Genomic DNA, 119,061 nt, shown 5'->3' with positions numbered 1-119,061 from the left:
ATGGCTGCCTGGAACAGCTGCCAGCTCTCCAAGCTGGTTCTCACCATCACCCCACAACCAGGACACAAATGGGAAAACATTTAGGTGCACAGATCAATTATGGTCAAAGTACGGGAAAATTCAAGCCAGGAATGAAGCTGCTGAAACCTAAAAGTGTGTGCAACAGACCCAAGCAACCCGCACTAGCAGAGAAGCAGCTCATCAGAAAGCTTTCCGTAAGGCCGTTTGACCTCAGTGGACCACTAACAGCAACGTCAGTGTTTTCTGAAATTTCATGGTATATTTTAATAGGTTCTTAACCAAGTTAAGACCAAAAAACAATTTTTTTAATCCCACAATAATGAAACAATGTAACTAACACCAGCAGCACTCACGCCTACAGCAAGGTCAAGTCCCTAGTAGCTAGCCCAATTGTGGGAGTAAAATAACTAAAGGAAGCCCTGCTCAAAGTTCATCGAAAATATAACCCTCAAAAATTAAATACTGCTCTTCAGCTTCACAAGTAGAATACGTTCAGTGAAGCAAGGATGACTAGCTATCTTCATGAGAGACATACAAGGCATACTCAATAGTAGGGTCACAAATGACTATCCCTTCCACAAAAGTAAATTATTTATGTCTTAATTAGGAAGATAGACTGTTTGTTATTGGGTTTCTTTTTTAAAAACCTACCTTATAATATAAATTACTAAAAAATTATACCACAGAAAATATACTAACACAAAACTTATTTCAGCAAACAGTTTTGAGTTTGTCTTTATTCCCTTTTATTGCTTCCTGTGTAGCAATATTCAGAGTCTTCCAGCTGAAACCAAAGTACTTTCTTAGAATCCTTTATAGAATTGTATCTATGGGGAAAACACTCTTTCCAACAAGAAATACTAAGAAATCCAATAGTTTAGATTTCACAGCACTTTTGCTTAAAAATAAATAACCAACCTGTCTTTAATTTCAGAAGAATTGCTATTATACAACAAACTTTTTATTTTTTCCATTCATAAAAACAGTCTACGGCATTCATAAAACAGGGTGGTAAAAGAAATAAAAAGAGACACATTTCAGGTGGATTCTGTTCAAGAACAGATGAGTTGGTAGCAGTTTAATACAGATGGAAACAAATACAATCCATATAAAAACAGGATCTGAAGCAGGAGGCGGATATATCAACCAAAGTAAATTTAGAGCTTTCGGCCATGCAACTCAACATCTGAGTTCTCTTCACTTAAAAACCAAACTAGACGCTTTAATAGGTGTTCATAAAGAAGGCTACAAAAGTATTACAGAATGTTAGCCTTACGTACACCACAAAAAAGAGAGAAACAAAATTAATAAATCCCCTAGGCTAATCACAACAAGTTTTCCCTAACAGAGACAGACACAGAAAAATAGCTTTTCACAAGCTTAGATTCGAGGTATGAGGTACGATACCTTTTACCGCTCTCACTTGGGTGTTTCCCACTCATGCTCTTTTCAGTATAAACAAATAGGTTTATGTAATGGAATACATATTTGAAGAATTCCTTAAAAAAAAAATCACAAGTTCCATTTTATATATACAAATTTTTAATTATGTACTGAAAATAAATTACAGGAAGGAACTTTAAAATGCAACAGAGGACAAAGTCACGATAAACATTCCCATTGAATTCCCCTGCGGGGAGGGGGTGGGGGGAGGGTGGTGAGACTGCAGTGCTCAAGAAGATAAATATCACAAATATATCAAAAACTTCAAATTGTCTATGCATTCACACACTGACATGAGCCACAAACATTCCTTCACAGGGACTGTACTCATTAGCCTACCACAGAACCAGATTTTGTCATAAACTACAAAACTTTTAATACAAAATCGTATTTATATATTTATAATTCATATACATGCCCTACCTGTGATTTTAGAAAATAAAAGCTACACACTGTATAGACACTCTTAACTCATAGCTGTAGGCAACATTTTTGGATGGAATTTCTCCCCCAATAAATTAACGGCATATTTTATGTACATGAAGGCTAAACTGCATAAAGACAGTTCAGTTTCCCAGATATGCATCTCCTTTTAGGGCAGGTTTATAAATTTAAAAAGGCAAGACAAATGTACACCTCAGAATCACTTTCTTAGCTACAAGAGTTGTCATGTAATTTCTGTGACGTTTCTGATACATGCATTTATGTAATACTGGTATTGAAGGCAGTAAAGCAATATATACTTTTAATGTCGTGGCTCAATAAAGGCTTCATTGTCATTCCAATCTGATTCTTGATACAGTGATTCATAACTTCTCTAAAAATTAAAATTTCAATGGGACACTGTGTTAAAGAGACTCTAAATAGATTTCTTAAAATATTTCCCTGAAATATCCTTTACATAAGACAAATTTCACTAACATTAGATTAAGTAAAAAGGGGAAAAAAAGAATTAAACATGGTACAAGTGTGCATGAAAACTAATGCTCCTCAGCCAGTCTTCATGCCTTAGGAGCCATGAACAGAATGCTTAAAACCAACAAACAATTTCACACTCTGTGGCAGCCATCTGTGAAGCCAGTTATCTAAACTACTTCTACAGTTGATTGTAAACTTTGGTTTATTTTTATTTGAGTTCTCATTGTACAGCAAGCATGAAAAAAAGAAAGAGTGGAGTCCATGAGGAGATGAACTGTCAGTCTGTCTTTAATCTGGCATGATGAGACACCTGGTCAGTCAGGCCTGCTTTGATAGAGTTTGTTACAGACTGCCTTATGTTTTCCTCCATCAAATTATCACCCAGGGGCTTCAATACCTGTGGTATGAGAAATGTGCAAAACAAATAAAAACATGAGGTAAAAAAAGAGTTACATATAAAAATATATAAAAATTCAATTCAAAGCAATGAAGAAAATAACCAGGAATGTGGGAAATAAAAAGGTGCTTCTCCCAAAAAAAGTTATGATGCTACAAATAATGCAGTTAGACATTTTATAATGCAACAAAAATTACTTTCCTCCTATTCAAACCATTTACAATTCCTATGAGATGGATGTGCAATTCCATACCCTATATGCAGCATCAAATCTGGTATGTATACAGCATTTATGCAGACCGGCCCAGACGGTCCTGCTTATTGTCCTACATGTGTAAGTGTGAACACTTCGGATAGAGAAAAAAGTTAAAAATACTGTCTAATTTTTCTTCTTGTTATTGTTGGATGACAGTCTCTGTCGCTGTGCTGATGAAAGAGCACGATGAACCATTCGACGTCTAGTAACTTCAAACAGTTTGGAAAACACCTAAAACATGGAGTGATTCGTTAGGAGAATGACTCAGAGTGCCTTGAAGTTAAAGAACTTAAGACTACAAGAATTTGAGACTTTGTAGGTTTCTCACCTTCCTGGGACTCCTCTGAAGCAAAAGAAAAGAGAAATGCAAAAAAATTTAGACAAGTGTTGACACAGCACAGATCTTCTGACTAGTGATCATCTTACCTCAACTATACTGAAAATAATTTTACACACTTTAGATTCTTCCATTCACTTGTTTTGTAATAATGGCACTTCTAAACTCCTACAATCAATGCTGCATGGGAGATGAGTGGTTTTCAAAAGAAGACAATGTACAACTATCGAAATTCATGTTGCACAAAATTAGTAATGGTCCAACATTTTTAAAGTAGGTAATATTTTAAGTGACATTGTGATAGCTTTTTTTTTTTTGAGGTTGTGATAGCTTTTAATCCATCTTCGGTCAGAAGATATCAAAGGAATATAAAGAATGAGATTATTTTTGATATAAAAATTTAAATTTTACAAATATCCAGACACAAGCTTCCAAATCAGATCTGAATAAATAGAGCATTTCTATAAAGAAGAAATATAAAATCCAAATTAATATAGTGGGTCACTGTATAAAATAATAATGACATTATTAATAGAAAAGTCAACATCCAATCAACTTCAGTCTTTGAATTTAAAGCCAAACCAACATGGACCTGCATATCTTAGATCTTCAAATAAGCCCAATACTTCATCAGCCCAGAAATGGTATCTGAAAACACCTTTTATAACTGTCCATCGGTAATAACTGTAGTTTTCATTCTGGTCCTTGACATGATGCTCAAGTATTTCACGATGATCATTTTAATGACAACATCCTTAAATGAAATTTTCTGAACACAGGCAATTCCAGACAACAGTTGGCTGATATACAACAAGGCTTTCCTTAGTAGATACTTGTCAGGCCCAACTTTGAATTCTGGTTTGAGGTAAAAAATCATGATTTGAATTCTGGTTGAGATAACGGATTATGATTAAGAAAAGCTGGTTCTCTGTTTGTGGTGCTTTGCTTTGTTCATTAGTATTTCCACAGTATAGAGGTCAAACAAAGTTTCTTTGATGTAAAGAATTCCCTATAAGATTGTTCCTTGTAGTACATCAGTAAATCACTACTAACTTCATGGAAGGCAATGAAGACACAATATTTTTCCTGGAATATAAGCATGCCTTGGTTCTTGCCAATATTAGTAAGAAACTTCTTTTGCTTTCCTAAAGCAAAAGAATTACACTTCCAAACTTCTTTCCTTACCTTCATAACTCTTGCACTAATTATATTTTCTTTTCTTAAAAAAAAAATCCTTAAAGACTCTGGCCCTGCCCACTTGTCTAGTATAATCAGGCCTATGACTAAGAATCTATCCAAAGGATATTACAGATGTAAGCCAACCAAAGCACACTATAATTACAACTTTAAAGGGGAAAAAAAACCAGTTCATACTTTATATTCAAATTATGCATCTAAACAAAAAGGAAACTATCCTTTTACCATTCTCCAGATAAAGGAAAAGTAGGTGTGCAAATACTGGGGGTGGGGAATGGGGGACTGGAAGGAGGGGTGGGGAGTCACAGGGATAAGATTAGTCACTGAAAAACCAAAAGACAGATACCAACCTGTTCCCATAGTGTTTCAGCAATCTGATCAATCATTGTTCCAATTTCTCTGAACTCCCCAGAGTATTTAACATATGCCCAAGTACAAAGAGACGTCAGTGCTAACCCCATGACAAGGTTACACAAGACGGCTATAGAGTTTAGGCCAACGAAGCCAGTCAGTCCTGAGATTATATACATAGCAAACATGACTGCAAATAGTGTGGCAGGGGTACGAGCAGCATAGAAGATATTTTTGCCATCATTGTGCTTTATAAAATTTGCATAGGTTTCTTCTATTTCAGCCTCAAGCTGGTCCTGATAACGACGGCAGAATTCATCTCCACCCATTTTTTTTACTGAACAGAACTGTTTAATCGCCACTTCCTTGAGATTCAGGTGTCTTCGCTCCAGATCTGAAGGTGCAATGTAAGGCTTGTCCCCACCACATACCTGTAAAGGCAGGGTTACATTAGGACAGATTACATGCTGGAAATAATTCACACTTGAAAGAAATTCCCTGATCATAATTTTTAATCTCAAAAAGTCAAACCACCTACATGGTTTAGTTTTACATCTGTTCATAATACTTCACACATTATCCTAACCTACTTATTTCTTATATGTTTAACTGACTCAAGCAAAATAAACTTTCCAAAATTAATTATATTGGTATTAATTATATACCAATAAAGACAAAAAGAATTACACTGCAATCTGTACCTGACTTCACCTGACCCAGCAATACACCAAAAGAGTACAAAAGACTGCTGGCAAGAAAGTGGGTAAAAGATAACATAAAAAAGGTACTTTAATGTTTGAGTTAGCAAGCTTAGCAAAGAAGCTGCTATTGCCCTTAAGCTGATGTTGCTTGCGTCAGAAGCTACTAATAACAGCACTCTGAATCATGTGTCAGAAAATATTTCAGTGTGGTCTATGTAATAACTTACTACCCATATCCTGCACTCTAACCATGGGAATTATATTCTTAGTTTATTTCCAGCAGAGATGATAAAGGGAAATTTGGGAATGATGTAACATGACAATGTAAAAGGAGCACAAATTGGTTCAATTATTTTAAATATAAAAATCTTCTATCTTACTCTAGTGTCAAATTTAGATTTTAGTTACAAACCTGCTCCATACTTTTGCAATAGATCTCTCTTGCTCCTGCTACTGCAGCAAGATTATTAGCTTCAGCTGTTGCCTAAGAAATAAAATAAAATGTGCCAATTTTATGTGAAATACCTGATAACTATAAATTCTGATTAAGACAATAAATTATGTACAATGACCAAGTCTGAAAATGAATCAGAGAAAATATTATCAACTTCCAGTTTCCCTTTCTAATTGAAGGAAACACCAGTATAAAGGACATAATAATTGCTTCTAATAGGACTACCTGCTTAATCTTGTTTTGCTTAGGTTTGTTAAAGTGGGTTTGTAGAAAATACCACATATGCCCAGGAAATTATAGAAAATTAAACATATACAACCCTAAAATGTGTCAAGTCCCCAGGTGCAAAGAATCAAGAATTACTCATATGGTCCTCTCTCTCATAATCAGTATCACACACAAGATACATTTTTAAATCCACAAAACTGCTTATTGGATGGGTTTTATGAAAAAACAGTTTAATCCACTATAAAACTGAGAAACTGCCCAAAGTAGCAAATTTTTTAAAAAATGAATTAGGTTGGGCTTCCCTGGTGGCGCAGTGGTTGAGAGTCCGCCTGCCAATGCAGGGGACACGGGTTCGAGCCTTGGTCTGGGAAGATCCCACATGCCACAGACCAACTAGGCCCGTGAGCCACAACTACTTAGCCTGCGCGTCTGGAGCCTGTGCTCCACAAGAGAGGCCACGATAGTGAGAGGCCCGTGCACCGCGATGAAGAGTGGCCTTCGCTTGCCACAACTAGAGAAAGCCCTCGCACAGAAACGAAGACCCAACACAGCCAAAAATAAATAAATTAATTAATTTAAAAAAAATGAATTAGGTTAAAATAACATTGTCCCTAAAGAACACCTTTTTTAAAAAAATAAAAACAAAATCTATATTCACTAGAACCAGACGTGAATCATTAACATCAAGAGAAAATAAGCCTTATTTCAAACAACATTCATTGTCGAAGACTCAGAAAGCAGAAGCAAGGCTCTTGGTTTGGCAAGGCCCATATGAAGCTATCTTCTGAAGCAGAAATTCTCCTACACTTTTTGAGCAACTGAAGAGAAGGCACCGAGGACCCTCACTTCTGGTGTGCAAGGTGTGCAACCTGTAGTTACAAAAACCCATTAAAACTTCAGGACCCATGCCTTAAGTATCTAAAATGTATTCGCATGGAAAGAAACACTACCCCATTTCCAGCATTTATCTCTAAAGCAAAGATGTTTTTTTCTCCTTCGTAAATAAATGTACGTACAACACACACACTACCTGAAGCATGGACTTTGGATGTGGAAGTTCCTCTCCTTGATAAATTTTAATGTAAGCCTAAAAATACAGAAGACTCATTATATTCATAGGTTATGCAAGTTGGCTCCACATCCCCAAAGAAAGAAAAATCATTAAATAGAAAAATGATTCACACTATTATAAGAAAAGTCTAGGCTTTAAAAATCATATACTCTCATTCCAAAAGAGTTAACCCTATTCTCAACATTATTAAGTGTGTATGTTGCTAAATAATATCCTAGAGAAATGTCTCTAAATATAACTCCAACTTGGCATAAAAATTATGTCTCATATTTAAAAGTTATATATAAAATGCCATCTACTTTATGAAAAGAAATCCATAATTCTCCCCTAATGCCAACATTTCAAATAAATATGTAAGAAAATATTTTAACTCAGTATTTTACTTTGACCAGCTTAAAATATACTTCAGTTCAAGGGAAAAAAAATTACTGAATTTGTGGTTTAAGAGTAAGAAAGAAAGATGAACGTTTTTAAGTAAGTTCTATATAGGAATCTTTCACCTCAACTTTCTACTGACTCTAAATTAATTCATAACTGAACAAAGATAGTATGAAAGTGATCAAGTGTCCATTAAATAATACAAAAATACACTCTTAGTTAACTGTATTTCCCTTCTGTCTATTTACAACTACAATGAATAAATACAAATCTCTACAATAGTCTTGCTCTGGCAAGCAAGCTATAAAGACTAGAGAACAGGGCTTCCCTGGTGGCGCAGTGGTTGAGAGTCCGCCTGCCGATGCAGGGGACACGGGTTTGTGCCCCAGTCCGGGAAGATCCCACATGCCATGGAGCAGCTGGGCCCGTGAGCCACGGTCACTGAGCCTGCGCAACCGGAGACTGTGCCCCGCAGCGGGAGAGGCCACAACGGTGAGAGGCCCGCGTACCGCAAAAAAAAAAAAAAGACTAGAGAACAGCAGAGGGGGAAAAAAATCTATGCATAATTTACTTGAGCTCAAACCCAGTCTGGATACTTTCAGCTGCTCTTATCAAGGCCCAGACTCTGAGAGAAGGCTTTTGTGAGAACTCAGGGTACAGAATTATGCTCCCAATACCTATTATCATTCTCAAATGATAGAGTGGTATTGTAATATTATGGTGAATGGTTCTTCTTTCCATATCAGAGCTGGAGAAAAAGTAGGATAACTCTACAAAGAATAAAATCACTGTCTAGAAGATACATGTTGTCTGCTACAATCTTAAATATTCTTAAATACTGATACATCCAATTCAAGGCAAAAAAATATAAATTTTACTTTTTTGCTTTAAAATAAAGGTAAGAAATTTCTTGTACATACAAATGAGTTTTAAGTCAGCTATATTTCTAACTTAGACAAAGCCATTTAATGTAAGAATTTCCTACCTTAAAGTATTCTACAAGATCTCTACAAGTGACTTTAGATCCACTTATCTCTTTTTCTACCAAATTTTCTGGGGCAAGCAGCAATGGAACCAGATTTCGAAGCTCTCGTTTAAACTCTTCATCAATATCTAGTGGACATGAAATTAGTCAATGTGTTAGTAAAAAAAAAAAAAAAAAAGTAAAGTCCCCATTGGTAAGAGTTAATAAAATTCTATTTCATAAATTAAAAATATGCTACTTAAGTGTAGATTCATTTCAAAAAACTCATCCAAACACATCACACTGTCACATCTCCTAGGAAAAAATATAACCACCCCTCCACTCTACTACCCCACTTCCCTCATCTCCCAATAATTCTTTCAGCCCAAATAACAAATAAAACTGTGGCCTACCAGAACAAATTCCACATCAAGTATTTTAACTAAACTATCCTTTCCAAATGGCAAGCAATTCATGAAATTGTATTAAATTTTAATACTAAATTTTGTTTCTCCAGCCATACTGTTAAAAGTTTTGTCAATCCTCAAGCCTTTTGCCATCATGCTCAAAATAATCCTAAAACATACACAAAAAATTACACCATCACCCCCGAACAGACTTAAATCTAATTACATCAATATAATATATTGGTGATGCTTTTTAGCAGAGTGCAATCAGATGAAATACTGAAATGTTCTTAGCCTTCAGTATTTTTAGGACATCAGTGCTGAGCAACAGACCACCTTATAAAATGTTAATCAATATGCCAGGTGTTTGCAAGAAACCAATACATTACAATCACACCATTAATAATGCATTAAAACGTCCTCCAGTATAAAAGAAAAAATTTAAGGAACCATGTATTTTTTTTAACTTTCAGCCTCTAAAACTTAAGTTCTGATTTTAGCAAGAATGGGAATTCCCACCTTTCAATCTCCCATCAAAACTAGGATTAGTTGCAACTTTAAGACCAGGATGTGGCAAAAGGAAGCAACCAAGATTTGAGAAACAATTGTGAATGTGCTTCCTTACATTCTGTAGCTCTTCATGTTGATTTTGTTTTACCTGGGGACAGAAGGAGACAAGGTGAAGGTGCAAACAAGAGAAAAACACATTTTTTTAAGAAAACACACATACGTACTCACATGCACGCACATTAACTCAGATGCTAGTCTAGGTGTGTGTTTCTTGACAATAAAATTTTACTAAAGACCCATTTCTAACCATTTGATAAGACCCCACTCTGTCTTAAACCAAAAAAGACTTTTTTCCCCCATGTTAGCTGCCAAGGATATGAATAAATACAAATAATAATTAATCATAATATCTAACACCAGAACAACAGGTGTGGTTGTGATTTATAAACCAGTAAATAAATTAAGTACCTATAATGGCAAAGGTACTAATGGACTAAATGGTCTTTGCCTTTAAAGTACTTATAATGGCAAAGAGAAAAACAAAGTACTAATTTGCCTACGAATAAAAAGGTCAGCCCCTGAGCAAAACAACAGATAAGGCAAAAAGCTCCAATGCAGTCCAAAGAGTCTTAAAAATTTATTAGGATTTCGGCACTTACTCCAAATGATTATTTACGATTTATGCTAGTTTACCAGTGTTTTGCAGAAGAGAGACTGCTATGTATTTTCTGGAAGGAAATCCTAATGTTAGATTTTTAATAACTACTTATCCCAATATAACTCACATATTCTCCCAAACTCTTCTCAAAAACCATTCTAAAAAACATGCACCATTCGTAATCAACAAAATCTGGAAACTACCTAAATCTCCATCAAAAGTAGAATGGAAAACCTGTTGCCTGTTCATACAATGGAAGACTGCATAGCAATGAGAATAAGTGAACTAAACTACATGCAACAATGTGGATTAATCTCAGAAATGTAATACTGGGCAAAAGAAGCTGGACGCAAAAGAATACATACTGTATATGATTCCTTTCATAAAAAGTCCAAAAACCAGCCTGTTGGAGGTCAAAAGAGTAATGAAGGGTTTGGCGGGGGGGGGGGGGGGGGTGGGGGGGGGGCGGGAGTTAGTGGATACAGGCAGTTGCTTCTGGGTGGTTACATGGCTATGTTCAATTTGTACAAACTCCTCAAGCTGCACACTTATGATCTGAGTACTTTTCTGTATGGCTTCAATAATATATTTAAAAACCTCCTTATCTTTGAAGTACATAATTCTGAATTTAGTTAATATGCCTGATGTGCTGTGGGTTAATTTCTTCTGAACAAACCAGAGAAAACGCTGATGAATGAAATTATCTCTGACAAGTCTAGAAATGCCTTTCAAATAATCCAAGAAATGAGGAGTTGGTTTTGATCTTATTTTAGGATTAAGAAAAATTACATTATACCCTAAGTCTTTGAATGTGGCTGCGAAATTAAATGCATTTTTTCATAGGAAACAAACAAAATTTTATTACCCCAAAGAGCTAAACCTCCTACTTATGAATAAAGGTATTTTTATGTATCTTTTGTGGATGTCAGTAGGTAGGTAGTATCTGACCTGAGGGTTTCCCAAAGTACTTCCATGTTATTTTCCAGGAATGACTTGGTGTGGCATTTGCACAGGCCAGGCCAGGAGCTTGGACTTTTGGGTCCTACTCCCAGTTATCAATAATTAGTTAAGTGACCAAAGGCAAGTCACTTTTCTGGGTCCCAGTTTTGTGTGTGTGTGTGTGTGTGTGTGTGTGTGTGTGTAAAGGCTATACTAGATAATGTTTAAGATCCCTTTTTTCTCTATATGCTGCCACTCTACGAGATAGTATCCTTGGAAAGAGAGTCTCACATCATCTGTGTTCAATGCATCCACACTAGATTATCCAGCCTGTCCCAAATGCTCAGAAGCTCAGCTGGGCCAGAAAGAGAAATGCATGCAACCTGAGCAGATCAAAAAGTTAGTCTACTTCAAACTTTTATCCTTTGAATATTGATTTATTGAAGGGGCAGTTGGCTCTGGAGAGAAATATCCATTCCTTAACTTCTACTTGAGGGCATTTCTATTGTCCTCTTTCACAGGAGTGCTACCAATTTACTTCTCATCAATTATGTATGCAGGTATCTGGGTTAACTTGGGATACTCAATTTGTTCCAATGACACTCAGAGGTTGGTAGTCTAAGCAGCAGTCCAGACAGTCCACACCTTCACCTGGGGCTTGGTGCTTATGCTCTCTTCTCTAAGAAATGGGGGCTTACCTGCAATCTCTTTTCAAGGAATTGTTTTCCACCTTCCAAACCATATGAATGTTCATAAGGATAACTCCAGTCTCGAATCAAAAACATTAGTGTCTACAGAAAGAAGGGGAAAAAATTGAAATCATTTCTTATAAAACTTTACCAAAAATTACTACTTTAATAACTGAAGCACCCCTTACTCCCCAAAAACAATCCTTATCAAAAGTTATAGTAACCAAATGGCTTAATACTACTCATAGTTATAACAAGAGCCTACATAAGCCAACAATACTCCCAGCTCCTATACCAAGAAACTACCTCCATCTGAGAACCTCACTGTGTATAAGAGTCACCACAAGCAATAATACAGGATATTTTAAAAAGAAACAAAAAACATATCAGGGTATACAGATCATAATTTTAAGTCAAGATTGTGTAACTAGAAGACCAACTAACCTAATTCTAGACCAATTAGTTCTTTTCATAGAATTTTTAATTCCTATATGCTTAAGTTCCTCAACTCAGCACTACTGACACTTCGGGTCAGATAATTCTTAGCTGTGCATGGCTGTCCTACATTTTGTAGGATGTTGAACAGCATGTCTGGCCTCTATAAACTAGATGCCAATGGCATGAACTTCCTCCCCAAAACTGTGACAACCAAAAATGTCTCCAGACACTGGTAAATGCCCTCTGGGTGGCAAAATTACCCCAGTTCAGAAAAACTGATAGAGGCCAAATAGAGTATATTTCATCATATACACAAAATAACACCATAACCTGCCCAAATATTTCATAAAAGTGATCACCTGAGCCAGACAAGACTGAGGCAGAATCAATGTAACCCACTAAGAGAATCACCAGTGATGCTATCACACAGGAAGGACTTCACACACTGATGAGCAAACAGGGTGGAGTCATTCTCACCTACTATAACACAACTAACCAAATAGTACAATGTCCACTTACAAATTACACTTGTTTCAAAAAAGAATCTATCTGAAATTAGCTCTGCTTTTTTAAAAATCTCTAATGATAAGACTCCACAGAAGCAAGCAGAGCATATGCTTCTCAAATCAAGGTTAATTTCTGACTTAATATTCTGTACCTAGCATTTAAAAGTAATGAAAAAACACATGGGGGAGAGATATAATAAATTCTGAAACTCTTCTATTTGAAACAAAAATAAAGAATAATAGGTCTAACCTCAACTTGTAATATACCACACACACACACACACACACACACACATGTACAACCAATAACATTTTCTAGTAGTTTATCACATATAAAAGAAATTTACATGACTATCTCAAGTTTTGGAAGTAATATCCAGTTAAAAGAAATGTTATTAACCTTTTAAGTAAAAGTATTAAGAACCAGTCTATATTCATTTGTTCTATTTCCTATCCTGTAAGCTGCTACTGATAAGATGGTGATGACATTACCATAAATTAGTTTCAATTCCACTAGATCTGTTGCTAAAAATGAGTTTCGCATAATGTCCTCATATCTCCAGAGATACAAGATGATAGCTTTTCATAGATAAAATTTTTTTTAATGATAAAATATTTATTTACCTGAAATGGCTTCTGGTAGATTTCTTCCATTGCAAGTCTGCCGTATTCTGTAAATAACTATTAAATCAAATTATTTAAAATAATGCCCCCGAAAAGGTTGAAAGAAGACCTCTGTAAAGCTATTCTATATCAGACGACTAGATGTCAGAGCCTTTAAAATCATTTGAAAGCCAAGCATTTAATTTTTTAAGACTGCATATACTTTAAAATTTCTTCTAGTTAAGAAGTCGTACATCTGTGTAAAACCATATAATAGTCAATCTTCTTACAATATTACAGGTTCTTGGTGTAAAGTCACAACAAAGTGGGAATTAAACTTTCAACACTTTGGCATACATTCTTTGAGACATACATACTTGCAAGTGTTGAAGATCATCTTCTTGAATATTTTGAGACAAATTATACACCTGTTAAAACAAATTTTTGTTTTTATTAGTGTTTTACTTTGAATACCCAGCTGTGTATAAATTTACTTGTGGAAACGAAGGCTATTTTACACCTGAGCACAAATGAATGACTCAGTCACTATCTTAACCAGTGGTCCGTGAAAAGAAATTTCTTTTTTCCTAACAGTTAGGATAAAACATTAAGGGGGAAGCAGCGGTGGTAAACTGTGTAAAAATCATGAATATACACATATGGGGCCAAGAAGGCAGCAGACATTAAAAAAAAAAAAAAAAAGTATATTACATAGTAAGTTTCTTTAATGTTATGACATGATTTTTTTTTTAAGTGAAGAGTTCCCCCAACTACCCAACTGTTTTTCTAAGTCAATGAACGTGAAGGGCATAGTTCTATTGGTTTGGCCAAAAAGTTCGTTCGGGTTTTTCTCTGTAAGATGTTACAGAAAACCCAAACGAACTTTTTGGCCAACCCAATACAAAGATAAATTCCTCCCTGGAGCATTCATAGTATATAGTTTATGGTTTATTCAGTGGGTGCCTCAACTAACTTGACTGTAATATTATGGTTATCGTTTTACTTAAGCAAAGTCAGTCTAAATAACTTAACATGAACATTTTACCCCCGCCCCCCCCCCACACACACACAGTAGGTAACACTCTTCCACTTTCCAAGGCCCACAGACCAGAGCTGGTAACGCAAACTTCACTACTCTCAAGAAACAGTAATTGGAGAAAAGATTCGCTAGGTCCAATCCTTCTGAGTCAGGTCTTTAAAAGATGACCTGGACCACCAAAGGACAAAAGTGGATGTCCATAGTTGTCACCTCTGCTAGGAAATAACTTATATCTAAGAAAATAGGGTTACTCCAAATATAGAACAATTTGTTCTAACAGCAAATAAGTGATAATCTAACTTAATCACTTGGAGGTCAAGAATATAAACAGCCAATATAGCCTGGCAAACCTAAAATGATATTCTCAGTTGACTAATTCCAAACAGGTTCTTAAAAAGTAATTAATGATGAGGTGATTAAACTCTAGATTTAAACTTAAAAACTGAAAGAATAACCAACCTATTCTCACTCATATGGGCCTTAGCTTTTAGAAAATAGGACCAGATCCCTACATTGTCAGGGCCAGGTTGTAAATAGCAAACAGAAAAGATTTGTTTATTGTAGATCATTAGTACTTAGCATATTGTGTTGTACTTAATAGATGCTCAGTAATTATTTTTTGAAAGAATAAATGACAAAGGGATCAATTTGTTATTGATCCATCAGCCAGATAACTTATGTAAGGAAGGAGAGAAATCTAGCCTCAAGAATCAGGAAAGAAGCAATAATAAAAACTAATTTTAGGGACTTCCCTGGTGGTCCCTGTGGTTAAGACTCTGCATTCCTGGGACTTCCCTGGTGGCGCAGTTGTTAAGAATCCGCCTGCCAACGCAGGAGACACAGGTTTGAGCCCTGGTCCGGGAAGATCCCACATGCCACGGAGCAACTAAGCCCGTGTGCCACAACTACTGAGCCTGCGCTCTAGAGCCCGTGCTCTGCAACGAGAAGCCAGAGAAAGAGAAGCCCGCGCACCACAACGAAGAATAGCCCCCACTCGCTGCAACTAGAGAAAAGCCCACGCACAGCAACACAGCCATAAATAAATAAATTTTAAAAAAGACTCCACACTTCCAATGCATGCAGGCATGGGTTCAATCCCTGGTTGGGAAACTAAGATCCCATATGCCGCACGGTTCGGCCTTAAAAAAGAAAAAAAAAATTAATCTTCTTGATTATTTAGTTTACAAACCGCTTTCTTATGCATTATCTCATTTGTATCTCATTTCTGACTGCACACAAAACCACATGTGAGATAGGCAAGATGGGCAAAATCTTTGTTTTACGATAAGAAAGTGGCTGAATGGCTTTACGTGGTTGTCCAAAACCAGTTCTCTTGCTATCATAAAGTTGAATAAACAAGAGAACACCATGGTATAAGTTTTAGGACAGAGAACTTATAATTTAATGCAAGCCACAGAGCCAGCTAATCTGAAGGGCTATAATGCGATAATATAAATACAAAGATGTGGCTTCTGCTCGCCTCAAGAAAATGGCAGTTGTGCTGCCCTGCAAGATCAGAGAAAAAGAGGTGGGACAAACTGAAAAAAAGAGACTCTGAGAGTCCCCAATAACATCACTTAGTTTGTAGTGACAGATATTCCCATCCCTATAATAAAAAGAAGCCACTTCTCTTTTATCTCATAATAATTCCAAAACTTGTTTCCACTCTGACAGCTAAATACTTCAAATTGAGGAAGAAAGGAAATGGGAACTTTAATAGAAACTGGTCACACATTCCAGATATTAATGGAAAGCACAAAAATTCCAAGACACTGTGACGGTATCACCTATAATCTACCATCCATAAGAAATATTTATCTCAGGAGAAGCACATACTTTTTAAAATATTTGCAAATATACATCTTGATACATCACCAGCTGGATCTAACCACCATACTTCAATAATTCATTTTTCAGCCAGAGAAGTATCAACCACAGATGAGCTCAGGAAACAGAAAGTAAAGAAATAAAAAATGACCTGTGGTGGTTTAATTCAGTGCAATTAGTCTAAATTATACAGAAAAGAGATGGCCTAGCTTGAAGAGACTAGAACTTGATAGAACACCAAACATAACTCTAGGGTACAGCATAAGTGAAAAAACAGAAAGGATTTCACCCCTTTCTAAATGAAACAGATGCTTTAAGTCCTTAGTTTATTATATAAACATCATTAAGGTTTCCTAAATAAGAATTATTATGCCTCTACCTCCATTAGTTCAAATAATCATGTACTAGTTGTCATACATATTGAGTAGAAAACTAAATTTAATTACTTGGTTTTGTTGTTTGTTTGGTTGGTTCAGCCAAAAAATAAAGAAACACCCTATACTTTACTGTATATGACTGAATTCAATTGAATTCAATATCAACTGAATATCCTTGAATTCAATTAAGGATATCATGCAATAATATATATTCCTTTAAAAAGAAAAAAGCATAGATGCTATGATGAAATACCAAAGGGATTGGCTATTGGTTCACTGTTTCCCTGGTAAGCACTAAAAGTATGAAATTTCACATTGTAAGCCAGAACAGCAAGCATAGAAATGTAAGTGACCAATACTAAATGTAAATAGTTTCTCTGATTTTAATCCTTTTTTTCCCTTCAATCAAAAGGCATTTTGAGGAAGAGCAAAGGTATTAGGATTGTCTGACCTGATCATACCGCGTCATCTCTGTATCTCACCTGGACAGAGCTAGTCATAGTGCTCAGAGCAAACACTGTTGCACAATCTTTGATAGTTGACTGGCTATCAAAGGCACCCTGGGTATCCATTAGCAGCACAGCCACCTAGGAATTTAAAAGTTTAAAATACTAAGTAAAAAATTCACCAATAGTGACTATAAAAGTCAAATATAAAATGGTTAATATCAAAATCAGTAATTAAGTCAAGAAAAGTCCTCTAACTTAAGTATCTCACACATTTTGACATAATAATCCACATACGTTAAAGTTATCAGATATTAATAGTTCTGTGTTGTTTTGATCAAGAAAGAATATGGAAGAAAAAAACCTAGTTTTTTTAGTAAAAAACTATATATATATATATATTTTTTTACTATATATAGTAAAAAACTATAAAGAGAATCTCACTTTTGTTCCATTAGGTCTGTCGATCACAAACACTTCATTCCAGACTTGTATGCCTGTAGTTTCTCTTTCGCAACCACCTCTCCATGTAAAGCCAGTCAATGGTTCATTGCTTCCACCAATCCAACTTTGAGAATCCTGTTAAAGTTAAGAATAAATAGAAAATAAAACACACAAAAATAAGAACTCAAAAGGAATATAAGAAATCACCCACTCTTCACAACACTGTAAATCAACTACACGTCAATAAAAATTAAAAAAAAAATCAGCCACTCATTTTATAGATGAGGAAGGTACATCCAGGGAGATAAAATATACTGTAACATTACACAAGTAGTTACAAAAACAGTCCCAAATCCCATCTAGGGTGTTTTGACTAAGAGAGATGTGGTCTTCCCCCAAACCTGAACCTTCTTGAATAGCTCACATTTTCATACTCTAGGCTTCTAGATAAGTGGGGTCACACCCACTTCCCCATTTTGGAAAGATTTCCTATGTTTAAAAATCATAAAAAATAGATACTAGCTATTTCGATACCTCCTTGTACAAAACTAAGTTCCAGACAGAATGGCTGTCAAAACAGCATTGCTCTCTTAGAATAGCTTATACTAAAATGTTTTCACACTGCCTTAATTTTCTCTTTAAAAAATATCAACTTTAAAAATAACCACAAGACTTGTTTGAAACCTGATTCAAACAATCCAGCTACATAACTCTTTTTCGAAACCAAAAGGGAAATCTGAATCCAGACTGGGTATTATATTAGATGGTGTTAAGTTGGGGTAAAGATGATTGCTTGGTGTGATAATGGTTTTGCGGTTGTATTAATAATAATAATAAAGTCCTTAACTGTTAAATATTCGAGTATTTATGGTGAAAGAATATGCTTAGCATTTGCTTTAAAATATTTCAGAAAAAAAAAAAAAAGAGTAAAAGGGCAGAGAGAAAAACAGATGAAACAAGACCAGCAAAATGTTGATAGGTATACTGGGGTTCATTATACTCTAGTATTTTGGGATATATTTAAATTTTTCCATAATCAAATGTTTTAACGTACCTCACAGGGCTAGACTGTTATAATTAAATATCATAAAATTATATTAAAGTTACTATACCATAAGGTAATTTATCTAGAAAATTAAATCTGGAATATAATAAATGAGTTAACTTTGACATATATTAAGAGCCCTAGGGACTTCCCTGGTGGCACAGTGGTTAAGGTGCAGAGCAACTAAGCCCATGTGCCACAACTACTGAGCCTGTGCTCTAGACCAGTGAGCCGCAACTTCTGAAGGCTGCATGCCTAGAGCCCGTGCTCCACAAGAGAAGCCACCGCAACGAGAAGCCCGCGCACCACAGCGAAGAGTAGCCCCCGCTCGCCGCAACTAGAGAAAGCCCGCACGCAGCAACCAAGACCCAACACAGCCAAAAATAAATAAATAAATAAATAATTTTTTTTAAAAGAGCCCTATACTTTAAGTATACTTAAAGCCCACATACCCTTTTCTCAAAGTACCTCCCCCCACAGGAAAAATTCCTTTGTTTCAGAAATACTTCTAATAAGCTTTACTATATAGTCCAAAACAGATATCAAAGCTCAAATTAGGGGTGGAAAAAAGATGGGTATGGTAGGCTCAGTGAGGGATGAACCAATTTATGAAAACGAGATACAAGGTGGGGGAAAAAAGTGTTGTCCAGACCATCACTACCTAATGTGAAGATCCGTCTTAAACTTCAAACCATCTATAATTATTATTATCCCACAAAACTCCCATCCCCAGTAGGTTACCAATCCTATTAACCACAAAATTCTCTTGGATTCTCTTCTTCACTTTCAGTATCTTCAGCTTTTGACCCTCATCCCTCTGTTGGTCACAAGGCTGCCTGCCACATGGCACAATTCTATTCACATTATATACTATGGACTTGTGCTTCAGGAGGCACCCTTACAGGGATTATGGTCTTGCCCCTGGGCTATACTTTAGATGCCCCAAGTAGCCTGGAACCTCCCTGTCGTACTCTCCAACCCATCCTTCCCATAGTCACTTAATTTTCTCAACAAGAAATGTAATCTTGCCACTGTCCAACTAAAAAGTCACCTGTGGCTCCCCATTATTTATAGGACCATCTAGAGACCTGCTGCATACAATCCACCTTTAATTTACTTTTTCTATCTCTGCTCCTGATACTACTCATAAGTTCCCCCAACACACACACACACACACACACACACACACACACACACACACACACACACACACACACACCTCTTCCAGTTTCTACCACTCCAAAAAGGTCACTATTCCCAAATACGTATGTTGTTTAGCATCTCTATACTTTTGTTCCACCCACTGTCTGCCTAGACTGAGCCAGCTGTCAAGAAACTCCGACTTTTGTGGACTCTGAAAGCATATTACCGACACTGCAGGTGGTTATCTTTAAATAGCTTTGCACTGCAGTTCTTGTGTGAATACTGAGAGCACGGGCTGTAAACTCCATTTTTGTTTACAAAACTGTTCCTACCAAAGTGCCTTGCCCTATTCTAGGCTCTCACATGTGGCATCTCATTCCCCAACAATGTCAAAGTGGTATTTAATGAACTGATTATTTTTAAAAGGTCCAACCTACAAAAGTAACTTAAAAGAATCTACCCTATTAGAGAAATCTGTTTTTATTCTACATCTTGTTTCCCTATCTCTCCTATGAGAATGTAAGTTCCATGAAGAAAGAAAGTTTTGTCTTTTTTTTCTCTCAAAACATAGAATAGTACTCCCAGAAGAGAGAATGGTGCCTGGCTTGCAGTAGGCACTCAAAATATTTGCTCAATAAATAAATACATTAAAAATTTTAATTATTAAGCTTCAGTGTGTTCCCTTTTGAGCATGTGTAAGAGATACCTAAGAAATATGATCCTTTTAGGGACTTCCCTGGTGGTGCAGTGGTTGGGAGTCTGCCTGCCAATGCAGGGGACACAGGTTCAAGCCCTGGTCCGGGAAGACCCCACATGCCTCAGAGCAACTAAGCCCGTGCACCACAACTAGCCCGTGTGCAGCAACAAAGACCCAATTCAGCCATACATACATACATAAATACGTTTACTAAAAAAAAAAAAAAAATATGATCCTTTTAATTAGTCCTAGAAACAATTACATGAACAAGAGAGTAAAAATAAATTTTAAAAAGTATAGATGACTGATATCATAGGCTAAGATGTTTGTTAACCTTACCCTCTCCAAAGAAACTTTAAAAAGAACTGGTGTCTCATTTAAAAAATCTATTGACTATATATCATCTCTTCTTAGTTTACCCTGTAATGGAAATGTTTACTAAACTGATTAGTCAATAAAAGGACGAAAGAAAAAGTAAGTCAGAGAACCTAGCTAATTAAAACCACTAAGTTTTGATATTTCAAAACATGAAATTAAGAAGTCTTACTATTTCTCTAACATATTGAATACTGATAAATTTAATATATTCATATACTCATTCAACAAATATTTATTGAACCCCTACCATGTGCCAGCCACTGTTTTAGGTTCTAGGGATACAGCAGTGAAAAAGAACAAACATTCCTGCCCTCAAGGAGCATTCAAATGAATTCTAGAAGCAGCCTTGCTGATAACAGATACTATTTGCTGTCATAAGTTAGTAAAAGCAAACTTAAGAACTTGAAAAACAGTAATCTGATACCATTTACTACTGTAGGGACAAAACAGGCCTTAAAACTCGAAATTTCTAAAATGATTTTAATCCTCCAGTAAAATAAAAAAATCTTATTGAATAAATCTCAGTTGCAAAAGGCAATATGAAAACACCTGAACTTTAAATGTAGTCAAATATTATAGTGAATAAACATAAACTCTTGCCAAGAAGACTTACCAGTGTAATATAATTGTCAACAATAAAGAACCCGGGCTTCCCTGGTAGCACAGCGGTCAAGAAACCACCTGCCAATGCAGGGGACACAGGTTCGAGCCCTGGTCCAGGAAGATCCCACATGCCGCAGAGCAACTAAGCCCGTGAGCCACAACTACTGAACCCGCATGCTGCAACTACTGAAGACTGCGCGCCTAGAGCCCGTGCTCTGCAACAAGGGAAGCCACCGCAATGAGAAGCCTGCACACTGCAACGAATAGTCCCCCTCACTGCAACTAGAGAAAGCCCACATGCATCAACGAAGACAACGAAGACCCAACACAGCCAAAAATAAAATAAACAAATAAATTTTTAAAAAATTAAAAAAAAACAATAAAGAACCCCTACCTACTCTAAATAATAAGAAACAAATTCTTATTTCACCATAGGAAAGATAACATTCTCTAGCAACAAAGTGAAACAACAGCTGGTAAACTTGAAACACAGACTTGGTGGTCCAACCAGGTCTACATGTATCAGACCATACACCCTGTTCCCAGTCTTACTGACTCCAACAATGGGCAGGCCAGAAGAATAAAGGCCCATTCAAAAGCCATAGTAACTCATCACAGCGAGGAGGAAAAGGGACAAAAAGGATGAAATTAAAGACCCAAGTAACTGTACAATGAAAGAGCAGATCCTTCCTAGTTATGAAACATTCCCCATAAAAACGTAACAGATGGGACTTCCCTGGTGGTGCAATGCTTAAGGATCCGCCTGCCAATGCAGGGGACACAGGTTCGAGTCCTGGTCTGGGAAGATCCCACATGCCGCGGAGCAACTAAGCCCGTGTGCCACAACTACTGAGCCTGCGCTCTAGAGCCCATGAGCCACAACTATGGAAGGCTGTGTGCCTAGAGCCCGTGCTCCGCAACAAGGGAAGCCACCGCAATGAGAAGTCCGCGCACCGCAACGAAGAGTAGCCCCCACTCAACGCAACTAGAGAAAGCCTGCACGCAGCAACAAAGACCCAACACAGCCAAAAATAAAATAAATTAAAAAAACATAACAGGGCTTCCCTGGTGGCGCAGTGGTTGAGAGTCCGCCTGCCGATGCAGGGGACACGGGTTCATGCCCCAGTCCGGGAGGATCCCACATGCCGCGGAGTGGCTGGGCCCGTGAGCCATGGCTGCTGGGCCTGCGTGTCCGGAGCCTGTGCTCCGCAACGGGAGAGGCCACAACAGTGAGAGGCCCGCGTACCGCAAAAAAATAAAATAAAATAAAATAACAGATGAAAATCTTAATCTGTATAAAACTAGTACCTAATTCTGGAGATAGGTTATTAACATTAAACACACAAATCAGTGGACAGAATGAGTTAATATAAACATTCTGACCACCAAACATAATTTACAGTTTTCATTTGAATATGTAAGAATACTCTACAGGTCCTGGAACAAATTAAGCAACATTAGACTCTTAAAACAGTTTTAAAACTGTCTAACATCTTAACCACCCCCATGTCCAACTCCTCCCTTTTGGGGCTGGACAAACTGATAACATTATGACTGACCCAAAGCACTAGCTCAAACAAGGACAATTATATCAACTTAGGTACACATCAAAGAAGTGTAAATAACCTTTTTTTTAAGGCTCTGGTTAAAAGGTGACCTTGACCTGGAAGACATTATGCTAAGTAAAATAAGCCAGATATAAAATAACAAAATTGTATGATTCTACTTATATGAGGTACCTACAGTAGTCAAACTCATACAGAAAGTAGAAAAGTGGTTATCAGGGGCTGGAGGAAGGGGAGGAATGAGGAATTTAATGTGTACAGAGTTTCAGTTTGGGAAGGAAAAAGTTCTGGAGATGCACTGGTGATGATGATTGTACAATAATATGAATATACTTAATGCCACTAAACTGTACACTTAAAAATGATTAAAATGGTAAACTTTGTTATGCATTTTTTAACCACAGTTTTTTTTAAGTGTACTTGAGTGCTACTAGAACAGAAAGGCGAAACACCTCTAGTTATTAAATTAAGGTTTGGCATGGAGATTTGACTTCACAGTCTTCCACTGGACTTCCAGCCTCAGTGCTCCCATATATAAAGCTAATGTAAAAAGCACAGTGGCCTCACAACAAGAAAAAAGTTCAATACGAAAATCAACAAACTTTCTTTCTTAGATCAGAGAATTGAGGTCACAGGGCAAATTGCACACCAAAATCTGAGAGACAGGCAAATACAAAGAACCACAAGCTGAGGTCAGTTACCAAGGAGCAGAAGCTGCTGGAGCAACTGGAAGAAACACTTAAATGGTAATTTGGACAAACTGCTGGAAGCTAAGAGTAGACTAGCTTGAGACCTAAGACCTCTCATGGAGGTTCAGGCTTCATAGGCCCCCACTTTCTTGGGTTTTACCTCAAGGAGCTCCCTGAGGTTTTCTTTTTTTTTTTTGTCCATGGCACACAGCTTGCAGGATCTTAGTTCCCTGAGCAGGGACTGAACTTGGGCCACAGCAGTGATAGCACTGAGTCCTAACCACTGGACTGCCAGGGAATTCCCTGCAACCATTTTCAAATACACTCAGGAAAGTAAGCACTGATAGCAGTCCTCATTAACAAAGGCCTGCCCCCCATGACAAACTACCTTATCAGAGCTTTATCTAAGCCTGGAAAGGGCAATTCATCAACTCCAGCCCCCTCTATCCTTCCTGTCTCAAGTAAGGGGAGAAAAAAAATTGTTAAGGCTAAGAAACACTTCTGAAGGTCACAGCCCAGGGACTCAGGCCCACTTACAAAACTGAGATTTAATCATAAAATGATATAGCTTTCCTCTCCCACACCTTACCACCACATCAACCAGGCTCCACTACGATGACAGTGGATTACAAATGAGAGAGCTGCAAGATACATTCTATTTAAGGAGTTCTTAGAGAAACCCAAGGATAATGGAGGAGGGGGAGAAAACTGAAGTCTCTGGGACCTAAAGCAGCAGAAAACATTAAACACATCTCTGAGCGAAAGCTAGATTAACATAACACCTCACTAAAAACTTAACTGTCAGTTCCTATTTTCTGATATTTCATGCCTAACTTTCAACAAAAAAATTACAAGCCATGCCAAAAGGTAAGGAAAAACAGACTGACGAGACAAAGCAACCATCAGAACCAAACTCAGATATGATGCAGATTTTGAAATATGAGGTAGTAAATTTAAAATAACTAGGATTAATATCTTATGGGCTCTAATGAGAAAAGTAGAAAATGTGCAAAAACAAGTAATGTAAGCAGAGAGATGGAAACTCAAAGAATTAAAAGAAAATGGTACATATAAAAAACACTGTAGTAGAAGTAAAGAATGCCTTTAATATACTTATCCACAGACTGGACACAGCCAAGGAAAGAATCAGTGAACATGAATATATATCAATAGAAACTTCCCAAATTGAAATGCATAGACAAAAAAGGATAAGAATAACAGAACAGACCACTCAAGGACTGTGGGACAACTGCAAAAGGTGTAATATAGGTGTAATGGAAATACCAGAAGGAGAAGGGAGAAAAGCGTAAAAGAAACATCAGAAGTAATAATGGCTGAGAATTTTCTAAAATTAATGACAGATACTAAAAAACAGATCCAATAAAGTCAGAGAACACCAAATAGGATAAATACCAAAAGATCTATACCAGGCATATCACAGTCTAACTGCAAAATAACAAAGACAAAAAGGAAATCCTGAAAGAAAACAGAGACAAAAAACACTTTACCTGTAGAACAAGGAAGGATAAGAATCACTTTGGACTTCTCACACACAAACAGGAAGAGAATAGAGTGAAATATTTCAAGTGCTGAAAGAAAAAAGCCACCAACCTAGAATTCTGTATCCAGCAAAGTTATCCTACAAAAGTGAAGGAGAAATAGTCTTCCTTAGACAAAAACTGAGGGAGATTGTCACCAGTACACCTGCCTTGAAAGAAGTGTTCAAAGTTCTTCCAAGGGAAAGAAAATAATATAGGTCAGAAACTCAGACATATATATAAAAGAATGTCAAAGAAAGACAAGAAAGTAAATCTTTTATTCTTCTTTCTCTTAATTCATCTAATAGACAACTATGTGTATGAAGTGCTAATAGCAACAATGTATTGGGTGATTATGGTACATAACACAGAGGAAATTAACAACATCATAAGGCACAGGAGGGAGGAATTGGGAATACTCTGTCATAATGTACCTGCTCTACCCATGAAGCAGTATAGTAATACTCTAAAGCAGACTTAGACTAGTTGTAAATGTATATTGCAAACTCCAGGCAACCAGTTTTTTTTTTTTAATGTTTAGAGAAGTATAATAGATATACTAAGGAAGAACAGAATGTAGAATCATATAAAATAGTCAATTAAAGCTAGAGAAGGCAGAAAAAAATAAAAAAGAACAAACAAGTACAACAAATAGAAAATTACAAACATAAGAAATAACAATCCAATCCTATCAAAAATCACTTTAGATGTGCATGATTGAAATAAACCAATTAAATGACAGAAACTGTCGCTGTGGATTAAAAAAAAGACCCAAATATTTGTTGTCCACAAAAAACCCAGTTTAAACATAAAGAAAAGGAATGGAGGAAGATATACCATACTGACACTAATCAAACAAAAGCTAGAGTAGCTATACTAATTTCCGACCAAGCTGACTTAAGGACAAGGAAATTATCAGGATAAAGAGTGGTATTACATAATAATAAAGGGGTCAATTCTCCAGAAAAACTTAACAGTTATCTTTAATGTGTATGCACTTAACAACAAAGCATCAAAATACATGAGGCAAGAACTGAACTGCAAGAAGAAACAAGACAAGTCCACTATTACACTTGGAGACTTCAACACCCCTCCATCAGTAATTGACAGACCCAGAAGACAGAATATCAGTAAGGATATAGCTGAACTGAACAGCACCAACAATCAGGTGGATCTAATTGACATTATATTGGGTTGGCCAAAAGGTTCATTTGGTTTTTTCCATAAGATGGCTCTAGTAGTGCTTAGTTGTCTTTAACTTCATTCGAAACAATTTTGTTAGATTGTATTGTGACAGCTGTCATACCAGCATGCCTTTAAAAAAAAATTTATCAAAGTTGGTGAATTTTTGTGTAGCCATTTTAATACGGAAGATGGAAGAAAAAAGCCACATTTTTGGCATGTTATGCTTTATTATTTCAAGAAACGTAAGAATGCAACTGAAATGCAAAAAAAGATTTGTGCAGTGTATGGAGAAGGTGCTGTGACTGATCCGACGTGTCAAAAGTGGTTTGCGAAGTTTCATGCTGGAGATTTCTCTCTGGATGCTCCACGTTCGGGTAGACCAGCTGAAGTTGATAGTGGTCGAATTGAGACATTAATTGAGAACCATCAACGTTATACCACGCGGGAGATAGCCGACATACTCAAAATATCCAAATCAAGCAATGAAAATCATTGGCACCACCCTAGTTATGTTCATCTCTTTGATGTTTACGTTCCACATAAGAAGCAAAAAAAACCTTCTTGACCATATTTCTGACGTGATTCTCTACTTAAACATAAGGAAAATGTTCCATTTTTAAAACAAATTGTGACAGGTGATGAAAAGTGGATACTGTACAATAATGTGGAACAGAAGACATTGTGGGGCAAGCGAAATGAACCACCAACAACCACACCAAACACCATTCTTCATCCAAAGAAGGTGATGTTGTGTATATGGTGGGATTGGAAGAGAGTCCTCTATTATGAGCTCCTTCCGGAAAACCAAACGAAAATTCCAAAAAGTACTGCTCCCAATTAGACCAAATGAAAGCAGCACTTGACAAAAAGCATCCGGAATTAGTCAACAGAAAATGCATACTTTTCCATCAGGATAACCAAGACCGCGTGTTTCTTTGACGACCAGGGAAAAACTGTTACAGCTTGGCTGGGAGGTTCTGATTCATCCGCCATATTCACCAGACATTGCACCTTCGGATTTCCATTTATTTTGGTCTTTACAAAATTCTCTTAATGGAAAAAATTTCAATTCCCTGGAAGACTGTAAAAGGCACCTGGAACAGTTCTTCTTTGCTCAAAAAGATAAAACGTTTTGGGTGGATGGAATTATGAAGTTGCCTGAAAAATGGCAGAAGGTAGTGGAACAAAACGGGGAATACGCTGTTCAATAAAGTTCCTGGTGAAAATGAAAAATGTGTCTTTTATTTTTACTTAAAAACCGAAGGGACTTTTTGGCCAACCCAATAGAATCCTTCACCAACAACAGAATACACATTCCTCTCAAACTCATACAGAACATTCCCCAAAATAGGACATATACTGGGCCTTAAAACACACCTTAAAATAAATTTTAAAGAACAGATCACACAAAGTATGCTCTCAGACCACAACTGAATTAAACTAGAAACCAGTAATAGAAACATAGCTGGAAAACCCCATAATACTTGGAGTTTACACAACACACTTCTAAATAACACACGGGTCAAAAAAGTCTCAACAGAAATTTTAAACTATTTTGAACTAAATGAAAATGAAAATACAACCCATGAAAATATGTAAAATGCAGTGAAAGCAACAGTTACAAGGAGAATTTATAGCATTGGGTGCATATATTAGGAAAAAAGATCTAAAATCAATCATCTAAACTTCTACCTTAGGAAACTAGATATAACCTAAAGAAGCAAAATAAAAATACAGCAGACACCAATAAAGCTGAACACAAGAAAACAGGATAACAACACAACAGGGAAAAAAAATTAATGGAACCAAAGCTGGTCCTTTGAAAAGATCAATAAAATTGATTTGACAGAGAAAAGACAAATAATAATATCAGAAATCAAAGAGGAGTCAAAACTACTAATTTCATGGACATTAGAAAGATAGTAAAAGAATATTAAGAACAATTCTATGCCCACAATTTTGATAACTTAGTTGAAACGGACCAATTATTTGAAAGACACAACCTACCAAACCCACACGAGAAAAAAATGGATCATCTGAATAGACCTGTATCTACTAAAGAAATTTAATCAATAATTAATAACCTTCAAAAGAGAATGAACCAAATTCAGACAGTTTCACTGGTAAGTTCTACCAAACATTTAAGAAAGAAATGATGCCAGTTCTCTCTAAGCTCTTCCAGGAAATAGAAGCAGAGGGAACACTTCCTAACTCATTCTATGAGGCCAGTGTTATCTTAATACCAAAACCAAATAGAGACATAACAAGAAAGGAAAACTAAAGATCAATATATCTCATGAACATAGATATAAAAACACTCAACAAAATATTAGCAAATTAAATCCAACATTGTATAAAAAGAATTATACACCACAACTAACTATTCCAGGGACACAAGGCTAACTCAACATTCAAAAAATTAATAATGTGATCCATCACATCAACAGGCTAAAGAAAAATCATATGATCACATCAACAGATGCAGAAAAAGCATCTGAAAAAATCCAACATCCACTCATGATTAAGAAAACAAAAACCCTCTCAGCATGCTAGAAACAGAGAACTTCCTGAACTTGATTGAAAAACATATACAGAACTATTCTACAGCTAACAACATACGTAGTGTGAAAACCTAGATGCTTCTCCCTAAAGATTAGGAAAGAGATAAGGATATTTGCTCTTATCACTTTGTACTCAACACTGTACTGCAGACTCTAGCCAGGAAAATTAGCTAAGAAAGAGAGAGATAAGAGGTACTCAGATTGGAAAGGAAAAAGGAAAACTGTATTTACAGGTGACATGATCTTATATATAGAAAACATTAAAAAGTCCACTAAAAAACTATTGGAACGGGGACTTCCTTGGGGTGCAGTGGTTAAGAATCCACCTGCCAATGCAGGGACACAGGTTTGAGCCCTGGTCGAGGACGACCCCACATGCTGCGGAGCAACTAAGCCCGCGCGCCTAGAGCCCGTGCTCCGCAACAAGAGAAGCCACCGCAATGAGAAACCTGCGCACCGCAACAAAGAGTAGCCCCTGCTCGAGGCAACTAGAGAAAGCCCGTACACAGCAACGAAGACAAAACGCAGCCAAAAATAAATAAATTTAAATAAATAAATAAATAAAAATTGTTCACTTAAAATGATTTAAAAAAAACTATTGGAATGAATAAATGAGTTGAACAAGGTTGCAGGATACAAGACCAATATAAAACAATTGTATTTCTGTAAACTTGCAACAAACAATCTGAAAATGAAATTAAGAAAACAATTCTGGGGGGCTTCCCTGGTGGCACAGTGGTTGAGAGTCCGCCTGCCGATGCAGGGGACGCAGGTTCGTGCCCCGGTCCAGGAAGATCCCACATGCTGCGGAGCGGCTGGGCCCGTGAGCGATGGCCGCTGGGCCTGCGCGTCCGGAGCCTGTGCTCCGCAACGGGAGAGGCCACAACAGTGAGAGGCCCACGTACCGCAAAAATAAAAAAGGAAAATTAAAAAAAAAAAGAAAACAATTCTGGGGCTTCCCTGGTGGCACAGTGGTTGAGAGTCCGCCTGCCAATGCAGGGGACACAGGTTCGTGCCCCGATCCGGGAGGATCCCACATGCCGCGGAGTGGCTGGGTCCGTGAGCCATGGCCGCTGAGCCTGCGCGTCTGGAGCCTGTGCTCCGCAATGGGAGAGGCCAAAACAGTGAGAGGCCCGCGTATCGCAAAAAAAAAAGAAAGAAAGAAAGAAAACAATTCTGTTTATAACATCAACAAAAAATGAATAAATTTAACAAAAGAAGTGTAAAACATACTCTGCAAACTACAAAACATTTCTGGAAGAAATTAAAGAAGATCCACATAAATGGAAAAACATCCCATGTTCAAAGATTGAAATGCTTAATATTAAGATGGCAACACTACCCAAACTGACCTTTTAGATTCAATCCAATCACCAACAGAATCCCAGCTAACCTCCCATAGAAACTGATAGGCTAAGTCCAAAAATCATACGGAATTGCAAGAGACCTAGAACAGACAATCTTGAAAAAAGAACAAAATAAGAGAACTCACTTCCTGTTTTGAAAACTTACTACAAAGCAAAGGTAATCAAGACAGTCTAGTACTGGCATGAGAACAGACATACAGACCAATGCAACAGAACTGAGGGTTCAGAAATAAAGCCACATGTCTATGGCCAACTAGCTGTCAACAAGGGTGCCAAGATCATTCAATGGGGAAATAATAGCCTTTCTAACAAACGGTGCTGGGACAACTGGATAGGCATATACAAAAAAAATGAAGCTGAACCCTTACCTCATACCATTATCATTCATTATTATATATTAATGTATTATATATAATTAGTGAATATATGTTATATTAACATAGTCAAAGAATTATAGCATTATTCATAAGCCAAAAGATGGAAAGAACCCAAATGCCCACTAACGATGAGGGGATAAATAAAATGTGATATATGTATACAATAGAATATTATTCAGTCTTGGGCTTCCTGGTGGCACAGTGGTTAAGAATCCGCCTGCCAATGCAGAGGACACGGGTTCGAGCCCTGGTCCGGGAAGATCCCACATGCCAGAGCAACTAAGCCCGTGCACCACAACTACTGAGCCCATGTGCCACAACTACTGAAGCCCACACGCCTAGAGCCCGTGCTCCACAACAAGAGGAGCCACTGCAATGAGAAGCCCACGCACCACAACAAAGAGTAGTCCCCACTTGCCACAACTAGAGAAAGCCCACACACAGCAATGAAGAGCCAACGCTGCCAAAAATAAATAAATAAAATAAATTTATCTTAAAAATAAATAACCGATTAATTCGAACATGACATGAAGGAATTTGATTCTAGAAAAACTTTTAATTCACTTCTCAAGTTTACAAAAGACTGATTTCTTTCCTTCTATATTTCAAGCAAAACCAACCTATTTTCATAATACAAGTAGCAGCTTAAGGAAAAAAAAACCTGTGTAGGAAGCTATTTACTTTGCAAGAAAATGAGACCTAAAAATCAGAATTTCCCCTGTAATTTGGAAATGTTTGGTAACAATCTCAGAATATTCTTGGTTTTAAGAACTTAGCTACTGAAGTTTTTGTTTTTATCCAACAGAAAAGAGCTCACATTCAGCTTTGTTATGATTCCTTTACTAACTAATCAAAATTAAAACACATATCTATTTCTAAATCATGAAGTAAAATATTTACATTTGGCTCCTTTAGTGAACTGCTTTACATAAATTGACTCAAGTCAATACCGGAGACATACGAAATCAGTACAGTAGGTCCTCCCGATGTGAAACCCACAGATACAGTGGGCTGACTGTACTACGCCATTTTATATAAGGAACCTGGACATCCAGGGATTTTGGCATCCACTGGAGGTCTTGGAATCAATAGCCCCCCCAATCCCGCCCCCACTCTGGGATACCTAGGGACGACTGTATAAAGCCACTGTTATTTCCCACCTTCTTCAACTACCATCCCATCTTTGCAGGCATATAGGTTAATGAAATATTCCAAAACTATCCCACTGTTTTTTCTCCTTTACTTTCATCTCCTAGGAAAAGCATGACCCACCACTAAGTCAGTATAAGTAGAAGCCTGTTATTCCTCCAAATCAAACACTGTTTAATGTGATTTTCAATTGACAGAATAAGATTATTTATATCAGGAATCCTATATGGAAACTTTATGAATGAAAATTAATAAAGACATTTAGATTAGAAACCACTAACTAGGTGTGTAGCCTGAGGTCCTCCTTACCATTCTGTGGCTTCAGTATCTTACCCACAAAGGAGGAAATTCTATTAGTTCAGAGATTACAAATATACAACACATGTGGGCTGCTACTCGCCCTCTGAACAGCCACTACTAATTGATAAGAGATCAAATAAGAAATGGCACCTAAGGTGAAACTTGCTAGACAAGTGATCTAAGCTTCCTTCCCCTTCTAACATTCTGTCTGTGACCTACTTGGAATCAAATACATTTGCAGTGAACAGCTCAGACACAGATAGAAACAATATACACAAGCTAACTTAAGGAGTCAGAGCCTCAAAATACAGAAATTCTTTATCATCTTTAAATGTACAGACTTTCTTTTTTTAAAGAATAAGTCACAAAAAAAAAAGAATAAGTCACTATTTATACATTTCTCTATTTCAGATGTAAATTGCTGGAAAATAATCAAGTCTAAGTGGAAAAACCTTAAAATACTATATCTTTCTCAATTTCCAACTTGTGTCAAATAGTGTTCTTTATCATGAACTACATTCTTGATACTCAGGCATGCTTGAACATGCCTGAAGAAATCCCTATGGAAAGAATATTGAAAAGCTTCCTGAAAATCAACTAGGAATGTTTGTTTGCCTTATTACTTATCTCAAGTAGGATGCATATCCAGTTACAGATTTACACAGAACACATAAAGGTGAACACCTTGACAGATGTTTAGACAATTACATAATTCTGTCAAAGTGTTATTTCTAGCACCTTCATGTGGCCTTCTGAATGTCTAAAGCCTACTCCTATAAAGCCCTTCCCCTTAAGTGCTCCACTACAAATTTCCAATTCCTCCTTCTTGGTTCCTATCAAACTCTCATTCCCTCAGCCCAACTTTCAACTGTTAGAAAACTACTCTGACTCAAGAGGGGAAAAAAAAATTTTTTTTCTTGCTTTTGTTCAGGGGAGAAAGTCAAAGTCAGGGAGGGGAGGGAAATAATTGTCTGGTACCATCAAAAAGTGAAAATGTGTAGAGAAAGGGTGATTCATCAGTCAAAATAGAAAATAAGTTCTTACTATGGGCCAATTATCGTGCCAGGCATGGGAGACATGGTAACCAAGATAAAGCCCACTCCTGACAGTAAACTAGCCAGGAAAAATAAGTAACTAAAGTAGTATCAATGAAACATAGGACCTGTGCCATATGGTCATAACACAGCCTTAGAAACCAAGGAAGGCTTCCTATGAAAAAAGATTAGCCAACAGTACAGCAACATTTGAGAGATAACACGACATACTCGAGGAACTGCAAAAACTATAGTATACCTGACATACAGAGACAAGGGATGAGGCTCAGAGATCATGGAAGACCATGGAAGTCACTTTAAGGAACTGAACCTTATCTCAAAAAGTAAGTCTCTGAAGGAGACTTATTTGAGGAGCATTAAGTATGCCTTTACAGAAGTCTCTATCAGCCTACTTCACCCACTGTTGTAAAGGCGACTGAGAAGGGGAAGGAAATAACAAAAAGCGAGAGACTGAACAGTGCTTCAGAGACTTTAGAGTATACTCAGACATCTTAGGTTAGAGCTACAATGCTTGGAACACAGGTGCTCAATCATATGCCTCAATATGTACTACATGCAAAAAGGAATTACGGAGATGAAGAAGAATCAAGAGCTCAAACAAACTTACATTACTGTCTTAACTGAGAAGCCGTATCAAGAACTGTATTTTCGTAAAATTAAAGATACAGCTCTTACTGTTTTTTGTCTATTATATTTAAACAATATTGGTTGGTAATTTTTGTTTTTAACTCAGTTCAATTTAAAAGACACTATTCACCTTGTTATACATATATCTAAGCATGAAGTCCAGTAGAAATGATTTCCCTTTACGAAAAGCTCCTGCCACGGATACCACTACTATGTTAAGATCTCGTATGTGCTCCTGTAGCAATATCTGCTCCAAAGCTTCTTCATCAAGCTCAAAGTTATGGTCATCTTCATGTGCAAGAACAATCTGTACTGGACATGGTTTCTTCATAACCTCATCAGAGTTTACTAGGTCATCATCTTCATAATTCTCACCTAGAGTTAAAAAAGAGAGAAACAGGTTACCTTAATTCCTGCATTCTAAACTTTTCCTAAAGGATCACAATGAAAGCAAAATTTCAAATAACTTCTCCTCCATTATAGGTCATTTGGAAATAGTTACAAAAAGTGATGCTCAAACACACACTGGATTTCTCACTCCCTCTATAATAGGACCAAGAATACCAGTCAGTTTCTTACTATATAGAGAGATAAGCAGGAATACTAAGTAAGGCCTCTATCTCAATCAGGTCTTAACAGCTACACGTGCGCAACAGCTGTTCTGAACACTGTGTGATTCTATAAACAACTTTTGCTACTGTATGCACATGCAAACCAGATGTAGTGAGTGGAAAATCAATTTCACCTAATAATTCAGATTCCAATTTCCCTATAGGCATCACCTGGAAATTACTCCAAGTTACAAAGATTAAAATATACATATAAATTGTAAACATTATTTTTCATTCTGAAACTTCAAGGGTTAAGGTCCTAAGAAATTTCCAAAAATGACACATGATAAAGCTAATGGTTCCCTAATTTAATAAGAGTTACCTAAAATAGCATTCCTTATTAAAACAAAGCACAGGATTAATGTTTTAGTGGAAGACATAAGAAGAACAGTCAACGAGGTGCAGAGATTCATCTGTCTCTAGGGCCCTTTTTCACCAAACACCACAGACACCCCTTCAAAATTATATAGCTCCTAAAAAACAGCTATACAAACTCGTTTGTTCACCCAGCACACCAAAAGAAGTTAACCTTTGCAAAAGAACTTTACTGAATAGTGATGAAGAAATAACTATAGAATATGTAACAGGTGAGAGAGTTTTTTAAAGTTTAGGTTTGTGTTTTGTTTTCTGGTTTTTGTTTGCTTGTTTGTGGTACACGGGCCTCTCACTGTTGTGGCCTCTCCTGTTGCGGAGCACAGGCTCCGGACGCGCAGGCTCAGCGGCCATGGCTCACGGGGCCAGCCACTCCGCGGCATGTGGGATCCTCCCGGACCGGGGCACGAACCCGTGTCCCCTGCATCGGCAGGCGGACTCTCAACCACTGCGCCACCAGGGAAGCCCTGTTTGTTTGTTTTTAAACCCACTTAATAGCTAGTTTCAGAGACTATGTACCTTGTCTGCCTTTCTTCCCTATCAATTGCTTGATCCCACTAGCAACACTCCTGGGGATCTTATCCTCTACCACATCAACATTTTTAAGACTCTCCCCTTGAGATTGTCTACTAAGTGCCAGTTTCCAATCTAAGGAGACATACGGTATCTACCGTGTTCAATGCAATGACAGCCCCTCCTCACCGAGGAGACAGCCAGTCCACTGAGGAGTGGCACATTATTAGTGCACCAATACCTTATCCACACAAACACTATTCTCAGCACGAAGATTATATACTTACATTAATGAATTTTTAATTTCTTTACAGAAAGAAACATCTAGCTTATTTGATTTGCAAAGACTATTAGAGTCTTTACCTTCACATCACAAGGCACATTTAACTGTACAAAGCAAAATCAACACTATTTCAAAAGCTGTTGCAAACAGTAACAATATAATGTAATATAAAGAGCAGTCAGTTTCAAAGGAGAATTTTTTAAAGTAAAAGCAAACAGTATTTAATTAAAAAGGATATTATCACTGCTTGTTTCAATGCTATACAGATATAGCCAGGTATGCTATTTGAATGCACAAAAAGTAAACCTTCCAGGAAAAGTACAACATAGTTAAATTCCAATTTAATATATTACCAAACAGTATGCAAATTGTGTGATTAAAACCTTCCAAACCTATTAGTGGTTAAGAATGAACCAGGAGGGGCTTCCCTGGTGGTGCAGTGGTTGAGAATCCGCCTGCCAGTGCAGGGGACATGGGTTCGATTCCCAGTCCGCGAAGATCCTGCATGCCGCAGAGCAGCTAAGCCTGTGTGCCACAACTACTAAGCCTGTGCTCTAGAGCCCACAAGCCACAACTACTGAGCCCACGTGCCACAACTACTGAAGCCCGCGGGCCTAGAGCCCGTGCTCCGCAACAAGAGAAGCCACCGCAATGAGAAGCCCGCGCGCTGCAACGAAGAGTAGCCCTCGCTCGCCGCAACCAGAGAAAAGCCCGCATGTAGCAATGAAGACCCAACGCTGCCAGAAGCAATAAATAAATAAAATAATAAAATAAATAAATTTTTTAAAAAAAGAATGAACCAAGAAGCAAAACAGCCTAGATGCGTGTCATTTAACTTCTCTATGCCTGCTTCCTCATCTGTAACATGGGGATAATAATAGCACCTACCACATTAAGTTGTCATCAGGATTAAATGATTTGAAATATGCTTGATACATCGTAAGCATTACAGGTGCTTGTCATTAAGGTGACAGTAATTCTAAAATAATCAATCCTACAGAAAAGCTTTTATTTACACCTTAAAATGCTAAAACTCTACAGTGACCTTCAATTGACCTGTGTAGCTGTGTAACAACATCACCATCTACCCATTTGCAGGCACAAACCTGAGGGCTGTCCATGATACATCCCTCCTTTTCCTTACCCCTAAATCTAACCAATAACGAAGGTCTTAAATTTGTCTTCATTCAAAATCTTCTGATACCATCCCTATTCTCATCATCACCACCATCTTATCTCACTTAAGGTGGTATCGAACTGGTCTCCCTTCTTGCCCCCTCCTCCAAACCAATCCTCACAGAGTAGAAACTGAATAATATGGTTAAATGTAAATGTGATTAAGTTACTCTCCTTAAAAATCACTGCTACAGAGCATTAACAACTAAAATCCTACATGTGCCTCATAAAATCCTGTACTCACTGCCAAATCTCTCCTGCCCCATTTGGTGCTATTTTCCCCTGTGTAAACTACCAATAGACAAGCTAACCTTTTTTCAGATCCTTATGCTATTAAGCTCTTTCTAGACCCTTATTTCACCCATGATATTTCTCTGCCTGGAATACTCTTTCCCATGTTGTTCCCCTAATTAATTCCTTAAATCTCAGTTTAAACATCATGTTCTCAGGAATATCTTCCCCCAAGGTTCCTAACCAAATTCAGTCCTCCTACACTCCCCCCAATTTTAATCCACCCATCATTTGAATATTTATGTAAGTACTTATTTATTACATGTCTCCCCTCCTAGACTGCCAATCCTCTGCTTAAAACCCTCAATTAGTTCCCCACCATAACCAGAAAATAGAGGGAAAAAAAAAAAAATCTTCTACATCCCTTACCATAGTCTCCCCAGTTCTGTGTGATCTGGCCCCTGCAATCTGCCCTTCTTGCTGTTCCTTGAACAGGCCAAACCTGTTTCCCACCCCAGAATCTTTGTCCTGTGTTCTCCCCTGTCTGGAACGCTCTGTCCCTAGAAATTTACGTGGCTTGCTTCTCCATCATCTAGGTCTCAGTGCGAATGTTAATCTCCTCCATGTGGCTTTCCTCAACCACTCAGTCTAAATTACAGACCCCTCTCCATCACTTTAACAAAACAGGGTTTTTTCCCACAGCCCTTTCCAGTATTTAAAATAACTTTTTTCATTTGTTTACATGTGTGCCTTATATCTCCCCCTCCATAGAAAATATGTGCCACAAAAATAAGGATCCCAGTCACCCTACTGACCACTCTCTTAGTACTTAGAACACGCTTGGCACCTAGCAGGTGCTTAATAAATATTTCTTGAATGAATGAAATTTACATATTTTACTCAGGAGTTTTACACATGTCCCTACCTGTTTTATAAGCAAATTTGACATTCACATAATTAGTTTGGGGAAATACTTCTAGCAACTCAAGAGTAGTATATTTATCACAAAATTACAATTAAAAGTATGAAGTTCTACCAAGTAACACATTTTAATTAAAAAGAACTCAAAATTAATAAGTGCTAAAGTATCATAATGACCAAATTTGGAGATTGCTGATTTTGTTAAAACCAACAAGTAGTCTTATTCTTAATGTAAAGAAAGCATTAGTTGGTTTCTTAAAAATAAAAATAAACCATTTGGCAGGAAATCTTTGCTACCTTAAAATTTCACCTAAATTAATTGACTACAGTGGCCAGTTTTCTTTTATTAGCACGAATAAAGATAGATACTGCAGATATACAGGCAGCATATTTGTCACTATTTCTAGTCAACAGACCTCTAAAGGGAAGTGTAGCGAATATGTTTCACAGGTATCATGGAGTACAATGACATGATTCAGCTAAATTTACTCCCCCATCATAATTTCCCTACTAAATTTGGACGAACTACAGATAAAGTACTTCATTCATCAAACACTGATATAGGCCACCATATAAAAGAGAATTATATGCAAATTTCTTTAGAATACCTATAAATATTAATACTCTGTGATCACCTACAATTGGAAGTCTTTTTAAATTTATCGCTAAGATCTTAAACTGAAGTTAAATTCTATGTAGAGAATAGTGATTTTATTTCCACTCTTTAATGCCAAGAGATTGCTGGAAAAAGAGATTTCAGCCCTCCAATAGATTTTCCTAATTCACTGTTCCAAGTCAGTTCTCCCCGACGTGGATCTTTCAGGGTCAAAGCTGAAAGACACATACAGACAATCAACTCAAATATTTCTCCATACCTTAACACTAAGTATACTTAACCTATTTACCACAAGGCCTACAAAAAGACACCGTCTTGGTAAAAAAGTGGGGAAAGAGAGATGACTAGGTGGAACACAAGAGGATTTTTAGGGCCATGAAACTATTCTCTATGATGCTAATGGTAGAGCTGTATCATCATACATTTGTCAAAACCCATAGAATATACAACCCCCAAAGTGAACCCTAATGTAAACTACAGACTTTGGGTGATAATCAGGTGTCAATGAAAGTTCACTGATTGTGACAAGTGTACCACTCTGGTGTGGGATGCTGACAGGGTGAGAGGCTGCAGGTGTGTGAGGACCGGGGGTGGGGGGGGTCAGGGGTTGGGGGGTGCGCATGTGTGCGGCCAGACTCTACTTTGTGCTCAATTTTGCTGTGAACTTAAAACGGCTCTAAAAAATAAGTCTATTAAAAAAAAGAAAAAGACACCTGTCTTTTTTTATTGCTATTTAATCATACTTTATCTTAATTCATACATTCAGCACACATTCCAACAGGAAAATTTACACTTCAGGACCAACCTAGGTATATTTGCAAACTTCAATCTTAATCATAAACTATGACAATAAAAAGGTGCTACAAATCTGCATTACAATGTTACTAACATTAGATTATATCAACCCAAAACTAAACTTGTAGAAAGAGAAACAAAAGTATTTCACTTTTATTATTCACATTCCAAATAAAAACTTGTAACAAATTTTTATGGATAGTAGCCTGGACTCAGTGCACTCAGTCTATCTATAAAAATTAGCTATTCAGTGCTTCCCTGGTGGCGCAGTGGTTGAGAGTCCGCCTGCTGATGCAGGGGACACGGGTTCGTGCCCCGGTCCGGGAAGATCCCACATGCCGCGGAGCGGCTGGGCCCATGGGCCGTGGCCGCTGAGCTTGCGTGTCCGGAGCCTGTGCTCTGCAATGGGAGAGGCCACGGCAGTGAGAGGCCTGCGTACCGCACACCAAAAAAAAAAAAAAAAAAAAAATTAGCTATTCAACAAAAGCAAAGTGATATTTTGATGTCTCGTACTTGGACCTCAACATTTATACTCCATAACAAAATGAAAATAGTATCTAAGTATTCAAAAGTTTAATCTAGCACATATTTTAAAAAGCCTTAAAAAGGTTATACCATGGTAAACCTATTTGTAGATATTTATTATAAGAAACAAAGATGCTAACACAGATATATAAGTTGGTTTATCAGTGTTATTTATGGTAGTAAAAATTAATGCTAAATGTCTTTTTTAATATTTATTTATTTATTTATTTGGCTGTGCCGGGTCTCAGTTGTGGCATGTGGGATCTTCACTGCAGCACACGGGATCTTTTTTTTTTTTTTTTAGTTGTAGCATGTGGGATCTAGTTCCCTGACCAGGGATAGAACCCAGGGCCCCAGCATTGGGAGTGCGGAGTCTTAACCACTGGACCACCAGGGAAGTCCCTAATGTTAAACTTCTTAAAACTGGAAATTGGCCTAATATATTTTTTTTAAATAAATTTATTTATTTTTGGCTGCATTGGGTCTTCACTGATGAGCGCGCGCTTTCTCTAGTTGCAGTGAGCAGGGGCTACTCTTCATTGCGGTGTGTGGGCTTCTCATTGCGTTAGCTTCTCTTGTTGCAGAGCATGGGCTCTAGGTGTGCGGGATTCAGTAGCTGTGGCCCACGGGCTCAGTAGTTGTGGCCCACAGGCTCTAGAGTGCAGGCTCAGTAGTTGTGGCGCACAGGCTTAGTTGCTCCACGGCATGAGGGATCTTGCCAGAGCACGGCTCAAACCCATGTCCCCTGCATTGGCAGGCGGATTCTTAACCACTGCACCACCAGGGAAGTCCCGGCCTAATATCTTAACTACATATTGACATATTATGCAGCTTTAAACCACATGCACACATTTAAAAAATCAAAGATAGTCTTCAACTCAGGGGAAAAGGCAAATCACAAAGTAATACAAATCTTCCCCAATTCTGTTTTGCCTTGTTTTTAAAAACACAGGTACACTTGGGAGTTGGGGGGGAGAGAGAAACAACATTTGAGGCTTGTTCTTCCAGTCATTAGAGTAACTGCTACCAGACTGGTTGTCTGCCACAAACTATAAATCTAAACAAAATATACGAGGCACCTTTTTTCAAGCACTGGACAACAGGCAGAAGAAGAGTAATCCTTGAGAAAAGGTCACACACACACACGCCTCCCATCCACTGCCACACTCTGCTAAGAACAATTTCCTAAACAGCGTGGGGAACCAAAGCACAAGCAAAGATCTGAGTTCAGGACTACTAAAAGCAGTTGGAAGCTGTGCAGCAGGACAGAGAAAAAGGAACTATGCAGAGGTAGAGCCCAGAAGTCCTTGGTCAAGGGCGATAAGCTTCACAGGTGCAGAGGAACACACTATGCAAGGCTTACCAAAAAGCAGCAACTACAGGGTTGTAAGAGGAACAGAGATACCAGAAGTCAAACAGTACTGGGACACTGTGGCATTTTGGCCCAGCCATGATGAATAGATGAACACTTCAGGCATCAAGCTGAAACACCAGAAAGGCCACATCTACAAATCAAAGACGATGTTCTAGAGTAAGGCCTACTGAAGATCCACCCAAACAAAGCCTAATACTAAGACTTGAAAAGAGGGGAGACAGTTTGGAGATTTAGTGCCCCCCAAGTTAGGAGGATTGCCTCTAAGCTTCCCACAGATCCACACTAAAAAGTATAACGCCAAGCCTCCAAAAGCTCAAGAGCAATTAGTAACTGAACTGCAAGTAACAACAAAAACTAGCTAGATAACAGAAACCAGAATCTCCACACTGTGTAACATAAAGTATATGAACAGAAATTATTAGAAATGCAAAGAAAGAAGAAAATGTGGCCCACAGTAAAGAAAAAAAAGCAGTTGATAGGGCTTCCCTGGTGGCACAGTGGTTGAGAGTCTGCCTGCCGATGCAGGGGACACGGGTTCATGCCCAGGTCCGGGAAGATCCCACATGCTGCGGAGCAGCTGGGCCCGTGAGCCATGGCTGCTGAGCCTGCGCATCCGGAGCCTGTGCTCCGCAACGGGAGAGGCCACAACAGTGAGAGGCCCACATACCACACACACACAAAAAAAGCAGTTGATAGAAAGCAATCCTGGGACTTCCCTGGTGGTGCGTCGTTAAGAATCCGCCTGCCAACGCAGGGTACAAGGGTTCAATCCCTGATCTGGGAAGATCCCACATTCTGCGGAGCAAGTAAGCCCATGCACCACAACTACTGAGCCTGAGTTCTAGAGCCCGCAAGCCACAACTACTGAGCCTGCGTGCCACAACTACTGAAGCCCGCGTGCCTAGAGCTTGTGTTCCACAACAAGAGAAGCCACTGCAATGAGAAGCTCGCGCACCAAAGAGTTGCCCCCACTCACCACAACTACAGAAAGCCTGCGCACAGCAACGAATACACACACAGCCATAAATAAATATATAGATAGATAGATAAATAAATAAATGCAATCCTGCAATGGCCCAGATGTTCAACTTAGCAGATAAAAGCTTTTAAGAAGACATTATAAATATGTTCAAGGATTTAAAGGAAAATAAGTTCTTAATAAGTGAATACTTAGGAAGCCTCAGCCAATAAACGGACTACTAAAAAACAAATGAATATTCTAGAACTGAAAAGTACAATAATTAAAATGAAATATTCACTGGATAGACTTAACAGCAGATTGTAAACAGCAGAACAAAGGGTCAGTGAACTTGAAATCAGACCAAAGTTCTCTAATTCAAAGAAGAAAAAGAAAAAAGAATGAAGAAAAACTAACAGAGTCTCAGGGACCTGTAGAGCTACATCCAATATGCAGTTAGAGTCCCAGAAGGAGAACAAAGAGAAAAAAATACTGAAAAAATATTTGAAGATATAATAGTCAAAATGTTACTAAATTTGATGACAGAGACTTACAGATCCAAGAAGCTCAGCAAACCTCAAGTAGGGTAAACACAAAGAAAACCACATCAGTCAGACTGCTAAAAACCAAAGGTAAAGGGAAAATTTTTAAAGAAGTGGTGTGGTGGGGACTTCCCTGGTGGCGCAGTGGTTAAGAATCCACCTGCCAATGCAGGAGACATGGGTTCGAGCCCTGCTCTGGGAAGATCCCACATGCCGCGAAGCAACTAAGTCCATGCACCACAAGTACTGAGGCTGCGCTCTAGAGCCTGCGAGCCACAACTACTGAGCCCGCATGCTGCAACTACTGAAGCCCGCGCACCTAGAGCCCGTGCTCCGCAACAAGAGAAGCCACCGCAATGAGAAGCCCGTGCACCACAGCAAAGAGTAGCCCCCACTCGCTGCAACTAGAGAAAGCTCAGGCACAGCAACGAAGACCCAATGCAGCCAAAAATAAATAAATAAATTTATATTTTTTAAAAAAAGTGGTGTGGTGGAGGGAATAATTCAAATGACTGCTTCTCATCAGAAGCAATGGAAGCCAGAAGACAATAAAATGATATCCTTAGAGTGCTTAAAGAAAAAAAAGAATGTCAACTCAGACTTGTATATTCAGTGAAAGTATTATTGAAAAATGAAAGCAAAATAAAGACAATGAGCAAAAGAGCTAAGCAAATTTGTCACCAGCAGATGTGTACTACATGAGATGCTAAATGATGTTCTTCATTCTTCAGGCTGAAAAGAAATGATACCAAATGGAAAGTCTCTTCATTCCCTCCTATAGTATGCAAAGTAGTAAATAAATGGGTACAAAAATAAAAGACTGGTTGTTTCCCCCAAGTAATTTCCTTAAAAGATAACTGATCATTTAGAAGAAAAATAATAGATTGTAAGGTGGGGTTTTTAAAAATTAAGACAAATGTTGTGGGACAAGTAATTAAATTCATTCTAAGGTTATTATGATTTTGAAGTGGAAAGTGGTAAAAACACTGATTCTAAATGGACTTTGATACATTAAAGATACATACTGTTAGCTCTAGAGCAATAACTAAAAAAATAAAGAGGTATAGCTAAATAAGCCAATGAGGAACCAAAATGAAATATTAAAAAATATCCAATTAACCCAAAGAAAAAACAAGACAAAAGGAACAAATGGAAAAAAAATAGGAAGATGGCAAACTTAAACCCAACTAAATCAATGATTACATTAAATGTAAATACACTAAACATTCAAAAAAGACAGAGATTGTCAGACTGGATAACAGAAGCAAAACTATATATTGGGGCTTCCCTGGTGGCGCAGTGGTTGAGAGTCCACCTGCCGATGCAGGGGACGTGGGTTCGTGCCCCGGTTCGGGAGGATCCCACATGCCGCGGAGTGGCTGGGCCCGTGAGCCGTGGCCGCTGGGCCTGCGCTTCGCTGCGGGAGAGGCCACAGCGGTGAGAGGCCCGCATACCGCAAAAAAAAAAAAAACAAAAAAACAAAAACAAAAAAAACCCTACATACTGTGTATAGTAGGGGCACTTTTTTTTTTTTTTTTTTTTTTTTGCGGTACGTGGGCCTCGCACCGTTGTGGCCTCTCCCGTTGTGGAGCACAGGCTCCGGACGCGCAGGCTCAGCGGCCACGGCTCACGGGCCCAGCCACTCCGCGGCATGTGGGGTCCTCCCGGACCAGGGCACGAACCCGCGTCCCCAGCATCGGCAGGCGGACTCTCAACCACTGCACCACCAGGGAAGTCTGAGCAGGGGCACTTTTAATATAAAGACAGAGATAGGTTGAAAGTAAAAGGTAGGAAAAAAGATACATATGCAAATAACCATAGGAAAAATGGTGCTGCTATATGAATGTCAAAGTAGACTTCAAGAGTAAAAGTACTTCTAGATATAAAATGGGTCAACATCAGAAAAACATAATAACCCTAAATAAGAGATTTAAAATACATGAAGCAAAAATTTAGACAATTAAAGAGAAAAATAGACAAATGCATAATCATACTTGGAGATATTAACAACCCTCTCTCAGTAACTGCTATAAGGAGACAAAAAATTACCACTAAGACTATAGAACAGATAGCCCTGTCCACATGATAGATGAGCCACATGTAACTTAGTTTTCCTTAGTCACTAAAAAGTAAAAAGAAGAAAACAATTTTAATATTAGTTTATTTATTAACCCAATATATCCAACATACTCTCATTTGGACTCAAAATCAATATTTTAAAATTAAGATATTTACATTCTTCTTTCATACTGTCTTTGAAATCTACTGTGTATTTACACTTACAGCACCTTTCAATTCAGACACTAAATGCTTATCAAAAACACATGATCACTTAGATTTCATAAAATTTACAACTGAAGAGGTAGATTCACATACACAAGTTGTTCCAAACATACTTAAGTTTTCCAATAATTGAATCAAACACCTAAAAATCATTTTCCATTGATATGTGCATCCATACTGACAAAATTACTTCTGTTTTTTAAATATAAACTAAAAATAAATTTAAAATTCATTTAATTAATTTATTTTTGGCTGCATCGGGTCCTTGTTGCTGCGCACAGGCTTGTTGTGGCGAGCGGGGGCTACTCTTCATTGCGGTGCGCGGGCTTCTCATTGCGGTGGCTTCTCTTGCTGCAGAGCGCAGGCTCTAGGCACGCCGACTTCAGTAGTTGTGGTGCATGGGCTTAGCTGCTCCGCGGCATGTGGGATCTTCCTGGACCAGGGATCGAACCTGTGTCCCCTGCATTGGCAGATGGATTCTCAACCACTGCGCCACCAGGGAAGGCCCCATTTTGCTTTAACATGCATATAACTGACCGAGGCTGACCATTTTTCCATGTATAATGTTTGTTTCCTCTTGTATGAACTGTCTATTCATAATCTAGGCAGCTTTAAGAAAACAAAGAGTGTAGTCCCTTTAGTCCCAGAAGTCCCTTTAATTCTATAGTAGCAAATTATTAAATGCTTAAACAGTGAATTTTGCAGATAGTTTTCAAAAAAAAATGATGTGCTGCTTGCAAATTTTAGAGTACAGTGGGATACCTTGTATACAATACATAATTTAATGCTGGAAACTAATCAAAAAGGTTTATAGTTCCTATATATTTGCTTACATAATATATCTATGATATACTTCTTAGAGAATGCTCAGTCAGGAACGTTTTGTTTAAGTTTAACATTATAAAGCAAATTGTGTTTTTCCTATAGGAATAACGTGGTTCTCTCAACCGAATGGGGGTAAAAAAGCTGGAACTGCCTATAAACACACAACAGATAGCAAAACTGGTTAAAGCCCCATTGCTGCCTCTCTTATAAGCACAAACAGGCAAAGCCTCAAATTGAAATGGCTTTACTTTCAATAACCCTACCCTGCTTTCATGACCTTTATTACAATTAAGATTCCCACAATAAAGGTCAAAATTCAAATTTATAACTATAAACACTATGACCAACTCGAAATTAAGGATCATTGGCTAATAAGCTGACATTAATAATCGAGCAAAAAAATCTGGAGTCAGTGCTTAGCACAAAAAAATGTATTCTGCTCTCTACTTTTTTTATATTTTCTTCAAATTTTGGAATTTTCCTTTAACTATGATCTCAAAAAAAAAGTATATCATCAAAAGTCAAAAAAAATTTTAAGTAAAAAAATTATCACTCTAGAAATAAAGCATGGCATTTTAAATCTAGAGAAGTGAGGAATAAAAGAGTACGGGATATATTCCAGGTTGAATCTATCATGTTCAACGAAGTACAGTTGTGAAAGACAAGAAAATATAACTGAAAGAAGCACAGATCTCTAGGTCAATACAATTATCAGTCATTTTTGTTAAAAGGGACAGATTGATTAACAATGTGGGAAAACTCTGATAGAATGTATGTATCAGCAAATCCATAAAACTCTGAACCAAAGAGAACATTTTCTCAAAGGCACTATGTACAGTCTTCAAAATGCTTAAAAACTGGGTAAGTTAGCTATCAAAGGAATAGGTTTTTAGCTTCAAAGATGATTTGAGAGGTTTAGAAAGAAAATTGATCAGCACTGAAAATTCAGTGGGAACTGTTAAATGCCATTACAGATGGACTGAAAAATTTTCCAGTAATGTTACCTGGAAGTTAAGAAGGAATTCACTATTTGAAATCACTATCAACAAAACAAAGTTTTTCAGGAAGTGAATGTATAAGTAAAGCCAAGAGACAGCAATGCATAGTTTCAAGGCAAACTTGACCTAATTGTTAGAACCTCACTCAAAATAGTTCAGCAACAAGGCACTTTCAAAGTGGAAAAAGCAAGGAATCATTGAAGACAGCATTTGCTATTCAAAGTTTTAAAGTATCACCAAGCAAAATATGAATCAGATGATAATAACTTTGGATATAAGGTCTTTGGAATATTGTAGACCTCTTAAACTTGCTAAAGCAAATTCTACCAGGGAAAGAGGGTCTCCTGACTTGCATTTTTATCTTGCTCTTAAGAAGAGGCTCTAGGGAATTCCCTGGTGGTTCAGTGGTTAGGACTCCGAGCTTCCACTGCAGGGGGCACAGGTTCAACCTGGTCAGGGAACCAAGATCCCACAAGCCCTGTGGCATGGCCCAAAAAAAAAAAAAAAAAAAAAAGAAAAAGTCAATCAATTAATTCAGCCAATCTAGTTCAAGAAAAAAAAAAGTCCTTAAAAGGTTGTATTAGTATTAAGTATATAATCATTACTAAGTAATAATATATTTATATTTATGCTAGATATCTAATTTATGCTCAATAAATGCCTGAAATTATCTTGTCCAATTTTGTCTTCATTTATTTTCAAGATCAAGCATGATATAGAATGAAATAGATCCCCTAAAACAAAACTCAATTAGAAACAATGCAAACTTACAGGAACTAATGATCTGACTTAACACTGTTTACCCAGGAACCAATTAAGTAGTAAGGTCTAAGGTCATGCATAAAGAGAACCCAGGTGGTCTTCACTCCCTAGAAATGGGGACTTCAAAAAGGCAGCAATGCACAATGGCTACGAAGACTACTGAGCGAAAAGCTGATGGGATAGATTATAATGGCTAGATTAACGCCTAACCTCCTCAATCAGTCTTAACATTACAAAGAGACAACCAAAAGTTTTGTGGCTCCTGATGTGATGCATCAGGAAGCACAAGACACCATCAAAGATGTATGTCTGAGGAAAAATTTTTCAAAACATTAAACTGATCAAGCCTCTAGATCTAACTATGGGAAAGGAAAGATAAGAGACACGTCCACCACCACCACAGAGATGGAGTCAGAAAACTCTAGAACATAGGAAATTCCACTGGACAAACAAACCTGGACAAATAAATTGCAAGAGCAAAGGGGGGAAAGCAGGTAAAAAAGGGGAGAAAGAGACTCAAGAGCCTTATCAACCAAATGCAGTGTGTGGGCCTTGTTCAAGAAAATCAACTATTAACAAATTTGAAACAATCAGGGAAATATGAAGTCTGGATATTTGGTATTAAGGAATTATTTTTCTAGCATGATAATAGTACCACGGCTATGTTTTTTAAAAATCTTTAATCTTTTAAAGACACAAAACATTCATACAATCTGTTGTTTGCTTCAAAATAGTCTGGTAGGGAGGCTGGCTATGGAAAATAGATAAAACAAAGTGGCCATTATATTGATAATTGTTTAATTTGGGAGTTGTATATACACAGGTTCTTTATGTTGTTCTCTTTACTTCTGTACATATTTGAAAATTCCATAAGAGTAAGTGTGTGTTTTTTTTTTAAAGTGGTGAAGCTAACAAAGGCTTTATTAGGAAATGTAGATCTAAGTTCGAAAGATAGAGATACAGGTTACAGCTATTAGAAGCGAGAAAAAGTCTCTCAAATATTCTAGAACACTGCTTCTCAATCTTCCTTCTGCTTCCACAGCATTTTAGTGATTGGGAGGGGCAGGAGGGTGCTGTGAAGGAGCAAAACAAAATGTTTTCAAAATATACAAGGTCAAGTGACTACAAAATTCTGAACCCACCCCATCACTCCCCTCACCCCACTTCTCCAGAAATACAGTTCTAAACACATATCAATTCTTGCCTCCTAAAAGCTGGAAGAAAAAACCCTATTCTAAGAAATGTATTACTAGCTGGCTAACTAAAAGAATATACTCAGTCTTTAGAAAGGAGAACTGAAAAGAATCAGGTTTAAAATCAAATGCATTAAACCCCTAAAAAGAAAACTTTAGGCCCAGATGGCTTCACTGGAAATTTGGTGAACTACCAACCATTTAAGAATGAAATTATACAAATTCTACACAGACTTTTACAGAAAAAAAAGGAAAGGAACATTTTCCAACTCATTTTATGAAGCCAATATAATTATCCCAATATCAAAACCAGACAAAGACATTACAAGAAAACAAAACTACCGACCAACATCCCTCATGAATAGACATAAAAACCCTTAATCAAAATCCAGTATTCAGAATACATAAAGAACGCTTACAACTCAATAAGAACAATTTTTAAATGGGCAAGAGATGCTTCAAAGAAGATACGTGAATGATCAATAAGCACACGAAAATATACTCACACCATTAGATGCTAAGGAAATACAAATTAATACCACAATGATATACCACTACATACTCACTGAAATAGCTAAAATTTACAAGACTGACAAAAATAGAATTGGTGGGAAACAACTAGCACTCACATATATTTCTGGTGAGAGTATAAAACGATACAATCAGTTGAAAAAAACTTTCTGGCAATACATTATATAAAGTTAAACACATACCATACAACCAGCAATCACGCTCCTAGGTACTTAAAAGAGAAATTAAACATATGACAACAAATAACTCAAACACATATGTCTGTATATTGGAGAAGGGGACATTTTTTAACTCCTACAAGAGTTTTAAGTTTTAAGCATCAAGAGACTATGCATACACTCCTTAGAATGTCAAGAAATTTTAGAACATTCAAGTTCTAGTACAGATGCTTGAAAATTAGCCTCAATAGAGCTGGAAGAACTGAGGCCCGGATATTGCCCCACACCACCAAGGTGACCCAGCAGATCTGTGACAATGTGCGTGCTGTGAGCCACAATAGTGCTTGAGTCTCAGCCAGTCTTCCCAGCGTAAACATGGCTGCTGCTTCCCTTTCCACCTTCTAAATCTCGAATACCTTTCTCTTTCAGCCAATTCCAACTCAAATCATTCAAGGAAACATGTTTCTGCCTCAGCTGATCTCACACAACCCCAAGTCACCATAGTAAGTAGCAGACGTTACAAAATCCTATAATCCATACAGTCATAAATGTATATTTATTTGAAGCTCATTGATTCCAGATAAACCTGGGTACTAATTTAGACTTTACCTCCAACCAGCATGTCAACTTTAGGAAGTCACTTAAACACCTTGACTTTAAGATATTGCACTGGCTAATTAAGGACATTTCAATGATATCTCTAAATTGCTTTCCAACTCCATTATGTCCTGACTCTAAGATCTACCTTCTTATTTTTTAATTTAAAAGAACTGAGTAAAAAAAATTCAACCAATAAACATGATCTTTGATCGTTGTGCATACCTCTATGTTAGTTCTAAATGTATGAAGTTTTACAATACTTATTTTTTAGAGATACATACTGAACTCTTTGTGGAGGAAGACATGATGTGTGGGATTTGCTTCAAAATAATAAGGGAAAGAAGGAAGTGCCAGGGAAGAAAGGGAGTAAACATGAAACACAATAGGCCATAGGGACTTCCCTGGTGGTCCAGTGGTTAAGACTCCACACTTGCACTGCACGGGGAGCAGGTTTGATCCCTGATCGGGAACTAAGATCCTACATGCCACACGGTGCGATCAAAATAAACAACAACCAAAAAGAGGCAAAACAATATAAAAGGTGAATTCTAAAGGGCTTCCCTGGTGGTGCAGTGGTTAAGAATCCGCCTGCCAATGCAGGGGACGTGGGTTTGAGCCCTGATCCGGGAAGTTCCCACATGCCATGGAGCAACTAAGCCCATGCACCACAACTATTGAGCCTGCACTCTAGAGCCTGTGAGCCACAACTACTGAGCACACATGCCACAACTACTGAAGCCCGCGAGCCTAGAGCCCGTGCTCCGCAAGAAGAGAAGCCACCGCAGTGAGAAGCCATGCACCACAACAAAGAGTAGCCCCTGCTCACCACAACTAGAGAATGCCTGCGCACAGCAACAAAGACCCAACACAGCCAAAAATAAATTTTAAAAAAATCAATAGGCCATAAATTAATAATTGCTGAAGTTCATAATTGTTGAATGTGGGTAATGGGTTCATTACACTATTCTCTCTACTTCTGTGTTTGAAATTCTCCATAGTAAAGTGTTTATTAAAAAAAATTAGCCTCAATACTTAAAATTAAATCTAATATATCACTCACAGGGGCTTCAGGGATTATGCAGCCAAATTCACTCTTTTTAAAGATAAGGAAAACACAAGACTAGACCACTGTTTGGAGGGAGAACTGGGCGTGGTCTTATTAATTTAATGTTATTTCCTCTACATTAGTGCTTCTCAAACTTTTAAAATGCATATGAATCACCTGGGGATCTTGTTAAAATGAATATTCTGAGTCAGGAAATGTGGGATGGAGCCTGAAACTGCATTTCTAAATAACTTCATGGTGATGCCAATGTCCTCTGTCCTCTGAACAGAGTACCAAGGATCATGATATTTTACAGGTATTTAGTACATAAAGATCGTTCAGTTTATTTTACTTCATGTAGTTTCTAGTGATGCTACTGTTTTCACTGAAGGAAAAAAAAGTTTTCAAGCTAAACTACAATCCTCCATTTTTCCTAGGAGACTGCTAATACTCTGACAAAACTAACCACTCCAGTCGAAGTACTGTGGATTCTATATAAAGTGAAAAGAGACATCCCTACTTTAAGAATATAAATGTACAAATTTGGTCTGGAGTCATCATCGGTCACCTGGGTGAGCTTTTAATAGCAGGCTTCCCTCTCCCTGCCCAAAAAGATGCCACCTGGAATAAGAATACTGACAAAGACACAAACTTGGACTTCAAAAAAATTTAAGGAGAGAAGCAGCTACTACAAGAAAGGGTTTAACTATTTGCTCCTATAAAATAATGTTACTAATAACTTATAAAGTTAAATTTCTCTCATATAAAACTGGAACTATGATGTAAACTGCAAAAATAAAAACTATAAAGACTCCAGAAGACCTACTAATAATGTCAGATATCAGATACTTTCCCCCATCAGCTTTGCCCACTTGACCAACAAGACCATCCTGAATAACCAAGCTTTAAAAATACGTTTAAAGAGCATATAATGTAGTTCATATTTCCTTCCTCCATTACTATCAAATCAGGAGATAAACAAAAAGTTGTTTTCCTATAAGATTCAAACATTTTTCACTTGAAATCTACTCTGTTTCCACAGTAACCAGCACCGATGTCACAGAATCTTTGCTGTTCCCATTTAAAAATGACTGAAGAAAAAAATGCTTTTATGCATTTATCTAAATAGATGAAGAAAATTGTAAAATAGATTACAAAATATTTTTCCCAAAGTTTATCATCAAGTATCAACCAGCTCTTAAAGCATACATTTAAATAAGAAGTAAGTATACTCCATAGAATAAATAATGGCTCAGGAGACTCTAAGCAACAAGACAGAAATTCAGAAAAATTATATTTAGGTTCTGCAACTTAGAGTCCCCTCAGTAAGGTTCTTCTCTATTTTCTTCTAAAGGAAAGTCTTGCAGAAAATCTCACCCAAGTCACCCAAAGGGTCTGACATCTTTTGTACCTTTTTTCAAAGGGTGGGGAGACACACTCTTGTTCTGTGGTCCAGATTTTTAAAGAATTAGAGTACACAATACTGAAACTTTTTAAATTTAATTTTTAGACAAGTTATTTATATGCTACAGGAATTCCTACACAAATGCACAGAAGAGACAAGGTTCCTTGTTCACTGAAGTATTGTTTGTAACTGCAAAAAAAAAAAAAAAAATTGGAACCTAAATATCCACAGATAAATAAACCATGAAATAGAGAATTAAAATTAATGAATACGATTAAATGTGTACACATAGATAAAACTCAAAACCAATGTTGAATGAAAAAACAAATCAAGCCACAAATACATAGTTTGAGCCACTTTCTAAAAATTTTTAAATATAGCACTATACCATATATTGTTTATGGAAAAATATATATATATTATAGGACTATTAAAAAATCAGGAAACATACATACTAATTTCAAGATAGGTGTATATCTAAGGAGGGAGGGAAGAGGAAAAAAGAAAGATGTCAGGAGAACACTAACTGTACAGTAACATTTTATTTCTTTTAAAAAAAAGGATTCAAAACAAATATGGCAAATATTATGTATTAGATCTATGCAATGGGCACTTGGGCATCTATTCTATTTTCCTCTGTCATTTTTGTAAGTTTGAAATACATTACAATTGTTTCTAATGAAGTATTTTAAGTTGCTTAAGAATTTACTTCCATAGGAAAGGAACTTATTTATTGAATGACTATAACTTTATGCTGGGCACTGTGAAAGGAATCCTCTCAAAAACACTGTGACTTAGCAATTATCCCCATTTCAGAGAAGAAATTCAAAGAAGTTTAAAAAAAAAAATTCTTCCAAGATTCTACAGCTAAAAAGTAGTAAAGGAATCAAGATTTCTGTTTAAGTCTTTTTATTAAGCCCATGCTGTTTCCTCTATACCAAACTGCCTTTCAACGTTACAGGATAATTCTTATAAAGATCAATCTTTGTTCCCCAGTGGTATAGCCATAGAAAGAAGATGCAAATCAGTCCATATTTTTAAATGATGCTTATCACTTAAAGTAAATCCCTGATATTAGCTCATCTATTCTTATGAGTAAAAAATAACAAGTACAGATTATGTATGGGTTTAAAGGGTTTGGTTTTGTTTGGGAAAGGTGGACTGATAAGCATCCTGTATTTGAGATTTTAAGGTCTGGATTAAACTGGATTTCTGGACAAAAACTAGAGTAACCAAAATAATCAAAACTACAAAAATACATAACTATTCCTTGACATAGCAACAGGAAAAAAAAATGTTTGCTACAGAATAGTCGATTCATCTGAAATTTAATTATACATGGGTCTGAAACCAAGTTATACTGTCAATATTTAATAAGCTCCAGCCACACCATAAAACAGTTAGTCCCATGCACTAAAGCTTAAAAGAACCACCTGGGTGGCTTGTTTGGAATACAGACTCTTGATTCTCATCTCCAAAGTTGATTCAGCTCAGATATGGGGTCCAGGAATCTACATCTGTAACAAGCACCCCACTAACAACCACCAAGGCAATTCTGATGCAGGGGTGAAAGGACTAGAGGTGGGGATGCATAAGCCTTTATTCCTTCAATATTCACTGAACACCTATAACATGGTTCTAAGAACTGCAGATTCGGTATCAAACAAAATAAACAACAAAGAAAATCCTTCCCTTAGGAATTTATTACATCCAAAAGGTGAGGAGATAGAAAACAAATATATGACATCAGCTGGTGTTAAGTGCTACAGAGAAAAATAAAACAGGTTAAGGGAAATGAAAGCCGGGGTTGCCATTTTACAAAAGAACATTCAGGCAAGCCTTCTCTAATAAGGAAACATTTGAACAGAGAACTGAAAGAAGTGGCTATCTGGGAGAAGAGGTGAAAACATTATTAGGAACTTTCTCATTCCTTGAAATAATTTATTGTATGAAATAATTTTAGGTGTTGTTCCTTTTACTATAGAAGAGAGAAAAACACTTAGAGTGCTTACTCTATACTAATGACTATATAATCCTCAAAATCACTTTGTGGGATTAGCTAAGAGTTTCCTTATTTGTATAAAGGAGGACACTGAGGTTTAGATTAAGCAGTTTGCTTAAACAAAATTTAACATTTTGTAAGTAATCGGATCACGACGTACACCCAGGTCTTTGTAATTGTCAGATCCATCATTTTCCAACTATGCACGTTGGAAGTGAATTCTTATGTGCTCAAGATTTTTAGAGAGCTTAAAAAAGTTAACAAAAATACAGTTTGTTTAAAAGCAGAGAAGTTTATTTCACATCTTTATAACAAACCTTGGCAACAGCTATTTTTCTCTTTATTTTTTCCAAAAATCTCCTTGTCAAAACTTAATGATTTATAGTCAGCAAATCATTTATACAGTCCCCCAACATTTGGGAAACAATTTTTTCTTCATAAGCTATGTAGAAGGGCAGGTTTTAAAATTGCAGACTTTTAAAACATAAGATGCAATAAAATTATACTTTCCCATATTTAGTAAGATATGCATATATATGTAAATAAATGTGCAACTCGTTTCATATTCACTGATTCCAGCAAGGCTCAGTACACCTATACAATGTGTCATGAATTGAGGAAGGTTCCCCACCGTACCTACTTCAAACTAGTAATCAGAGAGCAAGGCACTATGCTAGATACTAAAGTAGTACAATTTGCTAATAGTCCTTACTCTCAAAGTTCTGACACAAACAAGTATAAAAGGACAGTACAAAGAAAAAGAGCTATATTGGATTATTTAAACTAGGGTTATCAGTGAAGACACCCTGGAGAAGGCTGTATCCATGAGACTCAGATTAAGCTAACCTTAAAAGTTTAGGCTAAGAATGCTAGGCATTATCCTGAGGAGAGCCATGGAAAATTCTGAAGCAGAGTGATAGGATCAAAGCTGTGCTGCAGAGATAAACTGAAAGTGATGAGTGAGTAAGAAGTATAATGAGAGTCTAAAAACAGGGAAATCAGATATAAGGCAAATGGAAGAGCCTGAATGTAAGGTGAAAAGCCCAAAGTCAAGATGTGACAGTAAAAATAGAAAGCGATGCATGCAAGAGCTAGCTAGTTCTTCAACATCCTTCTTTGGAGTAGGCAACTGATAACACTAAATTATTCCGTATACATTCTATTTTCTATAGGCCTTTATAAAGCAACAATGTACTAAATTTCCACTTCCAAAAGTATTGTTGGTATTGACTCCAAGGTTTTGTAACACAGCAATCGGGAATCCAACAAAACCAGAGTACATACGTTGCCTCGATTTAGGCAAATAGTTTAACCATTCTCTTTGTGGCCCCCAAATTAACTCTGTAGTAAGTTAAAAGATATTAAACTCATAGAAGAGCTATTGAAATTTGGGATAACCAGTTAACAAAGGAGTTATTTTTTAAAAAAATACATACAAGTTTAAATTTAGAATAGCGTTTTCATGACAAATCTCAAATAGGTATCTGCCAAGACTCTGGAAATAAGACACTAAGTTCCACTTTGCTCCAGCTCTCAACCTCAAATGACTTGTTACAGCTGCAGTTTAAAGAAAAAGGAAAGAAAAGTAGAGCATATACTCAAATCCCAACCTTGGCTCAATACAGGCAAAATTCCTACTAAGAGAGCAGTTGTAAAAAAGAAATAGTGCCAAAAAGAGACAAATAAACATCCTTCCAGCTAGATAAAATGTAACTAATTTGAAAAAAACAAATGGGATAAGAGAGTCAGAGGTTCTCACTATACTCTGCTTTTGTCCTTTCCTAAGTTTGGCAATTTTAGAGTACGTGTCAGGATTCCTTGTGGCGGAGAAATACACATGCTCAAAAATAGGGGCAGGGAACACACATCTTTACAGTTTTTAGTCACATTTGGGGGACTATTCAGTTTTTCTAGGAATTATTCAGTTATTTAAATCAATTCTTTGCTCTACTTGGCTACAGGAAAACTCATATTCCTTTTTTTAGTAAACATGCTCTAACACATTTGATTTTTCAATTGTTTCATCTAATTGCTTTCAAATACTTTTTAAGCATCCCTTTTAGAAATATTCTTAGAAAGCAGGAACAAGGGCTTTAACTAAAGCTTCCCAACATACTGCCTATCTTTCTATCTTCAAACAAGTGGTATATGCTACAAACTCTGCTAAGACCCACCCATTCTTCAAGGATTGATAAGCCCAACCTCCCCCATGAAGTCTTGCTCAACAATATTAACACACATTACTTTCTACTTCTGAAATTATAAACTTAATGATAAACTTTACTCACAAATATGCATAAGGTCTATCTGATCTCCCATCTACATAAAAGCTTAGAAACAGGGATCTGTTCTACACTTTTCTACGTAGGTATTAATTACAAGCAACAGAGAAGAAGCCCTTTTACAAGGTAGGTGCTCAATACAGCAACATAACATCAAGGGGACAAAAAAGGTAGTTCTTTGTCCAAGTATGGTCCTCCATCTGCCTGTCCTACTCCATCTCTTTACTCCCAAAAGAAAACTAATCTCAGCCCCTTCATGTTCTCCTTTACCCTTGAGAAGGAATAACTTCCTTTGTACGCTCAATACACGTCAGGTGTTTTAAGACATTATCTTTTAACCTTAAATTTCTAAAGTAGATTTTTTTGTTAAGGAAGCCAAAGCTTGGTGGTGGTGGTGATTTGAACCCAGCTCCTCAGCTTGGAAACTTCTACCACACTACTGGGCACTGAAGCAGATGCCCATACTCTGGCATTATAAAGAGACAGTAATAAATATTCAACATCTCACAAAGAATTTAAAACAATAAAAACAGAAAAAGAGAAAAGAAACTCCCAACAGCATACCTAAATACTCAAAAGAGACTAGCACTAAGTTAATAAGTTGAGAGTTGCCAATTTATTTAAGAAAAACACCCATATGGAACCATTTTAAATATTTTTTAAAACAAACTATTCTATTTTTTATATACTAGTATACTATTTTTAAAATAATAAATATAATAATAAATATACCATTTTTAAAACATACTATTCATATGTTTGTTAAAAAACAGACATAAAAAAGAATTTCTTGTATACAAAAGAGTTTTCACAAAGATAAGAGAAACACTGAGAGCTGGTCAAAGAATACAAAAATGCAATTTAAAAAAGAATTCACGTTCAATTACCATATTAAAATTTCAACATCAACTGTAATTGAAGAAATGCAAATGAAACAAACAGTGAGATCCCCATTTTTCCTATGTGTTGGCATTTATTTTTAATTAACACCCACTTGTGAACAAGCACAAATCTAACCTTAATGGAGACAGAATAAATGGATACAACCTTTTTGAATGGATTTGCTGATGCGTGTCTTCAATTTTGAAAATGTACAGGCCATCTGACCCAGAAATCTACTTTTAAGACCTTACCCTATAGGTCAAGGTTTATGTATAAAGATGCTTAGCTAGCATTATTCACGAGAAACAATTCCATAACCAAAAGGAAGATTAGTTAAGTAGTAGAATAATGCCATTTAAAAAATCATGTTGTAGAGATTTAATCATACAGAGAAATACAATATGAAATGAAAAAGTAAATTACAAAATTACAGTAAGATCCTAATCTAGGAAAAATTAAACTATGCATTTTAAAAAGGATGTATACTAAAATGTTAGCAGTGGTTACCACTAGTTGGTATGATTTCTACTCTCTTCTTTTTTCCTTTATTTGTATTTTCCAAAGTGTCTACAAAGATTTACTGCTTTTGGAATTAAATTTTAAACTTTTATAACAAAGCATAAATTACCATATTACTCAATTAGGTTAAGAGCTGTGATCACAAGTCCTGTTAAATCACAAGTTTAGCTGTAACTTAAAAGGCAGCAAATTTCTGTCTTAATATCCAGTTGTAAGACATTTGTTATCTGGTACATTGCTCAACCTTCACAAGGACTTTTAGCCTACTTCAGAATTTTTTGAGAAACAATATCCAAGTGTATGCAATAAAAAGCTTCTTGACTCTAAACAAAAACTCCACATAGCCTGCTCACATTGTCAAATCTATCTTAAAATTAAAGGGCTATAAAACAGCATTTTCTGATGATTAATAACTGTTTTTGTCAAAAAAACTAAGAAGAGGGGTGATTTTCGTGTCAAAATTTCTCTCCAACTTATCATTCAAAATTCAACTTCCCCCCACCATTTCAATAAAAGTGAACTTAATCCAGCTTTTAATATCTCATAAACCCATTCATTCAAATACAAAAAGAGCAGCTCGCTGAATGTGCCAATTTCACCCCCTTTACAGAGTTTCTTTGTAGAAGGCTTTAAAGTTTCTAAAGTGCCTTCATAGATTATTATCTATTTAATAACCCAAAAAAGACCTACAAGCTTGCTAGGGTAGATATTAACCATCAGGAAGGAAAAAATGTTATTCCATTCTGAAGGCCATAGGAAGTTTACAGTACTCAAAATTAAGTCTTTAGTTAAAATAAGTATGTTCTTATCACTACCCATGACTCTTCTATAAATGACTATTACATGAAGGGGAAAAAAAGCTTTTTATGGGATTCACGATTAGTGTGGTTTCAAGTCAATCACTTTTTTAGGCATTCTTGTGCATAAGAGACGTAAATTAGATTTTGTACCTTTACTGTTTGAAAACCCAATGTGCTCTACTGGAAAACTGCCATGACCTTAACTAAGAAATTAATTCACATTGAATCCTGTAACTGAAAGACTATTTTGCCACATGATTAAATGATTCTCTAAAATGAAAGTTTATTAAAATAAAGATAGCTGAGAAGCATGAATGCTTGTTTTTATCTTATAAAAACTGAACAAAACGGGCTTCCCTGGTGGCGCAGTGGTTGAGAATCTGCCTGCTAATGCAGGGGACACGGGTTCGAGCCCTTGTCTGGGAGGATCCCACATGCCGCGGAGCAGCTAGGCCTGTGAGCCACAACTACTGAGCCTGCACGTCTGGAGCCTGTGCTCCGCAACAAGAGAGGCCACGATAGTGAGAGACCCCCGCACCGCGATGAAGAGTGGCCCCCACTTGCCACAACTAGAGAAAGCCCTCACACAGAAACTAAGACCCAACACAGCAAAAAATAATTAATTAATTAATAAACTCCTACCCCCAACATCTTCTTTAGAAAAAAAAAAAATAGAACAGAGACCTTTTAAATCACTTATCTTAAAAAGTAAATGTTTAGTTCAAAATCTCTTAAATAACCACATATTATAGTAATAAGTACCATCAAATAGAATGTTTGCCATTGGGTTAAGCATTTTAATCACATTTAATACAATAACTCTAATCGTGAACACGTTATCAGCATTTTACAGATAAAGTTAAAAATTTACCCACCATCCTCACCCACATTAAACCTTTATCCATATTATAGGGGAAAAAAATTAGAAGAGACTTTCTGATTGCAAATATATATATATATATATAATAGAACAAGTAGTCAAACTGGCACATTCTTACATATATATTACTGTGTCTTACACACAGCTCTACAATTTACAGAACACTTGTACCCTATCACCTCATTTGTTCCCCCTACAGCCCTTATGGGATTATCATCACTACTGTATGTGAGGGGTTTCAAGCTCAAAGAGTTTAAACCAAGTCACTCAGCTTTTGATTCCTCATTCTTTTTCCACTACACGATCTTGATTCCCTGTGATTAAAGAAACACTACCCCCACAATCAGAGTATTACACAATAAACAGGTAAAATGTGCTACAGAGCCTAGATAAATAACGTCACTTACACATTTCCCCAAGTTATTAGTTACTGCTTATTTTGATGCCAATCACAGAAATACAAGTTATACAAATAATTTTATTAAACTGGTACCTTAGCAAGGGAATCCCCTAGATTCTACTTGTATTGCCCAGATTAACCCCAAAGCCTACTTTATTAATTCTTCTACTTCCTTCTACAGTATCCGTCTTTTGCCTTCCTACTTTAAAATTTCCCACTCCACTTAGTGACCCGCCCTATCTTTATTTTTTAACTGTCCCATCTTCTCATTAGTATGATTTCAGACTTCATTCAACAAAGTTTTACCCAGTCATCTCTAATGATATGTAATAATTTGCAATGAAGAAAGGCCCTACCCTCCTCCAAGTCTGGTGAGGAGCAGTAAGAGTACCTCTGAGTAGTTTCTGTGACTGTAGACCAGTCACAATCACTCCCTTCAATGGGAATAACTTAATTCCCTCACAGGAAGGTTTTAAGAATAAAATCAAAGCAAGGTGTTTAAAGTGCTTTATAAAGTATCAAGTATTATTCTACTGACATATTTTCAGGTTGGTCTTTTTTTCTGGATATCCACTTTTAAAGCTATGAAGAAAACCCTCAATAGTTCTTCTGTATTATGGGTGGTGAAAAAGAGTAAAGGATAGGAAGAAACTTACATGAGTAATGAATTAATTGGGGGATCAAGTTTAGTTATTCTATATTCACATCTCTCTTCCTTAAGTTAAATAATACCCAAGAGAGTAAACAATACAACCCTAAAATGGCTAGACAATCAGAATATGTTTACACTTAAAAAAAAAAAAGAAAAACTGTTTCCCTGCACCCACTCTGGAAAAAACTCCTTCTGTAAAGCTATAAATCACTATTACAAGAAAGTTTAACTTCTATTCCCATCCCTTACATTTCTGGCTCTTTGACAGCCTGCCAAACAGTTTTGCTTACAATCCTGTGTGTCAAAAAGCTCTTCCAATTGAGCATAAACAACTTTTTAAAATGTATCTTACTACTAGGTCTCACAATTTTAAATATGTCTTGAACTCCAGCATCAAACTACATGACAGTCCTCCAGGTATACTCTTAGCAGCTGCTTAATAGCAGATGAATGGAAAAGACACAATTTTGGAAACAGTCTAACAATTTCAAGAAAGTTACTTTCACTTGTGAATACTCAAAAACTTTATCCTAAAGTTAAAACACAGAGGTAAACTAAAAATGAATCCGAAAATAGGTGCCTTGGACTTAAGGCCAGAATCTCATTTTAACTCATGGTTTATTTGCCCTATAATAAGTACCTCTTTACTGTAAGGAAGCTCTTTCTTCCCCAAATAAAGAATTTCAAAGGATTTCAAAACACTTTACTAAATACTTAATCACATCCACAGATTCTTAGCATCCGACAAAGTCATTAGAATAGAAGAGTTCATAAGTGCTTTATAAAGGTCTTACAATATAACCCTAGAAAGCGTAAGCACTTCTCTTTGAGAGACACAAAGCATCTTCCTAAGACTAAACTACTAGAGTGGCACCTGACTCACCCCAACTCAACTCTTATGACTTTATCCAGAAAGCAGAGGGAGACAAAGAGTTTCTACAGCCAAAATCAGATGAGTCCCTACTCATTCACAGCCTGTTTGCTCTTACTTTAAACACAAATCTCAAAAAGTTCACTTGGTTTTTAATGTATTAATGGGTGACTCAGAGCAAATGAGCAGGGAGAGGGACTATTTTAGGCAGTCGTTTGATAGGAATGGCTATCAAGTGAAGGACTAACTCCACACACACACACAAAGACAAAAACCCGTGAGTAGCAGACGGAGCATTTAATAAATGATGACCCCTATTTATCAAGTCTTAAGAATAGCATCTCGGGGGCTTCCCCGGTGGCGCAGTAGTTAAGAATCTGCTTGCCAATGCAGGGGACATGGGTTTGAGTCCTGGTCCAGGACGATCCCACATGCCGCAGAGCAACTAAGCCTGTGCGCCACAACTACTGAGGCTGCGCCCTAGAGCCCGTGCTCCACAACGAGAGAAGCCACCGCAATGAGAAGCCCACCACCACAATGAAGAGTAGCCCCCCTCGCCGCAACTAGAGAAAGCCCACACTCAGCAACAAAGACCCAACTCGGCCAATAAATTAATTAATTAATTTAAAAAAAAAAAGAATAGCATCTCTTCTCACTGTGTCACAGCCTAAAAACGATATTCATAACCCTGAGTCATAAAGCAATGCTTTTCCTAATAAGGCAAACACGTAAAACGCTTTGAAACTACATCTAAAACGGCATAAGTAGATAAGTAAATAAATATGCACAACCCTCCCTCTCCAGGGTCCAAAAGAGCTAAATTAACCAATCCATCAGCATTCCAGAACAACTTATTACTTGAGAATTCCAACCAGAATAGGTCTACGGCAAACCTCTCTCCTCTGGCAGCATTTTCTTCTGTGTAAACAGTTCTGTCAAGTGCTTTGGTTGGCAAGCAATAATAAAATCAGCTTTATTTCCTGTTCTTTTTCCCTTAGCAAAACTTACAGTTTGTCATCACCTCTGACATACGTTCCACACGTCCAAGGTCTACCATGAATGACGAAGTACATTTCACATAAACTTTTCTTTTAAAGTGAGTCTTTTATCAAAATGTTTTACATTTTACCTCACAAAACCTTTATCAGACTGTGGAGAGAAATTTGAAAAACACAGTTCATACTTAGTATAGTTAATAAACTCTTATCTATGCCATGGCCATACTTACCTAACCGTAGGCTTTTACTATTTATAAGCCTTGGAAAAACTTTATGTCTTTAAGTAACATCAAAATTCTCAATCAGGATTTCAGGCGTTCAATTCACACCACAGTGAAGGATCAAATGCTAAACTCCTAAAAATAGGGCGTTGTGAGTGAGAGGGACACACAACACTCCGCCGCCAAGGCAAATGCGTCTTCCAGGGGGCAGGGGCGCTCCTTGTACACGTACAGTAGGAGCTCACATTCAGCAAAACCGGGGAGCGAAGGATCAGGTGACTTCACACCACCGACACTTTCAGTCCGATCGGGCCTTACTGTGATCTCAATATTAGTAAACAGCTCATAACCCCAGTTTTGACAATTAAATCTGAACTTGCATCCTAAACACGCGCTATCCGCATGAATGGGCTCGGCAACCGAGGGTCCCCGGAATCCGAGCCCCCAGACACAACCCTGGCCTGCGGACCGCGGTTCCCTCCTGGAAGGGTGTCTGGAGAACCTTCCAACCTGGCAGCGAGGTGTCTCCTCCCCCCGCGAGCTGCGCGTCCTCCTCCTCTGCTGGGCCCATCACGACCTGGTTAACCCTTCCTCCCTTTCCGCGCGAAGGACAGAGAACAGCGAGTGCCGGCCGGGTGACAGGTCGCCCGGAGCTCCCTAGGACCTCCCCGCGCCGCCGCCAACCTCCCCGCGCCCCGGGTCTGCGACCCCTGCTCCAGGCCGCCCCCTCTGGGGGGAAGGACGCCGCTACAGCCACGCGGCGGGCGGGAAGGCAGGGGGCCGGGCCGGGCCGGGCGCAGACGTGCGCGCCGCCCGTGCACCCGACAGCTGCGGGAGCCGCGGCCGGAGGACCGCCCTTTCAGGCCGCGCGCCGCGGGAGCTCGGGGGCGCGGCGGGGGCGCGGCGGGGGCTAGGCGCGGCGGCCAGACGCGGCGGCTGGAGGAGAGCCGAGCCAGCGGCGGACGACGACCCCACAGCCTGCGGCCGGTGCCAGCGAGCCCGAGCGGCCCGCGCCCTCTCCCCACCCGGGCCCTGCAGCCTACACCTCGCCGGCCCGTACCTAGGAGGGTTGTGGACGAGACGTGGTTAACCCCGGTGTTTGGGTCGCTGGTTCGCCTCCGGCGCCGCAGCCCCTCGTGCGACTGCTGCCTCCGCGCTGCCTCGTCCCCCTCCGCCATCTTGTACCGATTTAAAATTAACTCCCCACTGACGTCAAACGCCGCCGCCGCTTTATCAACCTCCCGGGAGCCGGCGGGGCGCCGGCGGGTCCTAGTGCCGCCCTCACCAAGGCCTCCTTTTCCTCCCCACGCCCTCCCTCGTCCCGCCCCTCGGCGCCCTCGCTCCGCCTCCGCCCTGCTTGCCTTGCAGCCTGCCGCTCGGTTTTCCCAGGCTTCCACCTTGGGGAGAAATTGGGCGGCGCCCCCACCGCAATCGTCTCACACTCCTACCGCCGTAAGCCCAGGACCACACCCCCTTAGCGCTGAGCGGGTCTGTGTAAAAACCGAAGGGCTCTCCAGAGAACCAAGTCCCTCCTTCCCAATCGAGTAACCCAATTCTCTTTGCAGCTCTTCTCCATAATCGTTGACTCGTGCACTGCACGTGAGGTTGCTTTCATGCTCCTTTCCTTCTCTCCTTTTTACCTCCTCCTCTGCTATTCTCCCCCCTCCCTCCTTCGCTCCCCCCCGCCCCGCACTCCCAAGCTATTGCTGGTGCCCTGCTTTTCCTTTTGATCTTTCTCTGCACAGGTCTCTAATATTGTTTCCCATCTAGAGACCATCCTATGCTTTGTTTGGCATAGCTTCCTTCTACTTATGAGGCCCTCCTCCTGTCTTCTTACTGTGCATACCCTTCCCCTGCTGCTCCTAGCCCCTTACAGGTTCAAACCAGAAAGCACTCTAATCAGAAAATGAATTGTAGCTGGTCCTTTCCTAACTGTGATGAACCTTCTTGTGGGGATCCAGTGACATCCTATAGAAAGTTCAGGTCACTTTTAAAAATAACTATCTGCCTGTGGAAGCTTCTGTGAAACATGGCCCCTATTCTTTTGGATTTTTTCCATTATCACCAGCTGCACTAGAAATTCCTTCTCTCTGGTAAAGGCATGTGTCCAGGTGTCCAAATCGCTGCCTTGTGCAGGTCTTCTCACAGACTTTCATCCAGCATGACCTCTAGAAAAGCACTGTGTGTCACCAAAGCTTGCAAGGTGCCATTCTAGAGGGGTTTTGGGGGCTGTTTATTCATCTGTTTTCTGTATTAATGGAAAGGGATTTGGAGCTCCTCCCGGACTTCCTAAGTCCCTGCATCCTGGTTTGATGCCCCGGGACAACCTAAGCCCCAAGCCATAAGCCCTGCTTGATGATGGATTTCCTTTCATAATCTCCCTATGAGGCATCTATTTAATATTGCCACAGTCTGCTTTATGCAGGGTATCATCTAAGGTGTGAGACAAGATGCAAAGATGAGTATTTTTGCCATCAAAGAATAAACTTCCAGTTACAAGTTAGCAGTTAACTTAGCCCTGAGCACACCCCATTAGGGACCCCCAGAGGGTTAAGGCTGCACTACTAGTCAAGTGACCTCCTAACCAGTGTCCGTTCCACTATCAGACAGTTTATCCCATATGCTACTACAGCGCCCTGACAGGTCCAAATCTCCTGACTCCAAGGAGTGTAAAGAAGCCAAAGGCAAATACAGTCAAGAGATTGAGCGTTGTCCCATGGTCACCTCAAATCCCTATGTTTAAAAGGACTTCCTCCATTTTCCCCCGTCAGCCATCCCTCTTCAATTTCTTATCACAGTGAAACCTCAGTGTTACTGCAGACTTCTCCCTCCCTCTACACCCATCAAGTCCCAGTGAAGTCAATTCTGACTTCTAAATTTCCCTCCAGCTCATCTCCTCTCCATCCCCTCAGCTTCCCTCTTGATTCAGACCCCATTATCTCCCACTGGACTTATTACATCAACCTCCCTGCTGTTCCCCCTTCTCCTGTGGGTCCTCCACACAGACTGGCTTGAGTTTTCTTAGATGCAAATCTATTCATGTGATTTCTCTGCTCAGGATAAAGTCCAAGCTCTTCAAAATAGTTGACAAGACCTTTCATGATTTGGGCCCTACCTATGCATCAAGCCTCGTTTTTCACTACTCTGTCATTTATTCCTTTATTCTTTCATTTAACAAATGAATTTTGACACTGTTGTGTGTGCTGAACAGACAAGGACAAACAAGACAGACAAAATTGGTTTCCTTGGTTTTTGTTTCTTTCCACACCCACACAGGCCGCCCCAGCACAAAAAAGTGAGCATCCAAGAGTTCAAATATCTGTCTTGTTCAGGCTATATCTCCAGCTCCTAAGCCAGTGCCTAGTACATAACAGGGTCTCAAAAAATAGTTGTGGAATAAATGAATGAATAAACGAATGAATGAATGGGTTACAACCTGATTCTACCACTGATTCACCTAATGTTTCTAAACTTCCAGGTCCTCATTTTTATAACTAACTATATAACAGGATTCTTATGGGATCAAATCAACATATTGAGAGCATTTTCTTGGCTCTAAAATAGCCAACATTTATGGAATGTTTACTGCTCAAAGTACTTTACATATGGTAAGTCATTTAATCCTAACAGTAATCCTAAGCGGTCAATGCTAATGCTATTCTCATCTTACAGATAGAGAAACTGAGGCACCAAGTGGTGAAAAACTTGCCTAAGTGGCAGGACTGGCATTTGAAGGCAGGCAATCTGGGTCCAGAGATTATGCTCATATCCACCCAAATAGTGTTCAGCTTATAGACTGTGGCTTTTTGTCTTTGTTCATTTTTTTCGGTACGCGGGTCTCTCACTGTTGTGGCCTCTCCCGTTGCAGAGCACAGGCTCCGGACGTGCAGGCTCAGCGGCCATGGCTCACGGGCCTAGCCGCTCCGCGGCATGTGGGATCTTCCCAGACCGGGACACGAACCCACGTCCCCTGCATCAGCAGGCGGACTCTCAACCACTGCCCCACCAGGGAAGCCCAGCTTATAGACTGTGAATTCCTGGAGGGCAGAATCCATAGCTTATCCACAGCCAGGTCTTTGGGATTCTGCTTTCAGTTAATGTAAATTGTATTAAAAGCTATTTCTACCAAATAAACAACTTAAAAAATTTTTAAATCCTATTAATAATTGGGCAAAGACATCCACAGGCAATTCACCAGAAAGAATTATCAAAGTGGACCTTAAACATATGAAAAAAGGTTCAGTTTTACTCATAATAAGAGAAATGCAAATTAAAACAACACTGAGACACCATTTCTCACCCGTCAGGTTGGCAAAAATTCAAAAGCTTACGATTACACTCTGTTGGCAAGGATATGGGGGAATGCAGGCACTCTCCTACATTGCATTCTCGCTGGGAATGCAAAATGGTATAACCCCTATGGAGAAGAACTTGGCAACATCCTACAAATTTCATTCCCATTTACACTTCGACATGCCAATCTCACTTCTGGGCATTAACCCTGAAGATACAACTCCAATAATCAAAAAAAATTTTTTTCTGCAGAAGGTTATTCACTGCAGCATTATTTGCAGTTGCAAAATATTGGAAACTATCTAAATATCCAAGTGTAGGTGATTGGTTAAGTAAACTATGATAATTACTCATGATGAGCACTTTTTAACTGTAAAGAAAGAAGAGGAAGATCTGTATGAACTGATATACAGTGATTTCCAAGAGACATTCTTAAGTGAAAAAGCCAAACTGCAAAAGAGCCTATGTACAGCCTACCTTTTGTGTGAGAGGAATAAGAAAACATACAATATCTACTTGCCTATCCAAAAAGAAACTTGGCGAGGTTAAATAATAAAGTTAGTGGCCTCCAAGGAGTTGGGAGTGGGGGGAATAAGACAGAAGTAACACAGAACACAGTACACCTTTTTATCTCGTGTTGACTTTTGGAAACATGTTCTACATGATAAAAAAATAAAATTAAATCAACAAGAAAGGGAAGGGGGTACTAAAACTGAAAGCAAACCAAATAAATGTTAACAGTATTTAAATGAATAACAGAACCAAACTGAAGAGGGAAGAAAAGAAAGCCAACTAATCCAAGTAACCTACAAACATAGTATTGAACTACAAATATTTCTTGGTCCTGGTCAGGGTGGAGGGAGAACAGCAAACAAGTCCTGAACTCTTTTTAGTAGGCTTGTTTTTGTAGAGGTATGGGCAAAGCAATTCTGAACCTATTTTCAACGTTTTATAGAAGTAAACAAATGAGTAAGTGTGTTTTATTGTCGAGAGCCAGTGTTCTTGATGGGAAAGAAGGGACATACAAATAACAAAAGGGGGAGGTAAGATAAACTATATGGGATGGATTAAATTGGAGGTATTGATACTGACCAAAGGTTTCTAAAATATGTATGAATATGTGTGTGTATGCAAGTGTAAACATTCATGTATATGTGTTGCATATGTACAGATGTGTGTATACATGCATATATTTCCTAGCTCTGTCCACAGAAAAGGCCTAAGCAAAGACACCCGGGTAGTAATGATCATACCTAGTGCCCACTCTTGATCTCTAATACTATTCCCTTCTAAAATGAAGTGGAGTCATTGGAGAAACGGCTAGTTCCAGAGCTGGGGTAGGGTGGGTACAAGGCAAACCATGAGCATCATCTTTGTGGCAGAAATTAAGGAGGTAGTCCAAAATATGATGGAGCCTATCTTTCTTTCTGAGTCTTCTAGGGAAGGAAAGCACAGGGTACTGGGGATATGAGATGTGACTGGAACCAACCCTAGGATCTTTTTCACCTTCATGGAAATGGTGTAAGATAGAAGGAATCTTCTCCCCTGTAAGAGCTAGAGATTTGGGTGTCTATTAATGGAAACCATTACCTTGATTTAGGGGCATCAGATGGATAGGGCAGGGTTAGAGTAGGGGAACAGGTAAACAAATATAAAACAGTGACCACCATAGAAAAGACGTTGAATATTGCTGTGGCTAAAAGATAAAATGCTCTCTGAGGATGAAAAAGGTTGTGTTAGGGGCAAACTGCATCTTTGTAGACCTTATCCTTTCAGTGATGTGTTTACTGGAAGTATAATTTAAGGTAACCACCATGTTTGCATACCATTGCTCCTTTGTGTGAAGAGATGTGCTTTTTTGTCCAAGAATGGTTGACAGAAGATGAATGAGCCATTTCCAGGAGGCTATCTGAGACCAGATCTGGGCACAGGCAGGACTGCTTCAGGGGCCAGTAGACAAAAAGAAGAACAAAGCTGGGAAATTCCCTGGCAGCGTTGGGAGCACTAGTAGCTTAATCCAATCATAGGCATCTCTTGGTGGACTTTGCAGGCTCCTCTCATTGACCTCGGGGGCAGTGGCCACTGATTGATCCCAGAAGTTGTACAGTGACTGTGGCTAACAAACCGATTTGCCACATTGGCTTCGGCTTTCTTTGGGGTTACCATTTTGAGGGAGGGGCCAAAGAGGAAATTTTTTTGCAAGGAAGGACGGAAATCAAGGTTCTTGCTGGAGTAGCTGTGAACAAGAAGAGGGACTCTGGGGCTTCCCTGGTGGCGCAGTGGTTGAGAGTCCGCCTGCCGATGCAGGGGACACGGGTTCGTGCCCCGGTCCGGGAAGATCCCGCATGCCGCGGAGCGCCTGGGCCCGTGAGCCATGGCAGCTGAGCCTGCGCGTCCGGAGCCTGTGCTCCGCAACGGGGGAGGCCATGACGGTGAGAGGCCCGCGTACCGCCAAAAAAAAAAAAAAAAAAAGAAGAGGGACTCTGAATTATTGATTGGCAGGGAAATTTTACTTATATACAAAGCTGATATGCCAGGGTCATTGAATTACATCTTATAAAGGAGATCAAATCATGAACATCAAGGGTTCCTTGAGGTTAATACTAGTAGCACCCCGGACGTGGGTGCACGCCTCTCTGACACAGCCGTGCTGAACTCATGTTGAGAATTGTGGACATCTTGAAAGGCACTTGCTCCATATGGAACACTGTGGCCAGATGGGTTTCCATCCAGCTTGCTGCTTAATATTAGGTGTCCATTGTTCTCTGAAGCAAGGGACAGCTGTCCCTCATGAATGTGAGAGGGAAATAATGACCCTTCCAATCCATATTCATCCTCAGATGTAATTATCTGAACTGGGTACATGAGCATCAGTGTCACTTAGTGAAAAGAACACCAACTCTGGAGTTCAAACCCCAGCTATGCCACTTGGTTTTATGACCTTGAGAAAGTTAAGTAACCTCTTCGATCCTCAGTTTCCTCTGCTGTAAAGGTCTCTTCCTAGCATTTTTTCATGATGATTACAGATAATATAAAGTATTTAGCCCAGTGGCTGGCACATGGCAATAAATGATAACCATCATGATTATTACTCCAATCAAGTCTAAGAAGAAACTGAAGAATGGGAGCATAATTAAAAATGATAATACCTGTTCATAATTTCATTTAATCTATAAAATACCTCTATGAGGCAAGCATTATTGGTACCATCAGCCTTTTACAGGACAAGAAACTGGGGCTTTAAAAGGTGGCATAATTTGTTCAAGCCCACATGATTAGTAAATTGAGGAGTTGAGATCTAAATGCAGCTCTGTCTGCCTCCAGAGTCTATTTTCTTAACTGTCTAGCTCCGGATAACACATGGTCTAGGGGCTAGATGCTGGAAACGTTATAATCATAAGAACCATTTATGCTGACCACTAAGTAGCTAGAAACAGCTTCTGGATATCCAGGAAGCTGTTTCAGGTAGCTGGAGTGGCGGTAAACATCACTCAAAGTCCAACCCAAGAGACTTCCCTGGTGGTGCAGTGGTTAAGAATCCGCCTGCCAATGCAGGGGACACGGGTTCAAGCCCTGGTCCGGGAAGATCCCACATGCCACGGAGCAACTAAGCCCGTGCACCACAACTACTGAGCCTGCGCTCTAGAGCCCACGAGCCACAACTACTGAAGCCCATACGCCTAGAGCCCGTGCTCCGCAACAAGAGAAGCCACCGCAATGAGAAGCCCGTGCACCACAACGAAGAGTAGCCCCCACTCACCGCAACTAGAGAAAGCCCACACGCAGCAACGAAGACCCAACACAGCCAAAAATATACATAAATACGTAAATAAATAAATTTATTTTAAGAAAAGTCCTGCACAAGTGTACCCATGAGCACCATGACAAGCACTCTCCTTGATGCAATGGAAACATTACTTGCTGATCGACTTCTATGGAATTCAAGGGTGTCTTGTGGTCACTAAATTAGTCTAGTAGTGGGAGTAACAAAAATCCCAATTCGTGAACTGAACTTGCTTGAGAACATTTTGAGAAGTAGTTAGTGATTGGTTTTTAAATTAAGATCAGCATACAAAAGAACACTGGCGAGGGCTTCCCTGGTGGCGCAGTGGTTGAGAGTCCGCCTGCCAATGCAGGGGACACGGGTTCGTGCCCCGGTCCGGGAAGATCCCACACGCCGCGGAGCGGCTGGGCCGTGAGCCATGGCCGCTGAGCCTGCGCGTCCAGAGCCTGTGCTCTGCAACGGGAGAGGCCACAGCAGTGAGAGGCCTGCGTACTGCAAAGAACACTGGCGAGAACTCTTTAGGAACTATACTGTATTCAATAACACCTTTTCAAAAATAATGATGAGGGAGTGAATGTAGCCACTAGGATACCGAAAATGTGCTAGAAGCTTGAAGCAAACACTGCCATGTGCTTTCAACTCCTCTGAGAACAGGGCAGTGAATGATATCCACCCCAGACAGCCCATCCAGACACACCTAACAGCCCCCCGCATTACAGCCCCCCGCATTACTCCCGCCCTCAGGAATGCCTTTGAAGTCAGTGGGAAAACCATGTTTCACAGAAGGAACTACACATCTTAGCCTCTTTTAAGATTAAGACAATATCCACTTTGGCCTTGTTAAAATCAACATAGTGTATTTGTAACTGGAGAGCAGCGAAATCTTTCTTTCCATCTCACACCCAAGCTTAATTCCAAACTCCTCAAAACTGGCTGGCTAGTTGGCAGGCAAAACACTCCACCTTGACGATACCCTTAGAATTAATTGTCCCTGTTGTAACCTACTTAATCCTTGGGTTCACTGCCACCAGTGTAGTTTCATCGTCATATTTTGACTGTTAAAGCTGCACCTCACCTCAAACACTTCCCCCCAGCCCAGTGCCATTTCTCCACACCCCCAATCTTCTTGAGGTCTGTCTTCAGGTATAAACACTCAGAAAGTGAGTTCCTTCTTTCTTTTCCCATGACAGTTCCTTGCTCAAGCTGATATATCTGCAGGTGATACCACTGCCACCTGGTCTGACTGGCGAATATTTATCTTTCAAGCTTGTCCTGATCACCCTCTAAGAAGGTGAGCTATTATACGCCATAATGAAATGATTGTTATTTTAACATTCAGTTTTGGGGTAATTTGTTATAAAGCAATAGATAACCAGACCACATGCACAGAGTGTACTACCGATGTGTGAACATGAACATATATACATAGAAAAGTATAAACTAATATAATACATAACAATAATAAACATTGAATTCAGGACAGTGGTTATCACTCTGGTATAGTTACTTGTTTGCTTTTGCTGTCTAGAGCAGTGGGTTTGTTTTTTTTAATAGATCTTTATTGGAGTATAATTGCTTCACAATACTGTGTTAGTTTCTGTTGTACAACAAAGTGAATCAGCCATATGCATACATATATCCCCATATCCCCTCCCTCTTGAGCCTCCCTCCCACCCTCCCTATCCCACCCCTCTAGGTCTTAGCAAAGCACTGAGCTGATCTCCCTGTGCTATGCGGCTGCTTCCCACTAGGTAACTGTTTTACATTAGGTAGTGTATATATGTCGATGCTACTCTCACTTCGCCCCAGCTTCCTCCCCCTCCACGGTGTCCTCAAGTCCATTGTCTATGTCTGCGTCTTTATTCCTGTCTTGCCACTAAGTTCATCAGTACCATTTTTTTTTTTTAGATTCCATATATACGTGTTAGCATACGGTATTTGTTTTTCTCTTTCTGACTTACTTTACTCAGCATGACAGACTCTAAGTCCATCCACCTCACTACAAATAACTCAATTTCATTTCTTTTTATGGCTGAGTAATATTCCATTGTATATATGTGCCACACCTTCTTTATCCATTCATCCGTCGATGGACATTTAAGTTAGAGCAGTGGTTCTTAATTTGTTGTTGTTTTGTTTTATTTGACAGTGATACAGATAACAAGTGGCATTCATTTACAGGTCGTGTTCCCGTAGGCATGCACAAATATCCCCTGTTGGCCACTGTCAGTTAGACTACTGGCTGTGCAACTCCCAACGGGAGCAGATCCAGGATCTGTGGGGTCTAAAGCATCTACAAATTTGGGGAACTTCTTTAAGAAAACAGATTATGAATCAAAAGTAGATTTGAAAGTAAATATTTAGAATAAGAAAAGAAATCCCAAGAAATCCCAAATTTTATAAAGTTAACATTCCACAAATGTACAGAAAATTTATATTTTTATTGATTAAGCTCATGGCATACATCTCATACTTTTTTTCTGACTTTTTTGGCTGCATGGTCTTTGATTGGCTTTTCATATTATGTGAATTGGGATATTTTCTGAAGAGAAAATAAAGACAATTTAGTTTTTCCTCCAACATAGTTAATAAAATTTTCATTTACTGATAGCTTAGAAAAGTCTCTTTTAGCTTCATAACATTTTATTATTGATATGTAAATTTTTAGGATTATTGTCAAATTTGGGAAAATCTCTATCAGGTCTCTTTCAAGTAGGAGCTTCAGATTTCAGGGCATATCAAGTTTTCTTTTCAGTGACTAATCTCACATACTCTTTGAATTGAAAATGCATGGGGCGTTTATAATTGTATGTGCTGCATTTCGCAGTAGAGGCTTAACAGGAGAGAAATTCCATTTTTCATCATCACTGATGAGTACAAAATCCTCTTTTTACATTTTTACCCATCTAGTGGTTGGAAGAATCTTCCAGAGGCTAGTTTCTGGCTACATACTTTTCAAACATTATTTTCCCTCCACTCCCCACATATACACTGTCGACACTTTTACTCCTGACCTTGCACATGTTCCTAACTCCTCTGAGTCTGAGAGCAGGAAGAGAGACAAAGGGGACATGTGATCTGGTCTGCCCCGCTAGGGCTTATATCAGGAAGTCGATGTTAAACAGAAAGCAGAGAGAGTTTGTGCCCTCTCCCCCATTTAGTACTCAGGGAGCAAACTGCTCCACTAAGTGTCCTTGCTCCTTCAAGAAATGGTCATAGCAGATTAAAAACGATGGTGCGGGACTTCCCTGGGGGTCCAGTGGTTAAGACTCCACGCTTCCATTGCAGGGGGCTCAGGTTTGATCCCTGGTCAGAGAAGATCCTGCAGGCCGAGTGGTACAGCCAAAAAAATAAAAAATAAAAACGATGGTGCACGGAGGTTAAGTGGAAACAGGCCTTATTTATCCCTTCTGAGCTCCCCTTGGCTGGGGCCTAGAGGCCACCACATACACCATGGAGGACTAGGAAGGTAGCTGATTTGGGAACCAGAGGTCATCGTTGTGAGTACAGAGTGTTCACCCTAAGCCAGGAGTCAGATGGAGGTTGTAGGCGAGATTCATACAGGTATGCCTCTCCAAGGTGCCCTGAACCAGCAAAAAAGAGCACTGGGTCCTGGACACACCAAAGAACAAAGCACAGGCAGGTCAGCTCCAGCTCCGCAGATGAGTGCAAGGTGCCTAGGGACCAGACTAGACAAGCCACCTCACAGCAGAGTCCAGCGAGGCCCCGAACAAGACCACTGGGATCCAGATGTGTATCTGGGACCCTCCCCTTGCCAAGTGGTCAACCGAATAAGCTCTCCACTCTGTCTGCAACCCTCTGTGTTCCTTTAGCTAGTGCTTTAGGAGCAAGTAGAAACAATGGAACCTAACATACTAGAATTGGATTTTCAAGTCACAGGGGAAGATCCCTGGAATCCTCTACTAAGACTTATAAGAGCACAAGGAAAAAAATTTTTTTCTATTTCTTTAATTTTGTATCTATATGAGATGATAGATGTTCACTAAACTTATTGTGACAATCATTTCATGATGTCTGTAAGTCAAATCATTATGCTGTACATCTTAAACTTATACAGTGATGTATGTCAATTATACCTCAATAAAATTGGAAGAAAAAAATAAAGTGCATTTCTTGTACACAGCACAAAAAAAAGTAACATTTATCAGGTACTTGTATGTGTCTGGTAATTCATGTTACCATAATAAATATATTTATATTATATTACTTTTTATTTTTAGTTAAGTTTCACAATAACTCCAAAGCAGAGGTACTATTACTATTTCCATTTTATACCAAGAAGCCTGAAGCCAAGAGAAATTAAATAATTTGCCCAAGGTTACCCAGCTTATAAAATAGTGGAGCTAGGCTTTGAACCCACTGGTAGAACTCAGGAGTTCACACTTGGAACTACTAAATTCTGTTCTCCTGTAGCAACTTGAGGAATTCCAGGTGTATGATACCACCAGCTCCTTGGGGTTGGCCTGACTATCCCCCACTACATGTCACCACGTGACATCAGTGGCAGATCTCAGAATATAAGATTGCTGCTCCAATGTATCAGGTGTAGTCTGCTTCTCAAATCCAGAGCCCAGACTGCTTTGGAGGAGGGTCCCCTGTTGCTGGAGAAGAACTACACATCAGCTGTCACCACCCTGTGGATACCACACTGGGGCATGCTGACAGTGGCTGACCACGCCTTCCATTCCAGAAGCCTATGGTGCCTTTTAAAGACACGCTCACTTCCAGCACAACCATGTTTTAATCCATGGAAATTCATCCTTAAAAATAACGACACTTGCTAAGGATAACCCAGAAACTGGAGCAGCAAGGGGTCTAGATTGCAATTCTGACTCCGTGATAAGAACCCTTGAAAACATATTTAACCTTTATGGACTTTCATTTCCACCAAACTGAAGGGGGTGCAACATACTACTATCATTTATAGGCTGGTTGATTTGTTTTTTCTTGAGCAAGTATTCATGTTCAGGGTTCTTCTCTGCCCAGCCTTGCCACCTCCTCCAACACTCATCAGCATCTGCTTTCTTCAGAGCTCTTGAGGACAAAGCCATATCCTTGCTGGCAGAGAGAGCTAGGATCTGTGCCAAGCCTGCAGACTACTGATGCTCCTAGAGCCTCTGGTCTACTGGGTACCATGGCTGAAAGATGGCATACAGAGACAGCGAGCTCAGCCTCCAACCAGCCCTGCTATGCTTTGCTCTAAGCAGTTCTGCGTGTGCCTAGATTCCCAAAGTCTTTCCTGAAGGGAGACTTTGCAGTTTTCTCCTCCCACCTCTTGCTGCCTCAAAGTCCCATGAAGCCATTTCCCCAGTTTCTGGTCTCACCCCTCTAACCAAGGTCTCCAGCAGCTTCCACGAAGACAGGCAGGGAGCAGATGCTATGCCTCTCCTCTACCTCCTGCCTCTCAGGCCCTACTTTCAACTAATCCGACCTGTCCTCCCATCAAGGGCACTGGATATTTGACCAACCCAGCACAAAACGATGCACATTAGGGATGACAATGGGTGCAAAGCTGAAAAGGATTTGAAGGAGAAATACTGTCCTCACTAACTGTATTTTGGCCCCAGCTCTGTACGGCAAAATTGTCCTGTAACAGATGTTAAAAATAAACACACTTAGGAATTTCAGCATGGATTAGATACTTTCCTCCTGTTCTTGTTTTACTGATACAGAACCAAAAAAGGGTATGTCCATCTGGGAAACATCATTTAAAAATTTTAGATCATGGACGTATTTAAATCTGGAGGTCATGACCAACAGCACCCTGGATCCCATGCTGGGACTCTCTCCTTGAATACATTCATGTTTTCTTTTATTTCATCCTTCACTGATGATGACTAATAGGATTTATCAAATTCAGGTCAATGGAAAAAACCATGGGAAGCTCACCATGACTGGAGGTAGGGTACTCGTTCTTTACAAGATAAGCAGGTTATTTCCCACAATAAAACTTGTAGTTGTAGAAGAGAACACAAAGCCTCTCAGTGTAATACTTTAACAAGGAAAATGATTACAGAGTGGTTTTAATATCTTTCATGATGCTTACTTGAGGCCTGAGGAGCTGGTAGTCATTCTGGGGGGAGGTTAAGTAGTATGTGCAGAAGACTAATACACGGCTATTTTCCAAATTAAGTCAGGAGAAATTCCACACGCACACACAGATGCTTTGGGGAGAGTGGAAGGAAAATAACGGGCCTCTGGTGAAGAGAAAGGAAAAGGGATATTAGGGGATAAAAGAGCTAGTTGTAAGCAGTCAAGAATGGGAAAGTGAGGCTAAGAGGAAGTTAGACTTATAAAGGTGAGAAAAAGCCCATTGTGGGTCAAGAGCTAAGAAGGAGAAATTAGGCAACAAAAATTCAGGAACCAGAAAAGAAAAGAGAGAGTATAAGTGGGATATACTGGAGTCCCATATGAGTCTGGTCGATCTGCACCTGCTCACTAAATGATGGTGTTCCCAAGCCCCACAAGCAAGGAAATGAAGAACAAGATCTTGGTTTCTAGTCTATCCTCTCCAACATCCACCAAAGTCTCCAACATCCACCAAAGCAATCTGGCCAGCTATTCTCTCTTGGGTGGCAGAGGAAAGGAGAAGGATGCAGACCCCAAAGGTGGGAAGGAAATATAAAGGACAACAGGCAGCAAATATCTTAATAAGAGAGACTTGGGAGGTGCTGCTGGGGAAACACGGAGAGACGAGTGCAGGATCTACAGTGAGCTAGGATCTGGGAGACAGCCTCAGGGCGGCTTGCAAATGGAGATCGCAGCCCAAAGGCAACTTCCTAGGCTCATTGATCCTTTGATCATTTTTAGATCATTTGCAGTTCAATGAGTGAGGGGGATTTAAATCTAGGACAAAAATTTCCCTTAGGCTTTCTCTCAATCTCAATGCTCAGAATTGCTACCCATGCTGATTTCTCAAACTAATCTCTGACAAGGAAAATGGATTTACCATGACTGGTTTGATGTAACTAAGATCCATCCTGCTTTGGGCTGGGAGCAGATTTCTCTGAAGCCCATAAATTGCCGGATACCTGAACAAAGTTGGGATATTGTTAGCAAGGATGAAAGGAGGCGTGGTCAATGGAGAAGCAGCTCTGTCTGTTATAGATCAGAACATGGGGCATGACTTCCAAATACACCCTGACCAGCAGCTCCTCCTCTTCTGCTCCAACAATCCACTTGCCACAAGGAAAATAAACTTAGCCCCACACCCCCCAAATCTGGGCATAACTGAAGTAATGAAGCTAGGAGCAGCCTGGAAGCCCTGAGACTCACTCAAGAAGTCTACAATTACCAGAGAAATTAATGTAGTCATAGGCAGCTTATACTGAAACGTGCCACCAATTGAGAAGCGTAAGTTACACCACTGATGGTGACAAAGAACCATCCAGTTCTCAGTAAGTACCAGTTATGTGCTGTTCCTATTCAGCCCTTGACCTGGCATGTTTATAGAGTTCTTGGCTTTCTACGAGACCCTGCCGTGTGGTTGAAAATCCTGTTTATCTTATTGTCACACGTATCCTTATAATACAGATCTTCTTCCACTCACGATGGAATAAATCCATGATAAACCCATGAACCTATCTTAAGTTGAAAGTATCATTAAATTGTAAAGGCATTTAATACACCTAACCTACAGAACATCATCGCTTAGCCTAGCCTCCCTTAAACGTGCTCAGAATCCTTATATCAGCCTACAGTCGGGCAGAATCATCTAACGCAAAGCCTATTTTATAAGAAAGTGCTGAATATTCATATAATTTATTAAATACTGGAAGTGAAAAATAGAATGGTTGCCTGGGAACAGAACAGTTGTAAGTGTATCGGTTGTTTACCCTCATGATGGTGTGGCGTCTTGGGGGGTGCAGCTCACTGCCACTACCCAGCATCACTGAGAGAGGACGGTACTGCACATCACTAGCCCAGGAAAAGATCAAAATTCAAAGTACGGTTTCTACTGAATGCATACCACTTTCACACCATCATAAAGTCGAAAAAATCATTAAGTCGAAACATCACAAGTCAGGGACCATCTATATAGTCCTCTATAACTTGAAGTGACTTGAATAAGTTGGGTTTTTCCCACCAGAAAATCAGTTTAACCTGGAGGCTGAGGCTTGAGAACTGGATAAGACCTGCAGATTTGTTTTGTTTGTTACACAGTTGGCCTGCAAAATGATTTTTTAAAATTTTGAATTAATTATAAACATTGGAAAAATCAGCAAATTACACACTTTTTTAAAAAAAAATCTGGATTTCAGGCTTTTCTTGAAAAATCAGAAGATCTGGCCCCCTGGGCCAGCCTACCTACATAGTCACCATTGTCTGGTGCTGACTAGTGTATCCCCCCTTTGGAAGAGAAATAGATTCTCCAGCTCGCTACAAACCCCACTTCACATTCATGCTGCCTGCTTGATCTACCCCAAGCATTTGAACTTATGGCACCTGGCTACCTAACAAATATACCCATGGAGTAACCTAATGGACCTGAATTTAATAAACCCAAGAGTCAGAGCCAGTTCAATCTGAGATTAAAAAGCAAATACATACACGAAGGGAGAAACATATATGTATGTGACATGTGATCTCCTATCAGGAGATTTGAGACATGAGGCCCCTCCCCAGAGGAAAAACATTCTGAAACTCATAGCCCCCCTCCCTCTCCCCACAAATCTTGGGAAGCTGCCCAGCCCGGATAAGAGAGAGTCAAACAGCCCATTGTTTTTGAGTCTAGTCTACAACAATCGCTGTGTCGTGGGAGGCCCCAGAGCACTAGATCTGATTACCTGCTGATCATGATTGCAGATTGCAGAACAAGCCTGTTCCCATTAGTGACTGTATACAATTACAATCTGATATGCTTTGGGGATCTTACCACAATATTCTTTTCAGGGATTTCTCATTTCTGCCACCATCCCCCAGACACAAGCACACACACTCTCTACCTTGATATGCCTGACAGCAGGGGGCCCAGATGGAGTCTGGAAAACTGGCTTAGTTTGATCAGCGCGCTATATATGTTTCTCAAGATCCATCTTTTCTTCCTTCTTGCATCCCCCCTTCATGACCACGCCCTTTAAAACCCATCTTCCCAATGAGAGAGTCCAAAACTGAAAGAAAGGGGGTGGAGGGTGGATATTTCCACCAATTGTTTTCAATAAGTGCCTAATCCCAAACTCAATCAGAACAGTTAAAATGTACTAACGTGACATCTCAGGATCTCAGTCAGAAAGAGCCAATATTTGGTATGAACAAAAATGTGCGTAATGTGACACACTGCTGCGTGTTGAAACAGAAAACCGAGTACGGATCCTTCAGCTGATGAGATGACAGAAACAGTTCTTAACAATTAGGACAGATTTTTTTTAAAATCAGCAAAAAAAGGAACTAAGTATCCTAGAGATTACTGTGGCCTTTGGAGAAATTTCTTTCAAACTGGATGCTGCCATAGGGAAATCAGGTTAGTGTAATAAGATCAGACATTTTGAGTCCAAAGCACCCCTTCAAGCATGGAAGGGCACAAACAATGCTCTCTCCTGACAGCCCCGGGTAAGACAGTCTTCTGTCTGTTCCGCTTTCTAGTGGACTTAGGTACATGCCTCCGGAAAATCCTGTTGAAAATAGAGGGGCTCATTCTACCTAAAAAGTTTTAGCGCTTGGAATGCAGGCTCTAGAGGAACATGAAGGAATTGGACATTTTCTAGAATTCCTCTCTCTTGGTCCTTTTATCACCCTAGGAAAGTGGAGTGACTAGGCAGGGAACCATGAACAGAGAGACATTGGTAGGTCTGCCTCCATCACTTAGTTCAGCTCAATTCAATCAGAATTTACTGGGCGCCTACTCTGTACCCAGCACTGTGCTAAGGCTATAACAACTATGAAAGGAGCCTATGACAAAGCCCTTGACCTCCAGAACTTGTCATCTTTTGGGTGGGCTGAACCTATACACATGAAGGAATTAGGGAACAACACAAGAATATAACTGAGCATTAAAATTGATCTAAAGTAGTAAATCAACTATACCCCAATTAAAAAAATTTTTTTTGATCTAATGTCTACCTAATCTCAGGTTCCTTATCTACCATTTCACAAATGTATTTACAAAATTATAACAAATTAAATTAATTTAAATATATTAAAATCCATCATAGGTCACATTCTAGCAGAGCTAAAATTAGAAGATAGATAACGCCAACTGTTAAGAAGAACATGGGGACTTCCCTGGTGGCACAGTGGCTAAGACTCCGTGCCCCCAACACCGGGGGCCCGGGTTCGATCCCTGGCCAGGGAACTAGATCCCATATGCATGCTGCAACTAACAGTTCACATGCCACAATTAAGGAGCCCACGTGCAGCAACTAAGACCCGGCACAGCCAAATAAATAAATAAATATTTTTAAAAAAAAGAAGAACATGGATCATTTGGACATCTCATACTTCAACGATGGGAGAATAAGTTGGTAAAACCACTTCGGAAAACTCTTTGCCTATATCTACGAATATATCTTATGATCCAGCAGTTCTACTTCTGGATTTATGTGCACGTGAAATCCATACATATTTTCACCAAAAGACATGTATAAGAGTGGTCACAGCAGCACTGTTTATAATAGCCCCAAACTGGAAACAACTCAAATGACCATCAGTAGTAGAATATATGTGCAGCACAGTCAGGCAAGCAACTATTATAGAGCAGTGAGAAAAAACAAACTACAACCGTATGCAATAATATGGATGAGTCTTACCAACATGATGTGGAACAAAAGAAGCCAGACAGAAAAAGATGACTACATACTAGATGATTTCATTTGTTTAAAGTTCAAAAGCAAGTAAAACTAATCTATTGTGGTGGAACTCAGGGCAGTGGTTACCCTTATTCCATTCCGGGAGAGTAGTTATTGAGATGAAAGCCAGGAGGAGGATGCTGGGGTACTGGTAATGATCTATATCTTGATCTGGGAGCTGATTACATGAGTGTGTTCACTTTGTACAAATTCATTGCACTCTATATGATTTGCACATTTTTGTATGTAATTTGTCAATTAAAAACTCCATACAAGGGTCTCATCAAGTATCACAAATGCATCAACATTTTCCTAAAGATTTCTATCAGTGGAGAAGTAAAGCCCAAAAGAGTTGTAGAAATTGACTTTCAGTAGTCTCTGACAAGGGCCAGGAATTTCAGGATTCTGAACTCCCTGTTCTGTCACTGATTCTCCAGACAGTTTTAGGAAAACATTACTTCCAATGCCTCTGTTTTAAAAAACAGCAAGGTTGGCTTTCATTCTTCATTCACCATCTAACAGATTTACCTTTATGGGTGAGATATGTGAAATTGCCCAGCAGTCAGTACTTTTGACAATAAATCAAAATGAAAATTCAAGTCCCTCATCATTTTCATGATAGGTAACAAAATTCTACTGCACCTAAGGGATGTATTGTTATTGTCCAAACTTAATCATTATCACTACATAATAATTGTCCTGATTCTCTGCTGAACCCACAGGTGAAGACTGGGCTGTCTGCCATGAACCTTTATGTGGAAGCCAAATCCTTTGCTCCTTCCCTCTCAGAGGAGTGGGGAGAGGTGTTCTCTCATTCCATACATGGATAGATTCTTTGGTTCTAAGGGGCCAGGAGAAGTAACAAGTCTTAGGAATGTAAGCCTAAGAGTTGGTTTTGATGGAAAGAGACCTTGTGCTATCACTTAATAGCTAGAAAATTTTAGACAAGTCGTCTCACCTCTCTAAATTTCAATTTACTCCTCTTTAATTTGGGGCCGTATCAATCCCTCTCCTACTTACCTCCTTGGGTTGTTTTGAGGTGGAAGTGAGATCACGTATTTAAAATTTTTTTGGAAATGAGAAAGTGCTATACAAATACAAAGTATTATAATTATGGGAAAATGCTCGCAGTAAACTCTGTTGGGTTCTTTTTAAAATGAGTGTCTATGTGAACCACTGCAGGATATAGCACAGTGAACAAGACAAACAAGGTCCCCGCTATCAAGCAGCTCATGTGGGGGGAGAGGACAGACAGGAAAACGGCAAACAAAAAGATAAGACGACTTTGATTAGTAAAAAAAAACACAAAATGCTATGAAGAAAATAAAACAAAGCCGTGTAATAGAGAGTGACTAGGAGGTTTCTTATTTGTTGATCAGGGAAGGCTTCTCTGAGATGGTGGCATTTAAGCTGCGTCCTGAATGTGACAATGAAGTTCTGGGGAGTGTTCCAGGCAGAGGGAACAGTAGATGCAAAGGTGCTGAGATGGGAGGGAGCTTGACAGTCTGAGTACCAGAGCGAGAGCCAGTGTGGCTGGAGCTGGAAGAGAGGCTCGAGATGGTCAGAGGGCGGGCAGGGGCTTCACCACAGAAGACGTGGTGAGGGCGCGTCCCCTAGGGAAAGGGTGTAGGTAGAAAAGAGGGCACAGGACCAAGCGCTGTTTATAGCAGAGGAAGAACTGGCAGCAAAAGACTTTCCTCCCAGGGAAATAGCTGTGAAATCATAAAATCAGGCCTTCCTTCTGCCTTGCACAATTTAGGACAAACACCACGCAGGTTCCAGAGGTGGCGTCACTAAGAAGCTGATGAGTATAAGCTTCAGGGCGCCTCACTTGTACCAGGCTCTTCCAAAGCCCTGGGAGGCACCCTGGCGTATTTGCCATCAAATTTTATACTCTTTTTCTTTAAAAGATCTCCCCAAATCTTCCCCTACCACTGAATGCATCCAAATGCCATGGCAAACTTCTAGAATCAGAGCTGCAGCAACAAGTCAGGACCCTGAGGGTTGGAACTCTGTCTCCCTTGATTGCCTCAGGGTCCCCCGTCCAGTCCCGGAAGTCTGAGATGCTATTTCGCCTCTCTTTTCCTTACGAGGCCCTGGAGCCAGCCTTTCCAGAGTCTGGCCTCACTTAGCCTTTCTAGCCCGGTTCCCTGTGGCTTCTCCCAGCCGCCTCCTTCCTCCACCTCCACAGCCTTCCCCGAGCCTGTGCGAAGCTCTACCAACTTATCCCTCTTCCAGTCTCACGCGGGTCCTCTCCTGGCTCCGTCTCTTTGCACGTGCTCTTCCTCGTGCCTTGAAGGCGCTTTCCTCTCTCCTCCTGTCACACTCTTGCTGAACGCTCATGCTCTGTAAAGCATCATGGTTCAGCTTTAAAGCTGTAAAGCACGAGGGTTCAGTCACGTCTTGTCCCCCTCCTCTGACTGCTGCTCCCAGGACACCATGTGTATCACTCGATGAAGGAAGGCGCCGATCTCACATAGTGGGGCTCTCATTTCCACGTCTGTCCTCCCCCGGATGCCCACCCTACACTGCAAGGGTGGATTCCTTGAGAACATATTCTGTTCATCTCCCGCTTTCCCCTGCCCATCCCAGGACCCGGTACAACATCAAGTGGTGAATCAGTGGATGGCAACTTCCCAAATTCTTGGCAGGAGAGAACACGAGGGTTTGAGGAAACTTCTAGTTTTGCCAACAGACCTCTAAGCATGTAACACATTTATTTCATTTCATTTCTTTATAGACGCATGCATCCCAGCAAGCCCAATATCTAGTACCTACTAGGTGCTCAATAAGTGGTTATGGACTGCTTGGTTGTGCACTTACTCTCGCAGGCGAGGCTGTGGGCACTCAGCACCCCTGCTCCTGGGAGGAGCCCACACTCCAGTGCCAGGTGGAGCACGACAATCATTCTAAACAAAAATAAGTAATAAGATCATCTCAGTGGTAAGTGCAATGAAGACCATTTTAAAAGGACTACAGATCGGGAAAGGGAGCTAGCTTGGAGAGGGCGTAAGGGATGACCTCTCTTGAGGTGTAAATGATAAATGAATCTTGTCCTTGGGGAAACTGTCTGCTTCTCTAAGGGGGTCTGGCTTGGTGAGAGCTTGTTCTCCTGGAAGCTTTTCCTGACGTCCTGCAAGAGGAACAAAGCTTTCTTTTCCAGAGCAGTCACTGGCCATTCCTCAGGCCGCTGGATTGCCGAGCTGGCCTCAGTGTTTACTAAACAAACCAATGTGATTATCCTGTCAAGATCTGAAAGAGAAAGACAAAAAAACTTAGCACAAATACAAGGCCACCTATTCAATTAAAGCTGCAAACCAGGGCAGCGAAAAGGCTGAATATAAAACAGTCAGGGAGAGTTTTCATAAGAGTGAGTTACATAACTTGAGACTTGCTTGAGACTCGAACAAAGGCGTTCCTATCTCAAGGTTAGAGAAAGGGATTAAGACTAGGGGCAGCTTCCAAGCACTTTTCCTATATACTTTCTGCCAACAATGAAGCTCAGCGCTGGGAACTAGGGGTGACAGAGGCTACACAGCTAGCCTTTCCCGGGGGTTAATTAGGGCATCTTCTGGGCAAGTCATGGTTCCCCCGTGGTGGTATAAGTATGGGGTTTCAAAATCTTTACCATTCCACAGTTACTACAGGACTGGACCCGCTGACGTCCAGGCTGTGGCCACTTCCCCTCCACCACACTACCTGCACCTTCTGACACCTCCATGGGCCCGCGGTCGGCAATCGATGGCTGAGGTGACAACTGGGTGTGCCCCCTGCCCCCAACAAACGACACTAGCCCCCAACCTGCCCACCTGAAGCCTTCTCCTTCCTCCCTTTCCTTTCTCTTCTCCTTCTCTCTTCTTTCTCCTCCTTCCCTTCCCCTGGCTATGTCCTCAACCCGCTGGTGGCACAGAGGCACCTTAGCCATTGCTTTCTCTTCTTTTTTTTTTTTGCGGTACACGGGCCTCTCACTGTTGTGGCCTCTCCCGTTGCGGAGCACAGGCTCCGGACGCGCAGGCTCAGCGGCCATGGCTCACGGGCCCAGCCGCTCCGCGGCATGTGGGATCTTCCCGGACCGAGGCACGAACCCGTGTCCCCTGCATCGGCAGGCGGACTCTCAACCACTGCACCACCAGGGAAGCCCTGCTTTCTCTTCTTGGTGGTGCTGGAAGGCAGTGTTGTCTGGAAACAAAATGTTTCTTTCTCTTTCAGCCTCCTCTTCTCTCTTCCGGTCCAAGCCTTGCCCCACCTAGTGGCCCTTCCTCTGCCCCCCAGCCTTCCCCCACAACCTCCTCAATTATCAGTACAGTACTAGAAAACCAGTCAGGTTTAAGGCAGAACCCTCCCCAAGATAACTGCATTTCAATAGGGCACTCTTTAACACCCAACAGCTTTCAACAAGAAACAGAGTCGTGACAGTGGACACATTTAACAGATAAATACTCAGAGACTGGGCTGTCCTGACCTCCCTTAGATGATAGCTTAGAGGCAGCCCAGTCTCTGTCCTGCTGCTCGAAGGGCAATCAGAGCTACCCAATGGCCCGCACCACCTCCTTCAGAGACCAGTAATCCCATCCTGGGGTCCATCACCTGCCCTGGCCAGACTCTTCCTTTAGTGGAAGCTATATTTGCCATGCTGTAATCTGAGGTCATGTCTTCCGGTGTTATTCTCCTTGGGGACATACAACACTGGTCAGCTCAGAAATCCTGACTTACACAAAGAGAAAAGGGCTACTTCTGAGCCACCTGTGCCAGTAGGTGGGTGGCTTAGTGCTTTAAATCCAGCAGAATGGTCCAAGCTGGTTCTATGGACAATGAAGTGCTTCTTTGTCTCAGGGACCTGCCGGACCAGGTTACAGTAGGAGGCAGGCTCTGGCAGGACTGGTAGTTTCCCAGGGGTGCTGGGAATTACACAATCTCTTGCTGGATGGACAGGCCGAACTGGCAGGCTCCCTGGAATGGAATGAGGCCTTGGGAAAGAGCTTTTTCCCTGCAACTCTGCCAGCATCCCTAATCATTCTGGCTCTAGATTTGGGGGCTTTAAACGACAAAATGATAGGTCTGAAATTTACTTTGCCACTCCAGAGAAAATTGTAAGACTCCCCGTAGGCTTCAGAATTTTAGAAGAGTTAGTTTTGAATAACGGGCTTTTCCAAAATCCTGCCACACCAGCGAAGCGCACCGGAGAGAATGACAACTTGCATTTCTGAGGGACCAGGTCCCGCGCTGCCCTTTTCCTCTTTACTGAGCAGTGGCCGTCTTAGATTTGCATCAAAACAAAGGATACAAGCCTCAAACTGGGTGGCTGTTGCTGGGTTGTTTTGCATTTTTCCATCATCTGATTTAGAAAGCACTAAGACCTTTCTCGTTCCTTTTGGCTCTCTCCAAGTGGAATGGTCTTTTAGGTCCAGCATATTTTGAAATAAGTAATGGGGTCAGAGAGAGCATGTGTTTAAATTTCTAGTGCTGCTTTTAGAACAATCAGAGGATGAAATCTTCCCAGGGTGCCCAGTGTTCCCAGAGGGCAAACCCATACTGTGAGTCAGCCAGGAAGAAGGGATGGTTAAAACAGGGAGAGGGCTGCTTCTCCAGCAACATCTGAGCGCGGCGCCTGATGGCTTCTGATGGCACTTCTGAAAACTGCCATCCACCTCTACTGAGTGCAGCCACAGGAAAGCGCCACAGAATATCTCCATGGTGTCTCTTGCATGAATGTCATGGAAGACACGGTGTATTCATCGTGCAAGACCCTCTTTTTGAGGATCCTCAGGACAAATTTCATTCTGGTCCTAATACTGAGGATAGATAGAACCATAATGCTACCTTATGGGGTTTCTTGCAAACAGTCTTCAGAACCCAGGTATATATCCTGCATGGATCCTGCATCTGTGGTTTATCAGGCTGCTCTGGGGAGAAACTGCCTGCGACTCTCAAATCGCAGGGGACACCTCCCATGGACAGCCAACCCAGACCCAGGGCTTCAGGAAGCCTGACCTTAGCCCAAACATATCCCTGGATCTGAGTTTTTGTGGATATATCATTCATTAAATAACAAATAGTTACTTGACAAATATCTATAGAGCACCTACTATGTGTCAAAGGATATGGCCATGAACATGACAGGCAAAATTCCTTATTCTCATAGAGTTTGCAATTTGGTCGATTTATCCAGCTGGATCCACTTGAATTTATAGATACACCGATGAAATTAACAGGCAGCTAAGGTGGAAACCTCAGAAAAGGACGAGAGGAGCAAAATAACAACAACAGAAAGCTGATCTGAGCCAGAGTGCATAAGAAAGACACTTAGAGGAAGTGAAAGAATTATATTTCTATTTGCTGTGTGATCTCGAGCAAGTGACTTAAACTTTCCGAGTCTCAGTTTCTGCATCTAAAAAATGATGACGCCGCAAAGGCTTATCATGAGAAATAAGTGAGATAATATTGATTAAGCTCTTAGCACATATGGATAAAGCTCGTGAATGTGCTCCATAAACACTGGCTCCCCCACCTCTAATATTCTCCAAGCAGTGCTGAGAGGAAAGGGGCCCTTTGCATGGTATTTTGGCCACATGGCTGATTTCAGTCCTACCCGTGGTAGACATGGGAAGGTGGGGAGGAGTGAGATGGCCATTGTATAGGGACCACGCCCGTGATGTCACCCAAAGCCCTATTATTTCCAGTACACTCACACTTCAGTTATTTCTAATCACAATCCCTCTTTTTAGGTAAGAAGGTAACTTCCATTGTCCTTTCCACCTACTGATGAGAGCAGTTTCCATCTTACTGATCTTGGCCAATGTTAGAGAATTTTAGCACAGACAGAAAGTCCAGACCTTCTAACTTGCATCCCCTGTTTGTGTGTTATTTCTTTCAAAGGAAGGAAAAAAATCAATTTGCGTTACCTTTGTACTTTTTAGGCAGTAGCAAGCAGTGTCACATGCCATGGACAAAAGTCTGAACGGTGCACATTCTAATTTTGGAGTTCTTTGCAACTGGCTTTCGTTATTACTTCTATAAAGTTCCTAGTCAAAATGCCGCATTAAATGTAACATCTAAGGGACTGTTGGTTGCAGCCCTGGGATGCACAAAAAGGAAAGTTAGGAAGATTCCAGAAAGATATGGTTCCCTCTTTGGCTCCCATCTCAGCCTCAGTGAATAGCCCACTTCTTTAAATATTTATTTTTTATTTATTTGGCTGCAGCGGGTCTTAGTTGCGGCACTTGGGATCTTCGCTGTGGCATGCAGGCTTCTTAGTCGCAGCATGCGGGATGCGGGATCTAGTTCCCCAACCAGGGATCGAACCTGGGCCCCCTGTCTTGGAAGTGTGAAGTCTTAGCCACTGGACCAGCAGGAAAGTCCCAGAATGGCCCACTTCTATTTCAAGGGGTTGATCTTCAATATACAATCTGGGCGAGGAAAATCACATTTTGAATCCACAAGATACTAAAATCCCAGGACCTTGAAAACCCAGTCTCCTCAACTTCTGTGCTTCATCATACCCACTAACCCCCACCCCCACTCATTTCTCCATCCCTCCCACACCTTAGTGGTCCTGAAGAACCTTCTCCAAGGCCAAGCAGAGAGGAGCTCTGCAAACAGAGTGGTGAGTGAGAAAAAATATCCACATGCCCCACCCCTATCCCCATCCCCCCAGGAGCTGAGGGACACTTAAAAGAAACGGCCTTACTGCATGCAAACCAGGAAAGGCTAGAAGATGAGGGAGAAACAGCATGCCACCAGTAATTTCTACTCATGTAAGACGAGTAGGCCAGTGACATAAATAGGAGAGGGACAAGTTTCAAGCCCTCATGCCTTTATTCTCCATAGACCTTATGAGCTGATCATGGCCTGTCCTCTGTTAGCAAACAGGCCAACAAAGTGCTGGCCTCTCAGCTGGCTGAGTTCGGGCCGGGTACCTTAGAGCAGAGGACTCAAGGAACCCAAAACATCCACTGTCTTACTGGGGCCTGAAGCTTGGAGCAATTCCTTCCAGCTAATGTGCTGGAAGGCAAAATTCAGGGCGCCAGGTCTGGATACCCTTGGCAAGCACTTGTCAGAGCTCTCGAGCAGGGATCTGAGCCTAGTTGTCAAGTGCACAGGAAAGGAGAAAACCAGTCCCAGGAAACAGGCCTCTAAGTTCTCCAATTTTACACTATTTCTGCTCATCCGGTGGCTCTGAGTTCGGTGTGAGCGTTGTGCTGTGTCCTGTACTTCTGGTCTACTAGATATTATACAAGACAGTTCTGTGGCCTAATCTGTAGCCCATAGGAGCTGCAAAACCTCCCAAGTGTGCGTCACCTTATATATTGTCCTGCCTATATGCCCTTGTAGATGTACCCAGGCTTATTTCACCTAGAAAGATTATGTTATAAAAACTTCTGGGAAATCTCAAAGAGTATTATCACGTGGACCTAGGTGATCTTATAATTGCTATACACATTGCTCTTTGAATGCAGAATGTATATTGAATATTTTTTTCACATCCAAAGCTCTGAAAGTTAGTCTCTATTTGTTAGCATGCTTTAACTATCATGTATTCTAATTAAGTGTGAATCTGACCTGAATCTGATTCCCTTGATATTACCCTAACCAAAGATCGTGAAAAATATTCTAGCCCCCATGAAATGAGTGTCTACTATGTACAGGTCAGTAAATGTCTCAGGTACTTTACATACATCATTTCATTTCATCTTCACAGAAGACTTGTAGTATTATCTCCAGTTTACAGATATCAAATCTAAAAGGCGGAAAGTATAAGTAACATCCAAGAGCACAGTTGCAAGTGGTAGAACCCAAATGCAAACTCAGATACGTCTGATTCCAAATGCAGTGATAGGACATACTGCTTCGCCTGAGTAGGAACAGCCAGGACATGGAAATTCCTTCAACCTCGCTTTCTCCACATAAATACTGAAAAGAACTCGTGAAGCCTTCCTTCGGAAAAAGGCTCATGGTGTCCACAAGATGATCCTACTCTACTCCACACTAGTGAGGCCTCATCTGTGGTGTTGTGAACACTTGTAAGAGCCACAATTTAATAGGGATACCAGCGAGGGAAGTTGACAAGTCTAGGCAGGTCTGAAAAATGCAAGAGACTATTGAAGGGTAATCAGCCTGTTAGAAAAAGGCAAGATGGGGAATAGGAGAGAAAGTCTAACAACTGTGTTGTAATATTTGAAAAGCTGTCATGCAGCAAAAGAATTGAATTTTGTTCATTCATTCATTTAGTCATCTATTCATCCAACAAACATTTCTCACACACCAATCACATGCCAGGCACTGAGCTAGGGGATGGGCAACAGTGAGAGACAAGCCAAATATACCTACACAGTGTAGCAAGGAAGACAGATTTTAAAGAAATCATTGCAAGTATAACAATATGCATGGTAGTAAAGGGAGATGACAAGGAGTCTGGGTCTTAGTCCTGAGTAAGACAGAATGAGTCTTCATGGGTAGAAATATCAGCGGGTAGAAGTGAAAGGGAGGCAGATTCCGGGGCAGAATAAGAAGAGCTGTCCTGAGCTCCCAACAATGAGGCAGCATCATGAAGAAGTGAGTCCCTGTCACTGGGAGGGCTCAACTGGAGGCTGGATGACCACCTGACAGAAACACTCCACAAGGGATGCCCACACAGGGTAGGAGGTTAGCTCTACCAGCTCAGATTCTCAAGTCCTGTAGTCTTGGACCTCACCCCCAACAGAGTGAATAAAAGCTCTCTGAAAGAAGGGCTTTTTCACACTTTCAGGGGATTGGTGGTCCCCTCAGACCCACTGCTGATGAAATCCTGGATGAAGGAAAACTCATTGGGCATAAAATGTAGCATCCAGGACGTGGAGTTAGCTGAGCCTATTGGCTACAGTTTTGGGACAGAGACGATGTTTTTAGGAACCTACTCTATCATTGCTCTGAACCAAAATTCAAGAGCCCCTTCCCCCTTACTTCTCTTAATCTCCTCAGCCTTGCCTCTTAAGAACCACTGAGTGTTCATCAACTATTCATTCTGGTTGAGTGATAAGGAGGAATCCTCTTGTCTTCTGTGATAAAGCCTGTTTTCTGCTTCCCCAATTGGGTAAGTAGCCACAAGCCTGGGAGATTTATCAATTTATTATTCATGCCAATTTTGAAGCTTACAACTTAGAATCAAACTAGGGAGCTCTACTATTATACAAACCTAGCTAGCCAGTGTGGAAACCTCAGGAGAGAAATATATATATATATCTATATCTATATATATATATATATCTCCCCTTTTACCAAATTATTCAAGTTGGCATCATCTCATTTCACAGATCAATTGCCCATTTAATCATAATGCCTTGTAGTCACATGACATTGCAGGGAGAGCTTACAAAGCATGTTCTCATTTCGTATCTCTTCACCCTCTGAGTAGTCCTCTGCAATGGGCTTGGCTGGTGCTATCACAGCAGGCTCTGGACTATGAGTCAGAAGGACGGGCTCTGGCTCCAACCGCTTCCTTGATTGATGTACTTAGGCAATTTCACTTAAGCTCTAAACTTTAAGTTTTCCTTTCTGCACAAAGGAGCTTAAACACCTAGAGACAGATGAAGCCAACGAAGCTTTAGATTTAGGACATGCCACTTGCACAGGCTGTGAACCTAATTTTGAATTCAGTTTTGTGTCCTTTTTCTTTTTTTAAATACATAAATAAATTTACTTATTTATTTATTGGCTGTGTTGGGTCTTTGTTGCTGTGTGCGGGCTTTTCTCTAGTTGCGGCGAGCGGGGGTTACTCTTCCTTGTGTTGCGTCGTCTTCTCATTGCAGTGGCTTCTCTTTGTTGCGGAACACAGGCTCTAGGCACGGGCTTCAGTAGTTGTGGCACGTGGGCTCAGTAGCTGTGGCTCGCGGGCTCTAGAGCACAGGCTCAGTAGTTGTGGCGCACGGGCTTAGTTGCTCCGCAGCATGTGGGATCTTCCCAGAACAGGGCTCAAACCCACGTCCCCTGCATTGGCAGGCGGATTCTTAACCACTGCGCCCCCAGGGAAGTCCTGTGTCCTTTTTCTTTAAAAGGGATCCCCAAATTGTAATAAGCTTCAGGACCCACAAAACCTAGATCAGTCTCCTAATAATAGCTGCTCAGTCTATTACCAGAAAGCAGGACTACGACAAGCATCTCTACAACTTCAGCTTTGTCAAATGGCCCTTATTGATCACCATTCATCCCTGTGTAGTCAGTGGGCTCTGTTGGTGCCCTGCTGGATGGCTGCAAAGGCTCACAGCTTCCCCTTCTCTAGAGAACTGCCCTCCACTGCATAGGAGCCCCTCGTCCTGGAGGCTGTTCCACCACCCTCAAGCAGGGCAGCGAACCAATGTCTGAGTGATGGAGAGTGGCCCCCTCCCTGTAACAAAAGGCTGCAGTCCTGTCTCAGGGTAGGACCAGCTCTGTGGTGCAATCCATGCTTCTTCTTCTTCTTTTCCTTTTCTTTCTTTTTTTTTTTAATTGAGGTAGTTGATTTACAGTATCATATAAGTTTCAGGTATGGAACACAGTGATTCACAATTCTTTTGTTTGTTTGTTTTTTGCGGTACGCGGGCCTCTCACTGTTGTGGCCTCTCCCGTTGCGGAGCACAGGCTCCGGACGCGCAGGCTCAGCGGCCATGGCTCACGGGCCCAGCCGCTCCGCGGCATGTGGGATCTTCCCGGACCGGGGCACGAACCCGTGTCCCCTGCATTGGCAGGCGGAGATTCACAATTTTTAAATCTATGCTTCTTTGACTGAAGCTTGACTCCAGCTGAGATATCTTTGCTTAGCTTCTCCCTCTGTCTCATTCAGCTTCTCTCACACCCTTTCTCCTAGAGCATTGCCCCACCAAGACATGCACACCTGAACCCCTGCCTGGGGCTTGGCTTCCAGGGTACCTGACCTAAGACACAGAGTGATAAGAAAAGTGTCATTTCTTTCCTATCTCAAAACCTGTCTGGTCCACTTTCAAACACAGTCAAAAAGCCATGAGCCTCCAAGACCCACTGCAGCTGATGCTCAGGTGACTGCAGAGATGTGATCCCATGACCAACATCCTGGCATGAGGCCCAACCTGGGCCCTGAGCAAAGTCCACAGATTAAGAGCCGTATGTACCTTTGGAATTAGGCAGTGGGAGAGTGAAGTACTGAGTACTTCACTGAGTACTTGGTAAAACCCTACACTGTGACCATATCACCCTTAGAATCTTCTCTAAAACATTTGCTTTGGATGTTAGAAAAGAAACCAAGAGATGAGAAAAGAATGACTGGTAGCATCGTGTCTCTTTTGATCATTTTCTTGACACTTTTTACTGCAGGAGATTTATAACTAGCTCTTTGATCCCAGCTGAATAGAAGAAGGATCCGGACTCTCCAGTGTTGTCTGTCATTTTAGAGAGAGAGAGAGTTTAGGAGTAAAGAGATTTACAGCCTGTTTCTGTCTCATCTCTGACTTGGTTTGTGACTTGAATGGAATTCATCATCACCTTTTAGCACTCCCACGTGTGGCGTGGAGATTTACTTACACATCCCACAAAGAGCAAAGAGTCTCTGAGGAGAATCATCATTATAACCACATGTGGCCCATCCGTCTGACTCTCCTCTGCCATAATTTCTGACTCCAGTTCCCTCTCCAGCTCCCTACTGGGTCCAGGGCCCATCCCTGAACCTTGGTTCCCCTGGCTGTGGCCCTGTTCATTCTGGTCTCTTCCCCAGGACAAATGGACCCTTGGATAAACACATTGGATACACACAGGGCACCCGAACTCTCCTTAGAAATGCCACCCTGTGCTCTGCCTGCTCCACCCAGATAGAATCCCCTACCCACCAGCCCAGCCTGGAGCAGACTCAGCCTCACTCCCCAAGCTTAGTGGCTTGGACCACGGATTCTGCTCCTGGTGGGGACAGGTCTGCAGCCATCTCCCCCCACCCCCCAGCTAGTTCCCCTCCACCCTCAACTTAACATCAGTTGTAAGTCTTTCCCTCCTCCCCTTTGGGAGCCTACAGTGTGTACAATGACAGTTTTTAATACCTTTCTCTAAAACTATCAGCAAAGACAAGAAAGGCACAAGATAAAAGGCTCAAAAGAAATATGAAGCATGTACTTTAAAATTTTTCATCCTTCAAAGGAAGAATCAAAGATAATTAAAATATTAGTGAAGGGCGCATAGGTAAATAAGAATTATATTTGCATATTCTTTAAATTATAAATTAGTGTGTTGCCCCTGAACAGGGGGAGAAGAAAGCTTTCTACTTCAACAACTTAGCTTATTGAAATGAGAAAGTTTGGAGAACCCTGAAAGCCTGTCAAATAACTGCACGTTGTAAGCACTACGCGTATCATTGATGATTTTATATTGTATAAACTCCGTTGAGATGGTGGGTGATCCTCAAATAAGCACAAAGAAGATAACAGGCTATTAGGCCAAACAAAAGATGGCTTTTGTTATTCACCTCACAGTTTGCAGATATGGCATGGGATGGCTGTTTCTCTGCTGGGCCAGGCAGGAGTGGACTGTGGGTGGCTGAGCGAGGGGATGGAATGCCCCTCAAAGTGTTGTTTCTGGAGCAGAGGAGAGTGATCCTGGAGGCTTCATCCTGAGACCTAACGTCCCCCACCGATGCCAAGCCAGGCTGGTTGGAAATCAAGTGGCAGCTGGTGATAAGTAGCTTCAGGACCTTGGATTGGACACTTGGGAGGCAAACTAGAAAGACAGAGGTAAGTGCAGAGACAGGAAATTGTCTACTTGGGAGAGGAGCTGGGGCACCTTTTGACAAAGCCGTTGTAGCCTCGACACACGGCCAAGGAGGGAGCCATTTAGGCATCAAGTGGGTCTGGATCATTTCTCTTCCTCCTGGAATCGTAACTCAATCTACTTATGTCTAAAATTCACCAATCTTGCAACTCCAAGGAGGGGGCACACCCCAAAACTTAGAATATCTAAGCATCTGGAACAGGGATTCACACTTTGTTTTCTTTCATGGGAAGTCTCTACTTTTTGGGGGGCTGCCGCACTGCGCAACTTGTGGGATCTTAGTTCCCCAACCGGGGATTGAACCAAGTCCTAACCACTGGACCGCCAGGGAATTCCCTACTTTTTCTATCTTGACCGTAAAGTAATGTGGTTGACTATTTGGGCTGAGTCTGGTAAATAAAGCAGGTAAGTATCATTTGGGACTCAAAATCATGCAGCCTCTCTGATATGAGCACACGGTGATTAAGCTGACAGAGGTGGAACCAGCATAAAAGAAACAGGAGACCAGGGTCCAGGGTCCTGGCTTTTCCACTGACTGCCTCCTGTGGAATTAAGGAAAGTCACTTCATCTCAATTCCTTCAGCTTTAAATGTAAATGATAAAGTGTTCTTTAAAATAGTAAATAAACCAGAAATTGATCTGCCAGTGTAAGGTACTGTTAGGCATACATTGACCAATTTCCCAAGAATGAGCCTCAAAGATATTATATTGAGCAAAAATTGCACCTTTCTTTGATGATTCAGAAGGTATTTCAGCAAGTGCTTCAGGCTCATTATAAACATTCTTTACCATTACACCATAAATCTGTGAAAACACCAGTTAACAGAAAGTTCCATTTGATAGAATGGTATGTAAGCCAACTTCTGAATAATACTGTGTTGTTTTCAAATTGACACACCATGGAAAGAGCTAATGAGTTTATCACCAAAACAGTGTTAAGGTTTCACAAATTAAATGCAGACTTAGGGCTGGAAAGCTTCACTCCAGCTCTGTCAGTTTAATCACCGTGTATGAGTCCCCAGTGGGTTTAAAGGGATGGTATTAGGCATTACACTGTATGGTCAGTGATTCACATGCAAATCATTGTTTTCAGGCAGGAAAATCAAACATTTGGGCAACAAGCCTTGTAAGATTCTCAGTGACAGGGAGGTTAGGCAGCCTTGGTGATTAGGCTCATCGAAAGAGAATTTTAAAGGCTTTCATCACCAGCAAGTCTGAAAATTCCTGTTTACCACAGTAACACAGAAACTGCATTCTAGGGAAAACATCTGTCTTCCTCCAGACTTTCTGGAAACCATATACTGTGGTGACCATTACTTCATGAAGAAGTGGTGTGCGAGCTGAACAAAAGTTGTCTCACCAAAGCCATAAACTGAGTCTCATCTAAATCCATCCACTGTTAGGAGATTCCATTTGTAATTTTGCTCTGAGGCAGAACCAGAAAGAAAAGGTGGAAGCCTGTTCTTGGTGCAAGGGCTGTGTGTTAAAATCTCTAGAGAAATAAAACCAGGTGTGGTAGTGGCAGGAGGACAGAAGATTTGATGTACGAGTGACTCAAACCAGGAAAGGACTGGAAATGAGATCGAGAAATAAGAATCAGGCTGTGGGGGGAAGGAGAAGCTACTGGAGGGACTTTGAGAGTGAAGGTGACTCCCATGCAATGTTGAGAGAAGCTTTGTAAATGCTTCCTCATTTTTGACACAAAGACAAAAAAGCATCATTAGTGATGAAAGAGGTAATTAACAGGTGTGAGAGAAGCAGCATAAGAATAGCAGCAGTGAGAGAACACGCCTTTCCACCAGTTCCCAAAAGGTACAACCCAAGCTAGAGCCTTGCTTCTCAAGGGAGGTCCATGGGGCTGCAGCACTGGCCTCACCCGGAGCGTGTTAGAACACGCAGACTCTCGGGTCCCACCCCAGACCTACTGAATCAGAATCTGCATATCGATAGAATTCCTAGGGAACTGGATGCACAGTAAATTGAGCCCTCGTTTTTTTAGAGCCCTTGCAACCTCATCTCCTCCTTTTCTTCGTTCTCCTTCTTTTCCTTCTTCTCCCCTTCACCTTTCATCATCTTCTTCCTCAAATTCCCAGAACAAGTTACGTGTGAAAGTCGGTATCTACTTGTCTACTTTGTCCTAATTCAAATATGTAAATACATCTCTACTTGGTCCTCATTCAAATCACAAACCAGCCTCAATCCATAAACATGTGAACAAAACAGTTACACTGGGCCCCAAGAGAAAGAGCAAACAACAGCCCTCCCCGACAAGATCTATATTTGTGTTATTTATTTAGACAGAGCCTTAAGTGTGCACAGTACTTTGTGTGGGAACATGCCAAGGAGACACTACAATCCCTGACCTTTAAAAAAATATTTTTCTTTTTCTCTCGTAGCCCCAGGGAATAGCCAGGGTGGGGACGGAATTATGAAATCTTTGTACCAAAATGTATGAAATGAATAGAAGGAAGCCATAGGTATTTGTTAGGGCCTCCGGTCCTCTCTGAGAAGACAAGCAAGACTTTCCCAAACAATATGCATGATCTTTGCTGTGTGTGGTAGCAAGCCCTCGGTTAACTGAAGGAGGCTCAACCACACACACACACACACACACACACACACACACACACAAAACAGAGAGGTAATTTTAAAGGCATTTTGGACAAAAATATCCATTTATTTATTAGTTTTTAATATAGTTATTTATTTTTGACTGCGTTGGGTCTTTGTTGCTGTGCGTGGGCTTTCTCTACTTGAGGTGAACGGGGGCTACTCTTCCTTGCGGTGCGCAGGCTTCTCATTGCAGTGGCTTCTTTTGTTGCAGAGCACGGGCTCTGGGCACATGGGCTTCAGTAGTTGTGGCACTCAGGCTCAGTAGTTGTGGCATGTGGGCTCTAGAGCGCAGGCTCAGTAGTTGTGGGGAATGGGCTTAGCTGCTCCGTGGCATATGGGATCTTCCCAGACCAGGGATCGAACCCGTGTGCCCTGCATTGGCAGGTGGATTCTTAACCACTGTGCCACCAGGGAAGCCCAAAAATATCCATTTAGAAAGGAAATTTATAAAAAAGGAACAATATTTCATGATACTTGTAAGAAAACAGGTAACTAAAATACGGAACCATATGATAAAATATTATGTAGCCACTCAAATCAGGATTTCAACATCTAGTGCAAAGCATTAATAGTAAGTGGCAAAGCAGGATACGAAACTTTTATACTCACCATCATTCCACCTTTATGTAAATTTTTAAAGGGGAACTAAGTAAACCGAAATGTTGGTAGTCTGTATCTCTAAAATTGATAATGTGAGTGATTTAAATGTTATTCTTTGTACTTTTCTGTACTTTCCATATACAAGTAGTACACGTACTTTTCTAAATAGTCACATTTGTTTTGGGAAAAGTTCTTTCTTAACCCCACTAATTCTCCCTTTCTCTCTACTGCCTTACCCAAGTCCACTTAATTATCCCTCCTAATCCAGAAAAGATTTGGTTCAGAAGCATGGTGATTCTCTCCACTTGAAAACTCATGCTGGCTCTACACACTAAGAAGAGAGTAAAGCAGAGTTGGAAGAAGTCAGAATGAGGAAATTTAACAACTTCCCAAATCCTCCTATATCAGCCCTTTGATGTGAGACTTCCAGACTTCATTTCAGAGTGTTTTGAATTCCCAAACACACCCATTATTGCTTGATATGGAAATGCATTCTAAAGTCCAAAAACATGGTTTCTGCACTACGCAAAAGCTCGAGAGTGGAAAGGATTATGAAGACCATCTAGTTCACTAATTCTCAGTTTTGGTGCACGTTAGAATCACCTAGAGAGCTTGAAAAACAAATAATGCTAGGGTCCTACCCTCGGAGATTCTGATTTTACGGGTCCAGAGTGTGCCCTAGGCATCTGGGTTTTCTTTTTTTAAAATTTATTTTATTTATTTATTTTGGCTGTGTTGGGTCTTGGTTTCTGTGCGTGGGCTTTCTCTAGTTGCGGTGAGCGGGGGCTACTCTTCGTTGCGGTGCGCGGGCTTCTCACTGCAGTGGCTTCTCTTGTTGCAGAGCACAGGCTCTAGGCGTGGTTGTGGCACGCAGGCTTCAGTAGGTCAAATTGAGCAGATTGCTGCCGTGGGAACAGCAAATGGAACCCTCGCACAGCTACTAGCTGGGGGTTCCTGGGCAAGACACCTTCTGCTGCAGCTCATCTACGGAATCTGTAATTTAGGAGACTGGGGACTGAGGAAGAAGACAGATGCTAAAGCCTCTGAGATTTCTGACTTAGGAAAGAAGTGAGAGAGCAGGCATGTGGTCCAGAGGGATCTACTTGGCAGAAAAGAGCAGAACACACAGATGACTGCTCATCGCTCCGGCTCATCGGACACCCTGGACATCGGAGCAGAGCTAACGCCTCAGAATTGCCCTTAAACACCTCAGTCCTAATTTTCTCATATGAAAAGGGATCTTAATCACCAAATGGTTCTAAGCCTGACTACACATTAGCATCACGAGGGGGCTTTAAAAACACCGGGTGCCTGAGCCCCACCTTGAGAGGTTCTATTTAATTAGTCAGGTCCGGCCATCAGCGCTTTTTAAAACTCCTCAGCGGGTTCTAATGCGTTGTCACGCTTGAGAACCCCACAGTAGGTGAGATCTAAGACTCCACCTCTGACATCCTATGATCCTCTGAGAAACAACAGGTAACCGTTTTTTGACTTGGCTTCTCCGGACAGAACGCCATTCAAGTGCTCCCATTAAAATGACTGTGAGTTTCAAAAAGGTTAAAGGTTTTTAATTAAGTCCTTGGGCCCCTGGCAGAAGGGGGTTGAGCAAGAGACAACCATGATGACAGGGTTAATGAGTAAATTTTCAAACAGAAACTGCTCCAGGGGCTCACGGCCACAGTGGCAGCCGAAGTCCAAATTAAGTTGCTTCACGTGCTCAGGAGCCAGTGGGCCTGACCTTGGGCCATGGCCATGCCGCCCTAATGGTTATGCAGTTACTCAGCTCCCCCCAAAGTGGACGCGAGGCCTTGGGTAATCAGCCGGCAACCTCAGCTCAACCTCCTGCGAGGACGCCAATGCCAACTAAACTAGAGGTCGCCTGAGCCTGCTGAGGGCGGCAGCCAGCCTGGCTTCCAGGAGTGGTAAGTGAACAGTAGACTCTGCTGTGCAGCGGCTGTTAGGGCCTCAGTAAACTGGTCACAGGCTGGCACACGGTGACCGAAAGGTGCACGGGAGGCTGGGCAACGGTGGATTGCAGGACCAAAGTCCCAGGGCAGAGGTACAGACGTACCTCACAGTAGACAGTCCCGATAGAGGTGCCCAGTGGCTCTTATCCAGAACAGAAACATGCTTTGCGTTCCCTTCCTACTTTTTATTACTCCCCTCTGGACTCGCCACGTGTACTGTGGACGCTGAGTGCAGTGAACACCAGCTGATGATTTTGAAGAGACTGCCTCCTCTGAGAATGCCATGAGAAGCTTTCTGGGGGCCTAAGGGGGCAGTTCTCAACTCCAGCTGGCTTTAGCTGGTCTGGAGTGGGGTCTGGGCATCAGCATATTTTTCAAGCTCCCCAGATGATTCGAATGTACAGTCAAGGGAGTTCCCTGGCGGTCCAGTGGTTAGGACTCCGAGCTTTCACTACCGAGGGCCAAGGTTCCATCCCTGGCTGGGGAATTAATATCCCACAAGGGGTGCAGGGCGGCCAAAAAAAAAAAAAAAAAATTAACATCTAATGTGCAGTCAAGGGTGAGAAGAACTGGGCTAAGCCTTGCTTGGACAGTTTTCAGAAATCACCTACTGATGCCTATTAAACCTAATGCTTTTCAGTCACCCATTCACTCACCAACACTGATGGTAGTTGGTTCCAGGGATATAAAGATGAATGAGATCCAGTCCCTGCCTTGAGGGAGCACACAATCTAGTAGGGGAGACAGACACATAAATGTAATTGTTTAACAGAAGTTGGTCATGGACTTTGTATTAGTTAATTACTAGGCCCCAAAAGGCACCCCAATCTGTGGGTGAGGGTCAGGCTCCCTCCACTGTCAAGCATGCTGGGAAGAGGCAGAAGCTAACATATCCAAGGAGAGCTTGGAAGGAGGGCCTGGGACAGGGAAAGGCAGGAACTCCCTGGCCTTTCTGGGCTTTCTCTCTAGAACCTGTATCCCAAGGAGTCTGGGAAACAGGTACAGTCAGAGTTACTCTACTGAACAGCTCCAGTGGGTGCCATTCGTGTTGTGTTTCATGAAAACACTGCCTGCTAGAGTTGTGCACTGAGCTGGTCTTGCCAGTGGTGGTGAGGGAAGCTGGCTCTGAGCAGGGAGCCCACGAGGGGAAGGCTGGGAGGTCTCTCTGCCATTTGACAAGGAAGCCCCCATAAGGAAACATGAGAACAGATCTGGGTCTGTGGGCTCTGAGAGCCAACATGTCTAGAAGCCAGGAGGAGGGCTGTCTATTTTCCTTCCCATTCTCCCAGAGCTTTCAGCGAAGTAGTACTAAGGACAGGCCACCCTGTGGGCTAGCATGGTACCCAGCACCAGCATCCCCTGGGGCCAGGGCAGTTGTGGCTTCCCCAGAACTGCAGGAGGAGATACTGCAGAATAGGCAGTGACCCAGGGTGATGGTCCCATGACACCTCACCTGAAGACCCACTGAAGAGACTGGGTGGAAGGGGACCCAGGAAGGTGACTTGAGGTCCTGCCACCATCCTGGTGAGGCTGGGCAGCCAGTGGGCTTTGACTTTAAATATTAATGTGACCTCATCTGTGCCCATAACCTAGTGAGGCTGGGGAAGTGTGGAAATGGGTTGGGGACATTCAACTGACAGTTAAGTACTGCATGAGACAATAAAGGACTGTGTATGAGCAAGGAGAAGCCCCAAGGAGAACGGTATCCCTGGGCAAAGGGTCAGGAGAGTCAGGGAAAGCCTCTCAGCAACACGCTCTGAGTTGGGTCTTAAAGGATGAATGGACCCCAGCCAAGCAGACTGAGAGAAGCAATCCAGGGACAGCATGCACAGGGCATGAGGCCAGAGCCTTCTGTGGCTTGGACCTAGACAGGCAGGTGGGGCCTCACTGGGATGGAAGCTAAGCATACGCCCGCTTAGCAGTGTGGACCTTGTCTTGCAGTGGATGAGGACCCCCAAAGAATTCTAACCAGGATCCTGATGTAACGTGAGAAGTGTTAAATCTGTCCAGCAGCCGTGGGGCCCTGTGCCAGGTTAGGCGGAAGACTCTGAGAAACGTCCCTTGCCGCCTGTGCCACATCCCGCTTTCAGAGGAAAGAGGAAGAGAAGTGGGTGTCTGCTGACTCGCCGGCCAGCCGCTGTTTCTCTACAGCTGACAGAGGGGTTGGTCGTGGCCTCTAGTGCCCTCTCCTCTGCTCACTACCATCAAACAAAGGATGGGGTTTCCCTGGTGGCGCAGTGGTTGAGAGTCCGTCTGCCAATGCAGGGGACGCGGGTTCGTGCCCCGGTCCGGGAAGATCCCACATGCCGCGGAGCGGCTGGGCCCATGAGCCATGGCCGCTGAGCCTGCGCGTCCAGAGCCTGTGCTCCGCAACGGGAGAGGCCGCAACAGTGAGAGGCCCGCGTACCGCCAAAAAAAAAAAACAAAAAAACCCCACAAAAAACAAAGGATGGCTTTCAATTTCCAGGCAGTGCAGAAACCTCGCCTTCCTTCACTCTGATGCATCTTACAAACTACCTATCTCTACAGTCAAGGGTAAAACAAAAGCAGCTAAGCTTTGAACATCAGGGGTCTGCTTCGCACATGGGGAGTGAGGGGCCGGCTGAGTGAGTTCCTCATCCACCTCCCACCAGCGCACTCTGACTTTCCTTTGATGGTCAAACCCAATTCTCCAGACCTCCAGAGTAACTCCCATCACTGTCTGGGTCAACCTGCTGCCTCCTTCCCCACAAGAAAGCAGCACGGAGGCCCTGGGTTTGTTGATTCAACAACCATTTCTGTACTTTATTTGCTCAGATCAGGAAAAGACAAAAAACAAACTAAACTCTTTGAGACACAGATGTAGAGAACAAACGTATGGACACCAAGGGGGGGAAGCGGCAGGGGGTGGGGGTGGGGGTGGGGGTGGGATGAATTGGGCAATTGGGATTGACATGTATACACTGATGTGTATAAAATGGATGACTAATAAGGACCTGCTGTATAAAAAAATAAATAAAATTAAATTCAAAAACAAAATTTTGAAAACTCCTAAAAAAAAACAACAAAGACTAAACTCTCTGACTATGGAAAGACACAGACACCATGCTGGATAAAGTGAATGTCAGTGAGAAGCATTATTTATTCAACCGTCTTGATTAGTGGGTGCCAGACAGCTATTAGAACAAAACTCATGCTCTGGGGCAACTGTGTCTATTTATGTCATGGTGAGCCTCCACAGAGAGCCCAGATAAATGCCTGTGATCTTCACCCACACGAGCCAAATATTTGGATAAATAAAGATGTTGTATGAAATCCCCTATCTGTCACTTTTACACAAATTGACATATAATGGAACGCTACTTGATTGTGTTCCATTTCATGGCTGCACGGCTTCCATGGCCAAGGAAAGGGGAAGGAGGGGCTTCCTGGGACTAGGGATCCGTCGAAGAATCTGTCTGCTTAACCTGCTGCCCTCCTCTTTGCCTTCTCTGTGTGCACCCACCAGGTCCTCCCCCAAGTCCATGGGTCCTTGTCCATTAGGTAACCTAATCCTGAGTGGGTACTACAATTGTCCACCTGCAACCAGTGTTTTAATCTAAACAGACCTATAGGGAATTCCCTAGAGGTCCAGAGGTTAGGACTCCGTGCTTTCACTGCCGAGGGCCCTGGTTTGATCCCTGGTTGGGGAATTAAGATCCCACAAGCCGAGAGGTGTGGCCAAAACAAACAAACAAAAACAGACCTATATACACAGGTCAGCGTACATCAGTCAAAGGGAGTCTTGGGCACAACAGTCCCACTGGCAGCCACTTTCTTAGATTGTCTACCTTTGCTCCATTTTGGTGTCACATCTTTTCTGAGACCCTTTGGGTTTTGTGTCTTGTTCCTGGATCCCTGGAGAATATGATCTAATTCAGTTCCCTTGCTTTGACTGCCAGCACTGGACTTGCACTAACCCCGAAGCTCCCCTGGGAACACACCCCAGCCTACAGACACCAGTGAGCCCCTTGCTGGGCAAGTTCTAGTTTCCCACATGGAGGGCTGGACAAAAATGGAAAGTAAGTCAATTGTTACAACCAGAAAGGGCAGCTACTGAGCCCTCCTTACAATCCCACCTCATTCAGATATCCAGCTACAACACAGAGAACCAAAAGTAGCCAAGCTCTTTCACCAGTCAGGCTACATAGACTAAGGAGCCCCACTAAGGTAAACCCTCTTTTTGAAAACCAGCTGCAAACATGGCATAAACATGTCCTCTTGCTGAGAGTTTCCCTGCTCACCTGTTTGAACCTTTATGTGTAGTTGCCCACACTGAGGTGGTCTTACCACCTAGTGGTCACTTTTTATCTCCCCCAAATCATTCTCCTTTTGAAACTAGGGGCCAATTACTATTCAGAGAATTTGGGATGAAGTTGATGAATTAGTTAGGACCAACTCAAACTAGCTTAAATGAAGAACAGCGTGTATTAGAAGGATACTGGGGGCATTTATAGGATCCAAGGAAGAATCAAAGAATCTAATCTTAAGAAAGGCTGGGCTGCAGCTGAGCCTCAGAAACAACTAAAAGCAAGGACCCTGTCTCTGCCAGTCTCTGCTTCTTCCTACAGGAGATCAAGTTCCTATTCCTCTCTGAAGTCCAGCTCTCACCTCATGGTAGAAAACCTGGCCACCAACAGCTCCTAACTATTTCATCTCCTGGCCTCCTCCGCTGGAGAGAGGACCTCCATCCCACTCCCTTCTGGTCTGCCATCCTAACTCTTCAGAAGATCATCAGTCCATTTTGTAACATGGCTGCTTCCACTACAGGCCTCTGATGGGGTTGGGGGCACGGCATGGCACAGCATGGCACAATAGCCCCCCCAGAAAAAGGGAACTGCCACAATGGATTAGAATAAGTGAGGATTATCACCTCAACTTGTTCCTGAGCTCTACCAATCCCAGCCCCATCTAGCAAAATAATAATTTCTCTGTTGTGTCTCAGCTACATCAAAAGATAGAGGCTGCAGTGTGTTTTAGATAAGCCACTGTGGAATCCTTACCACTTATTGGCTTGTAATACAGAGGATCCCTTTTCTATCACTATGCGATGGAGAAAAAAATTGGAGCTGCCCAGTCTGAAGAGTCCCTGTGTCTTAGACAAAGAGCTTGTTTTGTATTCTGGATGAGGCCAATCCTCGACAAAAGGCAATGGATAGAGAGGTTAAGCTCATTGGTTCTGAAGTTAATTAAGGGCTGAGTCCAAATGCCTGCTCCAACATGTACAGCTATGTAAGCCACAGTGTCAGTTTTACCATCTACAAATGAGCATGGTTGATATCCACCGCCTGGTGCCGGTGTGACGATTTGAGACAGTGCGTGAAGAACACGTAGCACGACACCTGGCATGCAGAAGGCTTGTCATGACGCTGGATAGACTCGGTCTTCAGTGATATTCTCTGTCCCTTTCTGATGTCTTCTTCATTCCCCCTCTGGCCACTCCCCAGGGTACGCAGGGCTCTGCCTCCAAGCTTGTTCCCTATCTACTCTTCCTATGTATGATTTTCAGAGGTATCTTTATGAAATAGACATCCCCACCCCAATTTAAAATCCTGCATGACTCATTAAAACAGTCTAGCCAAAGTTAAACTCTTTAGCATGGACCCCAAGGCCACGCTCAGTTTGGACCCTACCTACCTCTCCCACCTCACTTTGTCTACTCTAAGCTCTCACCAAGCTAGACCACTTGCTATTGCCCAGATCTCCATGCTTTTTCACAGTAATGCATGTCCACACATGCTGTCCCCTCTTCCTGCAGTGCCTTTCCCCTGGCTGTCACCAACTAGCCTAGCTAACCAGTTTTCAAGATTTGTGTGATCAGGAGATTCCTGGAAACTTTTGCTGACCCCAGCTTCCATTCTGAATTAGATGTGCTTCGCCTGGCTCCATTTATGCCCATGTGTGCCTCTATCAAAGTCCTTATCACACTGTATTTCCTTGTGTGTCTTTGCTACTAAATCCTGAGTTTCTTGAGGGCAAGACTACATTTCCAGCACCAAGCACAGAGCCTGGCATAAAACAGATGTTCAATAAAGTTTGATTGCTGAAACACCAATGACGTATTTGTGAAACCATGTGCACTGGAAGGAATGAAGATGAAACATACAGTCCTTTTCTCCAGGTGGCTAAGTGAGCCAGCTAAGCATACAACCCATGACCTTGGCCATAACAATCCAATTGGCACATCTAGCTGCTCCACAGGAAACAAAATCCAGCATCACGTATAAAATAGTGGATTTTAAAGCTGGAAACCTACTTGTAAAGTCCCTATGTCCTGTGATCTTGGTCGAAATGCTTAATTTTGTTTTCCTTGCCTACAAACAGAGTTTATAACTCTGTAGAGAATAAATGAGACAATGCCTATAAAATGTAAAAGTATCATTCAAATTCTTCCTGACATTCTCATGATTACTTTCAGAAGATGCTGAATATCCCCACCTCTGAGCAAAAGTTAGTCCTCACTCCTAAATATCAAATCATTGTCTGTTATAAGATAATGCTGGGCATCATATGTGTTTGTCTCATGTTTGGGTATTGCATCTCAAGTGGAGACCTGGGTGTACATTTTACACCCCTCATGACTTTTAGACTTTACAGTGTTCACTGGAGCCTGATTAAGGCCCAGCACTGTCCTTAGGGGCCATGCTGTGGGATCAGGTCACAAGTAAAACTCCTATAATGAGCTCTTCCTGGTATAGCCAACAAAAACAACCCTCAGTGGGCTTCCCTGGTGGCGCAGTGGTTGAGAGTCCGCCTGCCGATGCAGGGGACATGGGTTCGTGCCCCGGTCTGGGAGGATCCCACGTGCCGCGGAGCGGCTGGGCCCGTGAGCCATGGCCGCTGAGCCTGCGCATCCTGAGCCTGTGCTCCGCAACGGGAGAGGCCACAACAGTGAGAGGCCTGCGTACCGCAAAAAAAAAAAAAAAAAACAACCCTCAGATAAGATGTAACCTGTCCTGACACAGATTTCTACCCTTTCACAGGTCACCCTCTAGTGAGATGAGTAATAAAAGAAAAACCTGAAATTAACCATGAGAATAAGCTGTGCTTTATTCTTCTGTAAGTATTATGTATTGGGTTTTAACAATACATGTATTAAACATTGCTAAGCCTATTTCTGCTTATAATTATTAATAAGTTGCAGAGGGACTCATGATAATTGTCATCTGGGAATACCACTCAGAGAGTGCACAACTCTTAAGAAGGTGAACTAGGACTTCCCTGGTGGCGCAGTGGTTAAGAATCCGCCTGCCAATGCAGGGGACATGGGTTTGAGCCCTGGTCCTGGAAGATCCCACATGCCACAGAGCAACTAAACCTGTGCGCCACAACTACTGAGACTTTGTGTGACAACTACTGAAGCCTGTGTGCCCTAGAGCCTGTGCTCTGCAACAAGAGAAGCCACCACAATGAGAAGCCTGCACACTGCAACAAAGAACAGCCCCTGCTCGCAGCAACTAGAGAAAGCCTGCGTGCAGCAACGAAGACCCAACGTAAAATAAAAAACAAACAATAAATTAATTAGGGGCTTCCCTGGTGGTGCAGTGGTTGAGAGTCTGCCTGCCAATGCAGGGGACATGGGTTCAAGCCCTGGTCTGGGAAGATCCCACATGCCGCGGAGCGGCTAGGCCCGTGAGCCACAACTACTGAGCCTGCGCGTCTGGAGCCTGTGCTCCGTAACAAGAGAGGCCGCGACAGTGAGAGGCCCGCGCACTGCGATGAAGAGTGGCCCCCACTCACCGCAACCGGACCCTCACACAGAAACGAAGACCCAACACAGGAAAAACAAATAAATTAATTAATTAATTTAAAAAAAATAATTAATTAATTAATTAAAAAAATTTAGGAGCACATATCTTAATAAAAAAAAAAAGAAGGTGAATTAATTCCTAAGGTCAGGTGATGTTGAGCAGGGATGTCAAAGTATGCAGTATAGAAAATAATGAAGAAGGTAACCACGAACAACAAGGCCATAAATTCATCTAAGGGGTCTGAATGAGCCCAGGAAGAAAGAACCACAGCCTCAGTAGGATTTGCACATTTCTAAACTTCGTTCTGTTACTGATGGTGCAATTTGTGGTTAGCGTCCCCTAGGTAACCAGCATATGGCACCCAGGGTGTCAACCTGGGGCAGAATGGAAGTCAGCAAGCCTTTGTTCATTGCATAAACATTTAGGAAGCACTCACTGAACACCTGGCACAGTAGCAGGTCTATTAAGTTCCTGGCCCCAAGAAGGAGGTAACTGTGCACATCAGTATGATAAGGGCAGTTCCAAGTCTGCACAGAGTACCAGGAGAGCCCAGAGAAAGGAGTGGCTAGTTCTTCCTGGGAACATCGGAAAGGGTATCTTTAAGGGCATGGCTTTCAAGCTAAGTCTTAGAAAGCTCCTCTGGCTGAGAAGTGAGGAAAGGGCATTCCAGGTGAAAGAGAAAAGCTAGTGCTGTTGAATCTCTGCTTGCCTGGAGCCAGAGTGGGCCCCTCCAGGGCGTGGGGCAGGCAAGCTGGCCATGAACCTCGAAGTCAAGCTTACTACAGAGTGGGGAGAGCCAGGGAGGAGTGCCAGCCAAGCCCTTTAGAGAGTCGGGAGGTCATCACCGACAAAGTCCAGATCGGTTGGCAGCAGAGGCAAAGGGTCAGAAGCTGGCAGAACAGGAAGAGAGAGGAGACCTAGAAAAGAAGCAGGCACCTGTTTATTAGTGGCAGCCCCTTAGTGGGTTGGTCTGGTTTACAAGTGCAGGACCAGAACAGACAAGTTTCCAGGCACAGGGGTGGGTGTTTGGGGAACAGTAAGTACCCAGCAGAACAGAAGCATGTGTTCTTAGGGAAGTGAAGAGGCAGAAGGACAGCCCAGAAAGTGGGGCAGGAGCCAATCATGGCGGGCCTTCCCCGTTAGCTAAGGAATTTGGGTTTCATCTTGTAGTCAATTGGAAAATATTATGGTATTTTAAGCTGGGGAGTGACAAAGAATACCATTTTAGAAAGATCACTTGGGCAGCACTGTGGAAGACAACAGCCTTTCTTGAAGGGTAGCAAACACCTACCCGTGTCAGAACACCCTGGATGCTGCTTTAAAATGAATAAGCATCATCTTAGCTGCGCCCTAGACCTACTGAATTTGAATTCAATGGAGAGACCTAGGAATCTGCATTCCTGGTCATTTGGGGGCACACTACAGTCTGCAAGCAGTTGCCTGGGCAAGAGAAGACAGGGCCCGTACTGAAGAGGAGACTGGTAAAGAAACATGTAAGCAAACACCCTGTCACACAAAGTAGCTGCACAATAATATTTATGGGATGGGTAAATGAATGAATGCAATATAAACAGGGATTGATGGGACGGAGAGAAGTCAACTCCAAAGTATAAGGTAGAACCATATAACACAGCTATTTTTATGGGTCAAAACAGGATGAATATTGGCAATTCATACAGCTCAATTTAATGGTGAAATCAATAAAAGCTATGTCCTTATCATTTAAGTTTGTTGCTATCAGTGTAGTAGTATGTCACTCATTCTTTGAAACCAGTGGAGACTCCAAGGGGAGACTAGAAGGGCTTTAGTTCCCTTCTGTAATCTCTAGGACAATCTGGAAAGGATTTGAGGGATTTGGGGCTGATCAAAGAAAGCTATGACCACTAGAGGCATTAATATGCAAGCTGTACAGCAGAAATTAACAAAACATTGTAAATCAACTATATTTCAATAAAATAAATATTAAAAAAAAATTTTTTTTAAAGGGATTTCTCGGGCTTCCCTGCTGGCGCAGTGGTTGAGAGTCCGTCTGCTGATGCAGGGGACATGGGTTCGAGCCCTGGTCTGGGAAGAACCCACATGCCGTGGAGCGGCTGGGCCTGTGAGCCATGGCCGCTGAGCCTGCGCGTCCAGAGCCTGTGCTCCGCAACGGGAGAGGCCACAACAGTGAGAGGCCCGTGTACCGCAAAAAAAAAAAAAAAAAAAAAAGGATTTCTCTGGTGGTTCAGTGGTTAAGACTCCACACTTGCAGTGCAGGGGGCCCAGGTTCGATACCTGGTTGGGGAACTAAGATCCCCCATGCCAAGCAGCATAACCAAAAATAGAAATAAAAATTTTTAATTAAAAATTAAAAAAAATAAAAAAGCAACAGTGCTGAAAAAAAAAAAAGCTTTACTGAACAGTGCCTGGACAGGGTTGCATGAGAGGGGAAGACTCTCCAGAAGCTTATGGTGAGGGGGCCACCATCCAGAAGAGGAGGGCATGGTGGGGGGGAGTCCGAGAGGGGGCATACACAGCTAGGCGATGTCTCTCAGCAGCACGGTGGGGAGTCTCTGGATCAGAGAACTCCAAAGGGCCTTACCACCTTGGGTGGTCATGTAACCACAAGGCTCTATCTTATCAATGGCCGGCAGATGCTAGATGATATGCAAAGCAGACAGGCTCTAAACAGCTTAACTAACTGCTTGTTTGGGTTTTTTGGGGGGTTTTTTGCCACGTGGTCTGCAGGATCTTAGTTCCTGGCCCAGGGATCCATCCCGGGCCCCTGGAATTGGAAGCGCGGAGTCCTAACTACTGGATGGCCAGGGAATTCCTTGTTTGGGCTATTTTTAAAATATCTGGACGTGTAAAATTTTTTTTTTCTTTTTTTTTCTTTTTTTTCCTGTACGCGGGCCTCTCACTGTTGTGGCCTCTCCCGTTGCGGAGCACAGGCTCCGGATGCGCAGGCTCAGCGGCCATGGCTCACGGGCCCAGCCACTCCGTGGCATGTGGGATCTTCCCGGACCGGGGCACGAACCCACGTCCCCTGCATCAGCAGGTGGACTCTCAACCACTGCGCCACCAGGGAAGCCCTGGACGTGTAAAAATTGAATCTGGTGCTGGCTAGCTTTTGAGCTAAGGGGTCCAGCCTGCAGTGAATAAACTATCTAGGGCCCAACACACAGAGGTCTTCTTTGGCTCATTTACATAACACAGTCCTGGCCTGAATGACCACGGCTCCATTCTTCCCACTTCCCCACCTGCTCTGTATGGCAGGAAGGCTTCCATGTCACTGACTGACAGCTGGGTTTGGCCAATGGGAAGCACTGGCAGAAGACTGGAAGACAAAAGAAAAGGAGAAGCTAGGGTATTTCTCACCACTTTTCTGTCTTGGGCTGCGTTGACAGCAGTGGCCACCTTTGTATTTGAGGTGACCTCTGCCTGCGGGCTCTGAGAATTCACCTCCTCCCTTCCACAGTCCCTCCAGGCTAAGGATGGTAGTGACATCCAACTCTTGCTAATTTTCCAGTTGTCTCCTTGCCCTCTGGTTGGTTTCTCAGTCTCATCCATCACCTGTATAACCAATTCCCTCCATTCAATTCCCTCTGTAAACGCTCTGGGTGATTTCTGACTTCCTGCTTGCACCCTGCTAGACATAATTTCTTAGTTCTCCCCAGGCCTCCAAATTATGATAAAAATAGGGAGGGTCTTTAATAGAGACAACTGATATTTTCACAATGTGAATGAAGACATCTGTTAAAAAAAAATTGTTTCTCTTTTTATCTATCTAAAGAACATGATCTAAGGTATAGGGTGTTAGCATCCTCAAGATAAGGCCCCCAGCCTGCCTACCCTGCCTTCCATCCACACGTAAGCCCTCGTGTGTTGCAATCCTGCAGCCACCCTCTTCACAGCAACCATTGTGTTGTGAGACAGCCCATCATCAAAGTGGCCCGTGATCTCATACTTTGGCAATGCAGAGGGGAGAAGGGTGAGGCCGCCTCCAATCTAGCAAGGAGAAAGTTGTGATTCTGAGTGGGAGCTCAGCTCTTCCAGAATATAGAACATCAACAGTTAGGAATCTGACTCTCCTCGGAGAAGTCTCTGACTCTTAAAATTGGCCAGCCTCACTTAGTTATCCAAGATCCACTTTCACAGATTCTTCCTGAGACAAACGGTAAAATCAACTGTGGTCCCATAGCCCAGAGATAGCTCCTGCTAACACTTTGGAATATCTCATTCCAGATTTTTCCCCTGTAAGTATATAATGGTTCTTTTACTTCAATAGGAAATTGTTCTAGAATCTGATTTTTTTCACTTAGAATATTGTACACATTTTCCCTGATCTATTAAAACTTTTCTGCATTATCTTTTTTTTTTGATATGGATTCATTATCACTTTCAATGATGCATGGTTTTCTAGAAGATATGGATGTCTTACCATTTTATTTGCCAGTCCACTTGAACTTCCACCATTCCCCTGGAATAAACAATGTTCTGACAAACGTTCTCGTTGTGCACACCCTTCATAGTGTCTTCAGTACAAATGCCTAGAAGTGGAATTTCTTGAGCAGAAAGTGTGCACATTGTAATATTTATGGCAATTTTGCCAAACAGCTACAGGGAGGTTTATGTTTTGCTTTGTTTTAGTTGCTTTTTAAGATTTGGGTTTTTTCATATAACATCAATGCTAGTAAGATACGGAAAAAAAAAAAAACCTAAATTATAATTTCTGGAACGCAAGGATCTGGCTATGTTCATCTCCGTATCCCTCATAATGTCTACCCACCACAGTGCAATAAATGTTGAATTTGAAAGAAAGATTCACAAGAGCATATTCAACCTCAATGAAATATTTTCGTAAAATAAGGGCAGACCAAGCTCTACAATGCTTAGTCCAGTGGTTCTTACTTTGACTGCACATTAGAATCACCTAGGGAAATTTTCACAAGTCCTGGACCCCCAGGTTATAGGAACCTGGACCCCGACCCTAGACCAATTACATCAGAATCTGGGAAGATCCTGGGAAGGGGGGATGGGTAGTTCCAGCATCAGTATATTTTCAAAGCTCCCCAGAGAATTCTAACATGAAACCAGGGCTAGGAGCTGATAATCCTTAAAAATGACAGATAACTGAAAAAGAAAAAGTGTTTTTGTTCCTTTTCCTTAATCATCATGAAGAATATAAAATAATAGAAATGAGAAAACTCAGCAATTTGGAGACCATATGTGCCCAAGGCTGACTTGATGGTATTTAATCCAAGAGAGCCAGTTTAATATCTTTTAAAGGCAGTGTGTTTTCCCCTGCACCCAAAATGCCAAGCTTTCAGGAAACCCCTATCTTTTCGTTATCCCTATATGGAAACCAGGACACAACAGATGGCAGGATCATGGATTGTACTGCTTTTCTTTGTGAGACATCAAATTCATATTGACTGCAGAGACAGGCTGACATGATTTATTTCAAATGAAAATGGAGGCATCATGGGCTCTGTCTTTGCTCATTACTGAAAGACAGACTCTCATGTGTGATCAGGACACACTGAATTGCTGATGACAGAAACTGTTCGCCGGGGCTGCAAGAGGCTGCCCTTGTTTTCAGTGACTACATATCGGAGAATCTCCACATGCCCAGCCCAGCAGCCCAAATATCACAGCAGTGAAGTTTACCACCCAGAGTCCCGCTTCTCCAGGTCAGTCAGCAAAATACAAGGGAAGCACCACTTCTATTTATTTTTCACTGTTAACACTTTAATTATATACTCCTCCATGTGCTCTCAGAAGGGCAGCTTGACATTTTGAAAAGAAAACGCGGTAGGTACAGCCCATTCATCTTGAAAGAAACCATCCCCAGTGACATGAAAGCAGCCCCAGTTCGGGGCTCTCCACGATCCCTCTTCAGCTTGGCAGTGTGAAGTCGTAGGGAGCCTGGGAACTGCTCCCGGCTTCTCACGGAGGCTGGCTAACAGAAAACCCTAGCCTGGTGAGAGAGGGAGGGCAGAAAGAGAAATAGCCCAGGGCAGATCAGGAAAGACGCTCATTTCCCCCATCCATCAGGTCTTTACCTGATGGTAAAGCAGAGCCTAGCAACGGCCAGGAGTACTCCCCACACCCAGCACCCCCTTGCCCGCACCTCCCCACCTGGGTCAGTGATGTGGAATGGGCCTTAGAAATCGGGCTCGGGGGACTTCCCTGGTGGTGCAGTGGTTAAGAATACGCCTACCAATGCAGGGGACACAGGTTCGAGCCCTGGTCCAGGAAGATCCCACATACTGTGGAGCAGTTAAGCCCGTACGCCACAACTACTGAGCCTGCGCTCTAGAGCCCGCGAGCCACAACTACTGAGCCCACGTGCCACAACTACTGAAGCCCACGTGGCCGAGAGCCCGTGCTCCACAACAAGAGAAGCCACTGCAATGAGAAGCCTGCGCACTGCAATGAAGAGTAGCCCCCGCTCGCCGCAACCAGAGAAAGCCCTCGCACAGCAACGAAGACCCAACAACAGCTTAAAAAAAATGAGAGAGAAAGAGAGAGAGAAATTGGGCTCAGGACTCCCAATTTACGGATGAGAAAATAAGGCCAGAGGAATAACCCATTTGCCCAAGATCCTGCAGTGACTCAGTGGCAGAGCCTAGGATTCAGGTCCCCTGATTCTCAGATTCCTCTGCTTTGCCTCCCCAGTAGTTCTCAAGCTTGGCTTCATATTAGAATCACCTAGGAGCTTTTTTTAAAAAAATTATTGGGACTTCCCTGGTGGTCCAGTGGTTAAGACCCTGCGCTCCCAATGCAGGGGCCCAGGTTCAATCCCTGCTCAGGGAACTAGATCCCGCATGCATGCTGCAACTAAAAGAGCCCGCATGCCGCAACTAAGACCCAGAGCAGCCAAAATAAATACATAAATATATTTTTAAAATTATTTATTAGTTTTAATTGAAGTATAGTTGATTTACAATGTTGTGTTAGTTTCAGGTGTACAGCAAAGCAATTCAGTTATACATACACATATTCTTTTTTCAGATTCTTTTCCCTTATAGGTTATTACAAAATATTGGGTGTAGTTGCCTGTGCTATACAGTAGGCCCTTGTTGGTTATCTATTTTATATATAGTAGTATATATATGTTAATCCCAAACTCCTAATTTACCCTTCCCTCCCTCATCTGGGAGCTTTAAAACAAACAAACCTGCCCAGCCCCACCCCCTAGAGATCCTGGTTTCATTGGCCTGGGGTGGGGCCTGGATGTGGGTATTTTTACAGTTGCCCAGGTGATGGGTGTGTGCTGCCAGGACTGAGAGCCCCTGCACCCCAGCCTAGCTTGACTTAACTGTCTGTTCCATTTTGTTCCATGATGAGCCCAGCCCCTGCTAGGGGCCGGAGCAGGGAAAATGAGTCAAGATTTCGGTTCCTGCCCTAAAGCTGCTCAGCATGTGGCAGAAGAGCCTACTGTGAAAAGCTCATGCCAGCAGCAGCGTGATAAGAGTAACACTATAAATATAAATAAGTGATCGCAGTGGTTAACTCTGTATGGGAAGGTTGAGGGAGGTGGTATTTGAGTCCACATTTAAAGGATGAATAAGTTGAATAAGATGAATGAGTTGCTAAGAGGACTAGATGCAGAAGGGTTTTCCAGGGAGAGGGAAGAGCACGTGCAAAGCCCCGGAGGTATGAAACAACACAGCATATTTGTAGTTGGTGTATCTATTTAATAAAACAGGGTGTGAGCGCAGTGGATACAGGAGGTAGGCAGGGCCTGGATCCCAAAGGGCCCTGTGATATAAGCCATTCTAAGGGTTGGGGACGATCCCGAAATGATGGTGAACCACTGAGATACGTCATGCAGAAAAATGACAAAATACAACCTGAATTTTAGGAAAACCACCCTAATGGTGGTGTGGATAATGAATTAGAAGAAGCAGCTAGATGCGGGGAGACTAGTTGAGAGGGGAGGCAAAGAGATGATGAGGGTCTAAATGAACCAGGCAGTGGCCACAAGGACTACAGGCTGATGACAGACAGGACCTGAATTCTGAACTTTGCCCCTGATGCACTGCATTTAGAAGATGGAATTGATAGGATGAAGTGGTTGGTTGGCCAACGAGTGAGAAGGTCTGACCCCAACCTAACTTCTCCCTATTCCTCTTCATATACTCTGACCTGAACTCCCACCCCACTTCCTTTGATTCTGCTGGTCCCTCAGCCTAAGATACCAATCCCTCCTCCATCTCCAAATGTCATGTAGGATATATCCTGTAGGTCTCAAATCAATGTTAATTCCTTTGAAAATCTGGTTTCTGAAGGAAAGGAAGGAGTGGAGTTCAGCAAGTTCATTCTACATGTTCCCAAGGGTAGGTCACTGCATCTGGCCTCCTGAGAAGTCTGCCTTCTCATCTGCACGGTACCCTTCAAACCTCTGCTGAAACTCACCTATTCTGGGAAGGTGTCCTTGGCACCTGCAGACATGGGTTGTGTCCCCATAGCACTTTTGCATTCCTCTGTCAGTATTTAGAGAATTGTTCCATGTTGTCAGCCATTATTGCTTTAGACATGTGTCTTCTAGGGTAAACAAGCTCTTTTGCTCTTTTGAAAAACGGGGGCACTGTCTTCTTATTCCGTCTCCTGTCCTAACACAGTCACAGAAAAAATATATTTGATAAAATTTCGTCAAATGAATGAATGTCAAAGGCCGAATTTGTGAATTGTAGGAAGTGTCCTATAATGATGATGATGATGATGGGATTCTGCAATCCCTCCCCAGAATAGGGCACCTCAGAATTCTGCATCATTTGGAGCCCAAGGGTGGAGTATTATCCTGAGGAATTACACCCATGTAATTTAAACCAGTCTGCGGACCACTGGGAAGACTCTCTAAGACCACCACAAGGCTGGGAACTGTACTTTGAGAACTGCTTCTAGGGCATTCTCTCAGCAGAGCCTTTAGCCATGCAGAGAGTGAAAGGCAGAGAGAAAACTGTCCTGCCCAGGAAAAATGAGTCTTATCCTTGTCATCCGGGCAATTCTCCCAGCCTCCTCAGGTAACTCACATCTTCCAGAAGCACCTCTTCCTCTAGGAATCTTGTGCCTTCACTGGGTATTATAAAGAAACTTCTGGGCTTCCCTGGTGGCACAGTGGTTAAGAAACCGTCTGCCAATGCAGGAGACACGGGTTCGAGCCCTGGTCTGGGAAGATCCCACATGCCGCAGCGCAACTAAGTTCGTGTGCCGCAACTACTGAGCCCACGTGCCACGACTACTGAAGTCCGCATGCCTAGAGCCCATGCACTGCAGCAAGAGAAGCCACCCCAACGAGAAGCCTGCCCACCACAACAAAGAGTAGCCCCCACTTGCTGCAACCAAAGAAAAGCCTGCGTTCAGCAACGAAGACCCAACGCAGCTAAAAATAAAATAAATAAATAAATAAAAAGAAACTTCACAGGCTTCCCTGGTGGCGCAGTGGTTGAGAGTCTGCCTGCCGATGCAGGGGACACGGGTTCATGCCCCGGTCCGGGAAGATCCCACATGCTGCAGAGCGGCTAGGCCCGTGAGCCATGGCCGCTGAGCCTGCGCGTCCGGAGCCTGTGCTCCACAACGGGAGAGGCCACAACAGTGAGAGGCCCGCGTACTGCAAAAAAAAAAGAAACTTCTGATTGACTGATACACTGAAGGTATGCACCCGTGGTTGCTATCTTAAATCCTCCCACAGGGTTATCTTTTTAAAGCGCTGGAAGATTCACAGGAATTTCAGATGCTACAGCAACTTTAAGGGGAAAACACTAGGCCTCAGCAGTGTACCCCAGCTCCCCTGCCATGAGGGAGGTATACTGGAGAGTCATTCCAGCCCCCCTCGAGCCACCCATTAGAGCAAGGAAGTCCAAATCTTGAGTCTGAGCTGGTGACTGAAGGAAGAGGCCTGGAATTAGCACAGCAGTCAGAATCCTGTTTGAGGGCAGCATTGCTGAAACTACAAGGAATAATTTTATCTGGAGCAGCCTCTCTGCACACTTTTTCCCCTGTGGCAGTTGTGGTGTTCAGGTTAAGGCTATGTATACTGGGGCTGGGGTGGAGCGTGGGGTAGAGAGAATGATGGGAAAGAGGAAGGGAGGGAAGACCTCCTCCTGGGCACTTGCAGATGTGGGAGATTTCCCAGGTGCTCTGCTGCTGAATGCAGGAAAAGGAGCACCTTCCAAACAGGCTGCATTCCTCCCTGGGAATCTGAGGGCATGTTGTAACCACTTAGTGGAATTCCCCCTGAGGCTTTGGCTCTGCAGGAAATTCCTGGCTGCTTTCCAGGAGATGCAATTGCTGCAGAAGGAGATAACACAGGTTGCACAAGGGCAGGGCAGGTATGGCTGGCCCAGCTCTTCATCTCTCCCAGGCAAGTCCAGACTGGAGGGCCTTGCTTTAGGACTGCAG

At 41.3% G+C, this 119,061-nt stretch overlaps 1 protein-coding gene and 1 long non-coding RNA gene across 7 annotated transcripts in view; one reads left to right on the top strand and one right to left on the bottom strand.

The window, feature by feature from the left end:
• Positions 1-944: 944 nt before the first annotated feature.
• On the bottom strand, positions 945-64,322 carry ATL2 (atlastin GTPase 2). 6 transcript variants are annotated; one of them, XM_033419253.2, is made up of 14 exons: positions 64,165-64,322; positions 34,010-34,254; positions 17,601-17,735; positions 17,193-17,297; positions 13,845-13,895; positions 13,489-13,545; positions 11,930-12,022; positions 9,644-9,782; positions 8,739-8,866; positions 7,334-7,390; positions 6,034-6,105; positions 4,920-5,351; positions 3,364-3,378; positions 945-3,266 (listed from the first exon to the last, which is right to left on the bottom strand). In XM_033419253.2, the coding sequence occupies exons 1-14, from the start codon at positions 64,280-64,282 to the stop codon at positions 3,159-3,161; spliced, it is 1,755 nt and encodes a 584-aa protein (XP_033275144.1). In that variant the 5' UTR covers positions 64,283-64,322; the 3' UTR covers positions 945-3,158. The 6 variants fall into 6 exon arrangements, with proteins under 6 accessions (XP_033275144.1, XP_033275147.1, XP_012395041.1 ...); XM_033419256.2 differs by lacking the exon at positions 64,165-64,322 and adding an exon at positions 63,615-63,952; XM_012539587.3 differs by lacking the exon at positions 64,165-64,322 and adding an exon at positions 63,114-63,588.
• Positions 64,323-118,890: 54,568 nt separating this feature from the next.
• LOC117199426 (uncharacterized) overlaps positions 118,891-119,061 on the top strand; it is a 1,194-nt gene continuing 1,023 nt past the window's right edge. The window contains exon 1 of the long non-coding RNA XR_004480652.2: positions 118,891-119,061. This exon is cut by the window's right edge and continues 138 nt beyond it. This is a non-coding gene — a long non-coding RNA (uncharacterized LOC117199426).

This window comes from Orcinus orca, chromosome 13, assembly GCF_937001465.1.
Source record: "Orcinus orca chromosome 13, mOrcOrc1.1, whole genome shotgun sequence".
In the NCBI taxonomy this organism is placed as follows: domain Eukaryota; kingdom Metazoa; phylum Chordata; class Mammalia; order Artiodactyla; family Delphinidae; genus Orcinus; species Orcinus orca.
Note: the sequence above shows the minus strand (reverse complement) of the source record. Positions and strands in the feature narration are given on the sequence as shown.

Excerpts from the sequence above, each read along its gene's own strand:
- ATL2 (XM_033419253.2), bottom strand. The coding sequence starts at position 64,282 with ATGGCGGAGGGGGACGAGGCAGCGCGGAGGCAGCAGTCGCACGAGGGG. Across the intron at positions 17,736-34,009 it reads TTAGATATATGTATAACAAG|GATTCTCAAAGTTGGATTGG; the intron begins GTGAATAGTGTC and ends TAACTTTAACAG. Across the intron at positions 17,298-17,600 it reads ACAGACCTAATGGAACAAAA|GTGGCTGTGCTGCTAATGGA; the intron begins GTGAGATTCTCT and ends TTAAATTCCTAG.